The following is a 114,190-nucleotide window of genomic DNA, read 5'->3' as shown; positions in this document are numbered from 1 at the left end:
GAATTTTCTTTCTCATGGTCTGAGAGTCTTTCAGGTGCCTTTTGAAAAACTCCAGGTGGGTTGCCATGTGCCTTTTACTAAGGAGTGGCTTCCGTCTGGCCACTCTACCATACAGGCCTGATTGGTGGATTGCTGCAGAGATGGTTGTCCTTCTGGAAGGTTTTCCTCTCTCCACAGAGGACCTCTGGAGCTCTGACAGAGTGACCATCGGGTTCTTGGTCACCTCCCAGACTAAGGCCCTTCTCCCCCGATTGCTCAGTTTAGATGGCCGGCCAGCTCTAGGAAGAGTCCTGGTGGTTTCGAACTTCTTCCACTTACAGATAATGGAGGCCACTGTGCTCATTGGGACCTTCAAAGCAGCAGAAATTTTTCTGTAACCTTCCCCAGATTTGTGCCTCGATACAATCCTGTCTCGGAGGTCTACAGACAGTTCCTTTGACTTCATGCTTGGTTTGTGCTCTGACATGAACTGTCAACTGTGGGACCTTATATAGACAGGTGTGTGCCTTTCCAAATCATGTCCAACCAACTGAATTTACCACAGGTGGACTCCAATTAAGCTGCAGAAACATCTCAAGGATGATCAGGGGAAACAGGATGCACCTGAGCTCAATTTCGAGTTTCATGGCAAAGGCTGTGAATACTTATGTACATGTGCTTTCTCAATTTTTTTATTTTTAATAAATTTGCAAAAACCTCAAGTAAACTTTTTTCACGTTGTCATTATGGGGTGTTGTGTGTAGAATTCTGAGTAAAAAAATTAATTTAACTCTTTCAGGGCTGATGTCAGCTTTTGTCGAAATTTGGGGGTAGTGGATGGTAATCAGCTGCAAACTGTGACAAAACTCACCGTTACATTTTAAGTTTGACTTTCTTTGCTAGAAGGAAAGTTAAGTAGCTTTGTTGATTTAACCTCGATTCCCTGCGTGAGTAGCGAACAGCTAACAACCTCAAAAATTACATTGAGATCAGACAAGAGTCTAAATACGTCATAGATGTTTTACGTATTATCGCTGACTTGTCAGACTTGGAATTTGATGCAAGTGCTCAGGAGATGGACATCGAATACAAAAGTGAGGTACCAGCATCAGTCCCCAGTTGATCGTGGTGTTGAACACATTTGTGTAGCTGATGCGCCTACGGTAGCATTTGCCTGGGAGGACCACCACTTATGATGACAAGACCATATTGCGTCTCACTGCAACTGCCACCACTGCCCACTGGCTGTGCGAAGGTAACCAGCCCACCGTGCATTCCATCTGGCCATCAAGGTGCCCCCGTGTAGCCACTGCCTCCAGAGATATCCGAACATGTGCCAACACCTACCACAGCATGCAGCAACAGATGTTTTATGTTGCTTTCTGTGTGAAATCATTACTTTGTGTGCTTTTCAGAAAACTGAGTTTTTTGGAAAAATATTCAGACCTCAAAGAGTTAATCCATTTTGGAATAAAGCTGTAACATAACAAAATGTGGAAAAAGTGATGCGCTGTGAATACTTTCCGAATGCACTGTAAATACACTGAAATTAACTGCATATTGTTTATTAGTTTAATGCATCTGATTGTAATTAACCAGTAACAATATAATGGTCCACGGAATGGCCAAACTATTCCAAATACCATAACTGCTTTAACATTGTTACTCTCACTGCACCTTCTTCTTCTTCTTTCAGGTGCTCCCGTTTGGGGTTGCCACAGCGGATCAACTTTTTCCATATTACTCTCACTGCTCCACTCGGGGCAGCTGATCGGAAAAAGAATTATCGGTATACACACGCTGCCCCAGCCATGCTTCCTATTTGAACTGCTTCTCACACAACATACGCTTCAAACCTTTCCTATATGGACCTCGCGATTCAGAAAGAGTTTCATCCCAAGAGCTCTAAACGCACTCAATCAGTCCATCAACTGCTCCTTGTAGAACTGTTTGGACTTATAAGTACAATCACCTCACTGTAAACTTGCACTACAGTTATAATATTGCACAACCTGAGCCAGTTTATAAAGCGCGTATTTACATATGATGACGATATAATTTTTAAGATGAAATGCAGCAAAATATGTTTATTATATTATACAGATAAAAGCACTGTATGCTTCACTGGGACAGGCATGAACTATAGGATAATTAAACATGTACTACGAAGATATTTCAATGTTCCTTAAAAGTTTTGAAGAATCAGCGCTATAAGCTTACAGATGGCTTAACGTCTATTACAGACCTGATTGTGTAGCGATCCGTTACTTGGAGAAATAAAGGAAGGACAGGAACTGGAGGTTAGTACGTTTGAAAGAGACAGTACTGCAGGGGCAGTATTGAATATAAAACAGAAAGAGAAAATAACGACACAGCTAAAAACGCAGCGGCAAATTTCGGCAAAAGTTAAACGCTTGTGTCATGAGCACGAGGCAGCTATGCAGTGTCCGCAACGAACGTGGCCATCTGCCGTGCATAAGAAACCATATTAACATTGGTGGGCGAAGGGGCCACTGATTCTTTCTCTGCCCAGGGCCACCACGAGCCTAGAGCCGCCCCTGAGTACTGCTGCAATAAATTATTTCATTGAAGGTCGCGCACAATCATTGCGCCACCGTGTTCCCATGTTTAATAACGTGCTTTAACTCCTGTCATCGAGAAAATAGCACGTATACATCTCAGTATTTTAGTTATTCAGAGAGCTGTAATATCACGAATGTAATGGATTCTGTGTCCTGTCGGAGGAAGAGAAAGCCGGTTTAAGAAGCACGTAGTGATTCACACACATAGAGCACATAGAAGAACAGTTACAAAACAAAGCATTTAACGTGCTACTTTAATTACGATGTGATTTGAGAAACTGGTTAATTAAACGATTTTAAGATGAAGTTTATGATGTTCTACTTTAATGACAAAATAAACTACGTAATTAAAGTGGAAATTTCAAGATTGAAGTTGACATTTCGTGCTTTTTCCCCACTGTGTGCCTTTTTTTTCTCTGTACCCTAATAAGCTTTCATATGACACTCAGATGGTGGGCTATGTCTCACCTTTTCACGGCGACTTTGATATCTGACAACTTCTTTTTTATTTCAGGCACTGTGCGACTTTGTGAACTTGAGCTTTCGAGTTTCTCCGACACGCTATGTCAGTCGATTAGCTTCCTTTTGTTGTTTATATCACTGTTTAAACCAACAAATAGTTTTTCCTTGTTTCCACTTGGTATTTGCTGAAATTCTCCCATTTTCCCTCTTGCTTTTCCCATTGTCCTTTCACAGAACGCTGAGCTTAAGGGCTATTTATATTGCTTTGCATATTCAAAGAGGCGTAATTCTGGGAGGAGTTGGGGCAGGACAGCAGGCGCGTGCACGAGCGTTACTTTTCACGCTGATCGGGATTTATGTAGCGGAAGAATGTGGAAGTTTGTGTACGCACAGATTCCTGCATCTGGATTTTTCTGTGCATAAGCACATTTCGGCTTTTGTGCTTACGTCATGTTATAGTGCGAATTCTACACATGGTGTTATGCATGAGGCCCCTGATGAGCATGGTTCAACATCTGGGTCAATGTCACTGTCAGTACCCTGCATTGCAGTTTCTTCATCTGGTTCATCTAAGGTCAAATCCTCTGGTGGTTTCGGAATTGGAAGACTGTTGTCATCTCGAACTGGTCTCATTGCTGAAGGCAGGTTAGGATGTTCAATTGACTTCTTGTTTTTGGCAGAGAAACTAGACACATTAGTCAAACAGAAGTAACAGTCCATCACATGGTCTTCTGTTCTCACCATATCATCGGAACAGCAAACGGCATCATCTCAAGAGTGCCTCTGAGCCAGGCTCTCGGACTGACAGCACATGTCGCACAGCAAATGTGAGGCGCCCATTCCTTGTCTTCATCACCAATTTTGCAGCCGAAATACAGATGATAAGCTTTCTTCACAAGAGCAGTCATCCAACGTCTCTGAGGTGCAAGTGTATATTCGCAACAGATATAGCAGAATGTATCGTGGCTGTTACGATATTGACGAGACATATCGCCCCACACCAAAACGTCTATAGCATTAAGCTTACTTATTGTTATATTGCTACAGATACTATACTTTACTATACTGATACTATACATACACACTGCAAGCCACCTTTATAGCATGCTGAGACAACGTCAAGCTTGTTCAGACCTGCCCAGGATGTCAACTTCCACAGAACAGCTTCCAATCTGGCCTGATTCCATGCCTGGATATGCCCAGGCTGCACAAACCGTTGTTGATAAGTCACTTATGGGCCCGAAAATGTTTGTATACAAATATAATAAATAATCATGACAAAACTCAAACGGTACGTGATGGGTAAATTTTGATGTGATATTCGTGATCAGCACCCAACAGTGTTCAAGAAGCAAAAACTTTGTTGTGCAATGCAATCAACAAGTTCCAAAAATTGAGCTTAAGAGAAGCCTTGGCCAAAAAATCCTAACAATAACTAAATGAATCTATTCTTAACTATAATAATTTGGAAAGTATTTTATTGATTTGTTTTTGGTTTAACTAAAACATTAGATGCCAGAAACTGTGCACCACCATCTTAAATAGTCTATGCACACAGCTGACAGTAAATGTTGTTGCCACTAACAAAATGGTCCCAGACATGTGAATGATCATCACAAAATGGCAGTGACCTTACAATAGCAACATGAACGGTTATCTTTCTCTTCGGTCTTAGTACCATGCCACACTGTTTTGTCCTGTTTCCATTTGATCCTTTAATATATCAAGATTTCATATAATATACATTGATGTAACCAATAAAGCTTTCATACAGTTAATCATTTTTTCACTAAATCTGATCATAAGTTCAAACTGAAACATATTCTGAATCACCTGTGTAAGGTTTCTCCATCGCTACTAATCACCTGATCTAGAGTTTTAATTCTGTAATTCTAGCAATGATGTCTGACTATTTCATGTGCTTCGACTCTTCTTTAAGATGACTTGAGCAGGGTGGTCAAAGCAAATTATACACTACCAGGATATTCTTATGAAAACATCTTAAAATTTTACATAACTGACTTTTTCCTGTAACTGGTGTGTATGCAGATGTTGCTCTCTTAATTTAGGGCCAAATGTAAATGTGTTTTAAAACCAAATACTGGAGGGGCACAGGCATATACAATGTAAACGTCCATACACATTTCACTGCCTTTGTATTGCACCGTCTTTATATTCTTTATGTTGAAAATGATTAAAAAACCTGCCATGTTATCTGCTGCATCCATGTCCCAGGCAAACAAGGATAACAGTATCACACAAGAACAATGCAAAGTAAAGAGTGCAGGAAACAACAGCAATACAAGAAGGCAAGGTGAACACTAGAAGGTCACATGGGCACAGATAAAGACCAAGTCAGTAAACAAAGCCAAGTTCTAAGCTGTAAACCAAATAACACATAGTAACGAAATCCGACCTGAGATCTAAAAGCTAAGTCGAGAAAGGAATATCAACACATCAAAACCAAGACTCAAAAGATTCAAATAAACACAAGAGAGATCTTGACCAGATGAGACGCTACACTGCTTGACATGACATGACATGACATGACAATGACATTACCAAGTGACACTACTGGAAATGAACTTCTATCAACAATTGTGTCCTGGCAATTGTACCACATAACATTAAACACAAAATGATAATAAAAATACAAAACATCAGTATCAGAAAATATACTGTAACTAAAGATGCATTTAGATTCAGATTCAAAGGTGAAGTGCAAATACTGTATGCCTGAATATAATATACAGTATAAATCTCTAAACTGAAAATAGATTAACAATACTCTTGAATCATGACAATGTTATCACAAATATGACAAACAAAGTAATCAAAAAGAGCAGCAGGAAAGTTTCAGGTAAAACAAGGACTTATGTGTGAATCTCACAGAAACAAGAACGTTTACAAAATTTATATTATAGGTAGTTGACTAAATTATGCCTAAAATGAGCAGTAATTAATGAGTTTCTTTTTCTTGGTTTTAGAGTGTTTATCTAAGCCTTATAAACTAATATACCATGTATATTTCTATTGCCTTGTTTGAATTATAAAAGTTCATTTTTTTATTATTCACCTTTTACCTTATCAATCTTGCATATTTGAAATAAGCTATGCTCTCCTCAAGAATTTCAGGTGACTGTAGAAATATAATATTCAAGAAAATTAGCGCACTAGCCAACCAAAAAGAAATTGACTTGAGACCAGAAATAATTATGATGTCTGTTGTCAAGGAAACAGTGGTTTGGAGGTTATTGAAATGATCAATAATTGAATATTACATTAAATTTTAATGCTGTCACAGATTTAAACTTGACACTTTGGTGTCACAAATTATAGTTAGGTTGAGAGGATTTTCCACAGCCTTCTTTTTCTTAATGAAAAAAAAAGAATCAAAAGAAAATTAGATTATTACCTGCAAATGCCTTTAGGAGTTAAACTGTAATTCTCTGCTTAGACAGCTACATATATTCAGTTTGGACTAGAAATAAACAAATACTGTAAGAAGAAGATAATGTTTTCAAAGCTTTAGATATCTTACAGCCCATCTTTGACATCTTGTTAGTCTGTAGTTAGTAAATTAAGGATATTTGACTGCAAATAAGTAAACAAATGCGCCTAATTATTAAGATTAAAACATTATTAGTTTTATATTAGAAGGGTAGTTGATGATGGTTTATAGAGTTGATACACATATGATTGGTATTCCATTATCTAGTTTTCTGAAGTTATTTCAAAAATTTTTTTTGTTTACTATTTTTCTACAAGTTTTATACTCTTGTGGCAAGCGGCTGGGGATGGTATCCAGCCGGGACACCTGGGAGGACCGGAGAACGGCTTGCACCTCCTCCAGACCACGAGGGGGCAAGCGCCCTGGTTGCTTTGTGGACCACGGGAACTGAGCTTGGAAGCTCAACCCTATAGGGTCCTGTGGTCACCGCCAGGGAGCGCCCCAATGCCTGGAGAGCCCTGGCCCTCAAAACTTCCGCCACACCCGGAAATGCTGGGGGGAAGATGACCAGGGACACCCGGATTAGTTCCGGGTGTGCAGCTGGTACTTCTGCCACACTGGGGAGTGCCGGTGGAAGATTATCGGGAGGCACCTGGAGCACATCTGGGTGATTATAAAAGGGGCCGCCTCCCTCCATTCGATGGCTGGAGTCGGGAGTGTAGCAGGACAGAGCTCGGAGGAGAGGAGTGGAGGCGGACCTGAAAGGGCATTTGAGGAAGAAGGCCTGGACTTTGGGGTGAAGTGGGTTGTGTGTGTTTCACTTTTGTAAATACTGTGTAAATAGACGTGTGTGGGTTGAAATCAGTCATGTCTACCTGTCGGTGTCCGGCCTGTTTCCCACATTCTTCAAGTCAAAGTTACTTCTTCACAATCATGGTATGTATTAATCTGGCACATAAAGGTATGTTTTAAAGTGAAGATTTTTTAATATTTCTGAAAAATACCTCATCTGGTTTTACAGATTAGAAATGGCATGAAAGGTACACATGTCCAAACATGAAAAAAAAATGCAAACATTCCAAATATGTCATATATTATCGAATATTAATCTGAATCATGTGATTGCACAAATATTTTAGAATAAGTGAATCCACATTGCTTTAGAAAGGAATAAAAAAGTAGACAAACTATTTGAGAGAGTCGGCCATTTTAAAAGAAAACCAGCTCTTGCCAAATGTATCTCCTCAATGGTAACCCTTCCTCCCCTAAGTGTGATGTTTCATCTAGCTTGATTTGTGAATGCTGGACATGCAATTTTTATTTTGAGAATCAAATCCTTAAAGGTATGTTTTCTTTCAGGATTTAGATAAATGAACTATTATTTTAAATTGGGAATATGCCTGACTATGAAGACCTGAATACATTTAGCATAATTGCTGAATTGTATTTGTACAAATCAGATTATACTTAAGAGGAGTTCCAACAAATACTTTAAATCATTATTGTAATCAAGTCATAACTTCACTTAAATCAAAAGCAGCATCTAGCGCTGTAACCACTAATAATGGTAACTACAGCATTTTCTACATTAAATAATAGCAATATATAGTACTATCCTGTCACAGCAATCACATAAGGGTTATGGCTACTCCTTTCTGCTGTAAACGACAGAATTCAATTCATGATCATGGGGAGTTGGTCATTTTCCCATTAACACTGGGTGAAAGGCAGAAAAAGGGCAACAAGGGGACCAATTCATGCTAACCTAGAATCGCCATTTTATATTATCTTTATGGGTTTGTATATGTCTTAAAGAAAACACTAAGATGGAGAGAATGGGCAAATTCCCACAGGGACAATGACCATGATGCAAACACAATGCTAGATCCTTGAAGAAGCACCATTAACAATTGTTCTATGTTGCTGCCCTACATAAGACCTACTCATCTATACAGTATTCTGTTTACTATAAATGACATTGCCTTTGCTATTGTTTGACTGTTCTACATTTCAGCCTGCATCACTTGCAGCCACAATGAAACGACTCACCTTAAATATGTCTGGAACTGCAGTTAGCTTCAATTATGGGCGATCAGGAACACGCTTTCTTTTTCTCTTTGGTTGCAAGTAGTCATCCACAGAGATATGAGAGCTACAAACTTGCAGGTCCACTTTTAGTAGGTCTTCCATTCGAGTGTTCACATCCAGCCTAAGCCAAGCCATAACTTTAAGGTATCGTGGTTACCATAGGGAGATCAATGAAAACTGTAAACACTTTGTTTTTTAAGGTTATGTTTGCACCTTGAATATGCATATTTTCAAACCATTTTCTCGAAAGGCACAATTGCTGTAAACAGCTTCAGACATGTGTTTGGTTTTGTGCTGATTATCATCCTTACTTTCATCCAAACTCCACCCACAAACGTGTCTTTGAGCAGAAAAGTGAATAGGAAATGTATACTTGCCTCAAGAAAACCAGTTCTAAGAATCTGTTAGGTGTACACGCTGATACAGAGCATTGCTGCACCCACCACATGACAAACCAACTCAGGATCCAGATTAGGACCTAAGTGCAGCCATACAATGAACAGTGTGGGGTTTTTTATGGTGGCTGGAGTGCCAATTCTGCCACCAACCTCCAGGTTTTTCCCTGCAGGTTGAAGGGCCTACATGCAGGGCTGGATGCATATTAACGTCATACCCAGGACGGAGCAATTGCAGGTTAAGGGCCTTGCTCAAGGGCCCAATGAAGTAGAGTCACTTTTGTTGTTTACGGGATTCAAACCAGCAACCTTCTGATTTCCAGTACAAATCCCTAGCCTCAGAGCTATAACATTATTATTTCTGTTATAACATTATTATTTCTAGTTTCCTTTTGTTATCAGAAGAATGCTTCATAAATGTGGAAGGCACATTTTCTTACATATAAAGTTTTTCTGCAGCAAAGTGGACATACTCGGTAAGTCTGAAGGCTTTTCATATAACCTATTAACCCATGTAACCTTCAGCCCCATTGTAAGCTGCAAGAACAGACAAAGTATTTTTAAAATGTATTAAAAATGCTTCAATACACAGCACATTCCAGTGCTGAAGCAGTAGCCTTCAGTGAGTCCAGTATCCAGTTTCATGTGGAGTTACACAGGCTTGGATTGTAACATTTAAATACTAGTTTAGAAAAAAACATTTGTCAGCTGTTAAAATAGCATTAAAGCAGATGGTCTATCCCTCAAGGAGTTAAATACATAGGGCCAAAGAAATGGCATCATTGCTTAACAATAATTTGAAATACAGATTGGTTTGGGTGCCTAGGGAGACTGAACTACAGCAGCGCTTTTAATGTATGCCATTCGTACTCTTCCCAAACATTTCCTGACCATTAAAAGGACTACCACTGGGTAGTGAACTTTAAAGAACATCACTTTATGCCTGCAAAGTCATTTGAGAGTTTGGACTTATATGCTGTCTAGTTCAGTGGCTTTTTATTAGACCATTACACTTCATGGTTAATAAACTTTAGAAGAAAGTTCTTTGGCTCAATGGTAACCCAGATGGAAAGTTGTGAATGTATTTAACTCATCTCAAAATTATGTGTTGGTGGTGATGATTACTCCATCATATACTTTAAGGATGATGACTGTGAACTTTGTCTTTATGCTTCATTATCTATCTCAAACTTTTCACAAGGACCTTCCTAGATATTACATACAATTTAAAACTGAGCAGTTTAGAATTCAAGATTGGTTAAAAAAAAATTGTTCTTGTTTTTGATTTTTATATAATGCTTTTCACCTTGTAGCTACCCAACTGTCCACACAGTTATGTTTGAGCCAGATGCATGCAGGGAAAGATTCAGCCTGTGGAAGTTGCAATCGAGCTCTAGCCTCACTGGGCCACATGTTCTGGAAAATTTTGGAAAAAAATCTTCGAGTGCCTATCAGAAAGCCTTCATGTCACAATCAGTCCTGACCCATTAATAGCTGTGTTTGGTGCACTCCCAGATGGGCTTAAAGTGGAGAAGGACAAACAAACTGTGATTGCCTTTACCTCACTACTAGCAAGTAGACTTATCTTGTTCAACTGGAAGAATCCTAGCCCACCTCTTTTAAGTTAGTGGGTGTAATAAGTGTATATGTTTAATATGTCACTGTGCTCTGTACAAATATTTTATAAATCTACTTTTCATTCTGCTCACATGCACAGCAAATACAAAGCCAGATTTAGCACAGGGGCTCATCATTTAGAACTGCTAGGCAAGCAATAGAAGACAGGACAGGGACAACTGCGAAATGGGCATTGTATACTATTTTTGTGTGTCAAAGTCAGCTTGAAACTGTATCCTCTTTGCCTTATTTGGAATGGCATGATTCACCAAAGTGGGGGCCTACACATGAAGAAAGAGTATAAAGCCTTGGAACATTGCCCAGCACACTTTTGAAGCCGACGGACGGATGGGAGTTAATGTCATCCAATCCAGAAAATCCTTCCAACGCAGCAACGAAAATGGCAGACTCTATACATCGGGCCCCAACTCCCGAACTGGGTTCTTGTCATGGCTTCCTGTGTCTGTTATGCCGCGTAAATCGTCATTAAAGAAATCTATTTCTCCTATGTGACTTCTTACTGCCGTATCACTAAGAGAGGGGTATCACCTTTTTATATCATATCTATATAGTTTCAGGTTATGTAACATGCTGCAATTAAAAAAGAACATATTCCAACAAGGGAGCTAGCACCCCCTGCTGGATACAGTGGGTAACTGATGTTACACTATAAACTAATTGAAATTGGAAAAAATCAAATTCACATTTAGAGGATCTGTTCAAAACTTTTTTATTAAAATATTGCTGGATATAATCAATAACATTTTAGAACAAGCTTCTATATATCGGAGGAATTGATTCTTTTCCTTTCTTTGCTGCTTTTAAAGATTTACTCTGGTTGTTGGCTCTTCTCTCAGGTGGGGGTTGAATTTTGGTTTGTTAAGTTAGACTTGACTACATGGGTTGTTATTTGCTTCAAATAAAATTTAATACAAATGTTTGACCTGGACAGAAAGCATGTCCATCTGGACTGAATTTTCTTTTTAGAAGCTGCAGAGATGAAAATGTTTGTTTAAATGAATCAATACAGTTAGTGAATATAAGATTGCATTGTTGAATTTTTTAGACTTTCAATAATTTAAGTAAACATAGATTATTTTTACATCTCTCAAAAACATTTTATTATTATGATGGTGACATTACCTTGGCGCCATGTTATTTTTTGTTTTTTTATCTTGTGAACATCACCTTCTTGTGCTTGTTTCGCATGGCCATGTCTAGTCATGTAACTGGCTGTCATCGTAATACTTCACTTCATTGCATATCCCCTATTTAACTTGGCAGTGTGGTATACTTTGCCAGTGTACTGGAGTATTTGTAAAGCAATTTTTTGTATTTAGTGTTAGGGATGGCTAATTATTAAGAGTGTGGTGTGGATTTTGATTCATGTTTTGGTTTTGACTCTTGGTATTCAGAGCCTTTATTGATACTTGATCTGGCCTCTGATCTGATCTGATCTGTTCTGCCATTTGACACGTCACCTAAAATTAGAGGAAGCTTAAAAATGTTATACTTAATGGGAATTTTTTTTATACAGTAATCCCTCCTCCATCGCGGGGGTTGCGTTCCAGAGCCACCCGCGAAATAAGAAAATCCGCGAAGTAGAAACCATATGTTTATATGGTTATTTTTATATTGTCATACTTGGGTCACAGATTTGCGCAGAAACACAGGAGGTTGTAGAGAGACAGGAACGTTATTCAAACACTGCAAACAAACATTTGTCTCTTTTTCAAAAGTTTAAACTGTGCTCCATGACAAGACAGAGATGACAGTTCCGTCTCACAATTAAAAGAATGCAAACATATTTTCCTCTTCAAAGGAGTGCCCGTCAGGAGCAGAGTCTGTCAGAAAGACAGAGAGTAAAGCAAATAAATCAATAGGGCTGTTTGCTTTTAAGTATGCGAAGCACCGCGGCACAAAGCTGTTGAAGGCGGCAGCTCACACCCCCTCCGTCAGGAGCAGAGAAATAGAGAGAGAGAGAGAGAGCCAGAGTAAAACAATGTCAAAAATCAATACGTGCCCTTTGAGCTTTAAGTATGAGAAGCACCGTGCAGCACACTTAAAAGCTGCACACAGAAGGTAGCAACGTGAAGATAATCTTTCAGCATTTTTAGACGAGCGTCCGTATCGTCTAGGTGTGCGAACAGCCCCCCTGCTCACACCCCCTACGTCAGGATCACAGATAGTCAGCGCAAGAGAGAGAGAAAGAAAAGTAAGTTGGGTAGCTTCTCAGCCATCTGCCAATAGCGTCCCTTGTATGAAATCAACTGGGCAAACCAACTGAGGAAGCATGTACCAGAAATTAAAAGACCCATTGTCCGCAGAAACCCGCGAAGCAGCGAAAAATCTGCGATATATATTTAAATATGCTTACATATAAAATCCGCGATGGAGTGAAGCCGCGAAAGGCGAAGCGCGATATAGCGAGGGATCACTGTATTTTCTTTCGTAGCTTCTGGGTTGGTTAATACATATTTTGTTCTTTTATCCTTATTAATTTTTCCATGAAAAATTAATTTTATAATGTGTTTGGTCCTTCATGTGGTTTTAATTAAAACTTAAATAATTTAACATTATGCTTATATACGACAGTGTCTCAGATCATGTTACACACAACAGACTCCTGATGACGTGGTGGTCATTGCATATAAATATTGAGCTATTATACCCCAACTCTCCCTCAGTTTATAAAAGTCAAAACACTCCTTGCCTTGTCAGTAGTTAATTCAGTGAAACTAGTAGTGAGATCCGTTTAGAAAAGACGCTAACTACTGTATGTCAACTTTTTGCATGTTGTGAATCTACAGATAGATAACACATAATGTGACTGTCATCTTTATCATCTTTGTGATGTCATCAACGTGACAGACGAAGTCACATGATGCTTCTAACTTTCATTGCATAAACAAAGAAAAAAAAACGTGGACAAAAATTAATTTGGTAAAAATAAAGTAAAGGAAATATAAACCTCAGAAACTGCATCATGCATGTTTTGCTCTTAAGTGATAAGCCAAGATTGTTGTACTTCTCTGGTATTTAAATTTCCCTACACTACGTTTACAAGTATCAACAGTTTTGTCCTTTGAACTATCTGGGAGAATTTTAAATCAAAAGGAACCGCCAAAAATGTTGTCTTTTTCAGCCATCGTTAATGGAATAGCTTAGATCAGAGGTTGCCAAACTTTGAGTCATGGCCCTCCCAAAATATTGTATCATCTGGTCAGGGCACCCATTAATATAAACCCAATGTGATGAAGTGGAACTTGATCTTGGATCTCAGTTACTGCTAACTGTGGAAACACTGCATGATTTTGCATAGTAGCAGACCTATTAATTAATGCAAATGTTTAACTACAAGACTATTCACACATATATGATTAAATATCACATGATATCCCTGGGTCAGGGATAGGAATAATTTATAGTGATTTTCCTTAAGTTTTTATTTTAAATACAGTACAAATGTATAGGAACTACAATAGTTGTTAAATATTTAATGACTTTCATTATATTCATTCAGGACGTTCTTGAGTGCTCCTAAAAACCCCAGTTTTGAAATCCCCCAAAAGCTGGCACAATTATTGCCTACCAGTTGCCTAATTCCTATGTCTGCATTAGATTCTAAATGGAATACTCATCTCAACAATGGAACAAACTTCAATGTAGTTGCTGTGTACTTTTGCCTGTTGGATTGCACTCCATTTACTAAATTCTCTTATCATGCGAAGTGTTGCAGGAAAGCTGTAGCATAAACCAGCAAGTACTGGGTGCAAGGCAGAAGCAAGCCTTGGGTAGGGTTCCAGTCCTTTGCAATTCGCAAAATATCTAATGCAAAATCATTTAATAATAAGAATAAGTTTATTTTTTGTATAGACTTCTTTGTTTATTAAACTTGAAAGAAAGTACAGCTCACCTTTGAAGAAGAACCATGAACCATGGATGAAATGTTGTTATTAACTCTTCAAAATAGTAGACAGGATGGATAAAATATGCTCATTTTCTCAGTTCTATTTGGCACATAATGCATTCTTTTGAATATATCCATTTAACATATACTGTATTTAAGGTGATCAGAAATTATCTACAATAATTACAGCTGTTTATCTATATTTTTACAATGGGAGACCAGGTTAGTTAAGTGACTTGCTAAGGGCTGAACAGTGAGTCAACAATGACAATTAAACTGGCAGCTTTGGGGTGTAAAGTCTAATTCCATATCCACCACATCACCTGCCTAAAGCAAAGCCTACACTTTCTCCCAGTCTCAAAGCAGAGACATTTTGATTGTTAGGCAAATGTGAAATGCACTGCACACAAGAAATGTCACTGTTCTAAGTTGTTGCTGTGTATGTTAGTGTAGAAATGTACACTATATTAACAAAAGTATTAAGACACCTCTCCAAATCATTGAATTCAGGTGTTCCAATCACTGCCATGGCCACAGGTATATAAAATCAAGAACCTAGGCAAGGAGACTACTTCTACAAACATTTGTAGCATAATTTGTCGTTCTCAGGAGATCAGTGAATTCAAGCGCGGTACCATGATAGGATGCCACCTGTGCAATAAGTCCATTTGTGAAATTTCCTTGCTACCAAATATTCCACTGTCAACTGCTAGTGGTATTATAACAAAGTAGAAGCAACTGGGAACAACAGCAACTCAGCCGTGAAGTGGTAGGCCACATAAAATCACAGAGCAGGGGCAGTACATGCTGAAGCGCTCAGTGTGCAGAAGTCAACAACTTTCTGCAGAGTCAATAGCTACAGATCTCCAAACTTCGTGTGGCCTCCAGATTAGCTCAAGAACAGTGTGTAGAGAGCTTCATGGAATGAGTTTCCCTAGCTGAGCAGCTGCATCCAAGCCTTATATCACCAAGGGCAATGCAAAACGCAGATGCAATGGTGTAAAGCACACCGCCATTAGACTCCAGAGCAGTGGAGACGTGTCCTCTGGAGTGACGAATCACACTTCTCTGTCTGGGTTTGGCGGTTGCCAGGAGAACAGTACTTGCCTGACTGCATTGTGCCAAGTGTAAAGTTTGGTGGAGGGGGGATTATGGTGTGAGTTTGTTTTTCAGGGGTTGGGCTTGGCCCCTTAGTTCCAGTGAAAAGAACTCTTCAATGCTTCAGCATACAAAGCCATTTTGGACAATTTCATGCTCCCAACTTTTTTGGGAACAGTTTGGGGATGGCCCCTTCCTGTTCCAACATAACTGTGCACCAGTGCACAAAGCAAGGTCTATAAAGAAATGTATGAGTGAGCTTGGTGTGGAGGAACTTGACTGGCCTGCACAGAGCCCTGACCTCAACCCGATAGAACACCTTTGGGATGTTATTAGAGCAGAGACTGCAAGCCAGGCCTTCTCGTCCAACATCAGTGACTGACCTCACCAATGCTCTCCTGGAAGAATGGTCAAAAATTTCCATAAACACTCCTAAACCTTGTGGAAAGCCTTCCCAGAAGAGTTCAAACTGTTATAGCTGCAAAGGGTGGGCTAACTCCATATTAAAGCCTATGTATTAAGAATGGGATGTTATTAAAGTTCATGTTTGTGTAAAGGCAGACATCCCCATACTTTTGGCAATATTGTGTATGTTTGGGTTAGAATTTTGAAATGAATTTCATTATTATCTGATTGGGATAATTTTTATCATTTCCAACCGCTTTTTTTGTTTTCAAGTTAAGGTGAAACAGGTATCAACCTTGCATGCTGTTTTATTGCCTAGAGTAGTAAGAAAACTAAAAAAAAATGGAACTGTGTCATTGTCAAATTTATGCTGTCATTTAATCTACTACAGTATCTCACTTTGTTCTAGTGATTTTGTAGTGGTAACAGAGATACCAGGGTAGACCAGATTTCCATCTCTCTAGCTCTTTCTAGGTGATTTAATATCAAAAAAGTAGAGAAATATACAGGTGCATCTCAATAAATTATTTCAGTAATTCAATTCAAAAAGTGAAACTCATATATTATATAGATTCATTACACACAGAGTGATACATATTAAGCATTTATTTCTTTTCATTTTGCTGATTATGGCTTATAGCTAATGAAAACCCAAAATTCAGTATCTCAGAAAATTAGAATATTGTGGAAAAGTTCAATATCGTAGACTCATGGTGTCACACTCCACTCACAAAGGTGTCCTGAGCCTTTAAATGGTCTCTCAGTCTGGTTTAGTAGAACACACAATCATGGGAAAGACTACTCACTTGACATTTGTCCAGAAGACAGTCATTGACACCCTCCACAAGGAGGGTAAGCCACAAAAGGTCATTGCTAAAGAAGCTGGCTGTTCAGAGTACCATATCCATATTGTGAATTTCCCCTTGGGATTAATAAAGTATCTATCTATCTATCTATCTATCTATCTATCTATCTATCTATCTATCTATCTATCTATCTATCTATCTATCTATCTATCTATCTATCTATCTATCTATCTATCTATCTATCTATCTATCTATCTATCTATCTATCTATCTATCTATCTATCTCTATCCAAGCATATTAATGGAAAGTTGAGTGGAAGGAAAAATATGGCAGAAAAAGGTGCACAAGCAACAGGGATAACCGCAGCCTTGAGAGGATTGTGAAGCACAGCCCATTCAAGAATTTGGGGGAGATTCACAAGGAGTATGTAGGGATACCTGGAGGAAGCTTGCAAGACTTTATCTACCTGTAAATAACTGAAAGCATCAAAAAAGGGTGGATATTGCTAGCATTGGAACGTTAGAAAATAGGCAACCAACACCTAATTCATATGTGGACATTATATCGGTAAGTAGGCTATGATGGGCTGGTAGCCTGTGTAGGGCTGTTTCCTGCCCTGGGACCAGTGCAATTGGGATAGTCTACACTGCAAATCAATCCTGAACTGAATTAAGAAAGCTTGAAAATGTTACCTTTATGTTGTCAGATAGTGGACTGTATGAATGAACTCGCAGATGAGAGAGACTACCATATCGAACAAAACTCTATATGCACAAGCTTGGGTTCTTTCTCATACCTGCTGACTCATGATGTGTGGTGTTCTCATATGCACGTATGCTTTCATTTCTTCTTGCGCATTTTCATACCTTTGCAAAAAAGTTCACACATGGTTAAATGACTATATCAATACTGAAACATTAATACAGAGATCAGGTAATTAATTAAAGCATTTTATTTATAATTTAGGCCATAACTGTACATTAATATTCAAGTTAAGCATATTAATGTCTTTTAAAAATTATATTTTAGCTTAAAAATGAATGCACACTATTAATAATATAGTGTATTAATGTATTTCACATAGCAAATTATAATATACTCAATGATTTTTGCATGTTTATTTTACTCATCTGTAAAGATAGCACCTTTAAAAGGTAAATGCCATTGAGATGGCTCTGGATTTTTTTTAAAAAAAGCTGCATGCAAGCAAAGTTTTTATAGCTCTGTGAACATTAGGCTAAATAATTGCCTTCATTGAAATCACAATCCATTACCTACCACAACTGTAATGCTCTCATTCACCTGCTTCTTAATGCATAACCTGCTGTTACCAATTGTAGCCTTTATTTTAATTCTAAAAGTTCTTCTAATTCCAGTCAGGTGATTAACACAACGGCACAATTTCGTCTTGTTTTTGCACCTTCGATCAATCAATCTCCTTCTCCCCCGGAGGCCCCAATGGGATGATCACTGGATCCACATTTGTCGACCTTATGGTTTCTAAAAATCAATACAAAATTAAGTACAAGAAAGAGAAGGTAAGGCATATTCATCATATAATCTGCAATCTGGGCACTAGTGGAGGAGAAGATTCCTATCAAAAATCACTTTAGAAGGCACTAATCTAATTCAGGTTTGATACAAGGCACTTTGTTTTGGTCTAGTAGGACCACGTCAACTGTAATTAACAATAATATATTTTTTGGAATCCAGATTTTTACCTATAATTAAATCCTGATGGGTTTAGGGTGTCAGAAAAATAAATATTTATATAATGGCCAACATCTCTGCTGGATAACTGAGACTTCTCTTAATGTCTCTGTGGTCAAGAGTGGGGGGGGGGGGGATTCTTACTGGGGAAACATCATTATTTTCCTTTTTTTTTAATGTCAGTCCCATTATCTTTCTCATTTATGGTTTAAGAAAAATTTCCTTAGGGTGTTCCTCTAGTAGTACCACTGTCTGAGTCCAGCATATTTTACAGGATCTCTTTGAGTTAAGCATGCACACTCAAAGAGTTAACCTGTTATGCACTTTTGGTATCCGGATCACCACTCTTTCATAAATAAAAATCAAGACAACTTTTTATTTCTGCTTTTGCATTTATTAATAATTTTGATAAATAAGAGCAAGCAGAGATCACAATCACATCACAACCAAAAATCTGCAGTACATTACTTATTGTTATCATTCTTATACCAACAACATGAATGGGAGATAGCACCAAGTGTGGTGTGCTCAGCACATTACATGGATAATCCGTGATACGCAACATACCTGAGACTGCAAAATATTAATTAGCTGAGTTGCATCCTCTAGAGATAGCTTGACTCTGTTGCTGCTTGTCAAAAGTGGCTGGAATGTCTTAGACCAGCACAACAGGAATGATAGATTGTAAAGAGGTAGACATTACTGCCTTAAAGTTCTTTCAACTCTACCAGTGTAGTTAACTATCGAAACCAACTCTATAGCATATAAAGTAAAAAACAATGTTTACAATCTTTAATTTTGTAAGGCATGATAGAAAGTAACATATCAAATTTAAATAAAGGACATGTTTTAAAACAATAAGATGGAATGATCATTTTTTTTAAATAATTCTATAAAACTGTTTGACAACAATAATGGCAACTCCATGGGATGGTTGATTTGACCTAACTCAGTAAATGGTTAAAAGAAATAAAAAGTTAAAGGTAGATGCTGAAATCCTTTTACATTTAGGATTAAATAAATCTAAATACCTTTACATTTGGGATTAAATAAACCTCACTATGATGATGAATAATATAGCATGCTTTTACTCTGTGGATATGATTACTGCATAATGTTACAGTCTGTATCCTATGGCAGGAAATCGTTATTCAGTAGTTATGGATACCTTTTGAGATAAGGGCTTATTAAAACAATAACTGAATTCTAATATTTTCTTCTAGACCCTTCAGTACATACTCTATATGCATTCTCAAACATTCATCTGGCAGTGTCAATTCATGACACCCACACATACACCAGTCCATTATAGGACACCCATACATACACATACACCTTCGCTCATACATCCTACCATTGATCATTTTCTGGATGTGCTTTTTCTATTTCAGGACTCTAGGGAGCCAGTCTAACTCAGTAGTGTTATTCATAAGGCAGGAGATAAACCCAGGATTCCAATACTCTGTATAGTATACTCATACAGGCACTTACACTTACAAAAACTAAGCAAGTTTAGAGCCACCAATTAAATGAAGATAAATATATTTTGGGAGAAGATTTGAGTTCTTACAAAAAAAAAAAACTACAAGGGGCAGGGCAAGGGGGCAGTATCACAGAGGTAGTGCTCAATCAATTAAATGAGCCCAAGTCACTGGAGCTGTGAGGTAGCACTGTTAACTACAATTGCACTCAGCTCTAATAGCACTTTATTTAATCCTAATTGAGCAGCACTCAGTGCGTATCTAATTATATATTTATGATCCTGAAATTATGTATTATAAAGGAAGGGAGGAGCTAATCCACACTTTGTTTTCTGCAACTTTGTGGTATGAAACTGTATCTTTAGAAATAATGTGCATTTTTTACAGTATCTCTTTTTAATTTATAAGTTCTGTTGAATCAATCAAATCAAATCATGGAATACAATGGTTAAAACAAAGAAGATGAAATCTGCCATAATTAACCTGTGGTTTCAAATAATTTGGGAATTTCTGAATGTAACTAAATAAACGTTTTACTATATAGTGAAAAAAATTGAGTTCAAACTCAAAGCATTTGCTTTACTGTGTCTCAAGGAGAAGTATGCAGCGTTGTTATAGTTCAAATACCTTGTTACTCAGGTATTATATTTGTTAATTAGCAACACAAAAATCAGAAGCAATTTGGCATTTAACTGGCTCAAGAAAAATAAGTTTACCAAAATAACACAACACTTCAGAACATTTCACTTTTTTCTTCATTCTTTTCAAATTTTATTTCACAAGCTCTTTAATGTCATTTAAGAAAGAGTTTTTCATTTGCTTGCAAGGCCAGTTTTGCACCACTGCACAGAAATGTCATCGGCATGACTGTGTTTGAAAAAACATACCTGTTCTGCTACCTCTAAACCTTATAAACCATTCATTGACAAATGTTATGCTACCATTTTTTTTAAGAATCTGCAGTATACTAACCTTCTGACTATAAAAATCTAATCTTAGCACATTATTAATGAACTAACCACGCTGCATGTTTGAAGACAGGTAATAGAATAATTTAAAAATATTTACTACCTTCAGCACTTTTGCTCTGTGTTTGCGTGTGTCTGAACCTCTCTTTACCACCACTCCCTCTCTTGAGTGCGGTCCCATAAAGCCTGCTTCTCAGACTCCGTCATTACTTTTGTGGTAACTTTCTCACCTCTTGTCCACATTTATACTTCCCGTCTTTGAAAGTGACTCTCTCAGCTTGCCTCCCATTCCATTTCTGCTTCTCAAGTATTTAACACTCGCACTTACGCCTTTAATCACATCACCCAAGTCAAACTGACCAATTAGATTGCTCACAAGGACTAGACAAACACACAAACCTTAGACTTATTATGTAGTAGATAATTTAACAGAGGAAAAAATAAGTTACCATGACTAGTCCTTGACAGTACAATACAACTCGCAGGTAAGTCGCATGAAGACTTGTCAAACAATGTATTGAAGCATGTTGTCACACTGGTGTTTTGAAAACTGTATATTTTGATTTACCTCCTGTTTAATATTAAAGTATAAATGTATACTTTTTTCATCAAATTTCAAGGGAAAAAATTTATATATTCAAGTAAAATGGTACTACTAAAAAGTAAGACTATATAATTAAGCTACATGAGATGCTGGAATTACGCTCTTAATTAATTGTGTTGACCTTATTAACAAAATCTCAATAAAACCTTGCCTTGGTATGACTGTTAGAATGCATTTTTTCACTTTTTCATTTTGCTATTAAGCAATGTATTGGTACATGGATGCAAGCAACTTACAAGTGATGTTGAGTACTAGAGAAATGCAGACATTCTGAGAAGCAGGAGAAATGGTATTTAACAATTTCATCCAAATATGCTCCAAATTACCAAAAAAAATCAAAGCAAAAGGAATTCAAAATCTGTGTTTCACTCTCGGAATCCCTTACTTCTGTTTTCTGAACTTATTTTTAGTCCATTGGTTGTAGTGCAAGAAGTACATGTTAACAAGCTTAGCTTGCCTTACTTCAAAAATTTTAATAAAAATAGCCTTCACTTGAATCTCTAAAAGTAAAGGCAATCATTAAAAAACTTTGGAGAGACACGTCTCAAATTTACTTTCAGATTGTTTCTTCCACAATAACACGTGCTTTTTGGACATTTGAGTATGAACAAGAAATGTGTTTTCACCGAAAGTCCTTTCCTCTCCAGCATTTACTTGGCCTTGGCAAGTTCACATATTTTTCCACAAATGCTATACATGTGTCCTTGAACACATTATTTTACATTTTAGTTTAAAGGAAGCCTTTACAATTTTCAGTATTTGAGTAATCTGTCTAAATTATTCACTCAGCATATTGGATAGCTAAGATTAGGCAAAACCTGTTTCCTAAACATTTCAATTTTGAATAATTTACATGGTGTGCTTTAAATTTCTTCTGCCACTGTAGGTAGAATTTTTAAATTAACTTCTCAATGAATGTAGCAAAACTGTCCTCTTAAAGGCTATTCTGCTTTAATGCTTGGCATTCTCATGATTCTCATCTTGCGCTTCTTACAGAAATTTACTGTGTATTGTTTTTACTACATAGTATATTTACATCTTTGTTCATATATGCTTATAGTTAAAAAGAGGGCTAGAAAGAGTACAAATACTTTATATTTTTTTTAAACTGTGCATTTACAAATGACCCATTAGTGTACTGTGTTCAGCTCCCTAAATTTTTGTTATTCCCAGTATACAAGTAAACATATTAAAGAATGTTTTAATTGAGTGTCTTGTGTGAGTAATACAGTCAATTCAAACATAGTATTAACTACTTTGAATATTAGGAATAAGAAATAATGCTTTATGTCCATTTCTGTTAGACCAAGATCAGACTCCCTATGACTATGAAATTGGAAAAAAGGTTAAAAATGAGATGGCTAAATAAAAAAAAAATATGACATTTTGAAATATGTCAGTGCTTAAACCAAAAAAAGCATTTTGCCTTCAAGTGTTTCCAAAATAAATATGTTCAGGTGTGCCTTTCTTGGGTTCACAATGCAGTGTTAGGACATGCTACAGAGTGTGGAGTAAAACAGCACAGAGAGATGAAAAACCTCTAATTAATTTTGCAGCCTTCATTCCTCAAAAGAAAAAAGTGCAATGATTTTACTCTTTAGCTTCAGCCAGTTTGTTGTTGATTTCTTTACTTTTCTTATCTCCTTCCTCTGGTTTTGTCTCTGAACTGCTCTCTGTTGCTTTCTTCTTGGTGCTACGGCCAACAGTTTGCTTGTCTTTGGCCTTTTTAACAGGTTTATGGCTTGTAGTCTTTTTTGGTTTGGAGCGCTGAATGGCAGGCTTCTCCGCCTAATGATGAAAAGAAAATTACAAATTAATTCTGTCTAGTCATATAAAGGTGTTAGGTTTTTAAAAAATAAATTTTCTCTCTTTGTACCACAAACTCCTGTCTTCTTCTCTGCCAGTTCTTTTCATACCAAATTCAAGTCAAACTTAAGGGTTTACTTTGCTTGCCATAAAGTTACAAAGGAGTAGTAAGAGATTAACATGAAACCTGCAATTTCCAACCATAGTTAAATGTAAAACAAGTAACTTCAACATTACAAACTAGAAAACTTTATTCCTTTCTTTTGATTATTGTACTTGTAGATTGAATCATGCTAGATTTAGGACTCTTCATGGTCAGAGTGGTATTAAGAAGAAAAAGTGGGGACACAGATGCACTTTGTGCTATCGGCTGATTTGTTTCAGAATTTTAAATGCATATTCATTTATATTGAAACAGCGTCATAAAAATGACAACACATACATATTACTTTAGATAAGAACAATATGGTATGTAGATGCAAATGAAAAATAAATATATGCTCATTTATTGTTAAAAATTGTGAAGCATTTTTGTATTAGTTGCTAATTCAACTTCTAGTGTGCAATTATATATACTATAAGAGTTAGGATGTGCCAACAATACATTACATAGCAAAGGAAACCTTAAAATAAAATACAGTGGAACCTCTAGATACGAATTTAATTCGTTCCAGCACTGAGCTTGTATAGCGAATTTCTCATATCTAGAACAAACTTCCCCATTGAAAATAATGGAAATCCAGTTAATCCGTTCCGCACCCCAAAAATATTAACATAAAAATCAATTTTCCTAACAAATAACACTGATAAATAATATATACTGTAGTCTACCTTTAATAAATAACACTGGTAAATAATATAACTGATTATTAAAAGAATCAAAACAGGTGTCCAAAGTGCAGTAGAGCATTCAATAAATCTTTAAATAAATAATCCTTAAAACAGTTGTGAAGTGGAGGTTTAAAATACACAAGAATAACAATCCTTTAACACGAGGTTAAAACGTCAACAGGAAGCAGTCTTTAAAAAACACATGACAATCCCCGGTGCTTCTTCTCTGTTAGCGTCAGCGTCTCACCTGCTTCTCCCATGCAGGGTCTGCAACAGGCGAGACACTCTTAATGCAGCTGACCTTCTCTACACCGTCCTGCTTCAGCTGTTTGGCTCGCCTGTTCAGCTCACTGTTCAGCTACACGCGAGCCTGTACTCGCTCGCTCTCCCGCACCGACTTCCTACTGCTGCTGCTTCCTGCCTCCTCCTGCAACCTCCGTTCTCTCTCCTCTCCTCTCTTTTCTTTTACTTCTTCTCCCCCTTAACCGTCTCGCGCTTCTCTATACATGCGGGGAAGACATGGCAGCTGCAGCCCATCAGCCACAGGAACAATCATGGATGTGGGCAGTTTCCCACCTGTGCACTTAGGTGAGAAACGCAGACACCGCAGATCGCCCTGCGGCTCGCTACTGCTACCACGCCCCCTCGCTAAGCCGCAAGCTATACCCGCAGCCTGGCTTGTGGCTTGTTATGCGAGCCAGTGCTCGTATTTAGATCTGAATTTTTCGCTCATACTTTCCTCGTATCTTGAATTTCTCGTATACAGAGGTGATCGTATCCCGAGGTTCCACTATACTTTGATTAAAATGTGCATGTTTGTAGCAAAACCTATTAGTTAAAAGAAAATAAATTTTAGCTCTACAATGTTCACCTTTTAATATTTAGGTATATTTTGTAGTAGTTAAATAGTTTCCTTTGTGTTATAAAATTACCCATCCTTCTAGTACCATAAACTACAATAAGGAGTCTACTATAGCAAACCTTTCCAGACAAGACATCTCCAAATGTCCATATTTTAAAATGACCTTTAAAATAAACAATGAGCCTTCTTTTAGTAGAGACTGTTCTACATAATATGAATATGTAACATTTAAAACAGATTTTCTTAAGTTGAGTTGATATAACTGTGGTTTGGTTTGGGTTTTATTTATGCTAAATATGAATACCAATGAACTGAAATAAACAATATTAGCAGGCTTATTTTTCCAAATTTCAGTTTAGTTCCTTCATTACATATTACTTTTTTGTGCTTTGTACTTAAGTGATTCTGATAATCTATGTGCCTTTTCTGGTGTTTTAAAACTCAGGTATTACAATGTTAAAGTCAAATTTGATGTTTAACGTATTGTTAGAGAACTTATAACTTATTAGTATTTTACCAAAATGACATTTTGTTTTTTCTGTGGCCACCAGCATTTTGTGGATCTCATCATTGTGACGCAGATTCTAGTTGCCTGGGCACAGCCTCAAAGGTCATGACATAAAGGGGTCACAGGTGAGGGGTTAAAAGGTCATCTCAGCAGCCATTTTGTATCTGAGTTTGCAGATAAACCTCAAATTTTAAATCTTTCTAAGCCTTTTTTTTACCCTTTCAGTTTTTGATCTCTTGCTCTCAGTTTTGACGTGTTTTTTGAATTTGTTTTCATTTTATTTGAAGGTAGGATTGATTTGAAAACATGTTTCTCCTGGTCCTTTACATAAAAATATTATTGCTACCCTGCGGGGCCAGTATAAGGTGTCAGAGCCTTTTATTGCACAGCCTTCAAACTTTGCAATGATCCACCTGCCAAAATGGTAATGTCTAGACAGCTTTAGCCTTTAAATCAAACCTCAAGATTAACCACTTGTTATGAGCTACTACTGTAGCTGTTTATGTCTGATGCACATTTCATAAGAGACAATAATAATAAAAAATACATTTTCAAAATACCCAGGGACACTGTACATTGAAAAATACAACAAAGAATAAAGCAAACCATAAAAGTATACAAAGTTAGCAGAAGCTAACAAAATGCAACATTATAAAGATGAGTTTTAAGTTTAGATTTAAAAAACAGAGAGTGAGTTGCAGGCACAGAGCTCCAGAGGCAGGGCATTCCACACCTGTGGGCCCGGTACACTAAGAGCTCTGTCACCCATAGTGCGGAGCCTGCACAATGGGAAATTTAGCAACATGGTTTTAGAGGAACGAAGTGATAGTGATGAGGTGTATGATTTTTATAAGGAAAATATTTGTGGCAATCACAGTAAAAGGCTATTGCTATCCTATTTACATTTCCTACTCTTCTTGGTCTCTTGTTGTGGCCCTTTAGTGCCACTATTATTTTGACTAAGTAGGGGACCTGCTAAAGAATGGAAAAAATTATTTATTCATTGACATACTACAGTTTAAGGCAGTGCTCCGCAACCTTTTCTCACCTACGACACACCAAAGTTCTTCCTAGAATTCCGCGGCACATCAAAAGCCAAAATATATAGCAGTGGCGTAGCTAGGGCGGGGGGGTTTGGGGTAGGGGGTGGGGTGTCCGCTCCGAGCGCCAGCTATTTAGGGGCATCCAAACTGCGGTAGTTTCCTTTTATTTTTGTGTTCCTTGAGGAGGCGCAAAAAAAAATTTCTTTCAGCTTTGGGGCGTCAAATTTTCACCGCCCCAGACAACATGAACTCCAATTTATTTTTCAGCTTTAGGGCGTCAAATTTTTCACCGCCCCGGGCAACATGATCTCCAGCTATGCCACTGATATATAGATATTAATTTAATACACAAATTTTACAATAAATTTTCATTTTTTATTATAAGTATACATTTATTATAAGTATACATACATAAAAACTATACTATATTTACTTTTATGCAATCTTAATAATTATTATAACATAATGACTGATTAATGTGATACCTGCGCTTGTTTCAATGAACACAAAAGTTTTATATTCGGCTCAATATTTGACAGCGCAACCCGAAGTTCTTGGTCAAGATCTTTTAAGCATGACCGCTTATCATTTTTAATTAACACAAGAGTTGTTTGTCTTTTTTTGGCGTAACTGGGATGGTTTGAATTTAGATGGCGATTTAGTTTACTGGGTGCCATTGCTTCGTTTGATAGCTGATCGCCGCAAATGATGCATTGTGGCTTTGGAGCCGTTTCTACACCACACCACGAGAATCCATATTGAATGTAGTCTTCGTTGTACTTCCTTTTCACAATCTTCTTTGTTTTTTTTTGCAACACTTGTGCTGGGTTCTTCATCATCTGTACGTGAAGACGAATCTTTTCCACGTAAAAATTTATCCATATTTAAAGGGGTATAAAACTAAATATGAATCACACGAAGAACGTTAACCATACACAATTCAGCAACACAACTAATAGTAATGAATGATAACTACTGTCGCAAGACGAGTGAATGTGACGTAGCACGACTAATAGGCCTACGTCGGCTTGAATTGAATCTAGGTGAGGGCACGGAGCGCTCTGCCTATCAAAGCATACTACGGAGTTGTCTGGCGACTACGTAGGGCCTACGTCGTAGGCGACTGGCGCCAGGCGATGGGATTTATTATTTCAGAGAAATGACTATTTACGCGAATATTTCATTGCATGTATTCTCGTTACTGTGTTTCTAAGGAGGACCGTTGAAATATTATTTAGAAAATTGTCTTATTTGACCGTGTCACACCTGTATCGGCTCAAGGCACACCGGTTGCGGAGCATTGGTTTAAGGCAGTGCCACAACATCATCAAAGGTTAACCTGTGGGTGGGATAGTTCATTAAACCCTGACTTTTTAAGAAAATCATATAGATTAGAATTTATTTCCTTTCCTTCACTGACAACTGGGTATGCAATCATTATGCATCTTAAATATTTTTTTTAATTTATGATATGAACATATATACATTCATATTCACATTCTGAAAGTTGAATCATGTGGGCTCAGCAGCTACCCTGGCAATAATAGGTGCAAGGCCAAAACCAACCCTAGACAGGGCAGCAGTTCCACATAGGACACATACACACTGACTCAGCACAACAACGACATTTAGACACAGAAAGAACATGTAAACTCCATGTAGATAATAACTGAGTATGGGACTCAAATTCAGAATACTAACACCATGAAGCAGCAGCACTAACCACTGTACCTCCCTTATGATATGTATATTCAGTTTAAATCTACAGTAATCCCTCGCTATATCGCGCTTCGCCTTTCGCGGCTTCACTCCATCGCGGATTTTATATGTAAGCATATTTAAATATATATCGCGGACAATGGGTCTTTTAATTTCTGGTACATGCTTCCTCAGTTGGTTTGCCCAGTTGATTTCATACAAGGGACGCTATTGGCAGATGGCTGAGAAGCTACCCAGCTTACATTTCTCTTTCTCTTGCGCTGACTTTCTCTGATCCTGACGTAGGGGGATTGAGCAGGGCGGCTGTTCACACACCTAGACGATACGGACGCTAGTCTAAAAATGCTGAAAGATTATCTTCACGTTGCTATCTTTTGTGCAGCTGCTTCCTGAAACGACATGCTGCACGGTGCTTCGCATACTTAAAAGCTCGAAGGGCACGTATTGATTTTTGCTTGCTTGTTTTTCTCTGTCTCTCTGTCTCTTTTTCTGTGCTCTTGACGGAGTGGGTGTGAGCTGCCGCCTTCAACAGCTTTGTGCCACGGTGCTTCGCATACTTAAAAGCCAAACAGCCCTATTGATTTTCCTCTGCCTTTATGACAGTCTCTGCTCCTGACTCCTTTGAAGAGGAAGATATGTTTGCATTCTTTTAATTGTGAGACGGAACTGTCATCTCTGTCTTGTCATGGAGCACAGTTTAAACTTTTGAAAAAGAGACAAATGTTTGTTTGCAGTGTTTGAATAACGTTCCTGTCTCTCTACAACCTCCTGTGTTTCTGCGCAAATCTGTGACCCAAGCATGACAATATAAAAATAACCATATAAACATAAGGTTTCTACCTCGCGGATTTTCTTATTTTGCGGGTGGCTCTGGAACGCAACCCCCGCGATGGAGGAGGGATTACTGTATATTTTAAGTGTATTTTGTGTCTTTTGGATTACATTGGTAATGTTTTTATCCTCTATTATTTTCTAATATAGGTTGTCTTATTTGTAGGTCATTATTTTTACAATTTCTGCCTGAATCTGAGTAGTGATTAAGTCTTCTCAGAAGGTCACCATTTTCAGTACTTGAAGATATCTAAAAGAGTCCTTACTTTTGGGGGATCCTTGTATGGCTCACTGTAGAGGCTCCGTATCCTTCTGCGTTCCATCAATTTATTATCTGCTGACAAATGACCACCCTGGTCTCCCTTGAACGTGGCACTGTAGCTAGTTTCCAGAGTAGTCTTATCCTCTGGTGGTTTGTATTGAGACTTGGCTTTGAATTCATTTCTGCAAAGACAAAAGATAATTTAATTATTCAGTATTTAAATTAGTAGAATCTTAATGTCTAAAAAATAAGTATAAATTACACCCGGGAAATTTGATGACGAGCATGCCTTCTTCCTCAAGTTCCTTTGCAGAATTCCTACTTTTTCCAAACTCATTTCAGAGAAACAAATCAAAATAATGATGGAGAAGGCAGCTAAGGGCCTTACATTTTTACCCAATGTCAAAGACATAAAATCCTGATTCCATAGTATGAGCACCATATTTTTGCCTGCTATTTTGGCATTATATGTATTTGCAAATTATTACTGTAGTATATATTCATTTACCTCTTTTTATTTATTGGACTGCTTTGACAGTACTCATATGAAATATCTTAACTGAACTTTAACAGAAAGTCTTAACTGCTCTTTATAAAAAATGCAGGACATTACAATGAAAAAGGTCATAAATTCATTTTATTTTTTAGCTGACTGATCTTTACATGTTTAATCAACAATAAGTGAAAAAGTAAATGCATTTTTTTTCAGGAGCTTAGACAAGATTTCATCAGACAAGGTTATACCCCCAAAACAACAGACACTCAAATAAGAAGAACTACTGCCATACCCAGAGACAACCTTCTGGAATATAAAAACAAAGACAACAAGAACCACATCCCACTTGTTGTCACCTCTAACCCACATCTTGAGGCACTTTGAAAAATTATAAAGGAACTTTAGCCAATGCTAAACAATGATGAAACGCTGAAAAATGTATTTCCAGAAACACCCCTCCTGGCATACAGACAACCACCAAACTTGCAGCAACTGATTGTCTCAAGCTCCCTTAGTGAACAAACAGGAAATGGCACATCTCCCTGCCTACAGAAAAGATGTAAAACATGTCTTTACATTTATGATACAGATTGTGTAGTTATATCACACTACCAACTAGAACATCGCATAAAGGGATAATTTTCCTGCAGATCATCTAATGTGGTCTACCTAATTCTCTGTATGAATTGTCCCAACACTGCACTCTATGTGGTAGAAACTGGACAAACACTCCGCCAAAGAAATTAACTTACACAGGTTCCACATTAAGCATGGCAACAGAGATGTTCCTGTAGCAGCCCACTTCAACAGCCATGAACGCTATGAGAGTGACTTTAAAGTTACAGTGCTTATGGGAAACTTCAGAACATAGCAAGAGAGAAAAGAATTGGAAGTTAAACTCATGCTAACATTTAACACATTACAACATGGTTTAAATAAAGATAAGAGTTTTATGGCCAAATATGAGGATTGTTTGCATCTCTAGGACAGACCCAGACATCCTGACTACAGATCCACATTGTATTGAAAAACTCAATAGAAACTTCAAAAGACTTTGGTGGACAAATTATCTTATCAAAAGATCTTGACTATACATTGTTCTGCTCTCTTGCTAAATGAATCTTAGCCTGAAGAGGCTATTAATTTTTCATACCTAAGATGTCTCACTTAAAGGTTTCCAATGCTGTATCGGTCTTAGTATCTATATAAACACTGGGAATTTTTACTACATCCATAATGGCTAACATGGTACAACACCCTAGTACTACATACAAAAAAACAATGAAAATTTGACTTTGCAATAACTAATTCAATGAAAAATAAATAGATACAGTGGAACCTCGGTTCACGACCATAATTCGTTTCAAAACTCTGGTCGTAAACTGATTTGGTCGTGAACCGAAGCAATTTCCCCCATAGGATTGTATGTAAATACAATTAATCTGATCCAGACCATACGAACTGTATGTAAATATATATTTTTTAGTTTTTAAGCACAAATATAGTTAATTAAACCATAGAATGCACAGCATAATAGTAAACTAAATGTAAAAACATTGAATAACACTGAGAAAACCTTGAACAAGAGAAAACTAACACTGCAATAGTTCACGCTATAGCGCTACCAACCGCTGGCTAAAAACACTTTTTGTTTTTAATGAGTTTTAAGCACAGGGAAAAAATGAACATTTGAAAAAATCCGTAATTTAATAAACCACCAAGAAAAGTAACATTGCAACAATGCACGCTTTGAACGGATTGCTGTAAACAGAAGTGAAAACAAAATCAAGCACAGTGCATTCTTTAACTGCCTTCCTACCTTATGAGTCCAGCCCTCTCTCTCGCTCCCGCTGCCTGTGTGTGTGCGTCTGTCTCTCTCTCGTGCTGCCTGTGTGTGTGCGCGGCTCTCTCTCTCGCGCTGCCTGTGTGTGTGTGTATGTGTTTGTGTCGCGGTCGCGTGCTCTCTTGCTCTCTCTCTCTCTTGCTTGCTGCACAGGAAATGCACAGGGAGAGACTGAACATGTACAAACCGAAAGGGAAACTGGCTTGTTCGTATACCGAGTGTGTGGTCGTGAACCGAGGCAAAAGTTTGGCGAACTTTTTGGTCGTAAACCGATTTGTACGTGTACCGAGACGTTTGTGAACCGAGGTTCCACTGTATGCAATTTCTGTCTGTGGAAAATGTCAGTACACCCATGGCTCTATTAACTAGTATTGCCCCTTTGTCAGAAACAACTTCAAGTAGGGTTTCCTATAAGTGTCTATCAGTCTCAGACATCAGCTTTCCCACTTCTCCATGCAAAATTCTTTCAGTTGTGCAATATTTAACACTAGAATCCCTGAAGCCTACGAAAAAAGTTGTAATGCCGGACCTCCTTAAATTCCCTCACACCTCCTCATCAGCATCTTTGTTTTGCAAATGTGTCGATCAGCACAAGCAGTAAGCCGCCTGCTCTCCCATCCCCCACTGACACAGCTCAAGTTGGACAAAAAGTTCTACCAGCTCAAGTATGTTTATCTGGGTGTGAGGTGTCTGAAATTGTATAGGGTAAATAATATATTGTTATTTGGAAAACATGCATTTCACGTGTGTTCCATGTCTACAACGGTCTGGGTAAACGTAGGATGACAGGAAAAGCGAGGCAAGAAACATTGAACACACACAGTAACTAAAACTGAAACTTTTTTCATGTTATAATACTAATGACAAAATTTTGATGTGAAGAGTATACTGTGTGAAGATGGAAGTGCAAATATCAAATAAACACTTTTATCCAAGAATATAAACGAAGAAAATTGGGTTAGGGTACAATGCTGACAACGCTGTCTCATAAACATTACCATTTTGAGTAGTGAGCTGCTCTTATTGTTACAATAAAAACATACATTTGATTTGAATCTGTAACAGCCGGTTCAGTTTTATTCTCTCAGTCGCATTCATGCTCCCCCAGATCTGACACTGTTAGTTTTCAAATAAAAGCGTGAACTCAGATGAAGATGAGAGTTCTACATTGGAGAAAGAGAACAGAAGCCCTCCCCACAAGAAATTTCCAGTCACACATAAGATCAATGTAACTGCATCAGGTGTAAAGGTGAAAGATGGAACCCTACATATTAAACTTAATGCAAAATCTCCGTTGCAGCTTTGTTACAGATTTAGATTCAATGTACGCGATAATGGCGATTATGTGATGTGGCACCGAACAGTTGTTCACTGCCACATCAAACATTATATTCTATATATACACCCACACAATTCAATTGCACTTTACAACAGCCTGAAAACTTGTCATATCTTTGTGCTTCATCTGTTAATTTTCAATACCATTTAATATTTAATACATTCTCCCACCACACTCTATTGTTTCGTTTTAAGGCCACCATTTTGTACCTTTGTGTTGCATGGTTGTCAGGAAGTATGCAACATGTGACATTGTCATTGCAATGGAAAAAAGGTTGGCATCGCACATTTTATATATAGCTCTCAAAAAACCTAGTGTGTGATTTACTATTCTCTATTTGTCAGTTTTGGTCTTTGTCATTGACTTAGGATCTCATCTATCACTTTCATTTAATTGATGTATTAATCTTCTGGCTTACAGTCCCATGAAACATCTTTATTGATGCTGATTTTTACCTAACAATTTGGCTTCTGTTTAAAGGCAAATATCTGACTTCCTGGAAACACCTATTACTTTATTTTTTGACTACTCATCTCCTGATCTTTAAATAAAAGACTTCTTAAAATTTTATGGGCAATTATCATAATTACAACCTAAAAAAAAATGTTGACTACATAAAAACAAATTTTGATAGCACTTATATTTTCATGACTTCATTACAAGATTCAGTATCTCACTACATATGGATAACATTATTTTTCTTTATAATGATAAAATAATTAATAAAATGTCAAATGTTGCCCTTAATATAGTTCAAAATCATTTATTCATTCTGGCACCAACTTGAATAAAAACTATTAGAACAGTAAAAACACAAAAATTTAATTGTTGCTTATCTACTCTCTTTATATAAAATTCTAAGCCTAACGATTTTGTGCAGCGATTTTATGTGATTTTTATGTCACATTATTTATCACTCTTTAAATCGGGCTTATTTTAAAACCTACGTATATATGTTTGTATCATTCTTTTCAGAATGTATCAAACTTTAATGTGATGTTATTAGATTTTCAGATTCTTATTCCGTTTTTAAATTTTAAACTAAAATATCAAGAAAGTCGTGGTTTTTATTTTTGATTGAGTAAATGTTCTTTCTTTCACAGGAACAAACTATTAAAAAAATTATCTATTCATAACACCAATGCTTGTATTTAGGTGATTTAGTTAGCTGAAGGTTAAGTTACAATGACCCATTCCATACCACTTTAGTTTTCACATGATTTTTCCTGTTATTTAAATGAATAATTTAAAAAATTAAAATTATAAAAAGTTTTTTTTTATCTATAATAATGTCAGTTAAACGAATGGATTGTTTAATTAGTCTCTTACAAATACTCATCGAGCATAGTGGACCTCAGTCTAATGGGAATACTCAAATCGGTAAGATAGTAAATATTTTATTCTTATTTCATGATTTTTACTCCGTTACAATTTAAAGTTGACCATCAAGCACAATCCTTAATCAATTTATTAATGGATTATTTATTATTTTTTTAATTTTAACTTGCAAAATGCAAGTCCACCCATATATTTGAACTATGGTCCAACTAGAGCATTTATACCTTTAAAACCTTGATGAAAATGAACAAGATCACAGTTATTTTTAAGTTACTCTTCTCTAAATATTTGGTATCTACATATTTGTTTTTACTTTGCAAAAGCACAGGGATATCTGTTCTTTAAATGTTCCCTTCACACCCTCTTTGGTTTCCCCCAATAAAATGTGTGTTTTCAGATTGAGCAAACCGTATTTGAGAAGCATCCTGAAATCTTTTCAATGAAAATGTTACAGCTCAATGAGGTTGTACATTGAGACAGAAGCTAATGTTATGGGTAGATTTCAAATTAAACTGACATACTGTATGCAGCAGGTTTACCTAATATTATGCAGGTTATGACCCTATTCATAGGTTGTGGGTCACATAATTGAAGAAAAAATAATTTTTGTTGGCATCTACTGAAATAAACTTTGCTGACTCTGGGTAAGTTGCAGATTCAAACTAGGTTAGTGTCATCTGAAAATGTAATTAATTCTCTGTTTACATTTTAATCTAAGTAACTGATATAAATTGTTGACAGTAGCATCAGCAGCACTGACTCTTGACCATTGTATATATCTCCTCTTTTTGACCTCCAAACCTTCATAAAAAATTCCTAGTAAAAAAAAAATTTTTGTTCTTAAGTCAGTTATGTCCCCATTTGAACATTACTTTCTGAATCCCTGCCTCTAGAAGATGACAAACCTCTCAAAAGGTACCTTATTAAAAGCGTTATGCAAGTTTAGATAAATACTACTGTATGCTGGTAAACTATAATTAAATGCTTTTGTTGCCTCCTCATAACACTTTTTGATATTAGTGAAACACAATCCCATTTTGACTATCTGCTAATACACCATACAGGATAATGTGCTCATTTTCTTGTAATTCATAAATGATTCCATTACCTAACTAGCCTATAATTACCAGAGTCAGCCTAATCGTCTTTGTTTTTTTTATACAATTTGACAAATATGATTCAGCCAGGATTTTTAGTGTCAATACTAATCACCAGTTCTTGTTATTAGAACCAGTGCATTCTGGTTTTGTTTTTCTTTTAAAACATTTTTAAATTAAGTTCCTGCATAACTAAGTGTGTATAAGGTTCATGTCTTATGTTAAAGTGTATTCTTTATATTTTATAGTTAAAATAAACTGTAGACTCCAGCTGGATTATCTATAACACACCTGCATCTTTCTACTTAAACTCAAGGTGTGTCTCATCTCCCATTAGAAGCCCTCTCAAATACAGACTCACTCCTATATACAGTACCTTTTCAAGCTTGCCTTTCTTCTTCAAAAAATGTTCTAATGGGAGAGGTCAGACAACATTTAATTAAAGACTCTAATAATAGTCTTTTTTAAATCAAAGTGAACTTTGCCCAGAATAGAGGTATTGGGACCCACTGCTGGAGCCAGGCCCAGAACTAAGGTTTACCACAGCAATTACCTGGTAATTGTGACTCACATTGCCTTATCATGGTTATTTAAAAAAAACATTGTGGACCCACTATGTGGGCTCATCACGCATATGGTGAAGGTTGAGAGTCAGACACAATAACAGCTGAGCAACAAATAATTGTCCGATGGATCCAGTCACCCTGTTTCACTGCAGGAGAAAAATTCAAGTAATTATGGGAAATGTAATTTCTTTACTTTGCCCAGATTATATGGAGATTAACAGATTGCCGTTTTCTATTATGTTTGGGTTCTGATTGTGTGGGATTATGAGGGATTTCCCACTTACTGGACTGTTAAAACATTTTAATTATTTTGAAATCAGTAACTGTTCAGATTAAAGAAAGGAAACTTTTCTTATATCTGTCATGTATGTTTGTTGTGGAATAACAGGTCACTGAATTTGACAGGGGGCGGCACGGTGGCACAGTGGGTAGCGCTGCTGTCTCGCAGTTGGGAGACCTGGGGACCTGGGTTCGCTTCCCGGGTCCTCCCTGCATGGAGTTTGCATGTTCTCCCCGTGTCTGTGTGGGTTTCCTCCGGTTTCCTCCCACAGTCCAAAGACATGCTGGTTAGGTGGACTGGCGATTCTAATTTGGCCCTAGTGTGTGCTTGGTGTGTGGGTGTGTTTGTGTGTGTCCTGCGGTGGGTTGGCACCCTGCCCAGGATTGGTTTCTGCCCTGTGTTGGCTGGGATTGGCTCCAGCAGACCCCCGTGACCCTGTGTTCGGATTCAGCGGGTTGGAAAATGGATGGATGAATTTGACAGTGGGTTCAGTTCCTTGTAGTTTTACCATTTGCTGCAGTTTACTGTGGGTATTTGAATTACCTCCAACTTCTCAAAGATATTAATTTAACTGGTATTTCATAACTGGCTCTGTAGGAATGAGTCTGGTTATGTGCAGGACTGTATTCTGCAACTGACTACAATTGTATCCAGTGCTGAGTTCTACTTTGCACCTAATACTTCTGGAACAAGCTCCAGGTCACTGCAGTCCTGTACCTGAAGACGTGGTTTAAGAAAATAATTAATGAAATGTAATTACATTACAAACCTGCTCCTAGTTGTATTTATCCTCTGTGGTAGCTGGGTTATTTTTTTAATTCCTAAGGATTAAATACAATATTTATGTAACAGATGGTGGTGTTGATGTTAAGTGTGTACCTTGTATACTATAGTATAATACAATCTCTATACACTTCACAATTAACAACCCATATACTCTAATCCTTCGTTCTTATTTTTAATACAACAGGACTTTCAAAACAATCAATTTATGCAGATTATGAAGGAGACTTTAGAACATGTATCTGTAATCCTAGAATTAGAGGTAACAGCAATGAGCACTGACAATCTCATGCAGCAAAAATACAAAATCCAAACATGGTTCTGCTTCAGCCTCACTACAAACCAAAAGTGAGAGTCCTACCTGTAACCACACGATCATTCAGGAAGTGGACCCCGGAGGCTGAGAATGCTCTGAGACAATGTTTTGGAACTACAGACTGGGATATCCTGCAGGGATCACATAGTGAGAACATTGAGGAGGTTGTTGACTGCACTACTGACTACATCAACTTCTGTATGGACACTGTAGTTCCAGTAAGAACTGTACGCTGCTATGCTAACAACAAGCCATGGATTACAAGTGACATCAAGGGCCTTTTGAACCCGAAGAAAAGGGCCTTTAAAGACGGTGATCAGCATGAGCTCAAGCGCGTGCAGAAGGAACTCCGAGTCCAGCTCAGGGCGGCGAAAGAGCAGTACAGGAGAAAGCTGGAGCAGAAGTTGCAGAACAACAGCATGAAGGAAGTGTGGGATGGGATGAAGATCATCACTGGCTGCAGCTCGAAGCGGGGTACCTCCATCGAGAGAGACGTGAAGAGAGCAAACCAAATGAACATCTTCTTTAACAGGTTTGACCACCCTAACCCACTCTCACCTCGGAGTACTGCACTCTCTACACATCCTTCTGCTGATACCAACATAGGAGAGACATCCCCACCCACAATTACAGCAGCGCAAGTGAGCAGAGAGCTGAGGAAACTTCGTGCCAGCAAAGCAGCAGGTCCAGATGGAGTATCGCTACGACTGCTGAAGGTCTGTGCATCAGAGCTGGGGGGTCCTCTACAGCGCATCTTCAACCTGAGCCTGGAACAGGGGAAAGTCCCGAGGCTTTGGAAAACATCTTGCATCACCCCAGTCCCAAAGGTATCACGTCCTGGTGAGCTGAATGACTTCCGGCCTGTCGCTCTAACATCACATGTGATGAAGACCATGGAGCGGCTGCTGCCTCACCACCTGAGGCCACAGGTCCAACACGCCCTCGACCCTCTGCAGTTTGCATACCAGAAGAAGGTGGGAGCGGAAGATGCCATCATCTATATGCTACATCGATCCCTCTCCCACTTGGACAGAGGCAGTGGTGCTGTAAGAATTATGTTTCTAGACTTCTCTAGTGCCTTCAACACCATCCAACCTCTGCTCCTTAGAGACAAGCTGACAGAGATGGGAGTAGATTCATACCTGGTGGCATGGATCGTGGACTATCTTACAAACAGACCTCAGTATGTGCGTCTCAGGAATTGCAGATCTGACATTGTGGTCAGCAACACAGGAGCGCCGCAGGGGACTGTACTTTCTCCGGTCCTGTTCAGCCTATATACATCGGACTTCCAATATAACTCGGAGTCCTGCCACGTGCAAAAGTTTGCTGACGACACTGTTATCGTGGGCTGCATCAGGAGTGGGCAGGAGGAGGAGTATAGAAATCTCATCAAGGACTTTGTTAAATGGTGTGACTTAAACCACCTACAACTGAACACCAGCAAAACCAAGGAACTGGTGGTGGATTTTAGGAGACCCAGGCCCCTCATGGACCCCGTGATCATCAGAGGTGACTGTGTGCAGAGGGTGCAGACCTATAAATACCTGGGAGTGCAGCTGGACGATAAATTGGACTGGACTGCCAATACTGATTCTCTGTGCAAGAAAGGACAGAGCCGCCTGTACTTCCTTAGAAGACTGGCATCCTTCAACATCTGCAGTAAGATGCTGCAGATGTTCTATCAGATGGTTGTGGCGAGTGCCCCTCTTCTACGCAGTGGTGTGCTGGGGAGGCAGCATTAAGAAGAAGGATGCCTCACGCCTGGACAAACTGGTGAGGAAGGCAGGCTCTATTGTTGGCATAGAGCTGGACGGTTTGACATCCGTAGCAGAGCAATGGGCACTCAGCAGGCTCCTATCAATTATGGAGAATCCACTGCATCCACTAAACCGTGTCATGTCCAGACAGAGGAGCAGTTTCAGCGACAGACTGCTGTCACTGTCCTGCTCCACTGACAGACTGAGAAGATCATTCCTCCCCCAAACTATGCGACTCTTCAATTCCACCAGAGGGGGTAAACGTTGAACATTATTCAAGTTATTGTCTGTTTTTTACCTGCATTTTTTATTACTCTTTAATTTAATATTTTTTGCTGCTGGAGTATGTGAATTTCCCCCCTGGGATTAATAAAGTATCTATCTATCTATCTATCTATCTATCTATCTATCTATCTATCTATCTATCTATCTATCTATCTATCTATCTATCTATCTATCTATCTATCTATCTATCTATCTATCTATCTATCTATCTATCTATCTATCTATCTATCTATCTATCATTGACAAGCTTCTGTTCCAAGACAGCCGCTTCCCACAGGATAGTAAACTGGGTCAGTGTCAGGTGCCGTTTCAATGTAATTATAACCAAAGCACAGAGAGAAGTATGCGCATTGCAACAGGTACACATGTCATAAATGTAGGAAGGACAGTCCTTGCATATGTGTGAACTGTTAACATTTGAATGTGATGATTGCAGATAGCGCTGAACTTACCTCTCTGTACTGTTCTTTCGTCTGCATGTCCTGGAGTACAAAAGAAACAGCACTGTGCACCCAAAAGTGGACACTGGCAAGATCGGGAAAAAAAAAAAAACACGCGGTCACTGATTACAAGCGCAATATGTTATGCGAATGAATATGAATAATGTTGTATCCATGCCACAATGTTTTCCGAAATATACTATACAGGTCATAAAATGAATAATTCCAAATATCATATATACCTATGTCTCTGTTGTTTTTTTTTGTTGCATACTAATTCAGCGCGAGCAGGAACACTCAATAAAACTGAATAAAAAAAAATCAAGTGACGGTGAGATATAAAGAAGGCAGATTCACCAGCGTTTGTGTGTCAGGTTTTATCCCTCCAGATTAGAGAATGTCCAGTTCCATTGCCTCAAAACACCACTCACATCTACAGTTATTCCCAGTTTCAAATAAAAAGTAACAGCGTCAGATCCCTGAGTGGGGGGGTGGGGGGGGTGGGGGGGGGAGTAGTATATATCGTGCTCGTGACTGAGAGAATAAAAGTGAAAATAAAACGGTAACTTTCACAAGTATTATAAATGTACACCGTCTGTTACAGATGCAAACCAAATGTATGTGTGTACTGTATAATATTAACAATAAGAGCAGCTCACTACTGAAAACGGCAAATATAGGAGGTAGTCGGGATCGAACCAGGGGCTCTTGATCACAAGTCAGCAAATCTTACCGCTATGCCACGGAAGTTGTTTTTTTGATCTTTGGAATTCAGGCTTCACACATTATATAGTTTCTGCCAACATTTTGTCATTTACTACTAAAATATGACAAACGTTTCTGTTTTATCAATGTGTTTAATATTGTAGAAATGGAACACACATGAAATGCATGTGTTCCAAATAATGATCTATTATTTCCACTTTAAAACTCCAGCACTTCACTCCAGATAATCAATCAAGGCATGACTTGGGAGAACTTTTTGCACGTTCTGCGGCTGTGGAGGGATGGAATAGCAGGTTGCTTGTCTTTATCGGTACATTTACAGGACAAAAGACGCTGATGGAGAGGTGCGAACGGATTAAAGGTGGGCTGGATCTACGAGTTTTTTCGTAGGTTCTAGTAATTCTAGTGTTAAACAAAGAGGGTTTTCTGAAATAAAGGAAAGAGAGAATCAGGGGACTTCCACTCCTGGTCCAGCACTGATTAAACAGAAATTGTACTGAGTGAAAATAGCTTTTACTATATATACAGTACATGACAGAGCACAACAGTCCAGAAGAAGGACTATATGAGACAGAAAATTAATATTAACAGAACGAAAGATAGAAGGTCAGAAACACCTCTCCAGAAAGAAGAAATATGCCAGTGGGATAGAGATAAGAGTTACAATCTACAGCCAGATGCATACAACAAAATTTATGAGGAGTGAAGTATAGGAAAAGCACAAATTTAAACTGAACATACTAATAATTTGGGATTTTAGGGAATGAAGAGATGTTATTAAAGGTAACTTTGTAAGACTTGGGAGGAAAAGTGAAATCATGCTGCCAGACAGAAAGTATCAGCTCTAGAAGACACCTTTCATACAGATGCACTGAAGGACTCTACTGGGTTAAAGTTATATACTGTATATAAGATAGTGGGACATTGTTAGCTTTAAAGACAAATTTGATTGGGAGATAGAAAAAGAAGGAAGAAAAGGGAACAGCAAACCTAGACCTCAATAACTCAAATGTTCTAATCCAGGAATTTGTCATAAGCACCAAGACACCAAGAGTGCCAAGGTGCAAAAGAGATGGGGCTACCACCAACATGAAGAACTACACTTTAGAAGATGGTTGTTTTTATGCCAAATTAGACGTGTTAAAATGTTTCTCAATTCTACTTAACTTCAAAGAGCACAGAAGATTAGGGGATCAAAATGTGGATAAAACAACTTTAAAATCAAGGAAATAATGGAGAGTACAGAAGAAATGGGAAAGACCATGCTAAGTTCAACTGAAAAAAGGCAGATGAACTGATACAGGTGTCCAACCAAATCAATCAAAGATTAAAGGCCCAGTGACATGCAGTAGTTCTAAGTCAGTCAAGGACACTCCTCCTTATGACCTATCATAAATCACTGTCAAGTACTTAACGGGGTATCTGCCACAACACCAAAACAACTTAAAAAATGTACACCAGGCATAGTATTTGTGTGCTTTTAGAAATTGTGTGGGGCAGGTACTTTAGGCCTGAATGGACTGGGTTCAGTAGGTAAGTCCTAGAGCCTTCTCAATCTATTTCAGCCAAAGACTGTCATTATAATTGGGCAAAAGTTTGAAACCAGGACTGGGCTGTAGTTCATCATGTGACCACTCTCACTCACATACACACACACACACACACACACACACCATATTCACACGCAGTGACAATTTCAATTGGCCACTAGAATTACCAGAGTCTACGAAAAAACTTGTAGATCTGGCCCACCTTAAAACCATTCGCACCTCTCCGCCAGCGTGCTTTGTCCTCTAAATGTGCCGATAAAAACAAGTTGCAAGCAGCTGGCTATTCCATCCCCCCACCGACTTAGAACATGCACGAGCATCTCCCAGCTCATGCCTTGATTGATTATCTGGGAGTGAAGTGGAGTTTTAGAGTGGAAATAATAGATTGTTATTTGGAACACACGCATTTCATGTGTGTTCCGTTTCTACAGTAATCTGTGTAAACACATTGTTAAAATAGAAACTTTTTCATATTTTAGTAATAAATGTTACAAAATGTAGGCATAAACTATAGAATGTGTGAAGCAGCATGAAGTCCAAACATCAAATAAACACTTTCACAAAAGGTTCAAGAACAGTATAACAGCTTCTGTGGCACAGCAGTAAGATTTGCTGTCCATTAGAGACCTGAGTTCGATTCCCCGTTGAGGAGAAAGTGTTCTTTTTTTTTTTTTTCTTTTTAACTTCAAACGGACATAAAATTTATAAATTGGTATGTACTGTCAGTTAATGAGATCGTTATATTTTCATGTGGGATGCTCCTTTTAAAATATTTTTTAACAATTGAGACTACAATTAACATGAACAAGTGTCCTTATAATTGTTATTTTTAAGATCCATAACACACAGACAGACAGACCACTGTGTAATAGAGAGACAGACAGGCAGAAAAGTCTCTAGATATATAAATAAACAGGAAAGGCACATGTACTGAAAGAAAAAAAAGATCAACATGTGCGTTGATCCTGCTCCATTGAATAAGCTCACATGCTCTAACATTCCCCCCCCCCCCCCCCCCCGATCTGACTCTAAGTAACAGCGCAAGTACCAAAGTGTATGTGTGTACTGTATAATATTAACAAAAAGAGCAGCTTACTACTGAAAACAGCAAATATAGGAGTGAGTGGGGATTGAACCGGGGACTCTTGATCACACTTGGTTTGCGTCTGTACTTGCGCTGTTTCTTAGAGACAGATTCTTGGGGGGGGGGATGTTAGAGCACGTGAGCTTATTCAGTGCTGCAGGATCAACGCACATGTTGATCTTTTTTTTTCTTTCAGTAGTAGCACCAACATAAATCCACACCCGATCTGACGCTGTTCATTTTCAAATAATATTGCATTGGTGTAATGATGTTTTCACATATATTGTCTCTTTCTTTCAGGTGTGTAATAGGAACCACAGCATAGAGAGAAACGTGTACATTGTAACAGGTACACACACGTTGTAAACGTAGGAAAGGCAATCCTTGCATGTGTGTGAACAGTTAACATTTGATTCTGATGATTGCATATAGCGCTGAACTTACTACTCTGTACTATTCTATCCTCTGCATGTCCTGGAGTACAAAAGAAACAGCATACAGCAACATGTGGGGACTGGCAAGATCGGGGAAAAAAAAACACGCAGTCACTGATTACAAACCACAAGGTGTTATGCGAATGAATATGAATAATATGAATAATGTTGCATCTGTGCCACAAAGTACTTTACAGGTCATAAAACGAATAATTCCAAATATCATATATACCTACGTCTGTGTTTTTTTGACATCATACACCATAAAACTGAATAAAAAAAATCAAGTGACTGTGAGATACGAAGAAGGCAGATTCGCCAGCGTTTGTGTCAGTGTTTATCCCTCCAGATGAGAGAATGTCCAGTTCCATTGTCTCAAAACACCACTCACATCTCCAGTTATTCCGGTTCAAATGAAAAATAACAGCATCAGATCCCTGGGTGGGGCATCAGTATGTATCGTGATCGTGATTTAGAGAGAATAAAAGTTAAAAAAACTGTAACTTTTACAAGTCCTATAAATGCACACCGTGTGTTACAGATGCAAACCAAATGTATGTGTGTACTGTATAATATTAACAAAAGGAGCAGCTCACTACTGAAAACGGCAAATATAGGAGTGAGTGGGGATCAGACCGGGGACTCTTGATTACAAGTCAGCAAATCTTACCACTATGCCAATGAAGCTGTTGTCTATTCCTTGAATCTTTTGTGAAAGTGTTTACTTGATCTTTGGACTTCAGGCTTCATACATTATATAGTTTATGCCTACATTTTGTCATTTACTACTAAAATATGAAAAACGTTTCTGTTTTAAAAATGTGTTTACACAGATTACAGTAATCCCTCGCTATATCACGCTTTGCCTTTTGCGGCTTCACTCTATCGCAGATTTTATATGTAAGCATATTTAAATATATATCGCGGATTTTTTGCTGGTTCGCGGATTTCTGCGGACAATGGGTCTTTTAATTTCTGGTACATGCTTCCTCAGTTGGTTTGCCCAGTTGATTTCATACAAGGGACGCTATTGGCAGATGGCTGAGAAGCTACCCAACTTACTTTTCTCTCTCTCTCTCTTGCGCTGACATTCTCTGATCCTGACGTAGGGAGATTGAGCAGGGGGGCTGTTTGCACACCTAGACGATACGGACGCTCGTCTAAATATGCTGAAAGATTATCTTCACGTTGCTCCCTTCTGTGCAGCTGCTTCGTGAAGCGACATGCTGCACGGTACTTCGCATACTTAAAAGCACAAAGGGCACGTATTGATTTTTGATTGTTTGTTTTTATCTGTCTCTCTTTCTCTCTCTTTCTCTGCTACTGATGGAGGGGGTGTGAGCTGCCGCCTTCAACAGCTTTGTGCCTCGGTGCTTCACATACTTAAAAGCCAAACAGCCCTATTGATTTGTTTGCTTTTCTCTCTATCTCTCTGACATTATCTGCTCCTGACACGCACTCCTTTGAAGAAGAAGATATGTTTGCATTCTTTTAATTGTGAGACGGAACTGTCATCTCTGTCTTGTCGTGGAGCACAGTTTAAACTTTTGAAAAAGAGACAAATGTTTGTGTGCGGTGTTTGAATAAAGTTAAAGTGCAAGTGAGAGATTTAAAAGTAAGTATGGCTGCCTAAAAAAAACATCCATTCATTTTATGTACCCACTTGTGCTATGACCTGGGTTATGGGTAATCAGAGCCTATCCAAGCAGCATGGTCATTAGACTGAACACCACACTATAAATGGGCACCTCAAATTGCACCGTAATTAAAATCATCCTAGGAATATATCTTTAAATGGAAATATCATATTTTGACAAAACTCATCAAGACAAAAGGAGAATGTAGATATTGTAAACAAGGACTAGCTTTATTATCAAAATCAGGTACCTAGTGCTATAAGAAAAAATGCTAACTTCTGCCATATCATGCCACTGAGATTGAAAGTTCAATTCTAAATAACCATATTCTCATATTAAGAATGTATAAGCAGAATGTATGAAGGACGTTCAAAGAGTTTCCACACTTTTTTAACTCTATTTATTATCCATCCATCCATCCATTATCCAATCTGCTATATCCTAACTACAGGGTCACAGGGGTCTGCTGGAGCCAATCCTAGCCAACACAGGGCGCAAGGCAGGAAACAAATCCCAGGCAGGGCGCCAGACCACCGCAGACTCTATTTATTAAGAACTTCAAAAACAAATTACATCACTTTTCTACATAGTCACCTTCATTTGCGATGCAATTTTCCCAGCATCGTACCGACTTTTTAATGCCCAATTACTACTACTCCCGCCTTCACCGTTTCTAACGAAAATATGAAAGTGTGGAAACTTTTTGAACGTCCCTCGTATAAGCATTACATTTTCTCTTCAAACACTAAAGTAAAATGCCTGAATATTTTATGATAACAAAAGAAATAAAAAAACATGTATAATCCTAATTCTAAATAATATACTGCAAAAACAATGCCGGCACATTAGTTGTTAGAGGTCCCTTAATTTTCACATTTAACTTATAGCATCATTTGTAACCGGTTATCAGCTTTAACTCACTTATAAATAAAATATGCAATGCTTCATCAAACAACAATAAATGTCTAGTAAATAGAGAATTTTATTTGCATATCTGCAATTACTTTGAAAGACTGATCACTAAGTCTAGTACAAATTATGCATCACACTATAATAAGACTACAGTTCATCCTGAGGACAAAACTGAAGAGCAAAAGTTAAGAAGGAATTTAACTGTTGACATTCCAATGTCAACTTTAATTTGGAGAGCAGCGATGTAAATGACAAAAACTAAACAAAATTAAATAGGAAAGCAAATATTCTTTGCACTGCTGAGGTGAAACACATACATTAAATTACAGTTATGTAAATTCTTACACAGTATCTAAATTTTGTGATTTAAAATAGGTTGTGTAGTGTCAGATTTTGAAGTTGAATTAAGATGTGATTAGTCCATATGCCTGCGGTGGGCTGGCACCCTGCCCGAGATTTGTTCCTGCCTTGCGCCCTGTGTTGGCTGGGACTGGTTCCAGCAGACCCCCAAGACCCTGTGTTAGGATATAGCGGGTTGGATACTAGATGGATGGATTAGTCCGTATGCTTGTAGTTACAGTATGCCAGGTTTTAAGTTATTTCTTTTAGCTATAAAAGTATTACTGGCCAAAGACATTACCTGCAAAGGTCTATGGGACATAAGTTACATTTATTGCAAAATATAGAATACTGCCTCTTAAAATTCTAGATGATTTCTGCTGTCATTTTCTTTACTTGTATTTAAGATAGCTATACATTGAATTCTGCTATACAATGCTGACCTTCTTTACTTGCTGTAATTACGCTGATTATGTTCTGCTGTTTATCAATTGTTACTGATGCTATCCTGCATAATGTAGTTTATATTCTTCCTTTTATAGGCTCTAGTTATTTTACTGTGATTCATCATGTCTTTCAAAGATCTTGAACTGTTGCTGTCTTTTTGCTGTATACTGTACTTCTATGTAATTTATAATGTACTGTACTTTGTAATGTAATCTTGTGATATTGTGATCTGTAAAATGCACCATATCAAACTAGGATTAATTGACTGATTGAGTGGCTAGGTCTGGTGAGGTACACTGACACTGTAGGCAAAGTTTTTCAGCACATGATGGTGGATACACATGATGCTCTGAGATTAAGCTCCACAAAGCCTTTGCTTACATTGGTAAGGACCCATTTTGGTAGGATGTGCTAGGATCTCCATGAGAAGTTTGATGATTTTCATCTTAATAATAGAGAAAAGCCAAGCAAAATGACACCTTTTATTGGCTAACTAGAAAGATTACAATATGCAAGCTTTCGAGGCAACTCAGGCCCCTTCTTCAGGCAAGATGTAATACAGAAACTGAAGTTTCCTATGTTTATATACACACTCTAGGACAAGAAACAACATTGGTAAATCTTTAAATGAGAGATTTTGTATGTAAAAAATTAATAGATTCATTCAGGCTAGGGTTAATTTAGCAAGAGAGAAAAGAACAATGTATTGTCAAGATCTCTGGATAAGATAACTGTCCAACAAAGTCTTTTGAAGTTTGTAATGAGTTTTTTCAAAACAATGTGGGTCTGTAGACAGGTTGTCTGTCATTCTGAGAGATGTAAACAATCCTCATATCTGGCCATAAAACTCTTGTCTTTATTCAATCCATGTTGTAAAGTATTAAATTTTAGCATGAGTTTAACTTCCCATTCTTTTCTCTCTTGGGAATGGGAATGGGAATGGGAATGGGAAGTTAAACTCATGCTAAAATGTAATACTTTACAACATGGATTGAATAAAGACAAGAGTTTTATGGCCAGATATGAGGATTGTTAACATCTCTCAGAATGACAGACAACCTGTCTACAGACCCACATTGTTTTGAAAAACTCATTACAAACTTCAAAAGACTTTGTTGGACAGTTATCTTATCCAGAGATCTTGACAATACATTGTTCTTTTCTCTCTTGCTAAATTAACCCTAGTCTGAATGAATCTATTAATTTTTTACATACAAAATCTCTCATTTAAAGATTTACCAATGTTGTTTCTTGTCCTAGAGTGTGTATATAAACATAGGAAACTTCAGTTTCTGTATTACATCTTGCCTGAAGAAGGGGCCTGAGTTGCCTCGAAAGCTTGCATATTGTAATCTTTCTAGTTAGCCAATAAAAGGTGTCATTTTGCTTGGCTTTTCTCTACATTCATAATGGCTAACACGGTACAACACCCTAGTACTACATCTTAATAATAATAATTCAATAATTCATTACATTTATATAGCGCTTTTCTCAGTACTGAAAGAGCTATCCACACAGGGAGGAACCGGGAAGCGAACCCACAATCTTCCACAGTCTCCTTAATGCAAAGCAGCAGCACTACCACTGTGCCACCTGTGAGGAAACTCTACCTGCATAGATCACAGTTCTTAAATAACTGTGCTACCATGTGTCACATACAGGTACTGTGACGTGTACAACATTCAATGTACACGCAGCCAGTAAAACTCACACATGCTCTCTGTCTGCAGACATGTGAAAACAGAACAGGAATCACTTCAGGCAAACAGAGAAACCTGAATTTTTATGTAAAGTAAAATGTGTATCTGTTATTTCAGTTATTGCATGGGTCACCAGTTTATCTATTTTCTCTTATGAAGGGACAAGTTTAAGATGAAATATTGTGAGAATATACCTTTACCGCAGTATCTGTGTCATTGAGACCAAGAAGAAAAAAAAAAAACCAGGCACTTCATTCAGCTGAAGAACAAGTTCTGAAGTATCAAAGGTTCAGAGGCTAAATGATTAGATTAGAGATTAATCCAATCCATTAAAGATTAAACAGCAGGACACAACAGTGACAGCCCTGGGGCAAGTGGAGTTATGCCCAAAATTGCATTGAGGTGCAGCTTTCTTCTTTCTGTAAGCTCAAGGTTAATAAATGTCCATAGTACCCCTTAATCTATTGTCAGGTTTCATAATTACAAATTTGGATTTATAGTGCACAAAAGAAATTTTACCTTACAGCCAAACAAAGAACAATTCAAATCTGAGTGTTAAAGCATTCAATAGATACAGTTTTCCAGTGCTACAAATCATCTAATTAGAGCCTAATTTCAAAGTTTTATTATTATTATACTAGAATATATAATTATTTCTCGTTTCCTTTTGTTATCACAAGGATGCCATATAAATGCAAAATGCATGTTTTCTTAAATCAAACCCTTCAGAGTGGACACATTTGGTAAGTTTAAAGCTTTTTCATTCACCTTCATTCATTTGTAAGCTTCACCAACAGACAAGATATTATTAAAATTTATAAAAGATGCTTCAGAACACAGTTTAATGGGGCAAATTAATATACACCATCACTGTGAAGAACTGAAGTGAAGTGAACTTCAACTTGAAAAATACCAAACTTATCCTTTAACATATTATGCATATATCACAGTCTTAAAATAGTCTTAAAATAACTCAATCAATTTCTGCAAGTGGCATAAACCTGGCACATAATAGGAACCAAGTGTGGACTGCAGGGCTTACTCTCACATACACCCACACATACACTCACAAAATGCTAATTTGGAATCATGGAGAGGAATGGGAGATATACAGGTTGATCCTGTATACTGGTTAAAATTCTTCTTGTGCTATGGGTTTTGGAAAAAAACATTTTACCATTATGGTAAAGATCAATGGAAACCTTGTGAGCTCATTTAAACATGTTTCATCTCAAAATGTTCAAATATGTGCATGCAAAAGGAAATAAGAAATGTGTTCTTTATGTCACTATACTAGTGTTTTAAAGGCAATGCCTTTGGTTATGAACTTATATGTGAACTCTGGTGTGTAATATCTGAGCCTAATTGGTGAGTCGATGTTAACTCTGGTTTCCCACAACTCTGCTAGATTAGATTAAGTGGGTTTGACAATGTGCATATGTTTACAGAGGGCAGCTTGAAACAGGAAGAGAGGTGAGAAAAAGACATGTCCTTTACTGTGTTTTTTTGGTTTTGGCATAAATGAATGAATGAGTGAGAAAGAAAGTGTTTTTACATTGGTTTGAGCGAGGAGAGGTGGAGGGTTCAATACCTGTCATCAAACCAATTTGAGAATAGAGCAGTAGTAAGAATTTAGGTAAAACTAAGTTGATGTATTGTGCACAGAAATACCCAAATACAGCATAAGTCTTTCACTCATGTTTTCTTGCAGACTATTACAATCTGAAGAGCTCATATATTTGTGCAGACAGCTTCTCCAATAGTTTTAAGCACTTTACTTCACCAAATTGAAAACTGACTGTGTATCTCTACCATGTAATACACTGAAAAAAACATTTAATCTTTTTAGAAAGGAACGTCAACATACTGCATCTCAGAAATGCTTGGAATAGCAATGTGCAGTACAACAAGAAAAGTGCTGAAGTACTGTTATAATGTAATGTCACACTTGAGAATTTGAAAAATATACTGAACTGAATAATTATGCTCTGTTTTCTGCGTGAATAAAAAACAGAAAAGATACATGCAAACATTGAACTATTAGTCTATCACAGTGTACAGTTGATTCAGCCAGCTCACTGAGGTTACCCTTGCAGATGAATTCTGAACATTGATCTCCAAGTCACATGAATAACTAAAAATGCAGGGACATAAATAACTGTTTTAACCTATTCTGGTTATATTTAATAGTTACATTACATTTCTTCTGTTCCAGACTTATGTCAAGTAATATAAACAAATGGTCACTCGCTCTTTTGCTACAGTGCTGGTTATACACCCACAAAGTAAATAAATCTCTGCTCTTCTTGTATTACTTTCTGTCAACATTTTTTAAATCCCAGTTTACTTAAAATTACAAACTTGCTACTACACTGACAAAGATGGCAATAAAGCTAGTTAGCATCAATTCACCATGTAAGACATCACGTTTTTCTTCCATATCAGTAGAAATTAAAGACTCTAACCAGACTTTCTTAATTTATCAATTCTAAAGAAGTATCTGTTATACATATTTTGATAGTTGTCTAGCTTTTCAAAAGGCATTTGTATGTAGTGGTTGGTCCATTAATTTTCCAAGGTCCTACACCTAGTAATATACCACAGTACTAACTCTTCTAGTTAACTAAATTGGGTATCTACTACCAGATATCAGCAAATAATGCGGTAACAAAAAGCTTCACAAAAAATGCAATATATTTGGCATAAAATATAATTTAGCAATTGGGAAGAAAACACAATGTAGAAGGATTCAATTCCAAAATTTCTTTACAATATTTTTTATATTTTTTTATATTTTATGTTAAAAAAAATAGTTGCTGTAGGGATGAATACTTATATTATTAGCTACTACCATCACATGTAAAATACCACTATGATAATCATTATAGTTAGCATTAGCATGTTGTAGCTTCCCAACTCACCAATTACCTAACCTCTAATAATTTGATGGAACCCTTTCAGTCTGGATTCAGGGCGCGGCACAGCTGTGAAACTGCTCTGCTACGGGTAACCAATGATTTGCTAATGGCAGCAGACTCTGGACAAACTAGCATATTAATTCTGTTAGACCTCAGTGCAGCATTTGACACAGTCAGACATGACATCCTGTTGTCCAGAATGGAGAACATGCTGGGTATCTCTGGCACTGCCCTCCAGTGGTTCAAGTCCTATCTGACTGATAGGCAAGAGTTTGTTAGTCTTGGCAACAGCAGATCCAACTCCGTGCCAGTCACATAAGGAGTCCCTCAGGGCTCTGTCCTTGGTCCTGTACTTTTCTGTATTTATATGCTTCCCCTTGGCCATATTATCCGTAGTTATGGATTGGGTTATCATTTTTATGCAGATGATACCCAGCTCTACTTCAATGTTAAAAGTGGAACTTCATCAGAGCTTTCTCAGCTCACAACCTGCCTTAGTGAAATTAAAACCTGGATGGAGCAGAACTCTTTAAAATTAAATTGCAATAAAACTGAACTCCTGCAAATTGGGACTAAAATGCAACTTAATAAAATGAGCTCCTTCCCAGTCCATCTTGGCAGTGATCTCATCAGACCTGCCTCTACTGTAAAAAATCTTGGTGTCATTTTTGATTCCTCCCTCACTTATTCCACCCACATAAATCACATTAAGAAACTTTCTTACTTTCACCTCCGTAACATATCCCGTGTTCGCTCCTTCCTCTCCTTCTCTAATGCTGAGAAACTTGTCCATGCTTTTATCACATCCCGCATCGATTATTGTAATTCCCTACTGGCAGGTGCCCCTTCTAATCTTATATCACAGCTCCAGCTTATTCAAAACTCAGCTGTAAGAGTCCTTACTCGAACCAGCAGCAGCGAGCACATCACACCCATCCTGCTCCACCTTCACTGGCTCCCTGTGTCCTACAGAATCGAATATAAAATCCTACTAATAACCTACAAAGCTTTAAATAACCCCGCACCAAACTACATCAGTGACCTCCTCCATCACTATGTGCCTGCCCCCCCACTAAGGTCCTCTGATTCTGGTAATCTTGTTGTGCCCCTCACTAATCTACACTCTATGGGTGACAGGGCCTTCAGCTGTATAGCGCCCAGACTCTGGAATGACCTACCAAAATTAATCAGGTCAGCTGACTCCATGAATTCTTTTAAAAAACAACTCAAAACTCATCTGTTCAGGAAGGCTTTTAGCTCTACTTGACTTTATTACCTTTCTCTCAGTTTACTTCTCTGTCAAGATGCCAATGTAACCTGTATGTGTGTGCTAGACCATCAATTATGTTGTCTGTTTTTTTCAGAATTTACTGTCTTAATCTTCTTTATTTATTTATCTGGTTTGTACAATGCTATATACTGTATATTCTGCCGTTCTTTATTATATTCTGTAAGTGCCTTGAGCATGGGAAAGGCGCTATATAAATAAAATGTATTATTATTATTATTATTAGCAATAGCATCAAGTTAAGTGCCAGCTGAAATCAAGAAAGGATAACATCCTATATTAGAACAGGAGTTTTCATTGTTTAAAAGATTAAAGGACAGATTTACAGAACCTAAGCACTATGACTGTATGTTAAATAGGATTATAATTATTTAGACAGCCTGCACTGTATATCCTAGATATACAGGAGCTACAAACCGTTCCAGAATAGAGAAAATAGCTAGTGCTGTGAAGAGCCTCATAAGAAAAATCTGGAATCTTCCCCAAGAAATAAAAGCAATACCCACATTTGTTATCATATTACTTTATAACATAGATCTCTTTGACAAATTCTGTAATAAGGTACAACTTTTAATAAATCAGATTATTATTGGCAACTATTGGCAACAGCTATGTCAAGGTCAGCCTGAAAGGTATTGATTCTCAAGGTTACAATTCTTCAGAAAGACCAATCATTTCATCTCCAGGGCAAAGTTGTTAATTCCTGCTCAATCAAGAATTTTTTGTAGCAGTTAACAATGTACAGGCCCAAATCCCTTTACAGGTGCAATTTTTACAGTAAGTACAAAGATGTACCATTCTATAATCATTGATTTAAAAAAAAACGTGGCAGCATCTAGAACAGGAAATCATGAAAATATGAATTTGATACTGCTGTCATATACAATAATTAGTTCCGTAAATGCCACAAATAAAAGTGTGTAAAGAAGTGTAGTGAATGTGATAGAAAATTCTATAAGCTTCTCCAGAGAATTTAATCTTTTTCTCCGCCTTAGCTGCAAACATTATTGTTATTTTTTATTTTACAACTGTGGCCTAAAACAGTCATATTCCACAAATAAAGGGAAAGAGAGGGTACTCTTCTAGTAAGAACACTATTACAAAAGAATAAGTACATTCTACAGTGGTCAAATAACTATATATACTAATAGTTTATTTGATATATTACTTTATTAAATACTCAAATTTGTGAAGACTTTACTGGGTTGTCAGCAATGCGGAGACACTCTGACCATCTGCAGTGTCAACAGATTGCTTCATTAAGGCTTTTATGCTTTCCCCCCTTTAGTCTTACAAGGCCTTTAATTGATTTATCCTTTTTCTACAGAAGACCATTTGCTATTTTCCCTTTGCTAATTAGAAAGCTGCTTTCTCACAATGACCTGCCTCCATAGTTAACAATAGGGAACCAGTGTGTGAAAACTTCTGTACCAAAAAAAAAAATCTCCCAATATAAAAAATGTAGCTCTTAATAAATAAAGTATTGTCCCACAGTAGTAATGATATAAATTCCAAGACCGCTGCTTCTAGTTAGGTGCTCATACACAATATTCAAAAAATGTAAAAAAAAAATCCATTAATTATCGTCTTTTTAATTCTCAAATTCAAAGATACATGCATAAAATTGTTAGATAAAAACAACTGAATATGAAAAGTGTTATTCTCAAATATTTTGATTACATTTACTGGGGTGAAATCCGGGATGGCTATTGCCTAGCACCAAATATGGCAAGGATTTGCTCTGGATCCCATTACAGTATCTGTAAATTGGTGAATGAATTGATAGTGTTATCCTAGTGTTCCTGCTTAGTGTTATCTGCCACTAAGCATGAACTGATCTGGAAAGGAAGCCTGTGCATCACTGGTTACACTGATGCATGTTTCCACACACACTTATAATATGACAATTTACAGGAGTCAATTAACCTATAAGTCTAACAGTAGTTCTGGATAATTTCATGGGTTTTTGTGTTTTGTCATACATGTTTACATATATGCTGTACAGTATAGATATGTATTTAAAACACTGAAGTACCTGATTTTCCTTTGGGGATGCTTGTATATTGTATATTTTAAACAGCTTCTTTCTTCTCTGAAACACTGTGAAAACCAAGATGAACTCAAGTGCTTGACTTAGATGTTAACAGAGGAGTTCATATTGGATTTTCTGCAGTAGTGCTAATCTTAGCAATGCAACACCTATAGAAATGAATAGAAGTAATGCATTTTCTTATGCATGTCTCAGTTAAGTGCATTGCTTCTGAATTCCCACAAATAAAGGCATTGCAATATTCTACTGCATTGATTTTCTTTTCCACACACCTAAGTGGAAACCATAATCCACAAGAAAAAAAATCTAAAATTGAGAAAAATGGTAATTGCACAAGACATTGCACTGCATATCTTAAATTTATTTAACTTTAATTTGTTATCTTCATGAATATTGTACTTTTTAATTCATTGCTATATACTTTACAAAAGATTAGCTCTGTCTGTTTGAAAAGTTTCCAGAATAACTTCATGCAAACCAGTGGCTCACCACTTATTAAAGATATTGACTCAATTAAGGCAAAAATACTCTTAACTGCTGCCCCAACACATGAAAACTACATATCTCAGTATTCTTTAATTTATACATTACTTAGTCTATGGCAGCGGTTCTTAAAGTGTGGTCCGCAGCCCTCTGGTGGTCCGTGGTAGGCTAATTGGTGGTCCGCGAATATGTTCTTATTTATTTATAAAAATAGCTAAGATTTATGTTTATAAATATTTATAGTACATTTATAAGTGTCATAATACTAATTAGTAATAATGTAATAAAAAAGTAATGTCAAGAAAGAATTTTATTGAGACCTAGCAATTACTTTTAAGGTTCTTTTATCCACAGTTTAGTAATAACGCACCTGTGTGAAATTTACCTAGCTGTATATAGTGTACACAGCCTGCCGTGAATTTATTTACCAGGGGTTCATTAATTAATTCACTGGAATACTTTGTTAAGGTAAGAGCTGCAGATAAAGGGTTTAATGATACTGAATTTTATTTAATATGTAAATTTTATATTCTGCTGTAGAGATTGGAAGAATAAAGAATCCTCAATGGATCAGTGGCTTAAAAGTGGATTTTTGCCAACGAAAAGGCGAAAACCTGACCAGGAAGAAATGCAAGAAAGTTGTCAGGAAGACGGTGCATGTCAACAAGAAATAGAAGGACAACGTGAGTCTGACGTGGACAGCTATTCAGATAATTCCCATGTTGCTGAAACTGAAAGTCGTGCAGCTAATAAAAGTGCCCTCCGTGTTAGTCAGAAACATGGAAATAAATGAAAAAAAGTGGTAAGAAAATACGATGAAAAATATATTGACTATGGATTCACCTGCACTGACGATGAAAACGAGCCAAAGCCACAGTGCGTTTTGTGCTATGAAGTGCTTTCTAATGAATGTATGAAACCTGCAAAATTAAAGCGCCATATACAGACAAAACATGGAGCAGTACAGGAAAAGCCGCGAGACTATTTCCTCCGTAAGCTGTCTGAATTGAAAGTATCAACATGAAAGCCTTGGAAGCATCTTATGTTGTGAGCAACCTTATTGCAAAGGCAGGCAAGCCACACACCATTGGAGAAGAGTTAATTTTACCCGCTGCAAAGCAACTAGTGACAATAATGTGTGGCGAAAAAATTGCTAGTGAACTGAATGTAGTGCCACTGTCAAATGATACTGTCTCGCTTCGAATTTCTGATATGGCAAATGATGTCCAACAGACTCTTGTGCATCGCGTGAAAAACAGCAAGTTTTACTCATTGCAATTGGATGAGTCGACAGATATTGCCAGTCAGGCTAATCATCTCATGTATGTCAGATACATTTGGAACGACAAAGTGCTGGAAGAACTCCTTTTTTGTCGTCCATTGCCATCAAACACAACTGCAGAGCTAGTGTTTGGTGTATTATCCTCGTTCATCAATGAGAATGGCATTCCTTGGGAGAAATGTGCAGGAATATGCACTGATGGTGCCAGAGCAATGTCAGGAATAAACAGTGGACTGATTGCCAGAATGAAAGAAATTGCACAAGATGTTGTTTGGATCCACTGCAGCATCCATCGAGAGGCTTTAGCAACAAAGAAAATGCCCCCACGCCTCAAGAATGTCTTGGACACGGCAGTGAAAGTTGTGAATTACATTAAAGCTCGTCCGCTTCAATCCCGACTATTCCATATTATTTGCCAAGAAATGGGAAGTACTCACTTACAATTACTCTTGCACACTGAAGTAAGATGGCTATCCAGAGGAAAGGTGTACTTACCCGATTATTTGAGTTACGGGAAGAAGTCCGGATTTTCTTCACCGACCATCCATTTCAACACCGCGCATCCTTGGATGATCCAGTATGGATTTCTCTGCTTGCTTACCTGGCAGATATTTTTTCATGTCTGAATGATCTCAACAGAGGGTTACAGGGAAATGTCACCATCTATGACGTCCACGACAAAATTGCATCAATGGTGAAGAACTTGAAGTGGTTGCAGAATTGTATCCAGCAATTGGATTTTTCCGCCTTCCCGAACCTGGACAGTTACCTCAAAGAGAGTACCTTTGCTCTTGACGATGTTGCAAGATCAGATATCGAAGAACATTTGGCAGGCTTGCAACAACAATTCCATACCTATTTTCCCACGACCGTAATAACAACAACTGGGCTCGAAATCCATTTGCAGTGGACACTGGGGCACTTCCACAAAGTCTGACAGTTTCTGAACGAGAACAGTTGCTGGAGCTATCCTGCGATGGCACATTGGCAGCTGATTTTAAAATGTGCCCCATACCTGAGTTCTGGATCCAGGCCCAGAAGGACTATCTGCAGCTTGCCGACAAAGCCATCTGCTTGCTGATGCCCTTCGTGACCACATATTTATGTGAAGCTGGGTTTTCCACACTCACAGCTATCAAAACGAAGTACAGAAACAAGTTGGATGTGGAGGCTGATCTGCGATTAAATCTCACCAACATCGAGCCGAATGTTCCTCGCCTTTGTGCAAACAAACAGGCACACCCATCACATTGAACTGTATCTGACATTCCACCCCCTGGCAATCGCCATTACTAATTGAGTATAATATACTGTTAGTGTAAGTGTTAGAAATTCCGTTGTATGTTTATTGCAGGTGAAACTGAATAAAAACGTAACGTAAAGACCTCATGATCAATAGACATGATAACAATGGTAAATATGCTAAAATTACTTTGTCAAGTAATTGGTGGTCCGTGTAAAATAAAATTCAAATCTGGTGGTCCGCAAACCTAAAAAGTTTAAGAACCTCTGGTCTATGGAATTTACCAGGTACCATGATGGTTAGAGATCTCGATATTAACAATGTATTTGCAACTGTTATGCCCCAAATATAATCTTTCTCTTAGGGAACTTTGGCAAAGAGAAAGGGTGCAAACTGCACCATAGTTTAATTAATAATTGCTCATTGCTCATATATACAGTGCATCCGGAAAGTATTCACAGGCATCACTTTTTCCACATTTTGTTATGTTACAGCCTTATTCCAAAATGGATTACATTCATTTTTTTCCTCAGAATTCTGCACACAACACCCCATAATGACAACGTGAAAAAAGTTTACTTGAGATTTTTGCAAATTTATGAAAAATAAAAAAACTGAGAAAGCACATGTACATAAGTATTCACAGCCTTTGCCATGAAGCTCAAAATTGAGCTCAGGTGCAGCCTGTTTCCGCTGATCATCCTTGAGATGTTTCTGCAGCTTAATTGGAGTACACCTGTGGTAAATTCAGTTGATTGGACATGATTTGGAAAGGCACACACCTGTCTATATAAGGTCCCACAGTTGACAGTTCATGTCAGAGCACAAACCAAGCATGAAGTCAAAGGAATTGTCTGTAGACCTCCGAGACAGGATTGTCTCGAGGCACAAATCTGGGAAAGGTTACAGAAAAATTTCTGCTGCTTTGAAGGTCCCAGTGAGCACAGTGGCCTCCATCATCCGTAAGTGGAAGAAGTTCAAAACCACCAGGATTCTTCCTAGAGCTGGCCGGCCATCTAAACTGAGCGATCAGGGGAGAAGGGCCTTAGTCAGAGAGGTGACCAAGAACCCGATGGTCACTCTGTCAGAGCTCCAGAGGTCCTCTGTGGAGAAAGGAGAACCTTTCAGAAGGACAACCATCTCTGCAGCAATCAACCAATCAGGCCTGTATGGTAGAGTTGCCAGACAGAAGCCACTCCTTAGTAAAAGGCACATGGCAGTCCGCCTGGAGTTTGCCAAAAGGCACCTGAAGGACTCTCAGACCATGAGAAAGAAAATTCTCTGGTCTGATGAGACAAAGATTGCACTCTTTGGTGTGAATGCCAGGCGTCACGTTTGGAGGAAACCAGGCACCGCTCATCATCAGGCCAATACCATTCCTACAGTGAAGCATGGTGGTGGCAGTATCATGCTGTGGGAATGTTTTTCAGCGGCAGGGACTGTGAGACCAGTGAGGATAAAGGGAAAGATGACTGTAGCAGTGTACAGAGACATCCTGGATGAAAACCTGCTCCAGAGCGCTCTTGACCTCAGACTGGGGCAATGGTTCATCTTTCAACAGGACAATGACCCTAAGCACACAGCCAAGATATCAAAGGAGTGGCTTCAGGACAACTCTGTGAATGTCCTTGAGTGGCCCAGCCAGAGCCCAGACTTGAATCCGATTGAACATCTCTGGAGAGATCTTAAAATGGCTGTGCACCGATGCTTCCCATCCAACCTGATGGAGCTTGAGAGGTGCTGCAAAAAGGAATGGGCAAAACTGGCCAAGGATAGGAGTGCCAAGCTTGTGGCATCATATTCAAAAAAACTTGAGGCTGTAATTGCTGCCAAAGGTGCATTGACAAAGTATTGAGCAAAGGCTGTGAATACTTATGTACATGTGATTTCTCAGTTTTTTTATTTTTAATAAATTTGCAAAAACCTCAAGTAAACTTTTTTCACGTTGTCATTATGGGGTGTTGTGTGTAGAATTCTAAGGAAAAAAATGAATTTAATATATTTTGGAATAAGGCTGTCACATAACAAAATGTGGAAAAAGTGATGCGTTCCGGATGCACTGTATGTTGTCTACAATTGTCTAAGATTTTGCCAGGGTGAGATCCAGCCTGCGAGTGATGTTATTATACACCAGGAATGTATTGCTCAGTTACATATTTTGGGAATACTCTATATTCAAATAATTTTGGACAAAAATATGTTTATACCTCTCAGATATCTAAAATCTTAACCATCTATCACCTTGCACAAAAAACAGTAAAACAAAAATATAAACAGAAGCAGAAGGTACTCTAAAAATGAAAATGTATATTAAGAAGAAGAAGAAGAGGAATCTAATCAAGACATATTAAACAACATTGTTTAACAATATTAAACAAACAAACTAGTAAATAATCCAAACAAAAATAATCATTAATGCAGAGTCCAAATATGGAACAAATCCAAAATAGTTGTAGCCCTTAGCGGAATATTTTGTAGAACATACTAAAGTAGTGCCGTCTCACTTACTTATTTAGAGCCAATATAGAATCTACCTTAAATCTAACCTGCATGTGTTATGCATGTGTGAGGAAATCAATGTCCTAAAAGGAACAAAAAACTCAAAGACACAGTGTGAACATTATAGAGATGATAATGTAATTCATTGCATTAGATAAAAATTGTGTCATGTGGACAGACAGTTTGTTAGCCAGTAGTAGATCCAGCTAGGAGAAAGAAGTTGTTTCTAGACAGCTGCCAGCTTGAAAAATGGAAAACAGGAAGGAAAAACCAAAATAGGTAAATAATGGTAATGTCTTTAAACCAAAGCCAGGTAATTCAATACTGTATTAAAAACAGGCCATTTTGCAGCACGCCCGTTAATAGGAGATGCTGGTTGATTAATCTCTGGGTCTTGCAAACTTTACAAATTAAGTGGGTTTTAAAACTTTGTTTTTCATACAATCAGTCATCTTCCAACCCGCTATATCCTAACACAGGGTCATGGGGATCTGCTGGAGCCAATCCCAGCCAACACAGGGTGCAAGGCAGGTACAAATCACTGGGCAGGGCACCAGCCCACTGCAGGGCACAAACACACACATAAATACCAAGCACACACTAGGGACAATTTAGGATCACCAATGCACCTAACCTGCATGTCTTTGGACTGTGGGAAGAAACCGAAGCACCTGGGGGAAACCCACTCAGACACGGGGGGAACATGCAAACTCCACACAGGGAGGACCCAGGAAGCGAACCCAGGTGTTTTTCATACATCTCATTCTTATCATCAATTTTATTGACCTTATTTTCCAATAAAATGTGGGTAGAGAACTGTGGTGGCAGCGTTGGCTAGAATGCAGGAACTAAAATTAGCGGGATAACAGACTGTTATAAAGAACACTAACATACTGTATATCCCCAGTTGATTTAACACATTTGTATAATGTGGGAGGAGAACGGAATAAAAGGTGAAAATAAACAGGTTGGGGAGTCACCATGCAAACCTATCACACACATAATAAGCAAGAAACATTCTTGTTGATTGATAAATAATTGAAGCACTTATTTTTCTCTTAACAGAACTAACAACAGCAATAGGAAAATCACTAACATTATAATGTTAATACAGGACTCACAAAACTATTTCAGCAAAAAGAGAGCATTTACCTGTCAGAAATTAGATTGGCGAGCATTATACTAAGGACATGGCAGATATGTCAGGAAGTACACATAATCAAATTTGTGTGGCAGCAGTAATAGTTCCAGCATAATTAAATTGAGGAACTAATTTCCATGATGCCATTGTATATAGCAATTTTGAATTGTCTACTAGAAAAACTATATGTATTAGTTAAAGCAAGACATCTGACTTTTCTGAGAAATAGCTATTAACATTTTTTTTATCTTGTTTAGAAATACTATACAGTTTTGTTTTCTTTAGAAAAATATTGCATACAAACTCGAAGTGCATTATACTGTTAATTGTTTGCCTGTATGAATCTTCCTGCACATTTTTTGAAAGCTAAAAGGTGTCTGTCCTTTTTAACTAAACACGCCTGGTGTGAAGTTAATAGACTTTTAACAGACATTGTGACACCTTAAACAGGGAATCCAGAAATACTGTAAACAAAATATAAAAAAAAAAAAACGGTATAATCAACTACAACTTTACAGTTTGCATTGCTAAAGATGGATTTGATTCAAAGTTTAAGCATCTCTCATCCTCTGTTGTTCATCACCATCAATGACTTGATTATACTCTTTACATTCACTCCCGCTCCTGGCACGCTAAAAAGGTTCCCCACAGCTGGTAAAAGTGACACAGATCATTGATATTATGTTATTTGCATACATTAGCAAGAACACAGGAATCAAGGGTAAATGTTTAAAGGGCCTAATAATAATATATATTGTTACAGTTGTCATGAACTGGAGTTTCTGTTAAAGGAAAAAGTTATGAGGCCTCAATTATGTACCCAGGCCTCACTGGCCAGGCCAGGCCTTCACTGCCTACCCAGAATAAACGTCGCCTTGTTGGGCCAACCCCTCAAATAGTCTGCCTCAGGCTTTGCAGGCCTTAAATGGATGAAGCCCCAAAATAACCTTGAAATGTCTGTGAATATAACAAAAAGCTCCACCAGAGAAGGGTAACCATAAACCATGGCTGGTACAAAGACGAGCTAACAAAAGTATCTTTATAAAAATAGGATTTATTTGAAAAATTCCAAAAAGTGCAATAAAAACTCTAGGGCAAACAGAAGCATTAAAGGAGTTATATAATTCACAGTGAGCAAGTCCCAAAACACACAATCCATTCATCAGAATCCTAACAAAGTGCAAAATAATACTAAAAACAGAAACTCTTACCATAAACAATAATACTTGCACTCCAGAAGACTTCACAATGATTCCCATTGAACTTTCTGCCTCCATAGCCTTTATAGGCCTGGGGGCAGTTACTGAATGGAGAGACACAGGTGGCCCTGCCTCATGAGGTTCCACTCACAAAGAACGTAGATTATACTCACATTTAAAGAGACAGTGCAAAACTGTAAACATAATGGAAAATACATAAAAATAAAATACAAACTGTAACAACTCAGAAACAACAAAAACTACAATAAAGTACATAAGCACATGTAATAGCATAACAACAGTTTATAAGAAACATAAGAGCATAAGAAATTTGACAAACGAGAGGAGACCATTCACGTCATTAAGCCTATTTGTTTAGCTAATAGCCAAGCTCTCCAGATATCTCATCCAGATTCTTCTTAAAGTTTGTTGAGGTTTCTGCTTCAACTACATGTCTTGATAGTTTGTTCCAAAGTCGTACCAGTCTTTGCATAAAGAAGTGCTTTCTGGTTTCAGTCTTAAATGCATTTTCATTTAATTTCCTCTGATGTCTTTGAGTATGTGATTCACCCTTAAGCTGAAAGAATGCTGCTGGATCTACTTTATCAGTGCCTTTAAGGATTTTAAATAATATGAATTTAATTTTGCACGTAATCTCCTCTGCTCGAGGCTAAACAGGTTTAATATTTTGAGTCCATCAGAGTAGGATATGTTCTTAAGTTCTGAGATGTACTTGGTTGCTCTCTGCACAGCTTCAAGTGTTGCTATGTCTTTCTTTTACAGTGGAGACCAGAACTGCACATATTACTACAGATGCGGTCTAAATAGTACATTAGTTTGAGCATAGTACCCCATGACTTATATTTAATAGTTTTTATGATATTTTATTTGCCTTCTTAATTGCTTATGTACATTGCTCAGTCAATGAAATTATTTTATTATAGGATGTGTTTTAAAAACCTAGAAAAACACATTATCTGGAAGGAGCCCCCAGCATACTCTCTGTTCACATGTAACTGTGTGGCCAGACAACTCTGATTCCATATTAAATTTTCCATCATGGACCTTGAAACTAACTAACTATGTCAGTTTACAAAGAAAAGATTTGCCTTCTGACACAGTGGTAACAACTTTTCCTTAATGTGAAGAAAACAAGGAATTGGCCATGGACTTCAGGAAGCAAGAGACAGAAACTATAGTCCTATTTGCATTGGTGAGGATGCTTTGAGTGAGTCAGCAGATTTAAATTTCTCCTTCAGATTTCACCATCACTGGTGACCTGAATTAGCCCCACAACACAACCAACCAAAAAATGTTGTTGATGTCTATTAGACGTCATACTATTATAAAGCCACTTCAAACGAGCTCCACTGAAAGACCCATGATATCCAAAAGAAGAGAGTATAACAATGTACATATTTTCCAAGAGAAGGTTGTAAAATTTTCCATGAATTTACAAAGTGCCCAGAAACAATAGCTTTGAATATGTAAACCTTCCTTTATTCTGCTATGTTCAGTGCTCGCAACCACACCATCATAATGACATTTGACACTAGGAAAATCAAATCGATGGTAGAACAGCATAAAGAAGATTATAAATCACTAATATGAGTACACCTTAATTTTGCCAAAATGCACCTAAGTGATTCTCAAGAATTCTGGAACACTATGAACAAGTAAAACAAAATTCAAACTTTCTGCCCAACCTGGGTCCTGTTATTTCTGGAAAAATTATTAATGCTACATTAGTCAAAAAGAACTTGATACTAGCAATCAAGCGAGACTGTGGTAGTTTCATGTTTGAGGCAAGCTTTTAAGCATCAAGAGCAAATTGCAGAAGAACAATGAATTCTGCACTTTAGCCGCATCATTAACTAAGACAATGATCTAAATCACACAAGCAAGTCTACATCACAATGGTTAAAAAATACAGTTCTGTGTTTTTTTTAACTACACCCTATCAGAGATGTTGTGCCTGGACCTGATTGTACAATTTTCGCTTGAAAACCAACACATGACATTGAACTGAAATGGTTCTGCAGACTGAAGTGAGTTAAGTTAAAAGTACTCCAAAGCATTGAAAAATACTGCACAAGTTTATTCTGTAAATAAATGAAGTAAATTTTAAAATGTGATTTTATTGGCTGATTTGAGTTTTCTTTTATCTTAAATTACTATTCAGCTGAAGATCTAATAACATTCTCTTGGAAAAACATGCAATAAATAGAGAAAATCAAATGTAGCATTCCAGCCGCATCCTAACATGATTAGGATGATTGTCACACTAAAGTCAGCATAGTGCAGTTTGGATTTCTTTTGTATTCATATAAGTACTCCCTCTGTTAGGTTTCCATAAATCTATTAAAATAAGCCTCTGTTTGGACATTTGTGTTTTTGTTCGGTTTTATATTATGAAAAGTGCCGTAAGGAACCAGGCAGAGATTTTTACACAAGAGGTCAGAAGAGACAGAAAGACAATAGCACAAAGACAGAAACAAACCCCCAAAAGACATGTTTTGTCAGCTATTATTGTGTTAGATAACCATTCTTTTTACAGATGCATACAGTACAGCTGATATTTCTTCCTGCATAACCACAATTCTTTTTCAAACATCCATTTGATTTCACAATGTTCTTTACAGCTCCCTGAGTTACTACAAAAGGCACATTTTACTCAATCCAATAGGTTAACCTAATATTAAACACTACAAAATCACTTTATATTATAATCCATTGAACAGTGATGGCAGAGGAGTAATCCACAGCACATGCACTATGCAACAAAGTCCTCCTTCGAGACATCTGTGTACCTCCAAAGTCTGTTCATGATACAGTTCCAGTTCTGAGACTTACTCCTGTGAGTATCAACAAACCAATGTCCTCTACGATAAGGAATACTTTGATATGCCATCCAAAATGTGGAAACTTTGGTTCAAGTCCAATTTCAATAGCAATCTCAATTCAACCTATTGTAATTATTTTTAATAATACTTTTTAAATTAACTTGTTATCCACACTGGTGCAGAAACATCAAACTAGCTGCAACAATTCAGCAAATGATGCTGCAAATCTGTGCAGCAAACACCATCCACTAAGCAATATAAATGTAATATAAAATAGTAACAAATATCACTAAATATGCAACAATGTCAAAATAAGACTATAAGCAGTGTATAAACTCGTTGTAATTGTGAAACAGTACAAGAAGTACCCATAAAAAACAATTAACTATGCTGCAGAATTGTCAATAAAAACCCCTGGGTAGAGCAAAACAAAGCTCTCAGAAACACAGGATCATTCGCTTTTTACAGATTGGATGATCCTGAAATCACAAAGCACACACTTTATTCCAACTTAAGGTCAAGTGGCTTGGATAACAAGATTTTATTGTTAAGTATGAGTGTGGCAGATGAATATAGCACCTTGTGCACCTTTACCAATGTGACATGGATAACTACAGCCTTAAATGAAGCAAATGACAAATACTGTTTAAAAATATTTATAGATATGGGAAGCTTGGAAGAAATACTATTCTATCAGCAGTTCAGCTGTTCCACCTATCAACCTCAATGGCTTAGCTGTTTCTTGGTTTTACACTTAGGGCTCGTTTATACTTCAAGCTCAGAACGCGTACGCACACGCATCATGGCTGCCACGTGTTCCCAGCGTTCATTTGACGCGTCCTCTGAGCAGGTCCTCAGAAATTAATGCGATGTGTGCGCGAGATTGCAGTACCAGCAAAAAGTCAGGGGGCACAGTGAGATAAAAATTGGAATGTGACGTCAGAGTCTCTGGTTACTATCTACATGTGACAGAAAGCCTCTATGCAGATCCTACGGGATCGATGTGCGCGCTTCGATGTTTGATGAATGGTTCGATGTGGTGAAGCAAAATGCCGACATACAAATATATTCATGTTGCTTTTATATTCAAGCGTTGCATAATCCTGATCGTAATGACACGGTACATTTTAAAAGTCTCACATACCATCTTTTGTGCCGTCTTTTTTTTTTGCAACTTCACAACAGCAACATAATGCACAGCACTGTATTTAAGCCACAGAGAAAAAAAATTAAGGACATGGTGAAAACGTGTATTTTGTAATTAAAATGGAAATTTTGGCTTTAATCTCGAAATGTCCACTTTAACCTCGTAGTTTACTTTATCATTAAAGCAGACCGTCATCAGTTTTTAATCGCTATGAGCTTCTTTGACCTGACAGCAGCGGCAACCAGCAATAGATCACCATACAGAACACATTAAATGTATGATATTCCAACTCTCTGCAAATTTAGCATCTTTAGATTTATACTTGATATCACTTTCATGATGAAATGCATTAAAGTATGTATGTTACATTTTACAGATAAATCGTTAATTTTGTTTAAATATTGAATACTGTAATAATTACACACATGGGGGTGACACAGTGGCGGAGCGGTAGCACTGCTGTCTCACAGGGAGTCACGTCGCTGGTATTCCCTGCTTGGAGTTTACATGTTTTCCTGCTGCGTTTTCACACTGTGCTCCGGTTTCCTTCCAAAGATATGCATATTCGAGTATTAGGTGCCGCTAAAATGACTCCAGTGTATGCGTGTGCTTGTATTCACCTTGCGATGAGCTGAGGCCCCGTCCAGGGATTGTTTCTGCCTTGTGCCCAATGCTTGCTGGAATGAACACATCCCTGGATTGATGGATTTAATCATTAAACATCCTTTTCAGAAATACTGCGGTTAGGTGTCATCGGAATTTAATAGGTGTTCCAGGCAATTCACAACACAGAGAAGCCAAACCTGTTCTCACCGTGATAATATCTCGCACTGCCACCTGCTGGATTCCTCCAGATTTACGTAAAGTACGCGCGCAAGTATAATCCGTAAAACGCTTGCGTAGCAGAAGCGTCCGCTGCAGCATGCGTCACGTCGCGTGAAGTATAAACCCAGCCTTAGGGCTTGTTTATACTTCATGCTCAGAATGTGTACGCGCATGCATCTTGGCTGTTACGCATTCCCAGCATTTATCTGACGTGTTGTCTGAGCAGGTCCTCAGAAATTAATGCAACGCGTGCGTGAGTTGCAGTACCAGCAAAAAGTGCAGGGGCGCAGTAAAAGTTAGAATGTGACATCAGAGTTTCTGTTTACTATCTGCATGTGACAGAAAGCCTCTATGAGGATCCTACGGGATCGATGTGCGCACTTCGATGTTTGATGAATGGTTCGATGTGGTGAAGCAAACTGCCAACATACAGTACAGATGCATTCGTGGTGCTTTTATATTCAAGTGTTGCATATTCCCAATCGTAATGACATGATACATTTTAAAAGTCTCACATACCATCTTTTGTGCTGTCTTTTTTTTTTTGCAACGTCACAACAGCAACATATTGTACAGTGCTGTATTTGAGCCACAGAGAAAACAAATTAAGGACATGGTGAAAACGTGTATTTTGTGATTAACGTGGAAATTTTGGCATTAATCTCGAAATGTCCACTTTAACCTCGTAGTTTACTTTATCATTAAAGCAGACCGCCGTAAACGTCATCCCAGTTTTTAATCACTACAAGCTTCTTGGACTTCCTTCTGACCTGACAGTAGCGGCAAACAGCAATAGATCACCACACAGAACACATTAAATATATGATATTCCAACTCTCTGCAAATTTGGAATCTTTAGATTTATACTTGATATCACTTTCATGATGAAATGCTTTAAAGAATGTATGTTACATTTTACAGATAAATCGTTAATTTAGTTTAAATAATGAATACTGTAATATTTACAGTAATCCCTCGCTACTTCGCGGTTCACTTTTCGCGGATTCACGACTTCGCAGGTTTTTAAATACAAGTGATTGCCCGCCTATCGCGGAAGTTATGTTCCAGACCCGTCAGCAACAGGAGAAAATCCGCGATATAGAAAGACCATATAAATAAACATTTGTATAGTTTAAGCCTTAAAATACCCATCCCACATGCTTTAAACACATGTAAACTTATAAAACACACTTTGTTAACACATATGATATGTGGATGTCGGGCTAAGGATATGAGTAACATCTCACTATTATAAAACATTTTAACTTCACGCAAGACAAGACAGTGAGACAGGAAAATACAAGGCTTTAAAATTATTGACACGCAGAGCGACAAGCAGCGCAAAGCCAGCACAAAGTCCATTTCTCCTTAGCGTTCATTCAGCTCCCCGCCCCCTTGACAATGCGAAGTGGCAGTAGCGTACTGCGCCTCCGGGGATGGGGGGTTTGAGCAAACGTGCGTTCAGCCCTCACACCCCCCCACTCCTCCTCCTTCTGAACGCGCAGAGCGACAAGCAGGCATTTTGGCAGAAGCAGCACAAAGTCCATTTCTGCTCAGCGTGAGTTCAGCTGCCTCCCTTCACAAAGCGAGTGCAGACAGGATCTCTGCGTGCAGTGTGCAGTGTTGGTCTGTGGTGTTTAAGAATGTAGAAAGTGTTTAAGAGCATAGGAAGTGTTTATAAGAGTGTGGGAAAGGTTAACAAGAGAGTGAGAAAGGTTTATAAGAGTGTGGGAAGGGTTTATAAAGCCTTAAAATATGTATAAATAATAAAATAAATATAGGTCGCTACTTCGCGGATTTTCACCTATCGTGGGGGGCTCTGGAACGTAACCCCCGCGATAGGTGAGGGATGACTGTACACACATGGGGGTGATATGGTGGCAGAGTGGTAGCACTGGAGTTTTCATGTTTTCCTGCTGGGTTTCCACACTGTGCTCCAGTTTCCTTCCAAAGATATGCAGATTTGGGGATTTGGTGCCACTAAAATGACTCCAGTGTATGTGTGTGCTTGTATTCACCTTGCGATGAGCTGAGGCCCTATCCAGGGATTGTTTCTGCCTCGGGCCCAATGCTTGCTGGAATGGACATATCCCTGGATTGATGGATTTAATCATTAAACATCCTTTTCAGAAATACTGCGGTTAGGTGTCATCAGAAGTTAATGGGTGTTCCAGGCAATTCACAACACAGAGAAGCCGAACCTGTTCTCACTGTGACAATATCTCGCACTGCCACCTGCTGGATTCCTCCAGATTTACATAAAATACACGCACAACTATAAACAGTAAAATGCTTACGTAGCAGGAGCGTCCGCTGCAGCATGTGTCGCGTGAAGTATAAACCCGGCCTTAGACTGTCAAAAACATTTTTATTTCGATTATAGTTACTGTAGAATGTGTAGTATTGAAATTCTCTGAAATTTTTTTAATAAGTTAACTAAAAACAATTATCTTAATAAGATGAAGTTATAACTTAACTAGATTAAAATCCTGCATATAATGTTGGAGCAAATATTAACAGTTGAAACAATGCTATAAATGAATATCTATTCTGGGTAATGTATTTGTAGACATAAATGATTGCTGAACATTGCATGTCTTCAAAAGAATTGTCATTGGATAATTAAAATAAAAGCCTAAAACACTAGTTTAAAATGAATGAAGAGATAATATATAAAAACAAGATATTATATTTTAATAATGAACTCCTAATAATATCAAACCTCTGAACAAAATGCTGTTCTAGAGATACCTTCAACTGCCAATCACTTCAACTAAAACAAAAATAACTTGCTTCAGATTTTGCCAAAAATCATGATTTTTTTACATGAATAGTAGCAGCTATCAGCAACCCCAGATATAAATTTTAAACCTGGCCTTTTTATTGCTACACTAAGGGACTTAGGTGAGTACATTCTCAAGATTGTTTTTATTTAAAGGCTGTTGGATTTTAACAAGAGAAAAACACACCAAAGTGGATGGCAACAGCCCTCAGTAGAGATCCTCTTTTTTTCCATCAAATCCTCAGTCTATATAATATTCTTCAGCAAGGTGCTATACTTAATAACATTCTGCCCTGGCTACATGGACCACATACTGTGCTCTCATTCTTAAAGGCCCCTGGCCAGCTGCCTAAAACCAGTTTTGTGCTCTCTCTTTTTCTTTTACTTCTCTCCTGGGTGTCTCACCCATCTGCTTCTCCATCATGCCTTCCTTAAAATTCTTTCTAAAAAGGGTATTTTGCATCTTGGCCTTTGGAATATGACCTCTAATAGGCCATATTAACTAAATTAAAGTGGGAGTGGGCAATAAATTACGTGTGCTCTAGTTTGGTATGTTTTATTTCACATCTATGTATTGTGTGTTTGCAGAGATTCAGAAACACAATAGCAATTGAACATTACACTAAGTAAAAATCAGTAGTTAATCACTTTAAGTATATATTTTTTTAACTCAAAAGCCTTCCACGTTGTTGTTAAAAAATCTTTCTTATGTTAGGTTTTATAAATAATTTTAATTTTACTTACAATTAAAACCACAAGTGAATTTGTTACATTTTTCAATAGAACAATAAAAGCAGTTATAGCACTACAAGATGTCAGTGTTCTTGGTAAAATTATCATGAGATATCATATAAAAGTGAAAATCAATATTAACATGTTGGTAAATCTGAAAATGTAAGTAGAAAGCACATGAAATTAGATGTTTGATTGCATTGCTTTGTTCTGTTTTTATACCAGTTTAAATAGTACTGCTGTTGGTCAAAAGATGTACAATTAATATTAAGAAAAATATTTTCTCAAAACTGTGAACAGTGATAAATAATTGCGAACAGTTAAAAAACACCTCAAAATATGGGAAAGTAACTTCTAAGTCATAACGCTTGCCTGTACTTTGAAGTCATGTCTTTCAATTTCTGGCTTCTTTTCTCTTGCTCAGTTTTGTCTGGACTTTAGCCTAACACAGTAACAATGTTCACAAGGGATGATGCTGTTGGGATACAAGATACAAGGCTCTGCAAGACACTCAACAGCATTACATTGGACTATTTTAGTAAGCCGACAGCTCAGAGTTGTGCACTACATTTTCAGAATATATAACGTTCACACATACCAGAAAAATCATTAACTAACAAATTAACAAAAGCATCTGTATACTTCCTCTCCATGACTAATACAGTGTACCAAATAGCAAAAATTATACATTTGCCAAAGTTTGCTATTGCCTAAAATCAAACTTGAGGCCTAAGAGCTAAGGGTGTCAACAATACCAACTGCACCCCCATGCCAACCTAATACCATACAAAATAAATGAAACAAAGGATAAACGGACAACAAGCCTGGCTTGTGTTTTCTAAGTCTTATAAATTTCTTTTTTAAGCAAAATGGAACAACTACATATTTCATTTATCCTTCTATTCCTTTTCAATTTCCAGCCAGTCTTAGTATATATCAATTTCAGTGCAACATATTAAGCATATGTTACTGTCTCATTATAGAGGCAGAAAAATCTAAAAAGGAACAAAATTGATCTCTGGAGAATAATATCGGTGATGGTTCAGTTAGGGAAAGCATACTGCATAATAAATTACTTCAGACTATTAGCCATCACTGCCAAAGCTAAAATGAGCATATTTACACAAATTCTTTCCTTTTGTCCTGGCTAATAGTTTTCATTCTATTTTTTTTTCTTATTAAGGGCCATTAATTAAATCATTGACTATGTAATTATGTTGCTTTCCCATTCCATTCCATTAAAAATATTGGATTCTAAAAATTTTTGAAAAAAATACAGAATAATGAAATTAAATGTACAGTAGACTTCTCATCCTCAACTGTTTTTTGCTTCATTTTACTTTATGTGCTTGATAAAATGTTGATTCTTTAAGTATTTCTAATACGTTTCTTAATGTAAGCAGTTAGCTGTGAACAAGGGGGGTGAAATACAATGCATCTGTTGCACAGCAGCAGATAAACTGGTATAGTTTGCTCCTTTCTTCATTCATCATTAAATAGGAGCAGAGCAACTGATTAGCACATGTTGTGTAGACATTACTCCAGTTCAAATCCTGTGTGGAGTTTATATGTTATACTAGTTGTGGCAGGCCTTGTGGTCAAGTTGGTAAGGCACTGGGCTTGACACTACAAGGATACACCTCCCTGTGCTCCATGTATTCAAAATGCATATCTAAATTGTACTATAGTGCAGTACTTGGAACTTGCCTTTGGATAGTATCTACTGTAGAAAGGTAAGTACATAAAATAAAAGCTTTCTCTTTGATTTATGTGACAGAGATATCTTTCTCTTGAAAGAAACATGCTGCATGTGGAAAATCTGAAATGGCCTTTTGGAAATGTGCCCAGTGATTGACCGGTGACCACTTCAAAGCTGGTTTCTGCTTTGCACATACTGCAGTCAGGATAGGCTCTGGCTACCCATGAACCTGAATGGAAAAAAGCAAGTACCCGAGAAGAACTTTCTGATACATTTAAAAGTAAACACAAAATACCCACTGGATCTGAACAAACTGGTAAACTGAAGATGTGGAAATGCAAAGTATATAATTAGCTATGGATTTGAAATAATACATTCTACTAAACTGGTTGGAATAAGACTTCCAAATTCTGTATTTCTGCACAGAATTTTGAATTAATTCATTTAGTCCCATTCACAACTCCATTGAACAAAACTAATCATGAGGCCAGAGGATCGCCAGAATCTCATTAACCATTTGTACTTGTAGTGGCAACATTATTTTTCTTGAAACGGATCATTCCCCACTTTTGATAAGCAACAAAAATGAAAAGGGGACCACAAAACTCTCATCCATTAGTATACACAGACGCGTATATATTGTATTGAAAAAAATAAAACATTTCTCCTACATTAACCATCGTTCTGCAGCAGAGCTCCTCCTCGGCCCACACTGATTGACTTCGCCCATGTCCCTCTAAACTCTCCAGACGGCGCCTGAGTCTGAGTTGAGGTTACCTGTAGGATGAAACGGACGCCACCTCCTCCTTGATCTGTCTGTTCACGGCATCTGCCGCAGCTCTCCCTTTGCCCTCAGCTGGGGCCTTTTTCTTCTCCTCCTGGTCAGCCTGAGCGACCTTTACCTTCTTCTTCACCTTTTTCTCCTCTGTTGCTCGCACTTGTTTTTCCTGCACTTGGTCAGCTAGCTGGCTCTTCTCGGGGGCGCTGTCACTGTCAAAGGGGGGCTTTTCTCGAACCCCATCACCTGCAATTGAAGGCGTCGGGCTCGGCTTGGGAATCCAAGGGTGGTCTCCTCTCTTCTGCAAAGGCCAGGGCTTGAAATCCTTCTGGTACTGCGTTTCGTTGTTAAAAGGGGCGTCGGAAGGGTGGTACTGGGACTTGGGCTTGCAGCTCGGCTCTGGACGAATCTTCCAGGGTTTGTAGTCCTGGCGCATCACCGACCCGCCGTCAGGTAGCGGGTTGGCGCCCGGAGCGGGCGTAGCCCTGGCAACCGTCTCCTGGTCGCTGACACAGGGCTGCGTTTCTATGGCGACCGTGCCGGCTCGCGCCGGGGGAATCTGCTGTTTAGCTTGGTGCTGTAAATGATGAAACTGCGCCGTTTCGGACACATCGGAGTACTTGCTGAACACCAAAGGCACCGCAATGTCAGCTTTATCCAGCTGGTTCCAGAAACGGGCGATGCAGCAAGCCCTGGTAATGCAGGGCCATGCCATGATGAAGACAAGCTAGCACAGCTAACGGCCGCTTTCCAGCTTTCCCCGGTGTTCCCCCTCAGTTATCTGTATATCAGTCTACAAATGGGCCTCTTTTTGTTTCAAACTCCAAATACAGTTGGCGATGAAACCCAATGCAAATAGGAGCTGAGAAATATCCACCTGTACAATATTCTCAGTTTCTTCTCAAAATCTGCTTTTGCAAATCCAAAAACTACGAGAAATTATATCAGGACATGCTGTTAAAAGTAACGTGTAAACCGAATCCCTTTTCCTTCTCCGCGATGTCCTGTTAACAGCTACTAAGTCTGAGCATCACTGTCCGACAGGCAGCTACAGATCCATTGCAGTACAGCGCCAAAAGAAAACAGCAGATGCAGTACGGCACTGGCCCCACCCGCCTCGTCTCAGCATCCCCTGAAGATGAGCACTCACTATCCAAACAGGGAGCAGAGAGCGATCCACCTGCCTCCGTCAGCACGTAACGTCTGGAAACGCAGAAATGGAGGAGGAGCAGGAGAGCACATTTAACTGTTTAAGTGTCGGGGCCTAGTAGAATCGGAGAGAGGGTGCGGGGTGGGGTGTCAGTGAGAGAGAATGAGAAGGAGAGAGAGAGAGAGAGAGAGAGATAGGCAGATGGGGGTCGGTTACGCCTTTTCATCAAACTACTGATTAATAGGAGCAGACGGAACAGCCGAGTGACTTGCAATTCACTTTGCATTTGTAGTCGCAGGTGCTTCAGCGGAGAAATAGCAGCTTTGCAGCTCTTGATGATTTTTAATAAACACATTAAAAACAGATGTATATCATTTTTTTTTTCAAAACATCGTTTTACGAATAGCACCATTTTTACTTGTTTATTATTATTAAAGCAAACACACTGTATAATTATATAACAGAGTGGCAGCCAAATTACTAGAAGAGTCAGTTAGTAAGAACTGGTATATGAACCTGTGGCTTGGTTGGTTGTTTTAAGTCCAACTCCTGATCCACAAGACAAAGAGCCTTTAAAACGGTTTCCCGAGGTTTGAAGTGGCTACAGAGTATCATTCCAACTAATTTTAACAATGATAATCATTTATGTTGATTCAACATGTCATTCCATTATATGGCTTGTTCGTGGCCTATTTCTGCCATGTCAGAAATCCTTGCCAGCTTTTTTGCTGAATGTTTACAAAGTGTTTTTGGGATCGGAATGGCTATTGCAGTATCACATGATACAAATATAGCTTCTTCACCATAAGTGAATTCTTTACACTTCATTATTAGTTGGCATCATGTCAAAAATATGAAGTAATTCAAATCTTGGAGTCCCATAGCGTGAGTGTCAAGTGTATTTGTCAGTGCATGCTGCAGTTCACTGGCCTCCCACCTCTTAATGTTAATTCCCATGTCCTTATTTAGTTGGCTCCTTCAATCTACATTAATGGAAAAAAGGTAAAAATGGGCAAAAGAACCCAGACATTACATGGTAGATTTCTAGGTGATTCACATCTTGTTGACCATTTTAACCATTTCTTTCTATTTTCCAGTTTCAAATATGGCTTTTTCTTTGAAACATTGCCTCTAAGACCAGCACCCAGGAGTTGTCTTCACTGTTGCAGATGAGCCTGGTATTTGGCATGTGCAAGCACCTAACTTATGAGGTGTCTGTTTTTCAGACTGCAGATGCCAATTTACTTATCTGTTGTGCAGATGTGTATCTGCGGCTTCTGATTATTTTTTTTTATCCTGGTTAGATCCAGACCAGTTATTTTAATCAGTAATGGCCATTTGTAATATTAGTAATATCTTGTGTATATTTTTTAGATCAAGCTAATTGTATGTTTATAAAAATTATCAGTTTCTACCAGAAACTCCTACATTTCTGTGTGATTCCAAATTTTTAAACATATGTATGTCTATATTTATTGTATGCATAAATTTCACATATGTACAGTATGTAACATACAGATTGTGGTGGATTGCCGGCTTCTTTCTCCGGCCCTCACCCCCAGGCCGCCAGGAGGAGCTCTCCCAGCAGCGTGGACATGCCCCGAGTTCCAGCAGGGCCTCATGGACTATGTAGTTTTTATACACAGCCCTGCTGGATACCTTGGGGGCCACCAGGCGTCGCTGTAGGGGGGCTCGTAGGCTCGCATGTGCCCTATAACCCGGGAGTACGTCACGGTCACGTGACAGGAAGAAACGATGTGCTCCCGGGTTGAAGAAAAGGACTGTTTACCCTGACCCGGAAGGGAAAAGGAACTGTGGACTGTTGAATGGGAACACCTCCGGGTCAGGGTGTATAAAAGGACTCTGGGAAGCCCAGTACACTGAGCTGAGCTGGGAGGTAGGGTGGCAAAGTGTCTGGGCGAGGAGGTTTGTGATTATTGAGAATTGTGATTTATATGAATAGGGTGTGGAGAGTGCTTTGTGCACAATATTCTTATAAAATAAAGAATATTTATACTTTTACCTGGTGTTCAGAGTGGTACCTGAGGGTTCAAGAGGTGGACAAAGCCTCTATCTGTCACAAGATCTACAAAATGAAAGAAAATATATATATATACGTATATGTCAACATATATGTCTTGCTTTGTCAGGAAAGTTTCAAAGCAGTTGAAATGATTTTTAAAGAATACATATTTATACCTAAGGAATAGTGAAATAGAGAATATGCATTCTCTTCTTTTCACAGAACATGTTTTGTAAACTCCGTGCAGTCTAATTTTAACAGATACTAACAGTTGATGTTTTCTTGTGAGAGTCTGAAAATTAGCCTCCATTTGTCCCATTAATGGTAAGCAAAAAGTTACCAAGAGCAGTACACTCCAGACCACATAAGTCTGTTTCTTACTCTCCCTTGATTGTAGAAAGGGGCTGTAGCCTATCGTCTTGGAAGTCCAAGTCACAGATAATGGGGACAACACAAACAACACTCAAAAAAAATGGAGAGCACTAGTATATCAGCATTTCTACATCATGTGCCAGTGGGGAGCAGCCCCACCAGATATTATGCAAAATAAGTAATATGCTTCCCTCAGTAATTTTACTTATTAGAAATGTTTATAGCAAACCCAGCCACAGGGGATGCACAAACCAATGTGTTTCTTTGTGTTGGTCCCAAGCCCGGATAAATGGGGAGGGTTACATCAGGAAGGGCATCCCCTGTAAAATTTTGCCAGATCAACATGCGGACAACAATACAAATATCCACCAGTACTGTTAGCCAAGAGGGTGCTGACGGAAATTGGGCTACTATTGGCTGAAGAAGGAGAAGAAGAGGGGAGAGACATGTTCGGAAGAAAGAGGAGAGGAGGAAAACAAAAAGAGTGGAACTGAGCGTGGGAACTTTGAACGTTGGCAGTATGACTGGTAAGGGGAGAGAGTTAGCCAATATGATGGAGAGAAGGAAGGTTGATATATTGTGCATGCAAGAGACTAAATGTAAGGGAAGTAAGGCCAGGTGGATCGGATGTGGATTCAAATTGTTCTTTCACAGGGTGGATGGGAGGAGAAATAAGGAAGGGGTTATTCTGAAGGAACAGTGTGTCAAGAGTGTTTTGGAAGTGAAAAGAGTGTCAGACAGAGTAATGATTATGAAGCTGGAAATTGGAGGTGTGATGATGAACGTTGTTAGTGCATATGCCCCGCTAGTTGGGTGTCCGATGGATGAGAAAGAAGATTTCTGGAGTGAGTTGGATGAAGTGATGAACAGTGTACCCATGGGACAGAAAGTGGTGATTGGAGTAGATTGCAATGAACATGTTGGTGAAGGGAACAGGAGATGAGGAGGTGATGGATAGGTATGGTGTCAAGGAAAGGAATGAAGAAGGTCAGATGATAGTGGATTTTGCAAAAAGGATAGACATGGCTGTGGTGAATACGTATTTTAAGAAGAGGGAGGAACAAAGGGTGATGTACTCGTATAAGAGTGGAGGAAGATGCACACAGGTAGATTATATCCTATGCAGAAGTGGTGAGAAGGGAAAGTGTAGTTAGACAGCATAGGATGGTGGTCTGTAGGATGACGTTGGAGATCAAGAAGAGGAGGAGAGTGAGGGCAGAGTCAAGGATCAAATGGTGGAATTTGAAAAAGGTACAGTATACTGCAAGGTTGAGTTAAGAGAGGAGGTAAGACAGGCACTGGGTGGCAGTGAAGAGTTACCAGACAGCTGGACAACTACAGCAGAAGTAGTAAGGGTAACAGCAAGAAGGGTCCTTGGCATTACATCTAGACAGAGGAAGGAAGAAAAGGAAAACTGGTGGTGGAATGGAGAAGCACAGGAGAGTATACAGAGGAAGAGGATGGCGAAGAAGGAAATGGGATTGTCAGAGAGATGCAGAAAGTAGACAAGAGTGCAATGTGATAAGGTGCAAGGTGAAGAGAGAGGTGGCTAAAGAAAAGGCATATATGAGTTGTATGAGAGGTTGGACACTAAGGAGGGAGAAAAGGACCTGTACCGAGTGGCTAGAGAGAGGAACCAAGCCGGGAAAGAAGTGCATCAGGTTAGGGTGATAAAGGATAAAGGTGGAGACATACTCACAAGCGAGGAGGGTGTGTTAAGAAAGATGGAAAGAGTACTTTGAGAGGCTGATGAATGAAGAGAATGAGAGAGAGACAGAAGGTTGGATGATGTGGAGATAGTGAATCAGGAAGTGCAACGGATTAGCAAGGAAGAAGTAAGGACAGCTATGAAGAGGATGAAGAATGGAAAGGCTGTTGGTCCAGATGACATACCTGTGGAAGCATGGAGATGTTTAGGAGCGTTGGCAGTGGAGTTGTTAACCAGATTGTTTAATGGAATCTTGGAAAGTGAGAGGATGCCTGAGGAGTGGAGAAGAAGTGTACTGGTGCCAATGTTTAAGAATAAGGGGGATGTGCAGAGCTGTAGTAACTACAAGGGGATAAAATTGATGAGCCACAGCATGAATTTATGGGAAAGAGTAGTGGAAACTAGGTTAAGAAGGGAGGTGATGATCAGTGAGCTGTATGGTTTCATGCCAAGAAAGAGCACCACAGATGCAATGTTTGCTCTGAGGGTGTTGATGGAGAAGTTAAGAGAAGGCCAGAAGGAGTTTCATTGTGTCTTTGTGGACCTGGAGAAAGCATATGACAGGGTCCCTCGAGAGGAGTTATGGTATTGTATAAGAAAGTCGGGAGTGGCAGAACAGTATGTAAGAGTTGTACAGGATATGTACGAGGGATGCATTCAACGTGGAAGTGGGATTACATCAGGGATCGGCTCTGAGCACTTTCTTATTTGCAATGGTGATGGACAGGTTGACAGATGAGATTAGACATGAGTCCCCTTGGACTATGATGTTTGCTGATGACATTGTAATCTGTAGCGAGAGTAGGGAGCAGGTTGAGGAGACCCTGGAGAGGTGGAAATATGCTCTTGAGTGGAGAGGAATGAAGGTCAGAAGGAACAATACAGAATACATGTGTGTAAATGAGAGGGAGGTCAGTGGAATGGCAAGGATGCAGGGAGTAGAATTGGCAAAGGTGGATGAGTTTAAATACTTGGGATCAACAGTACAGAATAATGGGGATTCTGGAAGAGGGGTGAAAAAGAAAGTGCAGGCAGGGTGGAATGGGTGGAAAAGAGTGTCAGGAGTAATTTGTGAGGGAAGGGAAGGCCTACAGGACGGTAGTGAGACCAGCTATGTTATATGGGTTGGAGACGGTGGCACTGACCAGAAAGCAGGAGACAGAGCTGGAGGAGGCAGAGTTAAAGATGTTAAGATTTGCATTGGGTGTGGTGAGGATGGACAGGATTAGAAATGAGGACATTAGAGGATTGGCTCAGGTTGGACGGTTGGGAGACAAAGTTAGAAAGGCAAGATTGCGTTGGTTTGGACATGTGCAGAGGGGAGATGCTGAGTATATTGGGAAGAGGATGTTAAAGACAGAGCTGCCAGGGAAGAGGAAAAGAGGAAGGCCTAAGAGAAGGTTTATGGATGTGGTGAGAGAGGACATACAGGTGATGGGTGTAACAGAGCAAGAAGCAAAGGACAGGAAGATTTGGAACAAGATGATCCTTTGTGGCAAACCCAAACAGGAGCAGCCAAAAGAAGAAGAAGAACATTAAAATGTTTATAACAACCTTCTATTTTTCCTTCTTAAGTAATTTTTCCCATTTACTGTATAGTCTATGTAATTTCTTACTTAGGACAAAATTTCTTTTTATAGTATATGAAGTTTTCTTTCTGACGGGTGCTGCAAGTCTGTTTCCAGCAGAGGGTCTGGACTACCTGGCCTTGTAGTGTTCTCTGTATCCCTGTGTGTGTGCACAAGTGCAAAGTGAACTTTAAAGCTTAGCAAAGGGGCTTTAAGGTCTAATTCTCTTGGGGCTACAATTAGGACTGCTTATTTATTTATTTATTCTTCCATTTCTAAATTTTTTCAGTTAATGCTATGTATTACAGGCAATTAAAGAGATGCACAAAGTCCAGTTGTTATGCATTTATTTGTGTTAATGTGTTTTTTTTCGTCATTTTTGAATGATTATTTTTTTTAATTTGATATGTATTTTCCATTATGTTTATAATTAGTTGTTGTGTTTCATGTGTTTTGTGGCTGGTTCCTCAAGAGGCTGGGCCGTCCTGACATCAACTCTTGAATGTGGCCAGAACAGGAGGCAGGATTTTCACTGAGGTTTATATGGATTACATTAATAAGTATTGTTTTTCCTTGATGAATTTTCCGAGTTTGATATATTTTTTGCTTCTGGATTTGTTTCTGTATTTTTGCTATCAGATTGTGAATCTGGACATGTTCACCTTTGGGTTGCCTTTTAGCAACATCCATTTTTGCTCTTTTGAGCATTTTAACTCTTACTGTATTTCTACTTTTCTAAATAACACCCTCATTGTACCAAATACCACATTTATAAAAAAATTTTGTTATCCTTTGTGATGGACGACCGGCTACAGACTCCGGTCGCCATCCCCAGGCCGCCAGGAGGAGCCCTCCGGACAGCATAATCGTGCCCCGAGTTCCAGCAGGGCCTCATGGACTTTGTAGTTTGTATACACAGCCCTGCTGGATACCCTGGGGGCCACCGGGAGTCACTGTAGGGGGGCTCGTGGACTCTTATGTGCCCTATAACCCGGGAGTACGTCACGGTCACGTGACAGGGAGGAACGACATGCTCCCGGGCTGAAGAAAAGGACTGTTTACCCTGACCCGGAAGGAATAAGGACTTGTGGGTTTGGACAGGAACCACTTCCGGGTCAGGGGATATAAAAGGACTCTGGGAAAGCCCAGACACTTAGCTGAGCTGGGAGGTAGGAGGGCGAAGTGTCTGGGCGAGGAGGAAAGAGTATTGTTGTAAGAGAATTGTGATTTATGAGTGTGGAGTGGAGGGTGCTTTGTGCACGGTATATCTATAATAATAAAAGGCAAAGCCCTCACTGACTGACTGACTGACTGACTCACTCACTGACTGACTGACTCACTCATCACTAATTCTACAACTTCCCGTGTAGGTGGAAGGCTGAAATTTGGCAGGCTCATTCCTTACAGCTTACTTACAAAAGTTAGGCAGGTTTCATTTCGAAATTATACGCGTAATGGTCATAACTGGAACATATTTTTTGTCCATACACTGTAATGGAGGAGGCGGAGTCACGTATCGCGTCATCACGCCTCCTACGTAATGACGTGAACTAAAAACAAGGAAGAGATTTACAGCACGAGTCAAACGCGGGAACGAAGGTAAATGACGTTAATTTTTGACTGTCTTTTAATACTGTGTAAGCATACATATTAACACATGTGCAATTAAACGTGTGCATTTACGGGGTGATTTCTCAGGCTTAAAAGCTCGCCTTTTATCAAACGCGGGAACAAAGGTAACTGACGTTGTTCACTGTCTTTTAATACTGTGTAACGATACATATTAACACATGTGCAATTAAACGTGTGCATTTACGGGGTGATTTCTCAGGCTTAAAAGCTCGCCTTTTACTAAAAAGGTAAATGCTAAACTATTTTCAATCAGTTTAATGAAACGCTCCCGTTAAGGATTGCAATAACATATTCGCGAGATAAAAGAACGAGGTAGGGGGAAATGACGTAAGAGCCGCAAACAGCGAAGAGCAAAAAATTAATTAAACAATTGAGAAGGGAGCGAGTGAAGCATTCAAGCATGTTCATAAGGGAAACAAAGCACGGTGTAAAACGTAACTTTAAATTAAGTTTATAGAAACGCTCCCCCTGCGGATTGCAATAACATATTCGCCAGATAAAAGTTTAATGAGAAGACACGAGGTATAAACGAAACACACGCCGTGGCGCAACGTTAGGGGCAACAGTTTCAACCATTCTATGATCTGCTTCTCGCAACTGAAAGACGGCACATGGCGGATGTTAGCCGACTTGCTGACCGCAACATTAGGGGCTTCAACTCTGGCGCTGACGCCACATCTCAGTGACAACACTTTCCACACTCTACTTAAAAGACACGCCCTCCTCACTGGACAGTTACAAAGACCAATCAAACTAACGATGACATCAAGTATTACCCAATCAAAAGTAGGAAAGGAGGCATCTTCATAAAATGCGTGTGGGATGATTTGCATGAGACGCTGCTTTAAAAAAATGATAAAAAAAATACGGGACAAATCCCGTCCACTATTGATTCAAAACGGGACGCGCAATTTCATTCTCAAATGCGGCACGATTCCGTATTTTAAAGGACGGGTGGCAACCCTACAGTGCCAGGTAACCACCCATACAATCAGATTGTGATTCAGACTAGGAATGCAATGAATGTAATTACCCCGATCTACATACAAGGCGAAAGTCTTGCAACATTCAAAGATGATGGTTTCGGATAAGTACACCATACAACATAAAAGAGCTTATGAAGCCTTGAACCGAAAAAAGCAACATCTCAGAGATCGTAAAAAAAAAATAGGAGGTAATGTCGTTTTACTCGCTGTAGATTTTATTCAAACATTAACAGTTATTCCACGAGGGAGACCAGCAGATGAACTCAACGCGTGTTTAAAATCCATGCTTCTCCCACGCTCGGTTATATGTCGCGTGTTCTCGGGTAGGTACACCAAAAAATGTATACATTTAAGCATGTAATGGACAAACAAAAAATGAGGTATACCCGAGGGCACTGCAGTAGTACTTAATCTAACTTTACTTCTTAAATGTTAATGTTTTACTGTTTAATAATTTATACGCTTCTTATATGTTGTTCAAATTCTTTTATCAAAATACCACTGACAGCGCAATGCACGATAACATCGAGTGAATACACCATACGCATCCGCCCACGGCCGCCCTGGTGTGCGCAGATAGAAGTTGATTCTACAATAAAATAAAATAAACATTAAAAGAGTAATACGATCATCACCCATAAAGCGGATAGTAGACGTGACGTACTATATGTGTACCAGATTTCAAGTCAATAGGTGAAACGGTTTGCGAGCTACAGGTGATTTACAATCCTGGACACACACACAAATTGCCACGGTAGCAAATTACAGAAGAAGATTTTACTGTTTAATAATTTATATTTATATAAAATGTGCTTCTTATATATTACTTCATATTCTCATATGATAATGATGTTAATATTTATATTGATTTCTATGTTATTGAAACTGCATGTATGTGTGTATATGTATGTATATATATATATATATATATATATATATATATATATATATATATATATATATATATATATATATATATATATATATACTAGCAAAATACCCGTGCTTCGCAGCAGAGAAGTAGTGTGTTAAAGAGGTTATGAAAAAAAAAGGAAACATTTTAAAAATAACGTAACATGATTATCAATGTAATTGTGTTGTCATTGTTATAAGTGTTGCTGTCTTTTATATATATATATATATATATATATATATATATATATATTATATATATAATATACACACACACATAAACATTTATATACATATACATATATATACATATCTACATATACACATATCTACATATATATACACACATACATAAACACACACATAAGACTTATTGACTGAAACAGGCTTTCACGAAAACAGTTAGGGCTTTGCTACAGGATACACCCTCCACAAGTTAACCAAGTAAAAATAAAATATATATTTCTGTTTTATTTAAACCTTTTAAGTTCATATGCATAGCCCCATTTGGCTGTTTAATTTTTTTTTTCTTTCTTCAGTAATATATATATATATATATATATATGTGAATGTATGTATGTATATATCTATGTCTATATATATATATATATATGTAGATATGTAAATTTGTATATGTATATATATGTTTATGTGGATGTGTATATACGTATGTATATGTAGATATGTGTATATGTAGATATGTATATATATATGTTTATGTATATATATGTTTATGTGTGTGTGTGTGCATATTATATATATAAAAGACAGCAACACTCATAACAATGACAACACAATTACATTGACAATCATGTTACGTTATTTTTAAAATGTTTCCTTTTTTTTTTCATAACCTCTTTAACACATTACTTCTCCGCTGCGAAGCGTGGGTATTTTGCTAGTTAGAAAAATAAATAGTGATTATACTTTCACCTGGTGTTCAGAGTGGTACCTGAGGGTTCAAGAGGTGGACCACACCTCTATCTGCTACACCTTCTGTTTACAAGCTTGGGGTTTGTGGTAATCCCCTTTCTTTTAGGGCATTTTGAAATGTTTTAGGAAATGTCATCATATCTTGATTTGTTAAGCCAATTTTCACAACTTTGGGGCTTAGCCAGGCCAATGCTAGCAGTCCCTTCTGGGCTGATTAGTGATGGGTCTTGCCAGCTTTTGTAGGTCTTTTAGGAGGCCTAACTTTGTTATGAACTAGTCCAAAAAAAAATCCCAAAAATGGTCACTATAGTGGGGACAACATTTAAACCCTGGCTAGTCTCAAATAGGGCAACATTATAAATAAAACCATTTATTTTACACAAAACTCTGTAGTAAGCAAAGTTCTAAAAAACATCAAAAGGCAAAAGGAGTTGCCTGAAAAAGGAAATTCAGTAACAAACAAAGTCCCAATACACAATACAGTAGACAAAGTCAAAAAACAGAGCAAAGGGTCTATAATCCAAACATTTCATAAAAGCACAAGAAATATGCTGCAAATGGGCAACCCTGGAGTCTTGTGTTTGAGGCACACATTGTGTATGTAGTCTGTGTATTCTTTCCATATTATTGTGGCTTGTTCTTTTTCACCTCAAAAGTCATCCAGTTCTAAATTTGAGATTAACTTGCTTGTCTTCCTATTCACAAGCAAAACAGAAACAGATGTTATTAGTTAGGTAAGCTAATATTCACCTTGGTCTCCAAGGCTTGGAGATGTCTATGTACATAAAGGACAATTCTGGCATGGCTCTACCAAACATTTTCATGCCACAAATTCCACTGGTGCAGCTGCCTATGTCATTCAAGATCCTGCACAATCACCTGGCACTTTTGGTATAAATGAGGCAGTGAGGTTGCCAGGATACCTGAGGCAGAGAAATGCAGGATGCAGCTCTGACAGAATAGCCAATTGCAGTTTTCCAGGAAGTGCTTTGGGGCTGATGCTTAACTGGGTAGATTGGAAGATCAGTGTAGGTTTGTGAGAATGGAGTGGAGGCAATAAACTGTGTGAAGAGATGTTGTGTTTGGTAAGGAAGGCAAAAAAGACTGGGTTAAGACATTCGCTGTGATGTCATAGTAACCAAAAATCTAATTTCTTTGGATACTGTATACAGTATGCATACATTATATACAAATTAGGGGGCTCCGCCCCTGCTCGCTTCACTCGCCAACCTCTGGTGTTGGGTAACCCGAAATACATTGATGTATGTATGAGATATATTGGAGTGTAAAGGTGTAGATGACGAATAAAGGAAGTAAAGAACCCATAGCATGGCACATTAGAAAGATTTATTGGAATATTTCTTTATACACAACATTTGTAGTAAAGATGGTGTGTTGTCCTTGAATGAGTTTTCCTTGGTATGGAGTATCTATAACTTTAACTTTAATGTCAGATGAACGCCGAACTCTTGAGAAGGCTACATAAAGTTGTCCATGTCCAAATACAGGCTCAGAGAGGTATATGCCAACTCTGTCCATGGTTTGTCCTTGGGATTTGTTGATTGTCATGGCAAATGCAGGTTTAATGGGAAATTGGCGTCGTTTAAGTGTAAAAGTTAATTCCAGGTCAGAACTGGTAAGGTCAACTCTAGGAATCAAAACAGTATTGTTAGAATGTGATCCTGTAAGTACTTTTGCTTCAATAACATTGTCTGTCATGGTGTTGATAACTAAACGTGTACCGTGGCATAAACCTTGATTAGTATTAAGGTTTCTTAATAGCATGACTATTGTCCCGATTTTAAGGTTAAGATTGTGTTGTAGTAATCCGGCTGGGTTAATAGTGTTTAAATATTCTAAGGGGAAATTAAGATGCTCATTCTCGTCTTCAGAATCAACATTGTCAGTACTTAGAAATAGGCGACTTTCTCCAGGAAGTAACGCAATGACCTGGTTATTTATGCGATCAACGTCAATATTCTTTGGACATAATATAGTTGTGTTAATAGTGGTATCTGGTCTAATGTGATTGCTGTTCCAAACACCTCCGTCACTAAGTCGTCGCAGATAAAGGCTTGAGGAATCTGAATAATATCTGGGTGAAGTCCATATGTATTGGTAAGGTTTCCATCTCCTAGTTGCAATAACCAATTGGTATATTCTGGATCTGGACATCGCATGTTTTGTACCAAATGTATTGTCTCAAAGTAATGCCAATTGTCTGCGTATTTCAAACTGGACTGAACAATAGCTGAACGCATGGCAAGTGGAACAATAGCTGTTTGTTTTTGGAGCCGAGACAGTTTTGCTTCCGCGGTTTCAGACACGCGTTGTAGGCGCCTACGTTTATTTTTTTTATCCATGTGGGCTCATTTTTGTAGCTCCGTTAGTTGAGCTGGATCGTTTTGGAGCCGTGACCGTGACTCCATTAGTTATTAATAATGCATCACTGTAATGTGATTCACATATGCTATATGGTTTGGATGTGTGAGGATGCCGTACGTTTAATACGGAGAGTTCGTTTATTCTTATCACCCGGACCATGCTGTGTAGTGTGAACGTTTAGTTCAGAAGCGCGTTGTAGGCGCCTGCGCCTTTCGTACTTTCTCGCGCCTTCCGTACTATCTTTGTGGACCTTTGCGGACTCCGTAGTGTCTTCCGTTTCACTCTGGGGTGCAGTGCAGAATCCTCTTTCCTGTGTGGCTGTGTCGTTAGTCGTTAGCTATGGGTGCGTTGTTGCTTCATGTCTTATTTACGTTAGTTGAGCTCTTTCGTTTTTGAGCCGTGACTCCTTCATTCGCGGTGGATCAGACTTCGGTTACGGTTTATGAGACGCGCGCTGTAGGCGCCTGCGCACTATGTCTCCTGGGTCCATCGCCGTGTACCTGCGTCCGTGCCTTCCGGTTTACCATTCTCGGTTAGTAATATGGATAATGCTGTGGAAATTAGCATATTGATGTTGGATGTTAGAAGAAAAAAAGGAGGCAGACATTTTTCCATAAGGCATTGCTGTTATGATTTTGACTTAAAGCTAAATGTAAAGACTTTGAATCCCAAAAAGACTACATTGAAGTCAATTTGATTTATTAACAAATTATTTAACACAAAAATCAGTTGATTAACATTCATTCCAAATAGTTAAGCAAATTATCTAAGAAGCAAATAAAATAAAGACAAAAGGCCAAGCAATGCTAAAAACAAACACATAAACAAATACTATAATGGAACAAAAAAGCCAAGTTTTACAAATCAACACTACAATAATACTATAATGAGAAACCATCAAAACTATCCAATAATTGACAAGGCTAAATTGTATTGCAAAGGTGTAGACACCCGCTCTGAAGGATGTCTGGCTTGGACATAGTTCTGGACTGGCAGATATGGCAAAACACCTTGGAGGCACAGCAAAAGACTCAGGAACACTTCCTCCTGAAGGCAAGGATGGACTGGATTTTTGGACTGGCAGGACAACTGCCAATGGGCCACTGTCACAGTAGGTGATGCTATCAGGGCACAGACTGTTAAACTGACAGAGCAAATGAGAGAGAAAGAAAGAGAGAGAGAGAGAGAGAGGGAACTCAGAGTCAGGGAGTCAAAGGACAGTGTAGGATCTGGTCCAGCCTTCTGGAACACAGCCACCTGTCATGTTGGGGAGTAAACTGCTCCTGGTAAGCCTGTTTGCCCAGTCCATCCATATGTCCTCCTGGCCAGGTATGAATCTATCTTTTATCTCGGCTAGGATGCCTGTAACTTTCTCCTTGGCACCTCTACCAGCTAATTGTGGTGGGCCAGTCTGGACAAAAGTGCAAGGCCAATTTTTGATCCCAGTCCATCTCTGCCTGAAGGTGAGGCTTAAATACTCAAAGATGCCTCTTCCTGTAATGTAACAAAAGATTCAGGAACTCATTCTGTAGCTGTGAAGCAGATCTCTGGGATATCTCCTCCTGGAGACTCAGAAAAGAATTCAGGAAAGCTTTCTCCAGAAGTCATAACTCTAAGATGGCACCTTCTGTAGGTGCAGCACTGGACTGTGGAACTCTTCTAGTGAAAATAACTAGAACACAAGACATAACTCAGACAGTGAGGCAGGAGACACTTGGCTGAGCAGGCATCTGAGCTGGAACACAGATCTCAGGGAGAGACGGATAGAGAGACAGCACTCTCCGGATGATCAGGCAGGGAAGTAACAAAAAGTGGAAGTAGTGACTGTACATGGGCAACAGTGAAGACTGAAAGTGGTGGCCAATGTGAGCATCACCAATCTGTTTGCTTTGCTCACCAATACTGCAATATTCAGTACAATCAGTGTTAAGTGACAATGATCTACTTAGTCCTGTCCTCTCGTTGTTGTTTTTAAATGCTTGATCACATCAATAGCACTTACAGTTTTTCACTAGTCACACAATCCTGAAGGTAATCTCTTTCCTCCTTATTACTGAAAATTTTATATTCCTGTAAAAATCAATGCTTCAACTAACCCAGTCTGAATATCTAGTGTCTGCCTACCAGCTATTGAAGTTTTCCTAAATATTCTGAACAGGACTAATGCCTGTCCAGTGTATACCAAACAAAATTGGTCTGAACTGTGACAAATCCCTTTCATTACTTTCTTTGCCAACACAGCCTTGCTCTCATTATTGGGCTGGTACATTTTGTTATAAGTTTGGCTTAAAGCTGAAATGAAGACCAGGAGCCCCAAAAAAGACTAGACTTAAGTTTAATTCATTGATTAACAAATTATTTAAAAAATAATCAATGAATTAATGTCCATTTAAAATAATGAAACAAATTGATCAAGAAACAAAAAATACAATACAGTCAAAGTACCACACAATACTAAAGGCAATTATACAAAAATACTGTAATGTGACAAAAAGGGCAAACTTAACCAAAGCACTGTTATGATTCCTGAATCCATAAAGCATAAAAAGGAGGGCAAGCCAAAAACTCACCAAAGAGCAAAACCTGCACTGTTTTCAGGTTTGGTCCTACTAAATCAGCATCAAACTAAGACAGCCTAACTATAACTCAAAGGCTTCTGGCTTACACTGGCTCATGAATGAAGCTAAGGCTTTTAAAGTTAAAAAACTTTACAGCACAGGCAGTAAAAAGGGTCAAGAAACAGGTAAACCTTTAGGCAAAACCTAAAAGGAACAAATCCAAATCACTAAATAGTAACAGTACTTTAAAGAGAATGCAAAGGGTCAATGCCAGAAAATCCAGAAAAATCACAAAACCGCCAACAAAACAGGCATTGAAGTCAAAGCGTAACTGGTGCTTTGCCTTAAGTACTAGTTGGTGCGGTACACCAGCTGTCTAATCAGGTTGCCCCACCTCCTTTAGCTCAACATAAAGGGGACAGGGCCGATAAACAATATTAAAATGTTGAAACTTAACACAATGCTAAAATGAAAAATAATCAATAAGCAAAATACTGTCAAATAGATAAAACAGACAAAACAAATCCAAAAACAGAAGTAATAACGCAAAACATTAAACAAACAAGTATTAAACATGGGCCAGAGAAGCAACCTTGGTTGAAAAATAACAACCACAATATAGAAAATACTATAATGAGAAAAGGGCTAAGGAATACAAAAGGCCAGGACACAAGCAAATACTATACAGATTTCAATTTTAAATTTCTCTTATTCTGCTGTTATTGTGTGAACTTTTTACATGGATGGCATCATATTGTTTTCTCTTCCTATGACCTCTGGTAGTCTTGTAACCTAGGGATAACATGGGGTTTTACATCAGCTTCTTCTTTTGATGTTCTTGTTTTGACCTTTTGACTGCTCTTCTATCTTAACCCTTCATCTTCTAGATCTTCTTTTCATCGTGTTAGCCTGTTTTTGTCTTTTTAAGGACAAGACTGCCTGTTTCTATCTTGACACAATATTCAGTATCTTGTGTGACTCTTGCAACCACAATTATTTAAAACCTCTGGTGCAAAAAGTGCCAATAAGCCTTTGATTCTGCAGTTGTGGGAAGTTATCCTGCTTGTTAGCCATTAGCAGGCAGAGGGTCACATATCTAGAGGTCTGATAGATGTTGGAAACCCTGAAAGTAGATTTACTGTAGTCTAGCCAGAAATTAAGAAGTCTAAAAAAAGATTGGAGTGACATCACAAGTAAACAAATTATAAGTCTGAATGACTGACGAAATGTGTTGTTTGAAAGAGAAATAATTTCAAAAAGAGACAGTGTGAGTGAGTCTGACACAAATCTCTTAATGTGCATGCTTTGCACAGCTTAAATAAATAAATAAATCCATCCATCCATCCATTTTCCAACCCGCTGAATCCGAACACAGGGTCACGGGGGTCTGCTGGAGCCAATCCCAGCCAACACAGGGCACAAGGCAGGAACCAATCCTGGGCAGGGTGCCAACCCACCGCAGTAAATAAATAAATAAATAAAACAAATGCACATGCAAGGAGACAGGGAAAGAAATGGAACACAAAGAAAGCCTTCTTTCAGGCAGAGATGCTAGTGTGGACAAGGAAAAAGAAACAAAATGCACAGAATCAAGAAGAGTAGGTTTAAAAGCTGGCCAACTACTTAATAGAACAGTAGGTATTACTTTCTTTATGCTCTTAAACAAAAATGCATGCACTTTTTAGGTGGTTCCTTCATTCCTTATCAATAGAAAGCATTTGATAAGGTGCCACATGAGAGGTTGGGCATCAAATTAAAAGAAGTGGGAGTTCAGGTTGATGTTTTTAGATGGGCACAGAACTGGCTCAGACACAGGAAGCAGAGGATGATGGTGTGAGGAACCTCATCAGAACTGGCCAATGTTAAGAGTGGTGTTCCACAGGGGTCAGAGCTAGGGCCGCTGTTATTTATAATATATATAAATGATTTGGATAGGAATATAAGTAACAAGCTGGTTAAATTTGCAGATGATACCAAGATAGATGGATTAGCAGATAATCTGGAATCTGTTATATCATTACAGAAGGACTTGGATAGCATACAGGCTTGGGGAGATTTGTGGCAGATGAAATTTAATATCAGTAAGTGTAAAGTATTACACATAGGAAGTAAAAATGTAAGTTTGAATGCACAATGGATGGTCGGAAAATCGAGAGTACACCTTATGAGAAGGATTTAGGAATCATAGTGGACTCTGAGCTATCGACTTCCTGACAGTGTTCAGAAGCCATTAAGAAGGCTAACAGAATGTTAGGTTATATAGCATGATGTGTGCAGTTCAAGTCCAAGGATGTTATGCTCAACCTTTATAATGCACTGGTGAGGCCTCATCTTGAGTACTGTGTGAAGTGTTGGTCTCCAGGCTACAAAAAGGACATAGCAGCACTAGAAAAGATCCAGAGAAGAGCGACTAGGCTGATTCCATAGAATTATGAGGAAAGATTAAAAGAGCTGAGCCTATACAGTTTAAGCAAAAGAAGACATTATGAAGTTTTTCATTACACAAAGAACGATAGACACTTGGAATAAGCTACCAAGTAGTGTGGTAGACAATAAGACTTTAGGGACTTTCAAAACTAGAGTTGATGCTTTTTTGGCAGAAATAAGTGGATAGGACTGGTGAGCTTTGTTGGGCTGAATGGCCTGTTCTCGTCCAGACTGTTCTAATGTTATAATAATCCAAATGAGGCACATGTATGTGTACAGAGTGAAAGCAAGATCCATGGGACTACTGGAGGTGAAACCATTGTTTCTTGAAAAATTCTACATTTTTATAATGGTGTTAGAAGTCATGTTCAGCCCTGCTTCATATCTCCAGTAAGTGGATATTTGGGATGAGATGGTACATGCTTTTCTTCCAGTTGTTGGTTACTTGTGTCCTCAATATAGGAACATTGTCATCTTGGTGTTATACTTTACCTGAACAGGGAAGGCCTGAAGTATTAAAAACCACCTTGCCCAACTCAATTAAAAAAAACAAAACAATTTCCATCCATCCATTCATCCTCTTCCGCTTATCCGAGGTCGGGTTGCGGGGGCAGCAGCTTGAGTAGAGATGCCCAGACTTACCTCTTCCCGGCCACTTCTTCTAGCTCTTCCGGGAGAATCCCGAGGCGTTCCCAGGCCAGCCGGGAGACATAGTCCCTCCAGCGTGTCCTGGATCTTCCCCTGGGTCTCCTCCTGGTTGGATGTGCCCGGAACACCTCACCAGGGAGGTGTCCAGGAGGCATCCTGATCAGATGCCCGAGCCACCTCATCTGACTCCTCTCGATGCGGAGCAGCAGCAGCTCTACTCTGAGCTCCTCCTGGATGACCAAGCTTCTCACCCTATCTTTAAGGGAAAGCCCAGACACTCTGCGGAGGAAACTCATTTCAGCCACTTGTATTCACGATCTCGTTCTTTCAGTCACTACCCATAGCTCATGACCATAGGTGAGGGTAGGAACATAGATCGACTGGTAAATTGAGAGCTTTGCCTTATGGCTCAGCTCCTTTTTCACCACGACAGACCGATGCAGAGCCCGCATCACTGCGGATGCCACACCGATCCGCCTGTCGATCTCACGCTCCATTCTTCCCTCACTCATGAACAAGACCCCGAGATACTTGAACTCCTCCACTTGGGGCAGGATCTCACTCCCAACCCTGAGAGGGCACTCCATCCTTTTCCGGCTGAGGAAAACAATTTAGTTTAACTTATTAAATTAACTTGCTGGGCAACATAGTTGCTTGTAATTTCCCCAGATGTTATAGTCATACACATAACAAAATAAATAACAATTAATAGCATGATATACAATGCATGACACCATCACATTATATACAGTGTAATACGGCGCTATATAGTGCCCGACCCGGCACAGACTTATGCAGAGGCACGTGTAAAATAAACAGTCTTTTTATTTTTCTTCAGCTGGAGGGCACGTTCTTCCCCATAATCCCTCCAGCCACAACACAGTCCCACAAGCACTAATACACCACAAAACAACTCTTTTCTCTCCACCTTGGCACCACCACTCCTCCCAGGCAACTTCGTCCTCTTCCTCCTAATTCTGGCTCCTGAGTGGTGGATGCTGGCCCTTTTTATAGCCCACCCGGAAGTGCTCCAGGTGCTTGATCACCTGCGGTTAATTGCACTTCCGGGGGGGGGCTGCAGAGATGTCCAGGTGGGTTCCTGACTCCATGCAGCACCCCCTGGAGGCCACCTTAGGTCCCCCACAGGGTTGTGGAGAACTCCATCTCCCAGGAAACCCTGCGGGAAACTGTGGCACCATCGTCAGCCAGGGAGGCTGCCACCAAGTGTCCCGGGGGAGGTAGTGAGATGTCCATAGTTGCTCCCCCGGAACATATACAGAAGGGGCGTCCCAGCCGGGCATGGGACCCGGCCGCCTGTCACAACAGTAATAGCAAATACTAACACGTTGCACATAACACTATTTGACAATGTAGAATTGCACTCCCACTGAGTAATTTTAAAGTCTTTACACAATAAACATAATTTAGGTTGAATAGAGGAGCCTGGAGATTATGAAGAGACAGACATGAATCAGACTGGCTGCAGTAGGAAAGAAATGCTTTATGTGTCTAGCAGTTCTTGCTTTTGGTGCCCAGTAACGATGAAGGTAATAACTGAAAGAGATGGTTACCCAGGCGAGTGAAGTCTTTGGTTATATTTTCAGCATTTTATCTGCTTTTGGCATCTTTAACTGCCTTGTCTAGTTGATATTTAGATTCATTGCAGACAGCTCTATCTCCACTTCTGTAAGCTTCCACCTTTAGCTGCTCATAACATTTTCAGGTCTTCAACAGAGTTCAGTTTCTGGCCTGTGATAATTTCTGCTTACTGATTGGTGTGAGCAGATGCGTTCCCATGCTAAACTGTTATAGAGAAGGCAAGGATGCTCTCAACGACAGTTCTATAAAAGTGGAACAACACTGATTGGGACTTAAACTCTTTAAGTTTATAGAGAAAATAAAATATGCTGCTGAACTTTTGATAATAGAAATAATGTTTTAATTCCAGTTCAGACTATGATAGTGGTGGCAAGAAATTTAAATGATTCCACGCTATTGACAGTAATACTATTTATAACCAGAAGAGTAGGTGGCGAGGAGTGTCTCCTAAGATCCACAACCATTTCCACCATTTTTAGAGTATTCAGGGTGAGATCTTTGAGACTGCACCATCAGACCAACGGATACAGTTCTCCTAAACTCCTAAGCGTCATAAACTAACTTCAGCAGTTTTACAAGTGGGTCACTAGAGGTGTGGAAAGTGTTATAGGTAGACCCTAAGTGAACACCTGAGAGCCCCAAATAAATAGTTCTAAAGAAAATTTGCCCCCATCATAAATAGTGATGGCCTTATGATGTCACGCAATGACTACATGGTGACATTCAGCCACAATAAATGGCCACAATGAACAAACAAAATAGCAAGGTTCATGCAGAAGTAAAAAATAAAAGGCGGTGTAGTAATATTACACAAATTAAGATAAAATATAATGACATGTGTTAAACAAATAAATAAGCATATAGTGAGCACAAAAATTAATTTAGCACCTTTCAAATAAATCATTACAAAAGGATTCAGGAGTAAATAATGACAATAACACAAATGAAAAAGAAAAAAGGCCAGGAACAAAATCTTAACAAACCTGAAGATTCCACTTCAATCGGAATCAAAATGCTTCACCACCAAGTTTTGAATTTGATCTTTGCTGCAATTGGAAGTCAGCGCAGAGAACAGGAAAATGTGATCACACAGAATTCCTTCTTATTTATTAGTGTTTAACTTGGGAATCAGCGATCCTAAACCAGGCCAGAAAATTGCAGGCCACACCATAACTGAGACACCAATATTCTTCACCATTGGGAAAGAAGTATTTGTGTCAATTCTTTACTTTGGTATGGGCCTCGCATGAATTTGTTCACTTGTTGAGATCAAAATTAAGGACTACTCATTTGACCCTTACTTTTTTCACTTTTCAGTGGATGACTGCTTGTTTTCAGTATGCCAGTTTGTTTTTGGTGAAGCAATCTGCACGTGTCTTAGACTGAAATTTCTATTCACACCATCTACACTCGCTTGTCTGTTTATCTTTGCATCTGGCATCAGTTTGTAGGCATCAGTCAGGTTCTCTCAGTTCTTCACAGTTGACATTAGCTGTTGATGTGCAACATCATCTTAGTTGGTGACCCTCATGAAATGTTATCAGTATCATCAGAATCGCCTGCCAATTATGACTCAATGGTCATCAAACTCTCAGAATTAATAAGATCTCTTCTAACAGGCATGGTTGCCAAAATAACAGTAAGTGGTTCTGCCCAGCATTTCTGTGCATCACTCTAAGAAAGATCGATTGTTAGATCCTTAATTATATTAGTCACCAAATCTGTGCAGACAGATCTGTGTTCAAAAAATATGTATCCCTTCTTTTTCTCCCATACTTCCATCTCAGTCCCTTCATTTTTCATGTGAAGCCACAATCAATGAAGGTTTTGCCCAGAGTCTCAATATCAGTGTGCAGTTTTGTTTTGTGAGGTGTATTGTTACAGTAGTTCCTGTTATTAGTACTATATTGAAAAAAATGATTGATGTTATCATGGACAGGTTCAAATCTCAGTCTGTTCACAGTCTGGAGAGGAGTCTGCAGGTTTCCCATGTGGTTTTTCATTCACAGGTTCACAGGTTACCGTTTCACATCCTTAATATTACCTGATGACTCTAACATGGCCCAGTATGAATGAGTGTGTCTGTACTGTAATGGAAGGCATGCAGAGACTGGCATCTCAGCCGGGACTATACAAGAATACTTACCCAGTCAGGAGGCCAATATAATGGAAGGACCAGGGAAGACAATTTATTCTGGACATTTTCTTCCCCAATATGTTAGGTGGCAGCCTTCTTGAGTTAGGATCCCAACGCGGACGCCTGAAGGGAATGCTGGTAGTCCTGTGATGCAGCCAATGTCGTACATGGCTGGGGGTCAGACCCGGCTGGGACGCCTGGAGGGACCAAGAGATGGCATATTTGTTCTCCGAGCCACGAGGGGGCAACCACCCTGGAGCAGAAAAGGGCCATGGAAGGGGAGCAGGGAGGCTCAAGTCCATGGAGGCCCGTATCCACCGCCAGGGGGCGCTTCGAGCCTCATGGAGCCCAGGGCTTATTTACTTCTGCCTCGCAAATGGACGTTGATCGATCCAGGGTCACCCGGAGTGCTTCAGGGTGCTCTCCTAATGCTTCCGCCACACCAGGACATGACGTCAGGTAGAGCACCTGGAGCTCATCCGGGTGAAGATAAGAGGGGCCGCCTCCCTCCAATCACCGAGCTGGAGTCGGGAGCAGGAGCAGGACGAAGCTCCTGGAGAGAGAGAGGACAGGTGGCCAAGGGACGATAAGAGAGAGAAAGGCCCAGGAGAAAGGTGACTGGGGCTAGAGGCACTGTGTGTTGTGCGGGACTGAGTTGTGTTGTGAAGGAGAACTGTGAAAATAAAACCAGTTTTTGTATAAAGATGTAGTCTTTGACTGGTGGTGTCTGGGCAAATATCACACCTTATTGGGTTCTGTGGGGAACGCCAGGGAGAGCTGAAAGGATTAACAATCTCTACTTTGTGGGACTCCCGATTGATCTGGAAGTACTTCCATCTGATTATGCTGTAGTACTAGAAGTACTCTCTGGTCGAAGATAAAAAAGACCACTCAACTTCATCCAGGCAAGTTGGAGTTTGGGTGGAGGTAGGACAGAAAGAAAGAAAGAAAAAGAAAGAGAAAGAAAGAAAGAAAGAAAGAAAGAAAGAAAGAAAGAAAGAAAGAAAGAAAGAAAGAAAGAAAGAAAGAAAGAAAGAAAGAAATTGTGTTGTGGTTTGTTTATGTCTTGTTTAAGCCTTTCATTCACACTGGAAGTTGTGTCCGTGAGGTTATCTCTGGGGTACTGCAACACCCCCTGGTGGTCACAGTATATATGCCCCTTGACAGACTGGTGCCCCATACAGAACTGGCTCATGCCTTGTGTTGTTAGGCTTAGGACTCATCTCCTAGAAGGTTTAGCAAATGGAAGGATGATATATCGCTTGTATATTCTTGATTTTTTTTGCTTTATTTATTCAGATATTTGCAGTATACCTGTCAGCCCTTTTTGAATGGCTCTGTAAATATTACTAAATATATAGACAGGTAGGTCAGAACTCAGAAGTAAAGTTATCCTAGTGCATTTTTAAATATCTGACTGAAAAGGGCAGTAATTGCACTTAACACTGTTTCAGTTATAAAATCTCTCACTCATGAAAGGGTCAAAGGGCTGGGCAGCCTTTCACATTGTCTTCCCATACATTCATGCATTGCGAAACCGGCTGTAAGCAAGCAATAGGAAAGACTTTGAACCGTCTGTCTGTTTCAGTTCTAGTGTATTCGTGCAGTCTTTCTTCCAGACAACTAGCACATCATTATCATGAAGATAGAATTTGCGCCTTTGAAAATTCCTTTGCAGAGGCGGTTGGAGACGGCTGCTGTTTTACAATGGGTTTTCTCTTTCCTGGCACTTGGTAAGTCATTTTCCGTTTTTGATTCTAAACTTTAGTTGTTAAAGCTTTTCAGATTTATTGCAATACTAGTTTAGCTCCTTTAGTTCCTCTGGTGAAATGAACGCTTCCTGTTGCAAATATTGTGCAACATGCTACACTTGGTAGTGTCAAAAGTTAGTCAGACACATGCCAGCTTGTCACAATGCAGTGGTTTTACTCTAAGTGTATTAGAGAAGTGATTGAAACGTAAGCAAAGATCCTTTATGAAAGGCATACAACATTGAAGCATTTATTTATACTTAAATTACCATATATCTATTTCTTGTAACCTCAGATATACTTTATTAAGGGATACAGACATGCAATGCTTCAGGCTGCTTAACTAATGGAGCAGGGCTTTTTTCATAAAGGGCAAGATAAGAACCTTTATCTTGTGTAACACTTATCAAGTTGGGCAGTGTCTCAAAGCACTCTCCATGTTAAGTAGCGAATGTTTTATACAGAACAACACAGCCAGGTGAAGTGACTCAAGGTCAGTGAGTCATTGGAAGAAAAAGAACCTGCAGACCTTTGGTGTCCAGGTGTGGGACACTTGTTCCTCTTTTTGTAAAAGTAAATGTCCATTAGAAGCTTAGTGGAATATTCTGCTGACATTTATTTGGAAGATAAATCTTCCACTGCAAACATTTATAATATGTATGTATAATATAACCATACGGTATATGTGAGTGTTGCATTACATTCATCATTACTGCATTTAGGGTCTTACCAAAATGCACCTTTCTGTAAAAATCTCTTCCCAAGTCTGTTTTCGAATCTTTTTCTGTTATCACAGTTCCATGAAGGCCAGAGACTCTTAGTTTTTATTTTTTAATACAGATGTTCGATGTATTGAATAAATAACATGATTATATATTTGGCCTTATACCCCTACTTATCCCCCTGTCCAGAGCTACTTCCTGCCTTGAACCTGATGCAACTAGAAAAGGCCGTGGCACCCTCCAACCATGTGGCAGAAGAAGCAAATTCTTTGTTCTTATTAATTTTATGCACTATTCTCCTACAGTATACTTGTGCTTTTCCTTATGCAGTTTCATAATTGTTTCATCCACCCACATTCAAACCTACATAATCCATTTTAGAATCAAAAGTATCCCAACAGCATGGGGCTTAAGGCAGGAGGAACCAGCTGTCACAAGCACCAATCTTTTGTATGGCACCAGTACTCATTCAAGTGGGCCAGTCTGCAGCCTCCTAATAAGCATGCCTTTGAAATGTGAGAAGTGTACCTGGTATGGTAATCTTGTTATTTATGTTGTACTAACTTATTGCTATTCAGTATGAAAGGATCTGTGTATATATGGGAGGATATAATGAAAAGAAAAGAAAAGAAAAGAAACTGCTCAAAAAAATTACAGGAACACTTTGAAAACACATCAGATCTCAATGGGAGATCCTACTGGATATCTCTACTGATATGGACTGGGTAATGTGTTAGAAACGAAAGGATGCCAAATTGTTTGATGGAAATTAAAATTATTAACCTACAGAGGGCTGAATTCAAAGACACCCCGAAAATCAAAATGAAAAAATGATGCGGCAGGCTAGTTAATTTTGCCGAAATTTCATTGCAGCAACTCAAAATTGTACTCAGTAGTTTGTATGGCCCCACATGCTTGTATGCATGCCTGACAATGTCGGGGAGTGGGGGGGCATACTCCTAATGAGACGACGGATGGTGTCCTGGGGGGAACTCCTCCCAGATCTGGACCAGGGCATCACTGAACTCCTGGATAGCCTGAGGTGTGTTGGATGGACCGAAACATAATGTCTCAGAGGTGCTCTATTGGATTTAGGTCAGGCAAGCGTGGGGTCCAGTCAATGGTATCAATTCCTTCATCCTTCAGGATCTGCCTGCATACTCTTAGCACATGAGGCTAGGCATTGTCGTGCACCAGGAGGAACCCAGGACCCACTGCACCACCATAGGGTCTGATAATGGGTCCAAGGATTTCATCCCAATACTTAATGGCAGTCAAGGTGCCGTTGTCTAGCCTGTAGAGGTCTGTGCATCCCTCCATGGATATGCCTCCCCAGACCATCACTGATCCACCACCAAACTGGTCATGCTGAATGATGTTACAGGCAGCATGACATTCTCCAAGGCTTTTCCAGACCCTTTCACGTCTGTCACATGTGCTCAGGGTGAACCTGCTCTCATCTGTGAAAAGCACAGGGCGCCAGTGGTGGACCTGCCAATTCTGGTATTCTATGGCAAATGCCAATTGAGCTCCATGGTGCCAGGCAGTGAGCACAGGGCCCACTAGAGGACGTCGGGCCCTCAGGCCAACCTCATGAAGTCTCTTTCTGATTGTTTGTTCAGCGACATTCACACTAGTGGCCTGCTGGAGGTTATTTTGTAGGGTTCTGGCAGTGCACATCCTGTTCCTTCTTGCCCAAAGGAGCAAAAAACGGTCAAGCTGATAGGTTAAGGACCTTCTACGGCCCTGTCTAGCTCTCCTAGAGTAACTGCCTGTCTCCTGGAATCTCCTCCATACCCTTGAGACTCTTCTGGGAGACATAGCAAGCCTTCTGGCAATGGCACGTATCGATGTGCCATCCTGGAAACGTTGGACTACCTGTGCAACCTCTGTAGGGTTCAGGTATTGTCTCAAACTACCAGTAGTGACACTGGCCATGGCCAAATGCAAAACTAGTGAAATACAGTCAGAAAAGATGAGGAGGGAAAAATGTCAGTGGCCTCCACCTGTTTAACCATTCCTGTTTTGGGGGTCGTCTCATTGTTGCCCCTCTAATGCACCTGTTGTTAATTTCATTGAGCTTTATATGTTGTGCAATATAGAAACACACAAAAACAGAAACAAGCAACAAAACTATTCCTGTCCTGGGCCTAACTCAACACAAAATCACATACCTCCCTCTTTGGTTCACTCTAGTTCCTCTGGTCAATCTTCCTTCTCCTTGCCAAGTGAGCAGTTTTCTGCTTTTTTCACTCCCAACTCCAACCACTCTTGACTGAGGAACTGGAGCTCCTTTTAAAGAGAGGCCCTGGAAGATATCTGGGGCACTTGGCAGCCTGTCAGAAACTACATAAAGCAACGCCATTGGGAGGAATACAGCTGTCCCTTTAAAAGGCCAAGCACCCACAACTGTGGCCAGAGTGCAGCAGTGGGTCTAACATGCCCAGAGAACTAAAAACTTACTTCAATGACGTTCTCCAACAGCCTCCAATGTTCCTCTGGTGTGTGGCAATGGTCTGGCCCCACTCCCAAATGACACCTTGGATTCCCATGCAGTGCACCTCACCGCTCTGCTGTCCTTCATTATATACAGTACATGGGAATTCAAGGAGCCAGAAGACAGAATATCCAGGCTTTATATCAGTTGGACCAGAAGCAAACACCTAGTTTCCATCACCCGTTACAACAGATCATTATCTAGTACAAAGTGAGGTGAGGATGACATGGACTCATTGGTGGGATGCCCATCCACTGCAGCAACAGCATTCCTTGCATGCTTCAGGAAGTTGTCATTCCACTGCTCATGCTTGATGGACATGGGCATGGAGTGAAACTGAAGCTGTAGTGAGGCCAGTGGGTTGGGGTGGTGTCCATAAGCCTTGCAGGGTCACGAGTCGAGTCAGGCATCACTGAAGTTGTGGTATCATTATTGCTCAGTCCAAGATCTGCCAGATCGTATTTACCTGCTCCTGGGCCTCTCCTCTGGGCAGTGGGTCTTATAGGCAGGTTCGTTGCTCCAGGCTGGCATGGCAGTGCCTTGCCCGATTTTCTCTGTGGCCAGTATCTTCCTTGGGAACACCACCACACACCATCATCAGAGTTGCCCCTGAGCTACCAGACAGACAGTGGTAGGGTACTTCCATGACTTGCCGTGGATGCAAGTTACACAGCGTCTCTTACTATCATATTGTTCAAACAGGATATACTGGCTTGCAACAATGAGGATTGAGAATTGAGGATATAGACAGTGTGTCCATTCAGTTGAGTTGTGCCTTAAAAGAGAACCATGAGAGGGTTAGGCATGACCTCAAAGCAGTACATTTCTCCCCAAGAACAACCACAGTTCATTGGATCTTCCTCACAGGGACAGTTGTCCACCATATATTCTGGCTTGCCACAGCGGTAGCACCGCAGAGGCAGGGATGACTGCTCCCTTCTCCATGGGGCCATCTTGGTCTCCCTGGTTCCCATCTCAGCTCTCTGCGATCAAGCTGGGTGAATCACCGTCGTTCCTCTGGACACTTGTTCTGGCTGGAGGCCTGATGACATTCAATGAGTTCCATATACAGTATATACAGTACATATATATAGACTGGCAATTAGGGGCAGACCCCCCAAATCCCAGGTACAACCACACAATGACATTTAATTTATTTTTACAGCATTCCTTATTCAGACGTATTTCTCTGACAATAAACAATACAATCTTCTTCTTCCTCCACTCCTTCAAGTCAAGCTTTGTCCTACTCCTCTCCTGACTCCCTCAGTGATGCGGAGGTCTCCCTCTTAAACATGACCCATGACTACTTCCAGGACCAAACCATAGGCTCCAAGAAGCACTTCTGATTCAGATGGAGCTATGTTGGGACAGGAGATCCTTCTTTTGACAGCTCCCCCTGGAGGCACACATAGAACAGGGCAGTCCTATGGAACCACAACACCTATGTTGCCCTGTGGGTGTCCAAATAAGGAATACCAAGAGTTATGCTGCCATCCAGTGTACTGAGGAATAATACACAGGTGGAAGGCAGTCTGACACTTATTTCTTTTGGCCTCCCAGCTGAGAAAAGGAATGGCAACTATCATAGTCAACATACTCCGCCCATTATACAGTCCAACCATAATACTGGTCTCCCAGCAGGATAAGAAACTTTTGTACACACAAGCCAGGACACCATTCCATCTTATTCTTCCACCATGCTGACGTTCCACACCCTGTCTGTCTTCTAGACCATCCATTATATCGGCCTCCCAGTCAGGCAAATAAATGGAGTCCACCTCAGCTGGGATGCCCATCCATTTGTGACTATTTGAATCATGAAGCCAATATCTTGGGCTTTGAATTCCACACTTTGTTTTTTTCTGTGAGTGTCTGTATGTTCTCCTCATGTCTGTCTGTGTACTCTCTTGGTTCTCTGTTTTTTTTCCCACATCCACAAAGACGTGTATTAAATTAATTGATGGTTCTAAATTATTCCTTTTTTATTGTGGGTCCAAGTAGTGAGTGTGTGCATGTGCCCTGCAGTGGAATATCCTCTTGCTCAGGGTGGTTTCTTGCTTTTTGCCCAGTTCTTCTGGGATATGATACAGCCCACCAAAAACCTGAAAAGGACAAAATGAGTTTCAGAATGTAGCCATTTAATTGACCTGAGTGGCAATCAAGTTTGACTGACTGACAAGACAAACTGTAGATCAATTCTTACTACCAAAAATGTACATATTGTTGCCACCCACCTAATTTCTTTCATTTTCTAAAATTCATTTAATATCACTGCTAGGCTTTTTATTCAGTGTCATTATAACATAATAACAACAGCAGAGATTTTAGTGGCACATGGCCTTATTCTGATATAAATGTCAATATTATTTTCAAGGACAAGTGCAATATAAATTTCTCATACACTGAACTGAAATTGTAAAAGCTGTACTCCGCTTATAATTTTTCCAAATGATAATGCAATTAAGAAATATTTTGATGATCTGATTTTTTCCTAATATTTGTTAGAAGTTTGATTTAAATTGAAGTGTGTGCTGCTATGAAGTGACCTAGCATCCCCTATAGAGGTAACTCCTGATGCTACGAGATTAGATAATGGTCTCTCATGACCCTGAACTGAGAGCTGCTATAAAAAAATGATGGATGATTGAGCTTTCGATGATTTGAGCTGCAGACAGAGGGCACTTTCTCTCCCCCATTTTGCTACTGACAGAATGACTTATTCTTATAATTTCAGGTTTGTGTTTTCTAAGTGGCCATTTGCTATCATTACACCACTATAATTGTTTAGTCAATAGTCTTGGGATGCAGTTCAGCTCTGTCCATCACCTGATGTCTTTTCATTAACTGGAAGTACTTGTCCTTCACTGAATTCAGACGCGTACAATACAATCAATATCAGGTCCCTCAGACGTAGCCCTTATTTATTCATTTTACAACTACAGGGTTTATTTCAGAGCTATTAAATATGACTACTTTACAGCTTTAAAGTCCTAGAATGGGAAACATATTTATCAAAATGTGAATAAGCAACACAAGAAACATGTATTGCAGTCATGTAGAAATAAAACTAAAGTGAACTGATTCATTAAACAGAGTGTTTGGATTTCATTTGCTCTATAAAAGCATGTTTAAAAAACGTAGACCTAAATTGTAAAAAATAAGCATTTTAAAATGCCACTTCTTATGTTTTCACAGTTGTAACCACAAGGAGGAACCACTAAGGCTCTAATCACAAACATAATGTCACCCAACACTGTTACTTTTACTTTTATTTATTTAGCTGACACCTTTATCCAAAGCAACTTATGACATTTATGATATAATTGGCTACATTTCTTTTTTGGTTTTTCGATGATGGCACCCAAGGACCTCAGCATGGCTGTGTTTCCAGACTCCAATTCCTATGCCTCCCTGCGGCTGTCCTGTTCAGCTCAGATGAACACTACCATCTGCCATGTGGGGGAATGAACTGCTCCTGGCATCCATGTTCTCCCAATCTATCCATTATTCTTCTGGCCCAGTTGGGATGAAGACTGTCAGACTTTCCAGCTGGGTTAAATCTCCACTCCTTCTGTCCCTCCATTATGGCCTCCAGTCTGGTCAAGAAATCATCCTCCATCCCGGCCTGAATGCCTGTCCTTTCTCCATAGAACTTACACAGTGGAATTTAATATTAATCCTGACTATTGGACATAAAATGTCTTTCTTTTCAGAAAATGTATGTGTGTTTTTTGTATGTTAAGTTAATTTGTTGGAATTTATTCGTTTTAACTAAACTTCTATTCTTGAGTTCAGAGAAGATCCTTATGTCACTAAGATGCCCTAAAGTGACTTTGCACTTTAGGGTGCTAACAATCCCAACTCATTTTCTTCTATAATCTGCCCAAACTCTTCTCAGTTGTGAGACACATTCTTTTAGTGCTAAGTGTCAAATGTGGTTTCTCACTTCTTGGTTGTAATTGTAATCATTATGCGAATATGACACTTATGGTACATTCACATGTTGGAGGTAAAAACACTACATTGGGCAGTAAAGTCAAATTCATACAGTCATAGAGGCAGATGCTACATAACAAGATGGAATATGCCATGTATACATTGCTATGATGATATTTATCATGATAATGGCCTCTCATGACCCTAAACTGATAGTTGCTATTAAAAATGATGGATGAGTGAACTTTCAGTGATATTCACAAAAGGTACTATACTAGCCTCCTATATTCCTTTTTATTGGTGAACAAAAACAAACAAATGCCCTTATACTGCATCTTAGCTTACTGACCTTGATGTTTATGTATATATAGTGGTCAGGCCAGAGGACTTCATCCACATCGGCTGTGATGTTCTCCCTGGCCAAGCAGCGGTGGAAAAAATGCCTGGCATAGTGGATCCATCCCTGGCATTTATCGGTGTAGATGTCGTCACATGCTTCCTCCATTTGCTAGAGTAGTGCCACACACTTGTGAGGTCTGTGTCCACTGCCTGCTTAAAACAATTCCTCTGTTGAATTTAGAAATGGGGAATATGGTAGAAGGTACAGGATTGAAAAACGTGACTTGTTGGTGAACCAATCGTGGATCAGAGTGGCCCAGTGGAAACTTACATTATCCCAAATGACAGTGAAAGTGTGCTGCTTTGGTTCCTCTTCCTGTGGGAGGATAAGGATATTTTTGAGTTTGTCAATAAATGTTAGCAAATGGGGAGTGTTGTAGGGACCATGTTGTGCATGGTGATGTATGACCTCATGCTGACCAATTGCAGAACACATGGTAACATTTCTGCCATGCTGCCCAGGGACATTGACAATGGCACGGTTGCGAATGATGTTCCTGGTCTTCTTCAGGTTGAACCCTGCCTCATCAATGAAGATACAGTGCATCCGGAAAGTATTCACAGCACATCACTTTTTCCACATTTTGTTATGTTACAGCCTTATTCCAAAATGGATTAAATTCATTTTTTTCCTCAGAATTCTGCACACAACACCCCATAATGACAACGTGAAAAAAGTTTACTTGAGATTTTTGCAAATTTATTAAAAATAAAAAAACTGAGAAAGCACATGTACATAAGTATTCACAGCCTTTGCCATGAAGCTCAAAATTGAGCTCAGGTGCATCCTGTTTCCCCTGATCATCCTTGAGATGTTTCTGCAGCTTAATTGGAGTCCACCTGTGGTAAATTCAGTTGATTGGACATGATTTGGAAAGGCACACACCTGTCTATATAAGGTCTCACAGTTGACAGTTCATGTCAGAGCACAAACCAAGCATGAAGTCAAAGGAATTGTCTGTAGACCTCTGAGACAGGATTGTCCCGAGGCACAAATCTGGGGAAGGTTACAGAAACATTTCTGCTGCTTTGAAGGTCCCAATAAGCACAGTGGCCTCCATCATCTGTAAGAGGAAGAAGTTCGAAACCACCAGGACTCTTCCTAGAGCTGGCCGGCCATCTAAACTGAGCGATCGGGGGAGAAGGGCCTTAGTCAGGGAGGTGACCAAAAACCTGATGGTCACTCTGTCAGAGCTCCAGAGGTCCTCTGTGGAGAGAGGAGAACCTTCCAGAAGGACAACCATCTCTGCAGCAATCCACCAATCAGGCCTGTATGGTAGAGTGGCCAGACGGAAGCCACTCCTTAGTAAAAGGCACATGGCAGCCCACCTGGAGTTTGCCAAAAGGCACCTGAAGGACTCTCAGACAATGAGAAAGAAAATTCTCTGGTCTGATGAGATAAAGATTGATCTCTTTGGTGTGAATGGCAGGCGTCACGTTTGGAGGAAACCAGGCACCGCTCATCACCAGGCCAATACCATCCCTACAGTGAAGCATGATGGTGGCAGCATCATGCTGTGGGGATGTTTTTCAGCGGCAGGGACTGGGAGACTAGTCAGGATAAAGGGAAAGATGACTGCAGCAAGGTACAGAGACATCCTGGATGAAAACCTGCTCCAGAGCGCTCTTGACCTCAGACTGGGGCGACGGTTCATCTTTCAGCAGGACAACGACCCTAAGCACAAAGCCAAGATATCAAAGGAGTGGCTTCAGGACAACTCTGTGAATGTCCTTGAGTGGCCCAGCCAGAGCCCAGACTTGAATCCGATTGAACATCTCTGGAGAGATCTTAAAATGGCTGTGCACCGACGCTTCCCATCCAACCTGATGGAGCTTGAGAGGTGCTGCAAAGAGGAATGGGCCAAACTGGCCAAGGATAGGTGTGCCAAGCTTGTGGCATCATATTCAAAAAGACTTGAGGCTGTAATTGCTGCCAAAGGGGCATCGACAAAGTATTGAGCAAAGGCTGTGAATACTTATGTACATGGGATTTCTCAGTTTTTTGATTTTTAATAAATTTGCAAAAACCTCAAGTAAACTTTTTTCACATTGTCATTATGGGGTGTTGTGTGTAGAATTCTGAGGAAAAAAATGAATTTAATCCATTTTGGAATAAGGCTGTAACATAACAAAATGTGGAAAAAGTGATGCGCTGTGAATACTTTCCGGATGCACTGTATATTCATAAGGATCAGCATTGGCATCAAGGTCAAGCAATTTTTGAAAAAGGCAAAATGAACATATCAGGCAAAAGACCAACGTGCAGGAACACTGAGGTACATAGTCACATGTCTTTACAGAGTACTGAGAGGATGCTGTACTCACGTGCACATATTGGTAACATTGCTCCTTCATTCGGTCAGAGTTGTGCTCAGATGGAACACAATATATCTGTTTCATCCTCAGCTGGTGTTGATTCAAGAAACTCTTAACTGTGGGCAGGCTGATCTGGTCAATGTTTATAAAATGGATCTTGTCTTCTAGGACTCTCTTAGGGTGATGGCATTATTTTCCAAAACCATGTTGATTATGGTGGTCCCTTACTTGTCTTTGAATTTCTGGCCTCTGCCATCTCTTGCTGGCTGTCTTTCTGTTCTATGATAAATATATACACACTGAGAAACAGCTGCCCTATCCTGACACAGACAGGCAGAGACACGAGATTGCCACACAGCACCAATTTATTCCTGTGGGAATAGTTTTTCTCTGCTTCCCACAGCATAGTACACAAAGCACCTAAACACTGTCCAAGCCAAAAGCCTTTCCTGCTTCTTCTTCTCCGGCTCCACTACTCTCCCGGCAAGCTTCCTCCACCTCTTCCCAACTCTGGCCCCTCGAGTAGTGGTGGCTGGCTCCTTTTATAGGACACCCGGAAGCAATTCAGATGTCCAATGAGCTTCTTTTGGTAGCACTTCTGGGTGTGGCGGCAGCCCTGCAGAGGAGGGCTCAGCCATTCTGCAACCCAGCAGGGTTGTGCTTCCATGCTCCAAACCCGTGGTACTGTAGCACGCCAGTGGGGCTGCCCTCTGTCGTTCCAGGGGAGGTATTGCCCCATGCAAGTTCCTTCCCCCAGTCCTTCAGTTATGGAGGCATCCCAGCCTGGTAAGAATCCCGGCTGATTGTTACAACACACATTATAGGATACTCAGTTTACACTATATCTACGTAAATGTAAAACAAAACATTGCACTATAGGGTACATTTCTGTGAGCACTGTAGATATCCGTAGAAACCATAAAGTTATGATATACTGTACTTACTGTAGAGAGTACTGTAAAACCTCTCAAGTGGTCACTTACCTATTCTCCTCTTCTCTAAAGACCTGGATTACTGAGGCAATTGTGCAGTGGCTCAAATTCAGCTAGACCTGCTGCCCAGCTTCAGTCATGGATTGATTGATTACATGGTCCATCATAGTTGCACATATTTCATTGTAAATACTGACTCGCCTTTGCCTTCCTCTTCCTCCTCCTCATCCTCGAAGGCCTCTGCTGCCTTCTGAGCCTGCTTTCACTCTCATTGTTCCTCTTTCTCTGTGTTCTTGCGTAACACCTGTCTGTATAAGTCACTTGAGGCCTCCTTTATACTCTGACATACAGTTTGATTGAATTGTTCTTCCAATTGAGTTTGCACAGGCACAACAGGAGTGAGACTAATTGATAATCTGGAAATTGCATTTTGAAGGCCAGTGTTTCTAGGTGAACAAAGTTTGCTAAATGAAGCAATTTGTGTTCATAGATTTGCAAAACTGTGAATTAGAATGATATTTCAGTGAGACCAATGGAATTGTGCTTAGAGTGTAGTAGTTTGGAGTCACAATGTTAATACATGAGCTTCATGATTTCAGAATTGTGTACATAGTTCCATTTTCTGTGTGTGTAAAATGGGGAAAAACTGTAATCCAGCTAAAATGTTCCTATAAACATTCGTACTTGTATCTGTTGGTTCTCATTTTCATTTCATAGGTGGCAAGCTTATCATACACTGTTACTTGCGTTCCTTGACAGCATGTTGTTTCAGTGCGCCTTCAAAACTGTTTCACTCACATATCCAGTATGGTGTCTCTCATGTCTCCAAAACGTGGTCTCCTGTACTCTCTGTCATATTCAACAGTGTGTCATTAAGTGCTCTCAAAGCCTTTATTTTTATGCAGAGCCCTGAGTAGGTAATCTTTTTGGAAAAGTACTTTTAAACAGCCAAAATGTTACATCAGATGAAATCAGACAACTGGTAACTTGTCAATGGTTTGGTTGCTTGTCAGTGAGATCATTCTGATCATTACTGTCTAGTTAATTGCAGTAACATGTTGACTAAAAGAGATCTCAAGCATTTATAGTTTATCCTGTTACAAACATATACAAACTTCTTTTTATTTCAAGCTTAACACTTCCCCAAACTATTAACTCTGGCACTATATTGTATATGTGGGGTGGCACGGTGGCACAGTGGTAGCACTGCTGCCTCGCAGTAGGGAGACCTGGGTTCACTTCCCAGGTCCTCCCTGCGTGGAGTTTGCATGTTCTCCCCGTGTCTGCGTAGGTTTCCTCCAGGTGCTCCGGTTTCCTCCCACCGTCCAAAGACATGCAGGTTAGGTGCATTGACGATCCTAAATTGTTCCTAGTGTGTGCTTGGTGTGTGTGTGTGCGTGTGTGTGTGTGTGTGTGTGTGCCCTGTGCCCTGCCCGGGTATTTGTTCCTACCTAATGCCCTATGCTGGCTGGGATTGGCTCCAGCAGACGCCCATTACCCTGTGTTAGGATATAGCAGGTTGGACAATGGATGGATGGATAGATGGACTATATATGTGGCTAAGGATCTGCGCTCGTATCTGGAAGGTGGCTGGTTACTGTCAGAATGGATCCTACTCTGCAGGGCCCTTGAGAAAGTCCCTGAATGCCACATTCATCTGATCCTGATGCCAGTGTACTACTAAAGCTCAGTTTGTTGTTTCTGGTGAGGCAAGCAGTATAATAACTAACTGCTGACACCATTCTCCACTTTCTAAGATGTAGTACAAAAGCCCAATGGCTGTGATTGTTTATACAGAATTTCTCAAGGGCAACATGAATCCATATGCCATTTCAGTCACAACATATTGCATCTGCTGATTGTCCAGTCACTGAACCCAGTCCATCTCCAGCTGGTATCCTGGCTGCATTCTGTCCCATATGTACTGTAGATATAATCCACTTATAATCCACTCTCCAATCGAAATCAGTCCCACCAGAGCTTCCTTGTACACCCTGGGAACAGGCCACAGTGGCAGTGGCATTTTAAATGTTTTGCTGTGCCATATCTCTAAGCATTCTTGGCCTTTTGCCTGCTTATCTTACTAACCTGGTGCCATATTGAAATGGCACAATACAATATGAAAGCGATCTTTGAATTGGCTTTAGGTGAAAAAAAATGCTGACACAGGCAAGGAAACTTTGGCAATTTATCAACATTGACAAGTTATCCCATTTTTCTATCCATCCACTTCTGGAGCCCACTTAGTCAAGTTATAAAGCCTTATTTTTTCATTCTGGTTTTTTTAACAGGCAGGTAGAAGCCTTGCTTCATATCTTGGATGCTTTCTGTGCTGTGTGGAGTTCCTTTGCTCTTCATGTGCTCTTGTAAATTTGAATTGGCTGTAGTTGAAAGGAAGAATACTGGAGCAGGGAGCATAGACAATTTCTCCCTTTTTCTCTCCACCCATTTCTGCAACTCATTTAGTTCAGTTTTAGAGTTGTGGGGGTCAGAAACCATTCTGTGACTGGTCTTTTATCTATCTATCTATCTATCTATCTATCTATCTATCTATCTATCTATCTATCTATCTATCTATCTATCTATCTATCTATATATACAGTATATATATATAATATATATATATACATATACATATTATATATATATATATATATATATATATATATATATATATATATATATATATATATATATATATATATATATATACACACACAGTATATAAAGAAAGAGTTTATGTTTATGTATATACATATGTATATATATCTCTCTATATTTAAAATCCAACCTCTATTTGTCTGTATCTCTGTTCACTTTCACAATAGAACTACTTAGCGGATTTAGATCGGATTTTTTTCTATAATTTTCTTGAACATTCTGGTTGATTTTGCGACTTCTCTCATTGTGCTATGTACCATAGTTCACTTGCAGGAGTGATATATTCGTGCTAATCCGAGACAAATGCTGCAGGCCAAGGGGAGGCGGAAGCGATGACATCAGGAGTTTGGAGCCAGGCAGGGCCCTCCTCACTGTCCTGTTTCCCTGCTACATGGAAGGAGGCGCAGGGGACGGCTAGTATACTGTATATGTATATCGTGAAGAAAAGAGACCAGAGAGAAAGATTAAGGGTTGGGTCAAAGTTCCAATATACATTCGACAACAATGTCAGAAAGACGGCTGAATTTATGGTGATGAGCCTGGAAATTGGTGCAGGGAGGAGATGATATGAACAGAGGGTGATGGAAGTGATGTCATCAAAGGGCGACTGGAGGTGAAGTCATCAATGAGGGACGGTCGTAATGCAGAAGTTCTTCCTATGACGGGATCAGGTTTTGGTGTAGAATTCATGTACCAGGATTCCTTTGGTCTTCGGTTTTTCTGATGAAAAGAGGAGAGAAGCATTAGTACACTGTCTTAGATCTCCATCCGGTGAGGTTTTGCGCTCTGTCAGTCCTTCTGGCTGCCCTCTAATCACACATATGTGACAATATATTTATAAACTAGCAAAATACCCGCGCTTCGCTGTGGCGAAGCAAGCTTATGTAAAGGAGTGAGAGAGACTTTGGCACGATTACAGCACAAACCAGGAGACTTGCATTTCCACCTATGAGCTTGACAATACTCACAGTGACAATCCATGTATCCAATGTGTACCGTTTTGTCAGATTCATAATGTATGTTTGGGTCGTACGCAAATCCACAATCGGCTTTTTTGAGCCAAACCTGTTGTTTTCGTATGAGCCGCTTTCATTATTATTATAGAAACAGAAGCTCTATTAACTTGTGGATTTGCCTGCAAATATTTAGCGGCAGCGTCTCTATTAACTTGTGGATTTGCCTGCGAGTATTTAGCGACAGCATCTCTATGAACCTGTGGATTTGCCTGCGAGTATTTGGCTGCAGCGTCACGAAGTTGTTTCCGTCTAGCTGCATCAGAAAATGTACCACGACGTCTGACACGCCTCCTTTTTACTGTTGTCTCACAGCTTGGATTGCTGCTGTCATAATCGGTTTGAATTTCATGGTTTGTTTCAATTACGTTAGTATTTGCAGGACTTGTTGTATTGAAGTGACATTCGGCATCTGTCAAGCATTTTAAGCATACAACCGGTTTCATCGATAACTTCGCATCCAGCTTTTGAGAGTTGAAACATTCATAAACATCAAAGTGTCCACTACTCAGATCGTCACCTGTGAATCTAAGATGTTTAAGAGGCATTGGCGGTTGTCCAAAGGTGTAAAATATTTGGCCATTTCGGTACACTTGAAAGCAACAACCGAACAATTCAGCGGCAGCCATCAACTCACATGCAGAACCATAGGCGAAGGGCTTATGCATTTCACTCTTATAGTGCTCCTGTGTAGTATAATTATCTCCTGTACCGTCATCAGTCCACACCTTGAACCTGTCCCAGTCATTCAATACATAATGTTCCTCTGGATATGTATGTGTATATATATACACATATATATTTTATATATATATACACATATATATTATATATATATACACATATATTATATATATATATATGTGTGTATATATATATATAAAGTATGTGTATATATATATATAAAATATATGTGTGTATATATATATATATATATAATATATGTGTATATATATATATATATATATATATATATATATATATATATATATATATATATATATAATATATGTGTGTATATATATATATATATATATATATATATATATATATATATATATATATAATATATGTGTATATACATATATATATAATATATATGTATATATATATATATATAATATATGTGTGTATATATATATATATATAATATATGTGTGTGTATATATATAATATATGTGTATATATATATATATATATATATACATATATACAGTGGTGT

The 114,190-nt window shown here is 39.0% G+C and overlaps 2 protein-coding genes across 3 annotated transcripts in view; one reads left to right on the top strand and one right to left on the bottom strand.

Annotated features, from left to right (window-relative positions):
• Positions 1-17,756: 17,756 nt before the first annotated feature.
• map6a (microtubule-associated protein 6a) lies at positions 17,757-74,876 on the bottom strand. 2 transcript variants are annotated; one of them, XM_028800122.2, is made up of 4 exons: positions 73,700-74,876; positions 29,424-29,601; positions 23,152-23,345; positions 17,757-18,294 (listed from the first exon to the last, which is right to left on the bottom strand). In XM_028800122.2, the coding sequence occupies exons 1-4, from the start codon at positions 74,413-74,415 to the stop codon at positions 18,225-18,227; spliced, it is 1,158 nt and encodes a 385-aa protein (XP_028655955.2). In that variant the 5' UTR covers positions 74,416-74,876; the 3' UTR covers positions 17,757-18,224. The 2 variants fall into 2 exon arrangements, with proteins under 2 accessions (XP_028655955.2, XP_028655956.2); XM_028800123.2 differs by having other exon boundaries at positions 23,189-23,345.
• Positions 74,877-98,273: 23,397 nt separating this feature from the next.
• The window catches only part of mogat2 (monoacylglycerol O-acyltransferase 2), a 111,318-nt gene continuing 95,401 nt past the window's right edge, over positions 98,274-114,190 (top strand). The window contains exon 1 of the mRNA XM_028800121.2: positions 98,274-98,471. Coding sequence (XP_028655954.2) covers positions 98,378-98,471 — 94 coding nt within the window. The 5' untranslated portion in view covers positions 98,274-98,377. The remainder of the gene's footprint in view (positions 98,472-114,190) is intronic.

The sequence above is a fragment of the Erpetoichthys calabaricus genome, chromosome 4, assembly GCF_900747795.2.
Source record: "Erpetoichthys calabaricus chromosome 4, fErpCal1.3, whole genome shotgun sequence".
Taxonomy (NCBI): domain Eukaryota; kingdom Metazoa; phylum Chordata; class Cladistia; order Polypteriformes; family Polypteridae; genus Erpetoichthys; species Erpetoichthys calabaricus.
This window is presented reverse-complemented; position numbering and strand designations above follow the sequence as displayed.

Excerpts from the sequence above, each read along its gene's own strand:
- map6a (XM_028800122.2), bottom strand. The coding sequence starts at position 74,415 with ATGGCATGGCCCTGCATTACCAGGGCTTGCTGCATCGCCCGTTTCTGG. Across the intron at positions 29,602-73,699 it reads GCGTCCGTTTCATCCTACAG|AAATGAATTCAAAGCCAAGT; the intron begins GTAACCTCAACT and ends TTGTCTTTGCAG. Across the intron at positions 18,295-23,151 it reads AAACTGGCTGAAGCTAAAGA|AAACCATAAGGTCGACAAAT; the intron begins GTAAAATCATTG and ends ATTGATTTTTAG.